The sequence below is a fragment of the Amborella trichopoda genome, chromosome 9 (genome assembly GCF_054954075.1).
Source record: "Amborella trichopoda isolate Santa Cruz 75 chromosome 9, AtrichopodaSantaCruz75HAP2 v2.0, whole genome shotgun sequence".
NCBI lineage: Eukaryota > Viridiplantae > Streptophyta > Magnoliopsida > Amborellales > Amborellaceae > Amborella > Amborella trichopoda.
Genome location: NC_142344.1, coordinates 15,413,618 through 15,534,253, shown reverse-complemented (window position 1 = coordinate 15,534,253; position 120,636 = coordinate 15,413,618). Strand labels below are relative to the sequence as shown.

The 120,636-nt window shown below is 37.2% G+C and overlaps 1 protein-coding gene and 1 long non-coding RNA gene across 5 annotated transcripts; both read left to right on the top strand.

The window, feature by feature from the left end:
- The first annotated feature begins 29,319 nt into the window (after positions 1–29,319).
- LOC148780416 (uncharacterized) lies at positions 29,320–31,190 on the top strand. The gene is made up of 2 exons (XR_016041528.1): positions 29,320–29,377; positions 31,003–31,190. It is a non-coding gene; the product is annotated as an uncharacterized LOC148780416 (long non-coding RNA).
- A 23,480-nt stretch (positions 31,191–54,670) lies between these two features.
- LOC18424466 (MADS-box protein SOC1) lies at positions 54,671–120,098 on the top strand. 4 transcript variants are annotated; one of them, XM_088848203.1, is made up of 9 exons: positions 54,871–54,988; positions 55,303–55,507; positions 109,511–109,570; positions 116,280–116,361; positions 118,856–118,917; positions 119,034–119,133; positions 119,236–119,277; positions 119,488–119,529; positions 119,666–120,098. In XM_088848203.1, the coding sequence occupies exons 1-9, from the start codon at positions 54,952–54,954 to the stop codon at positions 119,825–119,827; spliced, it is 792 nt and encodes a 263-aa protein (XP_088704329.1). In that variant the 5' UTR covers positions 54,871–54,951; the 3' UTR covers positions 119,828–120,098. The 4 variants fall into 4 exon arrangements, with proteins under 4 accessions (XP_088704331.1, XP_088704329.1, XP_006829116.1 ...); XM_011630708.3 differs by having other exon boundaries at positions 54,962–55,137; XM_088848205.1 differs by lacking the exon at positions 109,511–109,570 and having other exon boundaries at positions 54,671–54,988.
- The last annotated feature ends 538 nt before the right edge of the window (positions 120,099–120,636 follow it).

Genomic DNA, 120,636 nt, shown 5'->3' with positions numbered 1-120,636 from the left:
CATGTCACTTAATTGGTTGTCTTTGTATTCTTGTATGTATTTTTTCTTTTCTATAATGTGGCTTATTTGGGGGTAACTGTTGTTTGGTTCAGAGCTCAAGCTTTTTTTTTTTTTGGTTCTTCTTCTTCGGGTTTTGGGGTGGGTTGGAGGGGGTTGTGTTGGGCATATGCCATGTGAAGTGCTCAGAGAAACTCAGAATTGTATATCTGATTGTTGGAGTCAGTTATTTTGTAGAACTCGGGTTTTCTCTCAAGTAATTTCTCTTTTCAAGCTTGCAAGGGTTATATTATTATTTTATTTTAATATCTTTGAGATCTGTTTTTCTTCCAATTACTTCATGAACTCGAAATTTACACAAAATGCAGAAAACCACTAGAACGAAGTATCACAACACTTAGTGGCTTCAATTCTAAGGGGCCAGATATAAATGAAATTGGGGTTCAATCATTAAACGATGTGAATTTTTTTTCAAGCAAACTTGGGGAAAATTTTGAAATCGAATTATGTAGAAATGTATTATATGGCTGTTATTGGAATACAAAAGTATGTATGGTTACGATGCATGCATGAAAATCCAACTTCCGGATAATATCATATTTTAAGAAAATACTAAATTAACAACCCGGAGAACTTCAGCGACTAAAGTCATAATAAAATATAATTGCCAACAAGCATGTACACATGTAAACAAATAAATGTGCAACAAAAATGCATCGATTAAGCAATTCAATAAATAACTACCGAAATGCACATATAGAAGGAAGTAAATGTGAACTTAAATGATACTGAACACCATAGAGGAGCTTTGGATCCAATATTTAATAGAGAAAGCTGAAAAGATCGCCATAGTTTAATATAGCATTTAAAACTAGAAACAAAACCTGTGAATAAAATGTTATGAAGCCACTATGTGTTGTGAATTGAAGCCACAACACTTAGTGGCTTCGATCATAACATGATATGGGCCGATTACCACACCCAACCTGTCAATTCTAAGGGTTTTTATAATGAAACCCTTGATTTGCACTATCTAGGGAGGGCAATGAATCAAAGGGAAATAGGAGTCATGCCAAGCAAATTGGGTGATAAAGAAGAAGCCAATTTGTCATTTTTAAGAAGATTGGGAGCCCAAAATTCGGTAATAACAAGAGTTTTTCTCAAGAAGACCCGAGCCTTTAAAGTGAGTCCAATGCGGGACTTCATAAACTTGGGTTTGCCGAACAGGAAAGTTGAGTCGAACCCGGATTCTGCAAAAACGTATCCAACTGGCGTTGGGATTGAGAGTTAATGCAACTCTTTCTTCTTTAATAACCAATAATACCCTTACAATAGAGGGAAACGTTTCTAGATGGTACCAAATATCAAACATATGTGATTCCTCCTATCAATCATCCGATTTAAATGGACAATTTGAATAACTTCAGTTACAATGTCACGCCTAACATGTTTTTATGTTTAAATTTCGATATAAATCACTTACAAATAAGTGGGCGGCAATCCGCCCTCTTAAATGACAACCCAATGAAAGGAAGTATGCTTTTGACCACGAGCTAGTTCTTTCCATCCACCAACTGTTGCTAGATGACAGGATGGTAGACCACCCAAGCCAAACCGACCCAAGTAGGTTGGGTGTGGTAATCGGCCCATATCATGTTATGATTGGACATGAGGTCGATTACTGCTTTCCAATAAAATGGAATTGAATATTTCATAAAATAGTGGTCAATCCAACCTTTACGGTTGGGAACCAAACAGGCGAACTACCTCAAGGGGGCAGTGAAGGTGAAATGATCCTCATTCATCGACAAACCATCCTAGTACTATTCGCTACTTTCATATGAAATGACTTTGTTGAGATCCCCAAGCCAAAGAGATCCACTAGATAGCAAAGGACTGGTAAATCAGGAGTGTTCCTATACCTCCAGCAAGCATGTCATGGTAAGAAATCCACCCCCTTTGAGGGATTACTTAGGCAGTTGGTAAATGAGAGCCATGTGATCATTGAGAGTGAGATTGCTCTCCCCTCCTTGAAATTCCAACCTATTAATGGCACTGCTCTGTTTCCCTCACCACTTAAAATTGTTGGTGTTTGCAGCCTTTACGGGGCTAGAGACCTTGGAAAGAAAATAATTTATAGTGATTTATAAACTTTAATGGGAGTGTCCTATGGTGAATGACTTAGGGTTAGGCAGTGTATGGCTCGGGTCTGTTGGATATATGGCCTATTACGGCCTTGTGTGCAACACTAGCACTGTTCAAAGTCATAATGGGAGTGACTAGGAACATATTGGCTATGGGTATCTTTACATCCAAATAAGTCAAAATAATCATGTTTAACTAAGGCAACGTTCTTAAACCATATTGTGAACCGAGAGGTTTTACGGCTTTTCCTCTAGTCAAGGTTGGTATGATTGGGTTCGCCTCATGTCATGTTAGCCAGGGCTTAGGGATCAGTGGATCCCGATTTGTTTAAGAAATATTGTTTATAAGCCCAATGTGAGTAGGCTGTAAGATGACATAAGCCCAAATCCCTGACATATCTAGCATGCTCACAACATGTGCATAAACAATCGTCTTTTGGAAAGACATTTTGATGAGGAAAGATCCACCTACTAAAACCATGCACACGTGCTGAGAGAGGCCCCCCCACATCTACAAGAGTGCATGTCCTTGGGGACCACTTGTAATCCACTGAACACCCTGGAGTCCATTTAACTATTGATTAATTTTGATAGGTCCACTCATGCCTAGATTGAAGTCTGTGACTCATAGGGGTATGTTGGGTTGGTCTAAAAAATTGGATTGGGTTTTCAAGTCTAGCCCAGTGGAGTACCATATAGCTCAACCTCCTATGAGACTGTGTTTCCATACTGGAGTTATGAGAAGTTCCAGACCATGTTTGTTTTTATAAAATATAACAAAAAATAATTTATCATTATTTTAGATAATTTTTGAGAATTTTAATGCAAAAAAAATGCTTTGTCAAAATTGTTGTGTGCTATTCCAATTAAGAATATCCACACATGTGGCGTGTGGCATCCAAATGGTCAATGTGTGCTATACATGCATCCCATATGGTAGCCACATCATTGCCCAATGTGCTTAACATGGAAACCCTAACCTTAGACATGGGACCCTAGTTTGGGTTGGACACATAACGTTGATAAATGTAAATTAGTTTATGGCACATGTGTGATGCACATGTGTGTGTTCACATCTAGGAGTGTATAGATTTTACAATTGATTGAACTCCTAATTTTGTGATTTGATATGCATAAGATTTTTGAAATTGTGGATTTTGATTGGTGTGAAGAGAATAAAGGGAACACACCATAACATATGTTGATATAATGTTCCCCTTTTGATAATGGCATTATATGAGCTTAAGTATGATGCAAGTTTTACAACTAATGAGGAAAAGTGTGGCATGCCTCCTCGATTATTGTTTTATAAAGATGATATTAAATCTAAGGTGGTGATTTGTTGATATCTATAGTTGAGATGAATTGATTTTGAAATTAGGGTTTGAAGGCACATAAAATATTGTTAGAATTTTAGAAGTGTTATGTAGGTATTGTGATAAGAGTGCACTTAATCATCACCATCCATGTGATAGCTATCAATGGTAATTGACTAGGGTAGGTCTTTAGCCTCTCTCAATCCTTGGATCACTCAAGAGTAGTTTAGATCTAATCTAAGATCTATACCCCACATGAAAAAACTATAAAAGAGCCACTTCCCACTTCATTTTTTTCCTTGCTTGCCTTTACTCTAAAGCACCAATCTCTCTTCTCAAAGAGGCTCACACCCCACTCACACCTCCCTTTTCTCTTCTACTTCAAAGATCTTAATTTGAGTTTCATACCCCTTGTATAATTGCTAACCTATGACACCCCATGCTGGAGGCATAATCTTTAAGGCCTTATTACACACCTTTCATTAATTTAGAGATGTTATTATGACAAAATCTTGCTACTGTAATTCATGATAACAATAAGTATTTTTAACTCATAGTATCTCTTTCAAGTGTTTTGGTGTTTCAGTTGAATTGCTTTTGCTTTTATTCATTTTGTTGGTGTAGTTTTAAAATTATTAAATGCAAACTGTTGTGGCTTGAATGCTTGAATCTTGCACTTTTGGCTCGGATTTGTTCTCCTTTATTTCACATGGTCTTATGCCCAATACTACTAAAAATTCAATTTCTCTCTAGTTATAAATCTCTTTTGTGAAACTAAAATATCCAGATACTTCTAAAAATTTATTCTATCAATATAAAAATCAATTAAGGTCAAATTAATTAATTTTAAAATAAATTGATGGGATTTGGATCCAACTATGTTAAGAACTATCAAATTTGTTGAAGCACTCCATCTTCCACTATAAACTATAATCCACACTCGCTTTCTCAAACTGACTCAACAGTTCTCATGAGCCACAGACTATCATAGAGGTTCATGATTGAGATATCAAAGTCAGCCAATAGGTGAGGGGACATAGTCCTAGTTTATGGATTATAGGTTCTCTCCTAAAGATAAATCCAATGTCACATAGACGTGGTGCAACCACAACTCTATGGTGTATATGGGGTAATATCTCATACATGTATATGTATCACCCTCAATGGTAATTTTTTAGTTACCATTGAGGGGACACGTATTACCCTCAATGTGTAGTAATCACCCTCAATATACACGTATCACCCTCAATGGTACACGTATCACTCTCAATGGTAATAGGTGAGGGGACACAGTCCTAGTTTATGGATTATAGGTCCTCCCCTAAGGATAAGTCTAATGTCACATAGACTTAGTGCAACCACAACTCTATGGTGTATATCGGATAATCTCTCACACATGTACATGTATTACCCTCTATTATATGTACACGTCATCTGATGGTTCAAGATGAGGTTTTGGCCCTCATCCCTACAGGCCTACCCTCACACACAAGGGTCACACAATCCCTTGGCTCTTTATCTTGAGCAAAGCCGACCTCATCATGGGGCAACCCTGCTAATCCTCATCGGTTATGCTCTATGCTCATGTATTAATGCTTTTATAACTCGACTGGCCTAGCTTGTTAAGCTTAGTCCGCGTCTCGACAAACTTCCTTTTGTCATCTTGATCCTATTGGACCATACTCTCACTAAGTCTTTGTTCTACTATACCAAAATATTGATTACATACTTTCATAAGGCTTTTCTTGACCACAAATACCCAACAATGGCATTAAGTGGTATTGTATTTGGAGCAATGGTGCTCATCCACACGGGGTTTTGCTTCTTATGAATAGGCGAGCCGATAGGGGCTATATGTGGCAAGGTGTCTTATGGTGACACACCAAGGGTATATACAAGGTGTCATGTCGTGCACCAAGACCGTGTAATGCCTTTTAAGGTCATGCGACTAGGATTGAATGCCACACAGTTTAACGTCGTGCATTAAGATGGTATAGTACAGTTTCAGGTTGTATGACTAGGACCATGTGTTGCGCAGTTTAACGTCATGCTATTGGGATAAGAGTTTAGTGACATTTTTACCAGTGACACTTTATGGAACCACCACGTCCATAATTTGGGGGTGAGAGCCCATAAGGGTTTTCATCGCACTCCCTTATTCGTCATCATCATTTTTTGTTTGATGCCCATAGCGCCTTTACGGGTTTTTCACTATGGCCGTTTTTTCTTTTCTTTTTTTGACATATTTTGCCCATGGCGGCCTCACGGGTGCACACCATGTCTGTCACTATTTATTTTTTATTTTTATTTTTTTCCTTTTTTTTTTAGGGTGTAAGGTGCTTCAAAAAATCCCTTAAGTTTGCTTACAGTTCAGGTTCGTGTGGAAAAGGACCCTAGGGCAGTGCAATTTTAATTTTGCGATCAGAACCACATGCTATGCAATTTATGGTCGTGTGGCTATGACAAATGTCACATTGTTTAACATCTTGCTACATGGATGGAAATGTGACGCAATTTATAGTCATGCCACCAGGATGAGGATGCAACACAGTTTAATGTCATGTCACTAGGACAAGAATGCGAGCTCATAATTCATTATGCATAGCCAGGGGAATTGGGCCTCAAGTTCAATTTCCCATTGTTTATCATGTTTTGGATGATACCCTTAGTGGCATGGCAATATTCAATCATATGACCAAACATTCAGTGTTATTGACAATAATTAGGGTTATCATCCCTTCCAACTTCCTCCGACCTTCTAGGCATGTGTAACTCTATCATTCCCTCATATATGAGAGTTTCAAGCATAGCAGGGACCATTCCCTTGTCGAACAAATAATTCTGATGCCAGCTTTTTTGAGGAATGTATTGGTGCATCCCCAAGTTTGTAAAGGTCTTAGATTTCCTATCATGATGATTAAGAGGGCCTTCAAGCATTACCACCTTGTTGACCATCCGGGCAAATGTGGGGGCCATTATCGTGGTGACGTAAATGGCGAGTTTTGAGTGCATATTTTGCATGCAGAACTGCACTTGTCGAGGCTCATCCATTGGAATGTACAAACTGATGGCCGTGTTGGGCCACATTTTGAAGTACTTGATCATTGACTCACATGGATTTTGCACCATAGTGAGAAGTTCATGTAGTTGCACTTCCCTTTCTATACGGTAGAAGCACTTGAGGAACTCTCATTGCATTTGTTGCCATGATGTGATTAAATGGGGTGCTAGTTGTGAGTACCACTTGAAAGTGGCTCCCGTAAGGTTTTCCACAAATTTTTGGAGTAGTAGATGTTCATTGTTGGTTGTATTCCACAAGCAGAAACGAAGTGGGCCACATGTTCTTGTGGTGATCCGTTGCCATCATATTTGGAGAAGGTGGGCTTTTAGTATTCGAAGGGATTCAAGTTTGGTCAATACATGCTGGGTATGGTTTTCAGTAACAACTTGGCACTTCTACACCCAAAACATTGTATTTCTTCAATTTCTTCGCTATCATGGCCTCACTAACTCCTCATTCACGAACTAGGTTGATGGGGTAGAGACTAGGTGTGTGTGAGGGAGATGTGAGTAGGAGTAGCGAATTTCTTAGTGGGATCACTTTGATCGCCTGACATAGCGGTTGGGAGGCGGTAGAGGAGGTTTGGTGTGTCGTAGGAGCATGCTCAATCTCATGTACATTAACAACTTTTGGCCTAGGGTTTCCATCATTTCATATTTCGACTTCGTCTCGGCCTGCAATTGCCTTATCACAGCCTTTAGTTGTGTCATCTCGTCCCCATGGGATTTTGAAACTTCATCGACCACCATGGCATTGACAACGACCATGATTGGAGCTTGCCCTGTCCTTGAAAGGTTAGTTTCTCATCGTTTGGGAGTGAAGGGATAGTTGAGGCCTCAGGGCTGATGGCATCAAATGTCTTATCTTCATTTGGGGCGGTATACTCCAACGGAGTTCGAGCACCAAATGTCTCATGTTCGGTGAGGTCTTATCTTATGGGTTCTACTGCTACTCTAGCAGAATCATTGACAACGGTCATTGGGCTTCCCCTCTGGTCCACCTCCTTTGTCGAGGAATGAATCTCCTCATGATCGAATGAGAGTATGAAATTTTCAAAGGTATCACATCATCATTATTAAGAGAAAATATGGAGCTTTCGAGGCTGGGGGAGAGCATGCGATTGGGACATGGATAAGTCTCTTTGATAAGGTCGTCGGTACAGTGAGTGATTTCTCAGCTCATCTCTTTCACGACAAAGGAGTGGTTTGCTTCGAATGAGAGTGGAGTGGTTTGCTTCGAATGAGAGTGATGAGCTCTCATTAAAAGAAGGGGTGATTGGTTGACTAAGGGTATGAGAGGTGCATCATCATAAGTAGCCAGATATGTGGTTCCCTCAAAGTATGGGGATACTGCATGGCCCACCTCAATAAGACCGGTCTCTTCACAATCTGGAACGTCCACCGCCAAGGGTCACCTTGATTAAGAAAGCACGTAATGGCCTATTTGGAAGGGGAGGGGGCAACATGCCTCACAACCTTCTTGAGATCTTGTGTCTCAGCCAAACCTAGACCCTTGGGTTGCTATAAGCTTATGTTGAGATGGTGTTTGGAATGAGCTGCCTGATCCATAGCCGGTTTGAGCTGAGCCAGTTTAAGTTTGTTGCTTGAGCCACCCCACACTTGGGTTGATTAGGTTTGACCAAATTGTTGACCATGGAATGGGTCTCGACTCCTTTCTTGGGGTCAATTTTTACCGGTTTCGATACTTCGGAGCTGTCCCCACCTAGTGTTGGGACCTTTCGAATCATCATAGGTTTAGCCAAGATTTTCTGAGGCTTTCTCTCTACCATTGGCTTAGGTCGATTAAGTTTGGACCTCGTAACCATGAGTGACTCGGGCCTTGTTGGCTTGGTGAGACCCTTGTTCTAGACTTGGGTATTTGCCCCCTTTTTGGGCTTGGCCTCCACCTTGTTTAAGGCTTGGGGGCTGCCCCCAGTTAGCATTGGGCTTTCTGATTCACCATGAAGCCGGATAAATTCTTTGAACCCACGAGTTGCCATGGGCTCAGATTAAATGATCTTGGGTTCTAGCATCATGACATGCTCATGCCTAGTTGGCTCGGAAAGGTCCTTGTATTGAGCATTCTGACTCGAAATAAACTCAAGTAGAGCTTCTTCAAGACTTGGACTATCCTTGAATAACCATTTGGTCGCCTTGTTTGGGCTCCACATGGTCATTGGTGTCAGACTGGATCTCTGCCCCTTTTGTGGGCTCAACAATATCCTCAATCATTATTCGAATTTTATGGATCACCATCCTTACAATACCCCCAAGCAATTTCTTCGACTTGCACCATGTGACAAGCCTCTCCAGCATCATCGGCATTGAGGGAGCCAAGAGGGAAAAAGGGGTTTGGCTCCTTTAAGGGAGCTTACATCTTTGGTTTGAGGAGGGATATCATCTTTCATTCTTTTCTTATTTTCTTCCTTGAATTGGACCTTCAATATTTTGGTTACCCTTCCCCATATGCATGCTTGACCATTGTTTCCTTCTTGAACGCTAGGCAGAATTGCCCCCGAGCGAAGGTGAGCAATTCATCCAACTTCTTTTCATGTATGGAGTCAACAACATGTTGATTTCACTCATTAGAAAGTGAGGCTAGAGCAGGTTGATTGCCCGTCTTGGTTGCATCCAAGTTACGACCATCTGAACCTAGTGTTTCGTGATCTCGTCCTGAAAGGTAGTCCAAACTTCTACGCGCATTTTAGGGCCCTTAAAAGTATTTTTGGCAAACTCTGATGAGCCAAACATCGTAGATCTGTGAGCTTTTTGTAGAGTACCAATACGCCCCCATCGGAGTTATGAGCACAAAGTTTGGTCCATTTGAAGGGACATAGATCATGAGAGTGCCTTGGCCACCTCTGAGTGAGGGACCGGTGGCTAAGCCACCAGTGAGGTGTGTTGGGGTTGGGTGACCTTTGGGTCACCCCTAGTGAGTGCACCAGTGGCTTGGCCACCGATAGTGAGTGTGTGAGAGAGTGGGGTGCCCCTTAGGCCACCCTTAGTGAGTGCCTCAAGAGCCTGGCCACCAGTGGGGAGAAAGAGGTGAGGTGAGTGAGGGAACTGACAGCTTAGGCCACCGGTGAGGTGCAAGAGGGCCAAGTGGCATTGTGGCCATCCCATGAGGGTTGACCACCAGCTTTGCCACCGGTCATTTGAGGGTGTGGAGGTTGGTGTCATAGCTGCTGGTCAAGTGTGTGTGAGTGAGAGACTATCGGCGGCTAGCAGTGATGTTGTGAGGGGGGCTGGTCTTGTGACCACTCCATGAGTGTAAGTGAGGGGGCGAGTGGTCTTGTGGCCACCCTATCCAGAGTGTCCGGAGGCTAGTCCATTAGTGAGAGTAAGGGCAGGGGGCCTTAGGGCTGTCGTGTGTGTGAGCACCAGTGGCTTGGTCGTCAGTGTGGTGATATGAGTGTGGGCAGGTGGTCTTTGGGCCGCCCATGAGAGAGGTACTGGTGACCAGTCTGTTAGTGATGCCAGCAAAGGGGAAGTAGGGGACCCTAGGGTATCGTCTCGGCCTTAAAGGGGATACTGCCCCAGTGCCGGTGGTCATTCCACCACACACAAGGAAAGCGAGAGTGACAGGTTAGTTTGGAACCCTGCTCCCTTCAGTCAAGCTCATGGATGCAGGGATTAAATCCCTTATCCAAATGTGGCAGTGCACGGACTCCCCAACCATGGTGTGTGCGTGGCCCAAGAAGCTAGCAATGTGAGTGTACAAGTGAGAGAATTCAACAATGAGGTGGCACGTCCTCAGTGGAGTCGCCAGTTGGTCGGTTTAGTTCTTGAGCTAGACCACCCCACATGTGTGCGCTCATGTGCACGCATGTAGGTGACGTCGAATGTGTGCTTGATGCGGATAAGGTGGGCGGTGCGGTGCGGTGTGAACGAACAAAATTTAAAATGAGGTAAGGCTTAACTGAAAGTGTAGGGGTCAGATACATCAAGGTGTGTCTCCCTCTTAGATCCCAGCGTGTATGTGTGCCAACGGAAAGCCCACCCCGGTCGCTTGTGGATGTGGTTTGGACTCAACTCCCTTGTGCTCCTTTTAGCTTGATTTCTTCTCTTGAACCACTCGCATGCCATGGTTCGGGTCCTACATACTCCTTGGCTTGTCCCTGGTTTGAAAAAGGCTTAGATGTAGGCTTGGTTGGAATGGGTTTGGGCTGGGTTCAGGTTGGTTTGATGTGGGTTTGTGTGGTTTGGAGTTAAAGTCAAGTTGGCTTGATTTGGGTTCGGTGTGGTTCGAGGTTTAGGTCAAGTTGGCTCAATGAGGGTTCGATGTGGTTAGTTCTTTGGGTCAAGTTGGGTTGATGTAGGTTCAGTGTGGTTTGGCGTTCGGGTCAAGTTGGCTCGACGTGGGTTCAAATAGATTTTTGTGTAGGTTAGGTGAGCTTGGGTATGTAGGGTAGGCTAGGTTCATGTACGTTAAGTAAGTTTAGGTAGGCTAGGCTAGGTTCGTGTAGGCTAGGTGGAGAGGAGGTAGGAAAGGTTCATGGGGGCAAGGTGGAGAGGAGGAAGGCTAGATTTGTGTGGGCTCGGTGGAGAGAAGGTATGCTAGGTTCAGGTGGGCTAGGTGAAGAGGGGATGATTGTAGTCCAGTGGCCTGCCGGTGGTACCTCCCCTATGAGGTGTGTGGGCAACAGTAGAAAGGTACTAGGTGAATGGCCTAAGTACCCCAAATGATAATTCTGAATATAATATGTCGGGTCAAGCTCGGGTCATATGCTGATAGAAAGGCCTGCTTAGAAAATCTAGGCTAGGCTATGAAGGGTTGGGTATGGCACACTAGAGGTGTATGGTTTAGGTTAGGAGTAGGGTACACTAGGGGTGGTGGTCTAGGTAGGGAGTAAGGTACACTAAGGGTGTATGATCTAAGTAGGTAGTAGGGTGCACTAGGGTGTATGGTCTAGGTAGGGAGTAGGGTAGAGTGGTTGGGTAGGATGAAGGTTTAGGTTCCTCTTGGTTAAGTGTAGAGACTTAACCAAGGTAGATTAGGAGATTGGATTAAGGTGACTAGAGTTGGATTAGAGGCAAGGGTATTCTCTCTTAGCACAAAGATTTCTCTCTCATCCGTCTAAGGGAAAAGAAATTCACTAAAGCACATAACAAAAGGCCCTACACACTCTTTTTCTCTCTAGATTTTAATCTTTTTCAAGCCTTTTTGCTAACCATGCCGACCTATTTAACAAATTACATATGGGGGGTTTATATAGCATTCATCCTTAAAAGAAGCGTGGATGCTCAAAACCCATTAGGGTAGTGGAAAAATAAAACTTACAAAATAAAGATGAAACTTCAGAATAATAAATAAATTACCAAAAAGTACACCAACAAAACATGAAAGTGACAAATAGGTCCCCAACAAGGGGCCTCTTCCCATCCATATGGCTTGGGGGCTTCTTTCAGCTTTCCATTTTTGTTTTGGATGATCTAACATCTTGGAAACATCGATCACGTTGAGGTGATCGGTTTTATATAAGATTTGCATCGAACTACACGGATTTGAGGATTTTCTTAATGCTTCTTCATTTTTCTGGTTTCATGCAAACTTGATTTTTCTTCTCCACATGATCTTGTAAAAGATGTTGCGTTTATTACTTTGTTTTTATCGGCAAATCGAATGGAATACTGTCACAATTGTTTAGCACAAAAAATTGTGAGAAATGACCCTTGATTGGCCGTTTTAGGATTCCGGCAAGTCGTCAAAAAATCACACTTATGTTGCCTTGAAATTTGTGCCCAAATTACAAGCCACGAATGGAGCACTTTTCGGACCCCAATTGTGATGCTTCTTACCTCAAATTGAGCCTTGTCGAGTCATGATCGTAACACACCGATTTTCAGCTTGACCAGACCTCTGGGCATCGAGTTACGATCGTCGGAGTGGAGGGAGGTGGCGCACACTATTTTTATGGATAAACACAAATTTTTTGCAACCTTCTATTTAGGATTTCTCTCATTACAGTCGTCGATCTTATTCGTGGCATATGTCGAAAGTTCATAGTCGTCAAGGAGCACAACATACTTGAATTTGAGCATGATTCGACTTGCGGATTGTGAGATATAGCATGACAAGTTTGCCCCATTTTTGGAGGAGGGTAGCATGTTTTTATTATTTGTGGAAACTGGTTCAGCTTGCCCTTTCTTGAATAGTAAACATCGTACCCATTTGGGAAAGTAGGACTTAGATGTGTTTGTTTGAAGTGACACTTGGTGGTCGGGGGTTTTTCGACCTTCTAAAACTGTTTGTGGTGGTTTGTAGATCATAAGAGATCAACTTCATGGAGTTTTACCATGGTATACACTACACACATAAAGAGCATCATATTCCCATACTGTGTTGTCTTCCTATCTCTTTATAGCTTTCCCCATTTGGGGAAAAATTGGAGAATATCTTTAGTGTATCAATGGCCATTCGTGTGCACCTTTTTGGGGTGAAGAGGTCTTATGGGGCTATTCCAAATTCAGGGCTTATTCCCCACGTAGGTCTTAGGGCATATCTGGCACCTACAGGATACAGTTGCAACCACCTCCTCTTTTATTTGCCTAGGGGAGTAGGTTCATAAAAAATACACACAAACACCAAGTATCCAACTTCTAATATTTATTCCCTTGAAGTATATCTGAAATGATATGGGGACTTATGGCCTCAATGGGTGTATGGCTTTAAATGGAGCAGAATGGCTTATCAGGATCCATACATCTGACTTCAATTAATTGGAAAAAGACTATAATGATCATTATGATGATGCGAGATTCATGTGTTTGAGATTATGATGTTTGGTCCCTATTGAGTATATTAGTTTTATGGCCACCAAAATGATAAAGAAGTTTGACAATTGTTTGAGGATATGTAGTTTAACATTGGCGATTGCATGTACTGTTCATCCTCAATATAAATTTGTATTGGTTGATTTCTATTATCCAAAAATATATAGCAATCAGGCGACACAAAAAATTAGGATGGTTCAGCACGAGGTTTATGACCTATATAAAGAGTACGAATCAAATGAATCATCTACTTCCAATATTGGAAGTGTTTCAGTTGGTGACCAATCTTCTTCCCACATTGACTCTGATACTCGTCATATGAGAGAGGTAGAATATCAAAGATTCATTCAAGAGTGTTCAACTCGTATATTAATAGGATCAGAAATGGACATATATATAAAGGAACCTGCCTATTCGAAACCATTGTTGAATAAAGAGTTCAATATTTTAATTTGGTGATGAGTCAATGCACCAAGGTTCCACAATCTTTCAAAAATAATTAGAGTAATTTTGGTAATTCCAATTTCCACAATAGAATTTGAGTGAATGTTTTCTACTTGGGGATGCGTTTTAGGCCGATATCGCATTGATGTGTACAAAAAATTGGCTGCATAATGATTTAGAAGGTAAAATAATTTTAATTTTAAAATTGTTCTTGGTTGACTATTTCCCATATTTGTCGATATCTAAAACTTAAATTTTATCATTCTATTTGTGTTTCAGTTTTAGTAAATGCTTGTGCATCATCTTCTAACGCTCTTGCTTCTACTGTTGATGATAAAGTTGAGGACTGCGATTGAATATTGGATAGGTGAACTTTTTCATATGTCTTAGGTATCAATTCTCTAATATTTTTCATGAATTTCACAACACTTAACTGAGTTCATACTTTACTATGTGATTAAAATGTTATGTGTACATTAACACAAGATTAATTGAGTTTATAGTTGCTGATTTTACCTATTTCACAGTATACTGTGTGATTTCTATGTTATTTATGTGTGTGTTAACTCACATTAATTGAGTTTAACACTTGTTGTTTTTACTGATTTCACATTTTACTATGTGATTTTTATGTTATGTATGTGTTTACACATGATTAATTGAGTTAACAGTTGCTAATTGTTTTTTATTTCACAGTTAACTGCGTGATTTCCAATGTTATGTTTGCATTAACACACATTTAATTGAGTTAACAATTGCTTATTTTACTTATTTCCCAGTTAAGTGTGTAGTTTTTATGTTACGTGGGGACACACATTTAATTGAGTTAATCATTATTGATTTTACTGATTTCAGTTAATTATGTGATTTCTGTGTTATATGTGCTTAACACACAAGTAATTGATGGTTTCGCATGCTATTGTCAGACTTTTGGGATTTCTGTTTATGTTCTTATGTCATATGGTTCTTGCATCTGAGCCTTATTTCTAGTGGCACACTTTTGAGTATAGGACCAATTGATTGTTTATAGATTGATAGTGGCATGCTTTTTATTTTTTATTATCTATAGATTTCAAAATCTGGTAAATATTTTTCTCCCATTCTGTTAGGCCATTCTTGATGTCTATTATTCTCATCCTGATACAATTTCTGCAATTTAATCATTCTCAAGCTACTAATGCTCTAGTTTCAAGACTCCATGGTTGCGGCTTCATGTCAATATTTAATCTGATTTCAAAGTTTCTGTGTGAAATCTATTGAGCCATCTCAGACAAGCATGTTCAATCTACATGTTCATTTGACAGTATGTTATTGATTCTGATTTTATTAGGATTAAATATCATGTAAGGCATTTAATAATGCCTTATGTCCTACATTCTACGTTATGTTAGTTTGTTATTTATTTATTTATTTATTTATGTTAATGGTGGATTGATATTTTTCTCTTTATTATTATTGGATTAGAGGTGAAAGAATGAAAGAATAAAAAATGGCACCGTAGCAATTGGAGTAATTTTACCTCAAAAGGAAACGTACTTGCTAGCTGTTGCTAGTTGAGAAGGGATGATGCATGAAATCTAACAATTCTTTTTGAGATGATCATGTTTTGTTCTTTAGTTGTTTGTAATAGTCACAGATGGACTTCTTTGAAGTTGTGGTCTTATGTATATTAAGGAAAGACTTAAACTGCTTTTAAGGAGAGAGAGAGAGAGAGAGAAAGAGAGAGATATTTATATTGATAAAAGATTGTAACAGAATTGTGTTTGTGTTAAGAGAGAGAGAGATAGAGAGAGAGAGAATCCATAATATATCTTTTTAGTATATCTTTGTATTTCAAATCGCTTATGTACCATTTAATATAGTGGCATCTGAAATTGTGTTTACGTTGAGAGAGAGAGAGAGAGATAGAGAGAGAACAATGTGTCTTTTTATTTCAAATCCCTTATGTAATTAATTGACACATGAAATCATGTGTTCTCACAACGCAAACTGGAGCAAATCTTCGATTGAAGATTGCTCAATTCGACACTACAAACTCAGTTGTTAATTTCGATAGAGAGTGGGAGAAATTGAATTCCGATCTAATAGGCAAACCGATTAAGAAATAAAAAAATATGCCCTCAGATCAATGGCAGAGCCAACATCAATTTGGTGCATGAAATACTAATTAAAATGCAATAAAATAGTCCTAAATCTAATAACATAACTAAAGGGAAAAAAATAGGGATATAAATAACTAGGGTCTTCTTGGATCTAAGCTTGAAAGTTAGGTTTAATGGCTATAGGAGTTGCAGGTTTTCTCTTAGATCTAAGGTTTACTTGCAGGGCTTGGCTTCTCACTGTCTCAGGGTTTTTACTCAATCTCACCAAGTCTCCCCAATCTCACAGATCTCAAAGGTCTAACCTTAAAATGATTGTTTAAAATGTGTTTTCAAAAGCGCAAAACATGTGAAAATGGATAATTATTAAAAACCACCGGATCTACCAGCTCAAATTCCAATTTTGTGCTCAAAGGGTGGGGTGGCACACCTTGTGTGGCCCAGACCAGACCCGGGCTTGGGCAATACAAGGTGTATCACCTAGCCCAAATGTGTCCAAATTCAATAAATTTTGACTGCATCAAGCCAGGGGTGGTTTGGAATTCGAAACTTTCTTGAAATCTGGAATTTTGGCTGATCTAGCCTGGGCGACACAGGGTGTGTCGCCCCACAGATTTGGGCTACACAGGGTCTGTCACCCGACCCAGATAAGATCTAAACCGAAAAGTTCCAGTTTTGCATTGATATACATGCTTTTGAGTGATTGCTTACCACAAATTAGATCGAAATAAGATGTTTTTCTATTTTTGCTTAATTATTTCCAAAATCAGTGAGTCTATGGGATTATTAGATCACAGGATGGACCATGGACTATGGCGTTCTATGGTTTAGGCATTTTCTATAATAATATGGTCCTAAGGGCTGTCCAGGGATAAAAAAATCATGGAATTTTCCAGTTTTAAAATGGGGTGTCTACAACATGCTATGTATTTTGGGAGTCATCTCTTTTTTATATTTTATTTGAGTATGTATTTTACATATATGGATATATAGGGTTTTAAAATTTTACTCATTTTTTGGTGGTTTGAAATTAGGACCAGGTATCGGGGCGGGTCAAGGGACATGAACAGTAATGCAGTGGGTACGGGTCGAGTCCTGGGTCCTAAACTATGTTTGGCGTATGAGTACAGCTATGGGGTACTCTAGACCCGTCGAGTCCGTGTCCGGGTCTGGGTCCAGGTCTAGGTATGGGTCCATCTAGTACTATTTTACGTCTGGGTCTGGGTCTAGTGAGACCCGACCTGTACCTGACCCATTGCCACCCCTAATCGTCCGCCATAACCTAAGACACATATATGAGATATGAATCCAAAGTTGGACCTACGACTTGAGCCATATCGTACATTCGTTGTCGATCAGAACCTAAGACGTGTATCGATGAATCAAAGGTTGGACCTTCGACTAGAGCCATATCATGGGTATTCGTTATTGGTTAGAGGCTAAGACGAATATCTGATATGACCAAGGTTGGACCTTCAATTTAAGCCAAATCGGGCATTCATCGTCGGTCAGAACGTAGGATGTTTATTTGAGATGTCCAGACTGGCTAAGGTAAAACCCGTTTTTTTTTTCTCTTCCAGGCATCATGCATCATAAGGCATTACCAAAAGAAGGAGAGGATTGGGGTGGAATGCATTGGAAGCTCTCTGGCTCGTCACTAGTCGGTGTGTATAGTCGACAACCCCGTCAGCCATTTCTAAAGTGGCCTTTTATTGAACTATGAGGTTGTGCCCCTTGGACAAGCCAAGTTTACTAAGCGGTCATTTTGAAGGAACCCATGGGCAAAATAACCTTTTATTGCATCATCCTCATAAGAATGTTGCGGGTGATAGAGTCTTCCCAATCCTGGGACACAAGATTGCAAAGGAACCAAAACATCTTGAAGATCGCATCAAGTGGGATTCTCAGGGGTTTCAATGTGAAGGAGATAGGCACTACCTTTATGGTTATTATATCTGGACCCAGGAGATATGTGCTCGCTTTAAGAATGAGCTTTTTAACATAGGAGTACCAAATGGCTGCAAGTTCTCCACTTGCCCTTATGACCGGTGATCTAACGCCATCTGGGCATATCTCGAAACTTGGTATTCACTTACCAACACCAATTTCTTTGATCACAGAGAAGCTGGGATTTCTCTTTTAGACGTGCATTATATTAGTAGTCTGCATCTCTTGGGTGCCTGTTACGATGAATTCACTCCCAATAATGTTGTGATATTCGGGGACAAAACTTATGCTGATGGCTGAAAAACTCGGGTGCTAAGGTAAATCTTCGTCGAATACTTGAAATTGGCTCCGCTTCAGACAAGCCGCAAAGTCTCCTTCTAGATGTATGTCCCATTTCTTCAACCTGACAAGAGCTGAGATTGAGCCTAGCATTCTCATCTACAACTCGAGTGACAATCCTTGGCCTCTCAGAGTAGTCATGCCTACTCATCCTACTAACTTGGACGACAATGTGTACTTGACGGCTTACTTTGCTTTGTTCATATGCATGTTTGCCCTGTTGAATTCTCAAGGTCATATCATAAGAGCCAAGTGTATTCATTGCATGGGACATGGTCGATGGCTAGATGTATGCATTAGCACAGCCCGTCCTTTGCAGCATTTATAATGGGCTTAATGAGGCAACCGCAATTAGAAAGACCATGAGGCATTGCCTGGATGGGCGTCCCTGTTCACTATGTTTGCGGGTAGCTTGGCGCATATTTCCCAGGGACTTATTATTAGTCAAGTATAGTCCGAGCCAACACCTTTCCTTATATGCTATGGATCATGGGTCGAAGAGCCCTTTCCACTTAGATAGTGTATCTCGGAAGTTGTTTCATGGTGACAACTTCTTCTTAACCAAACCTTTCCAACTGGAGGTTTGAGGGACCATTTGTGTGAAGATGAGTATGGGTTCCAAGTTGACAATGAACCAACTATTTACAAGGAGATAATAGATCGCCTTAGCATTCGATGTGCAATACTTCCCCTTCACATTGGCACAATTAAGAAGCTGGAGATTTATAACACCCACAGGTTGGCTCGCTAGCATGTCATGGATCAGCATTGGCCATTGTTCTTTTCCTTTGATATGAAAAGGAGCATGACAGATGCAAGTGTGAATATTTCTTGGGACTCGTGCACCCTCTTGAACAATGTGACCACGTTCATTGTTCCCCATTACGAGAGGAGAGGGGTCACTACTTAGCGATACTACCATTAGCATGACAGCACCCAACGGGGGTTCTACAAGCAGCATGTCAGTAATATGCCCAAGTTCTATCTTGAGGTGAAAGAAATTACTCGCTTCAAGAATGGTGTTATTCCCATACCAATAGAATGGGCAACTAAGCTAAACATCTCTCCTAACTTATCTTGTCTAAGTATTGTGAACCCCAGCTTCAGTGTCTTTGAAGACCAAGGATAGCCATCGAGAGTCCTTCTATGACCACTTGGATGAGCTATTCGACAATAGGTTAGAAGCTCAAGAGAGACAGCCAGAACCCTTGGCCTAGAATTTAAATTTGGTGGTTGATCCCGAGCATTCTTCTTTGCATTCGCATTATGAAGCCATCGAATCATCAGGCCGTCCTCATGTTCCCCCAACAAAGCACAACGGCAAAAGGAAAGTTAGGAGTCCATCTCCTCCTTTTTTTCCAGAAAAGATATCAGATACACCGGTTCATAAATCCATTGAACATGTGGCCGGATCAAAGGGCTAAGGCCAAAAAGAAGGCGGAAGTCCATTGGTTTCAACCATCCCAGAGAGGGAACCAAAAGTGCCTTTTCTTAAATCTAGTAAACCTGAGGTTGGACAGTTGCTTAAGGAAAAGAAGACGACCAAAATTCCATTACCTTCAGTCCAAATAAGGAATCTGAAAATGCCCATTTCCAAGGCTGGTGATCATATGCTTTCACCTTTCAAATAAAGCATGAGGGGATTGACATCTTTCACCATGATTCCTGCCCCTGGCTTATACCAGAATACCATGACTTCTTCCCTTGTTTGTGAAGCTGGGGAGTGTGATGTCTCCCAAACCCTATAAAAAATGTTGATAGAACAATGCTGGGATCCCTTCCGGGCTAGGAGCACCATTTGATTTCATTTCAAATGCCACGCTCTTGACCTCTTCCACTGATACGCTCCTTGTGAGGTTTGTATTATCATCAAATACATTTCTATCTTCGATAGATTGTTAGAATCAATGGCATTCTCCGAAGATGATGAGGAGATGATTGATGCCTTGAAAGGCATCACCGGCCCATCTGAAGGTCACAGTGTTGTAATAGAGTCTGAGCCTCTTACTAAAGATCTATTGAGGCAAATCAAGGGCAAAGCTCCCATGGACGAGAGTGTAATGTCCACTTCTTTACCTCTGATTTCTACCAGTGATAACAACTTACGTTCTCAGCCTAATAAAGTACGGCTCTCCCCATTTGAGGCGTCCCCTAGTATCTTAGAGGCCCTGAAGACCTTTCATCTGCCAATCTTTCCAACTTGGGTTAATGTCAATGCTCCAATATCAATCTCTATTCCTCTTATGCAGAGGCTAGTTCTTCATGTCTTAGTTCACTTACATCTTTCTTCTTCTTTATTGTATATATCTATTCGTTATTAACTTGCATGGTTCCACATGTTCTCCTCCAGTCAAAGCACTATAGGATGTTCATAGGCCAATACCTGCACCTACCGCCATTGATGCACCAACGAGTACTTTGGCTGACAATCCTCCACCTATATCAACCAAAGGTAGTTCCTCCAAGTCTCAAGCTGATAATCACGAATGGGCCTTAATTCATTTTCCCACTAGATTTTATGGTGGACTCTGCAGGATTGGATGAGGGTCAAAAGAAGATAGCCCACGAGCTTGTGAAGACCATCTACCAACTGTTGGGCGACTTCACTCTTAGGTAGTTAATGACAGCCTCGACCTCCTTGTACCTGACAATAATGACAGTTGTCTCTGTAGGAGTTGATGAGCATGAGCTCCGTCGTTTGGTGGAGAACATGTCCCATGATGCCAAAGAAATCTTCTATCTCATGAGGGCATTGACCGAAAACTTCCCTATTGTATTTTCAGAGGTTGATTTGGTGGTTGCCGACTGTCGTCAGTGAGTGGCAGAAAGCGAATTGTCACTTGCAGAGGCTCAAGAAGAGGTTGAGAAATTTAAGGATTTAGTAGCAGTAGAGGAAGCATGTTCCAAGGTGATGGAAGGGAGAATTGCACAGCTTAAAGCAACCCTCAAATCATAGATGAAGGACTCTGTTACGAACAAGATTACGTTCAAAATGTCCAGGAAGCGAGACATCGTGTGGCTTTTAAAGTTGTTGAGACATATGACCTTGTGCACACTAGCCTTAATGAGCTAAATGCTGCTTTGGGTGCACTCAAAGAGGCGATTGAGAACAAAGAGAGTGCCAAGAAGAGACTCTTCAATGGATAAAGGAGTGGCAGCGCCGTTTCAAATACTATTGACAAACGCTTGACACACACCCTTTTCTCACTATTATAAACAAGATATTTTAAGCTTTCTGATATTTCTCATTTTGTAAGATGAGCTAGCACTTCCTTCTTTCTCACATTCATGAGATGGAGGGGGGATTTGTTGAAGCCTTCCATATCATGATAAAGAGTGTGGGTCGCCGATGATCGAATTCATAACACTCTAAGAGTGTATGTAGTTTATAGTCATACATGAAGGATTATGTAGCGATATTTTAGGTCATATGTTGTGGACCTTATGATGAACAATTTAGAGTCATATATCATGGACAATATGATGAGTAATTATAGGGTCGTGCACATCGACCACATGATACGTAATTTAGAGTCATACATCGCGGACTATGTGATAGGCAGTTTAGGGTTGTACATCACAAACTGTATGATATGTAGTTTAGGGTTGTGCATCATAGACTAAATGTTGAGTAGTTTAGGGTCATGCATCACAAACCATATGATAGGCAAGTTAGGGTTGTGCATCACGGACCACATAAGATAGGCAGTTTAGGGTCGCATCACATACAATATGATAGGCAATTTAGAGTCATACATCATAGAAAGTTTAGGTTCTTACATCATGAAGCATAAGATAGGAAGTTTGGGGTTGTGCATCACAGACCATATGTGGCCTGGGCTAGAATATGATGGCATCCTAGGTACCACTATCACCATTCATGAAGGTGGGATTCCAAACGAAGATATTGGTGAACTGAGCACCCAAAACTGAATGGTTAATCTTTTGGCCGCATATGGTGGCAAACAAAATGGTGGTACATGTTCATAACATATTGTGGCTATCTGAAAACGTATTCCGATAGATTTTGTTAAGTTTATAGTCTTGAGACATGGGCTATATAAGGAGTGGTTCATGTTTGCAGCATATTGTGGCTATTACACTCACGAACTTCAACATGAAGTGATTAGTTTATAGTCTCAACCTGTGGACTATATGTGCAGTGGTTCATGTCCGCAACATATTGTGGCTATCGCGCACACGAACTTCAACATGCACCGATCAATTTATAGTCTTGAGGCATGGACTATTTATGTGATGGGGATTGGTCGGGTATGAGAGTTGGTGGCATATTGTGGCCATCCCAAACATTTATACCTCCACCTCAACAATCGTGACACAGACTGTCATGTGGTAGAAAGTTTAAAGTCTTGTAGCACAGACTTATCTCCTTAAAGGATAATATTTCTACCTCCGACTGATCGGGGGCATGGCATGTTCTTCTGTTTCATTGCATAATAAATATGCTCATGCGAAATATTCCTTTTCGACTATGTAAGGGCCAACCCATTTGGGCTAAAATTTTGATTGTGGCGCTCCAATGGTGCACCGTATGCATAAAACCAAATCTCATGTTTTGAAAGACCGAAGCCTAACATTTTTGCCAAATTCCCTACTCATCATTGCTTGACAGGCTTCTAGTTCTTTCTGTGTGATAAGCCTCTTTTCATTGAGCGCATTCACTTTGATGTGCCTAAGCTTAACCCTCTCATCTTGTTAATCCGTAATGGACTGCTATTCTCAAAGATGGCAACTAGACCTCAAGGGGTAGAACGGCTTTAGCTCCGTAGACAAATGAATACAATGTTGTCGTGGTTGCATTCTTCCTAGCTGTGCAATATGCGCACAAGGCTTTTGAAAGTTTCTCGTGCCAGTCTCGCTGGTTCTCCTTGACAATTTTCTTCAAGATTTTGCAAAGGCTTTTATTGAAGGCTTTTGCTTGGCCATTTGCCCTCGGGTTGTACATGGATAAATACCTCCAATCAATATTGAACTGGTTAGCTAGTCATGTGATGTGGTCAGATGTGATCCTATATGGTACTCCAAATTGATAGATGACATGCTGATGCACAAAATCAGCTACAACCTTCCCGGTTAGCCTTCAAAGGGGAATAACCTCAGCCCATTTTGAGAAATAATCAGTGGCCGCCAATATGCAGATATGGTTCCCTACTAGTGCTGGGCTAATTAGCCCCAAAATATCCATCCCACATTGGGAGAACAACCATGTCTTGAGAGTCGGATGAAAGGCTCGAGTGACTGATGGATGTTATCAGCATGTATTTCACACTCATGATACTTTTTGGCAAAACCAAATGAGTCCCTTTCCATAATAGGCCAGAAATAGCACATTCGGTGAAGTTGATGAAAGCGTTTAAGATCGGATTGGTGCATAGCACACACATTAGTGTGTACTTCTCTCAAACTTGCACATCCTTCATCCTCTGAGAGACATCATAACAACATTATGTCATATGTACAAAGCAGGTCGTTCAAAATTGTGAACCTTATTGCATGAATTTTTAGGGTTAGTATTTCCTTTATATTTGTAGGTAATTAACTGCCCATTAAGGATATAACCTAGGAAAGGTTGGCACCAGTCCTTTCAGAGTATTTCTATGGAGAAAACAACATTCACAAGGGCGAGTTCTTCTTCTAACTCCCTTATGGCTCCCAAGGGATATGAAGGAAATTCAGCCCAGAGGTCTTTTTCATCTTTAGAATCAGGCCCTTCCATTACTAGGATGGTTATGCCATTCCTAAGCAAGTACATGAAGAGGGACCCCAGGTTCAAGAACATGGCGGCTCCATGCTTTGCCAAGGAATTTTTTTAGATGTTACGCCCTCGTGGTATACACGTCAAGGTGACATCATCCATATTTGCAAGAAAGTATCTTACGGTATTACAATAGGGTTTGAATTTGGCTTTTCAAAATTCATATATCCCCTTTAACTGTCAGATTATTAGTTGGGAATCCTTAAGGATTTCCGAGAATCCAATGTCCATTTCGAGTGTCAATTATCAATGCCTGATATTTTGCATCATTATTTGAGTACCTTTCTTTTAAAGAGAAGCCATAATGGAGAAGGTCCTTATCAAGCGTTACAAACAAAACCTTACCTCCAGTTCCCTTTTCGTGTAAGGATCCATCAAAGAACATTTTCCATCTTGCAAATTCATTGGTATACATAACCTCCTCATCTGGTAAATCATCACTCAGTGGTGACCCCCCAAGTAGTGGATGAGTGGCCCAGAAAAATTCTAAGCCAGCCCTTTGACGGCCTTTTGTGGACATAAGTGATGTCCAACTCCATGAGGAGTAAGGCTCACTTGGCTAAATGCCCCAATAAAGAAGGCTTGGTCATCAAGTACTTGCTTGGATATGCAAGAGATATAAGATGCATTAGGTGTGCCAAAAGATAATGTCGTAGATTTTGTGCTGCAAACATGAGCACTGGACACATCTTCTCAATGGGGGACTAGTTGTGCTTAGCTAGCATCATGGTGCGACTCCAGTAGTATAATGCTAATTCGTTACCCTCTTCATTATGCTGGGTGAGAAAGGCGCCTAAAGACCCTTCGAAGGCAGTTACATACATGATTAATAACTTACCTAGAATTGAAGTAGTAAGGACTGAACATTTCAGAAGGTAATCCTTGATATCTTAGAAAGCCCTTTGGCATGCGTCTTCCCATACAAAAGGGACATCCATCTTCATTAATAGAGAGCAGGGCTTGCATCTTCCGGAGAGGTTTGAAATGAACCTTCGGATGTAGGCTAATCTTCCTTGTAGGGATTTCATCTTACGCGAACTCTTTGCTGGTGGCCTCTTTGGTATTTCCTTGATTTTGGTTGGATTGTTCTTGATCCCATGATGCCCTACAATGAAGCCTAGGAATTTTCCATATTTCACCCTAAATGCATATTTCAAAGGGCTCATCTTCATTTGGTGTTTCCTGAGTCTACTAAACACAACTTTCATATCCTTGATATGGGTTGACCAGCCCTTGGATGTGACCACCAATTGTCCACACAACACTCTACTACATCATGAAGGATGTCTTCAAATATGACTCCATGGTGGGTTGATAAGTAGCTCCATCATTTTTTAATCCGGAAGGCATGATTCCTCATCTTCAGAAGCCATCCTGATAGTTGTAGCCTAAATACTCATCTATGAATGAGAAGGCCTCACATGCCATTATTGAATCGATCATTATTTCTATGAGGGCTAAGGGAAGGTCATATTTGGGACAGGCCGTGTTAAGATTACAGAAGTCAATGTAAACATGGATTTGTCCGTTTTCCTTCTTGACTGTTTGCTAGCTACTTGGGTTATTTACTTTCCTAATAATTCCGGCTTTTATGAATTTTCTTACATCGGCTTCAATCTGTGGAGAAGGATCCAAGTGAAACTTCCTATGCGATTGCTTTACCGGCTTATTGTTGAGATTGACAACCAACTTATGAGTTGCTACCATAGGATCCATGAAGTAGCTGGCCGGCCCCAGTTTCAGATCTGCCTCGCAACGGGCTCGAAATCCTTTCTTAAAACCACGGTGCCTTATCTTTCTAGAAAGAGAGAAGAAAATCATATGTCGTGCCCCCTAGGGTTCACGCGAGTGTGCGTGTGAAGGTGACCCTAATGCCTATTAGGATAAGGGTTGGGCGGTGCGATGTGTGTGGTATACGGATAGTTGAAGCGAATCCTTGAAAGAGAAGATGGATTATGAGAGTGTGTGCCTTAAACTATTGATTGGGAACTCTATTGTGCCCAACAACAACGAATGGACCCAGTTTAGCAATAATGACACAAGCCCTAGAGTGTGGTTCAAACCAACAAAGAAAGTAGTGTGAGGTAAGGCTTACCTCATGTGGTGGGGTCGGGACATGCTTGGGCATATGAGCCCTCTTAGATCACAAGAAAGCTCCTCGGACTCTCAGTTCGGTTTGAATCCTTCTCCTTTACGCCTTCACATCTCCTTTACGTGTGCACTTTGAATGATTTGGGGGTTCAGGACCCTTCGTTCGCCTTGAGAAATTTGAGAGAGAATTTGAGATTGGGGGTTTGTGAGGTTATGTTTAAGAGGACTTGAGGGAATTCTGGTGAAGGGTTTGAGGGTTGAGATAGGGAGTGAACCACTGAATCAAATTCGCTAACCTTCCAGTGTCACCTCCCATAAGAGGTAGTACCAGTGGCGTCATAAAGGCACTTGGTCTAAATGACCTGAAGACTTGTCAAGAGATGTGATATGCTCCAGGAACGAGCCCCGAGCTTAACCTTAAGCACAAACCTCCTAAAAGAGCGGGGGTAAAGGGGAGGTTAGGTTTAGAGAGTGAAGCAAAAGAGGAAGAAGAGAGAAGGATAGCAATGGGGGGTAGCCGCTCAATCAAATTCGCTAGCCTCTTGACATCACCTCTCTTAGGAGATAATACCGGTGGTGGAATAAAGGCATTAGGCACTAGGCCTAGATACCACAAAAGAGTGGTTTTTTCATGCGATTGTAAGTGCACATGCCATGGAATGGTCTTGTGTCAATGGCTATTTCTCAACAAACACTCGGGTTCTATTGTACTCGATTGGATCTCCAAGCCCTAGCAAATCACATCAAACAAGAGGCATCTTAGCTTATATATCCCTCACTCAGATGTGACCCTTACACCCCCTTGAGATATTGCTCCCCAAAAAAAGTAAGCTCTCATTGCCTCATGTACTCGGTAAGCACCCAGATTCTATCTCTCTCACTCACTCCCACAAAGTAAAAGCGGCTCATCTGCATCTTTTGGGGTCAAGAAGTCATCACTACAATTGCTATTCAAAATAATGCTTATTTGTGTGAGGCTTCTGTAATCCATAGGCATGATTGGTACCTACGGGTCTTGGTGGTGACCGTTGCCTCTTTTATTTGCATCGGGGAAACAAGTGCATCAAAAATGCCCTGCAACAAGGCTGAACTAAAGAATGATTGTCAAGAGGATCAACCTTAGAGAGAAAATACTTCTTTTGTTTTTCTATACTCAACACGAGATGGAAGGGTGAATGCCTCCCCAATGGAGTTGCCAAAGATTTGGTCACTCTGAAAATGTATTGCGTTAGTAAAACAAAGGGTTTTACACAATTGGAGCCAAATTTGCCCTATAATGTTTTAGACATTATAGAAACAAAGGGTTTTGCAAATAAGACTGGGTACTTAGGAATTCCAGAGACTTAAATTTCTGTTATAGTTTACATCAACCTAAAGGTTAGGCTGAATACCCTTGATTCGATCATTGAAGCCTTTACATACGACTCTTAGAAAGACAAATATATAGACAAACAAAAAAATATCAATATCGCGGGCAATATGGGCCCAAATACGTGACTACTTACAAGGGGTATTGTTCGTGGATTGCTCCCTCTTTGAAATTGGGCTTCAAGTGAGCCAGGATTAAATATCTTCTCTCTCTCAATCAGATTCTTGTAGCATAGATCAATGAACAACAAAGTTAGTGGCATGTTCTTTCTTTGACAGTGGATACACAATCACTCTACTCTCTCTCTCTCTCTCTCTGTCTCTCTCTCTCTTTTGCACAAGGATAGCAAATAAAATGGTACACGCCTCATTGTGTGTGTATCCTTCTGTGTCTATTATCTTCTGCCCTCTCACTGAAAAGTGAGGTTCATAATGCATATCCCTTCGTTGACCATTCATTCTTATCTTGCACGATTTAAGATGATAAACATATATCTTCGTTTGAATTTAAATTCATGTGGAGATGGTTTTGTTGAAGCTATATGCCTGATTAATGTTTATCTCATCCGATATTTGAATTTGAATGAGTGACTTCTCAAGATTCAGTAAGATATTGCGTAAGAAAAATAAGGAATTAGATTATTCTTAACTATCGTCAATCAGTCTGTTGCGCACTGTATTGATATGCCTTCGCATTTCTTCTACCGCTTTCTAATGATGCATCCATTGATCATGAAATTTGGAGATATGATATCAGACTCTGAGATGAACACAAACGGTCCAAGCTTGACTTCAAATGGGTCAGGGCTGAAAGAGATATGATTTGTTGAAGTTGACCCCCTCTGATGGAAATTACAGCAGTAAATTAGAGAGTTGCAGCTACAACCACTTCCACCACAAGGGATTATAGACCCTGGGGATATGATAATCTTGTTGAGGGAACTACGACACACATCTCCACAAAATTTGGGCTCAAGATTCGCCGTATATCAGGAGATGCCATACACCATCGGTCAAGTTTTTTACATAGGGTTTATGATGACTAATGTAGGGCTTGCCGCTTTCTCTAAGGAGAACCATATGAGAAAATTCCTTGTAGATAGAGAGAAACCTCAATTTGGGTGATTGGAGGTCATTCTAACTATTATCCGGCAAACGACACATAAACATTTGGTTGTCAATGGAGGCAGATGATAGATTAAGTCAACTTCGAATGATGTGAAACCTCAAAGTGAGGGTTATAATGCCTTAAATATGAATTTTCGAAGGTTTTAGACCAATCTCAAACATAAAGTTTGGGGGTGTTAGTCAAGTCATATCTTACCGCCGATGATGTCCAACTTAAACAATTCTTAGACTAGAGGCACAAAGAGGCCTCATGGATCCTATCTGCACGGATACATCCCATTATGATATCATATGGCGAGGTTTCCTTACGCGTTGTCTGTCAAACACTTTATCCTTGGGAGACGATGGATTCAAAAAGGCCCATCGCACCACATCAACCTCCTACGATATCATGTGGAGGGGTGTATATGGGCCGTGGGAATATATGTATCCCAGAGTTTGTCCCAAACTGAGATGGCTTGTGTAACAATCCTAAACTTTCAAAAAATAAAAAAATAATAAAAAAATAAATAAATAAACTTTTAATACATGATGATTCGTTTGAACATGATGGTGTTTAGGGACCATCGCTACTTTTCAAAGCTTTTCGTTTAAAAGCTTTGTGTTTCCATGCTCTTGCCACGTCCACTAAAGGACGTGGGTTTTAGGTGTTTAAAGCGTAAACTAACGCTCACACCTGTAACGTAATAAAAGCTTGAGGTGTTTAAAGCGTAAACTAATGCTCACACCTGTAACGTAATAAAAGAATAAAATAATATGTTAGTAGAATTTAAATTCAGAGAGGTGAAGACTCCTACTTTAGAAAACTTTTGAGATTTTTTCTCTGGTCGAAATACAGTGAACTCCTCTCTCGAGCCGAATTTTTATCGGAAGCTCCCTCTCAAATATTTGTGAGTAAGTGACATCATCTTCTTGAAAAATAGTCTGTTTTTAATAAATAGTGATATTTCCGTCCCGGATCTTTATTTTATAAGTTTTGTGTGTAAGTGACATCGTCTTCCTGAAAAATAGTCTGTTTTTAATAAATAGTGCTATTTCCGTCCAGGATCTTTATTTTATAAGTTTCGTATGTAAGTGACATCGTCTTCCTGAAAAATAGTCTGTTTTTAATAAATAGTGATATTTCCGTCCAGGATTTTTATTTTATAAGTTTTGTGTGTAAGTGACATCATCTTCCTGAAAAATAGTCTGTTTTTAATAAATAGTGATATTTTCGTCCAGGATCTTTATTTTATAAGTTTTGTGTGTAAGTGACATCGTCTTCCTGAAAAATAGTCTGTTTTTAATAAATAGTGATATTTCCGTCCAGGATCTTTATTTTATAAGTTTTGTGTGTAAGTGACATCGTCTTCCTGAAAAATAGTCTGTTTTTAATAAATAGTGATATTTCCGTCCAGGATCTTTATTTTATAAGTTTTGTGTGTAAGTGACATCGTCTTCCTGAAAAATAGTCTGTTTTTAATAAATAGTGATATTTCCGTCCAGGATCTTTATTTTATAAGTTTTGTGAGTAAGTGAGATCATCTTCCTGAAAAATAATCTGTTTAATAAAAATTGTGATATTTTATCTATGTTAGAAATTTTGAATGCTGTAAATTATGAAAAATAAATTTATTTATTTTTCTTGTCTATTGTTAGAAATAAATGTGATATTTCTGCTTTTAGTAAAATTGTGATATTTCTTTCTACTGTTTTGAATATTTAGACATTGTAAAATTCATGTGCAAATGACTGCCTTATTATTTAAAAATTGACATTTTTGCAATTGATTATAGTATTGTTGTGAAATGTTTATTTGTGGATTGATATCCTATAAATTGTGATAATTCTGTATTCTTGAATTTCTATAAGAGTTTTTCTATACATATTAAATTGGCAATTATGCTAGAATGCCTTTACAAACTGCTACCTTTCTAAATTTGAGCCCAAAATATTTCATTGGGTATTTTTGAAATGTTATAGAGAGTGACTGTTATTAATGATTTAAGTGAACTTCATATTAATGATTTCAGTGATATGTTGAGTACATAATATTGATGCTTTCGAATGTTTAAAGATTTAGAAATAATTTAAGTATGCAAGTGGACTCATCCGGTTCGCCTGTGAGGTATAAGTGGACCTATCTGGGACGCCGGTAGGGATTAAGTAGACTCATCCGGTACGCCCGTGAGGTATAAGTGGACCTGCAGGGATTAAGTGGATCTATCTGAGACGCCGATAGGGATTAAGTGGACCCATCAGGACGCTGATGGGGTATATAGGTGACCTACTTGGGACGCCAGTAGGGTATTTTGTGAAATCTTTTGAATTATGCACTGCTGTTAAAAGTGTTATAAGCATTTCAATTACTTGGATTATACTTAATTATGCATTTATTGAAAGTGAAACTGTTGATGCATTTCTGTTAATAGATCTCATTTTGGAAAATATTGATATCTTTCAATCATGATTATTTTTAGGATTATGATGATCACTTATTGAGTAGCCAAACTCATCAAACTATGATAAACATTTTTCAGGATAACTGCGGTTTCATTTGAGTGCTCGTCAGGATCAACTTTGGGAAGATATTGAAGTTGTGCTTAAACTTTCTTTTGTTACTTTTTAAAAATTCGCCATTGTAAATTTTTCCTAAAAAGAGATGTATATATATGTTTTGATTGCCACATCTCAGGAATATCAGTATTGTAAATTCTTGGGGTGTGACAGCTTGATAGTCCGTTATTATCGATCATCAGTCATGATGCATATATGTGACTGACGATGGATTATAAAGTATATCGTACCGCATCAAACTTCCTCTAATATCATATGGAGAGGCATATATGGGATCTTACAGTTTGTCTCGCATTGAGATGGTTTGATATCTTCTATCATCAATCGTTAGTCAAGATGCACTCACTTGACCGACGTTAGATTGGAAAGTATGTCAGACATCACCAATTCCTCCAATATCCAATGGAGAGGAGTATATGAGTCTTAGGAGTATATGTATCTTAGAATTTGTCTCAAACTGAGAGTTTGACATTTCCTGCTATCAATGGTTGTAAGGCAGAACATATATGGGTTGACTAACGAACAAGACTCTAAAGGCATATCGGGGCATTCATATGGTGATTCTTAGGCATATCATATTCTTCAAATCAAATCTGGAGCATATATTTGCAAATATCTTCAAGAATTGTGCCCATAGAGCTTACATAGTTTATCCATTGTTTGTCGATACATCAATCTGGCATTGGTTAAATGTCTATCTTATGATCACACCCTCAGTTCATTGGTGCACTTCCAAAGTGTATCCAATCTCATATGATGACTAAAAATACACCCATGGATAGCATGCTCAAATAACCAAGTGGGGCATCTTAGCCAACCGAGTAGGAGGTTGAAAGACTAGGAATCTGAGAGTGACTCCGAGTCTGAAGATCGAAGGCTTGATGAAGCAATTCATAGGGACACTTTAATAGGAATTTAGGAACCTTTGTCAAGGAAGTGTTGGATACTAACCAGGGGCAGAGAAAAATTCAAAGATAACCAAGATTAGAAACTCCTTGCTACCTAGGAAAGGGAATGATGATCAAGTTCCCACCTATTTCTATAATAGAGTCCGACCACAACGACCGAATTTATTATTTTCATGCGTAAGGATAATAGATTACCTAGTAGAAAAGATTTCAAAATCATCAGAAACCCCCTTTATTTTTTTTCTATTGCACTTTCTCGATTATTATATGATGATTTCTTAACTTTCCATATATAGAAAGCAATATAGATATCTAGAAATGACATCTCTTATATCAATGACATCAATGGGTATTCAATTAATGGAATATAATGAAATAGAGCCACTTTGAGATTCCCTATGAAATGAAGCATGGAACGGAGCCACTACAAAGAAGTTGTGGGAGTTACGAAGGAAGCTTCGGGCCCATATTGGTCATGGGTTGAAAACGAGAGTTGAACTCTATGAGATCTAATCTCCCATTGTTCCTCAGTAGCTTAGTGGTAGAGCAGTCAGCTGTTAACTGGCTGGTCATAGGTTTGAATCCTACTTGAGGAGATTATTAGATGAAGTGCCACAAAGAAGCAAAAGCACCACTTACTCTTCTTATTCTCTTCCATTTTCTTCTTCTTCTTCAAAAGAGAGAAATAAATAAATAAATAAGAAAAAAGTGGGATAGGAAAATATAAAATAAACCAAAAAAAAAAGCAAAAGAAGGAAAGAAAGAAAAAAAAAATTGCCAGGCAGAAAATCTAAAAGGAACTCCGAGCACTAAAGAAAAAAAAAAGGCCACCGGGCTGAACACTCGAAAGGGACCCCTGGGCGATAAAAAAAAGATAATTTCTCCATATTTTTGTCTCTTTTAGAAACTTCCTCTAAAATTTCTTCTTCTCTTCATGAGTCAGAATGAAGTCAAAAGCAAATTAATCTGAAGGCATCAGTTTTAGCAACTTTGAAGGACCTCATTAAACTAAAACTTTAAATGGAATAGTAGTGGAGGAACGGAACTTGAAGGCTAAGGAGATTCCACAAAACTCGGGGCATCCCATACTATCTAAGACATTGGTTTGTTCGGATACTTCCAAAGACTGTGCTATGAATTGCGACACGAGAGCCAAGATTGATAGATGAATGGGTATTAATGGTTCCTCATCCTGGAGAACCCAACAAAGATTTGACGAGCTCATAGTAAGAAAAAAGAAAAATACTCCCAAAGGAACCAATCTTTGAATGCAGTACAGGTAGGTCAGGGGCAAAAGAGCCCTAAGGAAATTTGACCATACCTTATTCAAAAAAAAAAAAAAGGAAAAGCAATTCCAAGTTCTACAACTCCATGGTAGCACGAATATAAAACTACCGATCGATCCTCCCAAAATAAAAATCAAATCACAAAATTCAAAATGTACAAAAAGATTTGCCCATCGGTGCAAGACATAAAACTGCTTAAAGGGCTCAATCATTGCATGAGCTAAACAAGCTAACCAAATTGTACATGTTTCCTAATTTCTCTCTATTTTTAAATTTTCCCATATGCATCTATCGAGTTTTTTAAAATTCCTAATTTCTTTAGTTAAAGTTGTAGCCTAAGACCATGAATCTGTTTCAAACATTTTCTCCCTATTTTATAAATCTTTATTAAAATATTTTACAAAACAAATGAGTTTCTATAGAGCTCGAATATGATATTTTCACCACTACCAAATCCTAAATGTTGTGATTCCCATAACTCAGCCTGATCTTGTGGTTCCCGAAATTTAGAATCAAAAGCAAAAAGAAGTTTAATTTTCCAGATTTTTACCACCAATATTTATTATGTAATTCAAAATCCGTTTCAATTGAACATCGGACCCAAAATGAAAGGTCTAAAACCGAAGATGACTACAGTAGTGTCTTAGATAGGTTATGATGGCCTTAACAAAGGAAAATAGTTGTCCCAAAGTTAGCATGGTTTCTGTTGACTGTCACTTCGGATATCGATTGTCAGAGAACTTTCACTAAAAAATATTTACCTCAAAGATAATACAGTTCCAGGTTAATCTTACGGATAAAAAATCCATCGGTGTACCACCGTTTCAATGGGTAGTAGTTATTCAAAAGAATGACCCCTCTTTATGTCTTTCCTTGTGTCACTGTTGGTCTACTTCCTTGCCATTCACCTAGTAACCCAAGTGAATGCCAAAGAGGGACAACATCCCCACCCCATTCTACTTCCATTCTGGTTAATAGAATTCTCAGAAACCTCAAATTCTGAGTCCTAAGGACCATACTAAGTTTAGTGGACCATAATGAACCTATGCCCCTTCGAATTTTCCCAAAGGCCACCCAAAACATACCCTAATATTTTTATGTTAGACACCCTTGAGCCTAGTGAACATAAAAAACTAGCCCCAACACCAATTTGACATTCAAAAACCTAAAAATAATACCCTAAAGTCCTACCTCGTAGGACCCTCAAAAGAAACTCAAATTGGAAAATTTTAGTTCTAAATTATAGAGGAGGTTGCAGCTTTCAAACAGTCTAAGAATCGCCTGAATCTGACCTACGGTTTGAAAGTTATGGCTTGATCAAATTTCTTGCCAAAAATAACATTTTAGTCCTTGTGTGGCACGGTCTCAGTTGCGCATGGACGAGAGCCAGTGTGTGCACCAATTGTGAACCCTATGAGTTTGAGGATTATTCTTTACAAGATGCCTAGACCTAAAGCTATATAAATCCCCTTGATCCTCCTTTATAAAAATAGACTAAAAATTCGTTAAAAAATTGTTATAAAATCCAATAAAATTGCTAATACCATAAAATATTGGAAAAACATCTAAAAAAAGGTAAAATCTAGAAAAATACTCGAAATTTTAAAGAATTTGAGGAGCCCTAGAAAACCCTAGAAAACCTTAGAAAACCACTATCAACTTGTAAATCTTTAGGGAAACATTACATCTAGGTAAGTTTCCTTTCCCTTCAATTTTAGTTCATAATTTTTTCTGATTCTCTAGTTTTCTTTCATAACTTATAAATTTTAGTTTAGACTTTTAGCTTTTTAAAGATCTAGTAGAGGTGAATTTATAGTTGGCATTGCTAGTAGGCCTAAAAAAGATTAAATTTGCCAAATATAGGTCCTAGTTCTATAATTTGAGGGGCCCCACTTCTCTACCTACTTATCACTTTTCAATTAGTTTTGCGAGGAGAAACTGGCGCAAATTCGAGCCTAAATGTAGAAAAATAATAAACCATGAAATAAAATAAGGAAACAAAGCAATAAGATAAAATACTAACAAACTTCCAGGCTGGCCGGCCCGACACCCAAAGTAGGAGCCTCGATCAGAGCATATTGATTGAATGAACCCCTTGATCCCTTGGAAAAATGTCTTCCTTGAACTTAGAGGTTGTGATATGAAAGGTAACTAGGGTTCAAGCTATGAGATGAATGAATTAGGTTTTGGTGATTAGGATTAGGTCATGGCTATATAGATAATTAGGGTTAGGATTTTACTAAGGCTCTTAGATTAGGATTTAGATGGATTAGGGTTTCTACTGATTGAATCTTTTTATGAGCCAACCTCTGAGAGGGTTCAAATGAGGTCTATTTATAACTAAAACGTACTAAAAAAATAGAAGGCAGTTATCTGAGCCAATCCTGAGCTGACTCGTGGTTGTGCCGCACCTTGCAATGCTAGATTTCTGATACATGAGCCGCACTGTGTGGCATAATCACCTAGTTAGGCCAGTTTAACATAGATTTTCTCAGGAATTTGATTATGATGATATTTACTTGCCTTTTTTTATCAAAATCACATGGTTTGATAGTTTCCACAATATTTTGCATCCTATTCACTGTAAATCTTGCCATTTGAGAGAAAATGGGTTTCCTAAGCTTGGGATTTAGGCCCTAGAACCCTTGCATCCAACGGTGTTGGCATGGTCATTTGAAGCCTGGGGGATGGACGTCATTGGGTCCCATCATACCTCCCTATCTCCCTTACGCTGCAATACTTCTTGCTGCATGCCTGCCTTCGTTGCTTTACTTTCCTCCGCTCTACCTCGCACTGATCCTCCTTTGCTGCTCTTGCTTCCTTCACTTAGAAAGGATAAGATTTACATAATATTTGGGAATATTTGGCTTGATTACTATGGATCACTATGGTCGATGATGTACTGAACTAGTGTGGTTCCTATAGATGAAATGGCTTATTCTCATGTCTTCCATAGATTTATGGGTCATTTTCTATACCTTAAGATCTAGAAATTAGAGAACAAGTTAGGCTGGGTGCCTATACACTCATGAAATAAGGATATTGTATATAGTTAAATCCATGCCCGAACTTATACTAGATTTGGTGCAATTCACTTTGTACAAGTTAACTTAAAATATATAGTGTCATGAATTCCAACCCAAAGATGATTCGACCTCACTTAAGAGAGTGAACCCTCTTTGGATTGCTGGCAGCACCGGCTGTAATAGCAACGAAGTCCAAACTATAGAACTAAAAAAAATAAGAAGCCAGATAACGGCTGAAAATTAGAAGAAATGCTATAAAACTTAGAATAAATCAAAATAAAGAACTTACAGACTAGCCGTGGCCTTCCAGTTCGATACTCAGTATTTGAGCTTTGGTCAAAGCCTTATTTGAATGTTTGAGCCCGTTTCTTTTGAAACAAATGACTTACCCTTGATCTTTAATGAGGTAAGGTTGAAACGCGTATAAATATATAGCGTTTAGGGCATTGTATCGTATAAAATGAATAGGTTTTTCTGAAAAATGGATGATCGCGGTTGTTGAAAAATTGGGGTTTTCTTGCTCCTAAAAATGAACTAAGGCTTAAGGTTTATACAATCCTATGATAGAAAATGAGTTTATATGGGAAAATAAGCATGAGAAATTAGAAGGCAGTGATATAAGCCAATAAGGAGCTAACAACTAGCCATGCCGCACCCTAAGGCGCAGTTTTTAGGGCTTATGTATTGCAAGTTGCAGTGCGGATGACGAACTGACTTTGATTGGCATATATTTTCTGGGATTCCGATTCAAAGGGTTTTTACTTACTGTTTTTTATCAAAATCATGCAACTTGACATTGTTCACAATAATTCCTTTGCTTTTGACTACAAAACTTGCCTTTGCCTAGGTTTAGGTTTCCTAAGACTAAATGTTTTTGGAATTTAAGATAATTTTGGATTGTTTTGGGTTGGATTATGGCTTGGAATGACTATGGATCATTATGGTCTATGTTGTATTAGGCTAGTGTGGTTCCTTGGGATTAAATAGTTATTCTAAGCTTTTTCTATGATTTGAAGGGATCATTTCTATGCTTTGAAATCTAGAAATCTTGAGAAAAATGTCAACTCCAAATTGGCGACTACAGATATAAGCTCAATGTCTATAACGAGTTGGCAATATAGAGACATTGTAGTGTTTATGTCATTTGTGTATTGTACCACTGGTATTTTGGATAAGATCATTGGTTCAAAGCTTTATCCTACCACAGATCTTGGTATGTTTCGTGGGAGCATACATGTACAGACATTGAATGGAGAGAAAAGAGAAAACACCATATTTACGTGGTTCAGGCCGAAGTCTTACGTCCACGGATCCAAAGCACAACGGGCTACATCTTCACTATTTTGGATGAATGTTTACATCAATAAGTACATCTCTATATAAAGGACAATCACACAATATGATAACTTGATGACCAAGTAACTTTGACTTTATCTCTTTTTGTCTTCTAGATACCTAAGAGATATATACCCATACATCCATAATGATGTATATCAATATGAACCGAGATATCTATATTATAACATGGTATACTCTACAATGCATTCACTAAGCATAGGCTCAAATCGAAATATACATTCATGGTATGCGGATGACATATGTTGCCTATTGGTTTCATATTATTTTGAAATAATGCGGGAATTTATTTTATTTTTATTTGAAAAATACTAGGTGTTATTTTCAAAATATATCTATTTTGTACTATAAAAAAGCGTGTGTTGTCTTCTTTGTAAAGAAACAAGGTATGGTTTATTTATACACATTGAAGGATGGAGTGAGGGAAGTCATGCTTAATTATGACGATATCATCATCACTTTTATTCTAATACCCAAGGGGCGGGAACGGCTCGACAGAGCCTGCGAAGCATGCAAACACACTGATGTGTGGGTGTAAAGGCGCTTGATATGTGATGCAGTTATTGTTTATAAATATAACTATCTTCTAAATTTACCATTATCCTAATTATATCCCTCAAACTAACCCAATCGATACAAGATAACCGCCATATAAACTCCAAAGTCACCTTGCTAATTATCCCTGCACACTCCTTAAACAAAAGAATAATTAAAATAATCCTAATAAATAACCCTAATAATTTTCCGTTATTACGTCATTGCCCTTTCTTTCCCTCTTGGGTTCTGCGACCCTTCTTTGGCCCAGTCACGAAGGGGCATGGCTGCATCATTCCCCCCCAGTTGAAAGGAACTCGACTCCGACGAGTTGACTTCAATATAGATGCGATATAAGGCTAGATCCACTCTTTTGAACTCTGGCTCAGAAATCCACGTGCTATCAGAGTATGGCCTGCCCTTCCATTTGACTAGAAATTGGCGATAGGAACCCTTTCGAGTTTGAAAGCTTTCAATCTTCAAAACTTGCTCAATTTCATCCTCTTTTTTCCTTGGTAATTTCTTCATCATATCAACTACATCTTCTGCGACTTCTAGAAGGTCTCCATGAAACTCAAATAAGTCGGCAACATTAAATATCGGGGAGATATCCAATGCTTTTGGTAATTCTACCTTTTATGCATTATTCTCATTTGCTTCAAAATGCGGCAAGGACCCACTTTCTTGGACTTGAGTTTATTATAGGTTCCCAATGGAAACCTTTCCTTTCGCTAATACACCATTACTAAGTCACCCTCCTTGAAAATCTTCTCTCTTCTATGCTCATTTGAGACTTTTTGATACTTTACATTACTCTCCTCAATTTTCTTCTTGATTTGGGCTTGCAAATCTCGAATATGCTCAGCAAAAGCATTAGCATCATCACTTATCTTGCTTGGCATGGGTAATGGCACAAAGTCTAACACATGATTAGGCGTCTGCCCATTAATAATCTCAAATGGTGATTTTCCTGTAGATCAATTTATTGAACTGTTGTAAGCAAACTCAACCTGAGGAAAAGTGATATCCCACTGAGATATGTTATCACCAACAATACTCCTCAAGAGGTTACCAAGGCTTATATTCACTACTTCTGTCTCCCCATCTGTTTGAGGATGATAAGCATTAGAAAATTGAAGTTTGGTTCCCATGCGCTTCCATAAAGTGCATCAAATATGACTTAAAAATTTTGTATCCCGATCAGATGTAATAGACTTAGGAACACCATGTAGCCTTACAATATCTTTGAAAAAGAGATTCGCGATATGTGTAGCATCCATAGTTCTTCTACAAGGAATAAAATGTGTCATTTTGGAAAAATCGCTCAACAACAACAAAAATAGGGTCCATACCTCGTGTGGTACGTGGAAGTCCAAGTATAAAGTCCATAGAAATATCAACCCAATGGGCATCTGGAACAGGAAGAGGAGTATAAAGACCTGTATTTTGTGTGTGACCTTTAGACACGTTGCAAGTTCGACATCGAGTCACAAATCGATCAACGTCTCGTCGTATACGTGGCCAAAAATATTTTTCTCCAACATAGCCATAGTTTTATCCTTCCCAAAGTGTTCACCCAAGCCCCCACCATGAAGCTTCATGATTATCTTCTCCCTTAGGGAGCAATCAGGTATACATAACCGCACACTTTTAAATAAACAACCATCATGCACGAGATACTCACCCATCGGGTCTCACACATCAACACACCTTTCAAGGACCTTGCTGAAAATTGGATCAACTTTATATTGATATTTTATCACTTCAAACCCCAACACTTCCATAGATAAAGTTCTAAGCAGCACTACCCTTCTACTTAAAGCATCAGCTGCCTTATTTTGAGTTCCAATCTTATGCTTTAATAGGAAGGTGTATTATTGAAGGAAGGCCATCCAATTAGCATATCGTGCATTCAACTTTTCTCTGAGAACTCAAATACCAGAGTGCTTCATGATCTGAGTATAGAACAAAATCTCTATGCATCAGGTAGTGCCTCCAGTAGCGTAAGGCTTGTACCACGGCATAAAACTCGAGGTCATAAACCCAATACTTCTTATGTGCATTATTCAATTTCTCACTAAAGAAGGCCAATAGTCATCCCACTTGACTTGGAACTACCCCTATGCCAACATTTGATGCATCACTTTCAATCTCAAACACCTTAAAAAAATCTGGTAAGGCAAGTACTAGTGCTTGCATCATCTTTTTTTTAATTAGAGTGAAGCTCTTTTCAGCAGCGGGACTCCATGAAAACTTTTCAGCCCTTATACAATCAGTCACTGGTGCTATTAGAGTGCTGAAATTTTCGATAAATTGACGACAAAATGTCGCTAGGCCATGAAAAGAACGCACCTCAGTGAGTGACTTTGGCACCGGGCACTCAGCTATGGCTTTCAGTTTTTCTTGATCCACCTTAATTCCCTCAGATGAAACAACATACCTCAGAAAGGTGATATTGTTTGTCATAAATGAACATTTTTTCAAATTCACAATAAGTGATTCCTTCCTTAGCACATCAAAAACTTGTTTCAAGTGGTTAAGATAATCATGTGGGTTAGCACTAAAAATCAAGATATCATCAAAATAAAACACAACAAATTTTCCAATAAAAGGATAAAGTACCTTAGTCATTAGGCGCATGAATGCACTTGGTGCATTAGAAAGGCCAAATGACATCACAAGCCACTCATATAGTCCATTTCGAGTTTTGAATGCGGTTTTCCATTCATCTCCAGGACGAATTCGAATTTGATGTTACCCACTCCTTAAATCAATCTTTGAGAAAACCTTAGCTCCATTAAGCATATCTAACATATCATCGAGCCTAGGTATGGGAAATCGGTACTTGATTGTGATTTTATTGATTGCCCAACTGTCCATGCACATCCTCCATGACCCATCTTTTTTTGGAGTCAGTAATGTAGGGATGGCACATGGTGACATGCTTTCTCGAAGCAATCCCTTCTTAAGCAAAGCAGCAACTTGTCTGTGCAACTCCTCATGTTTCATAAGGCTCATTTGATAATGGGCCAAATTTGGAAAACTAGATCCAGGCACCAAGTCAATGTGATGCTGAATATTTCTCATTGGAGGAAGACCATCAGGTAATTCTTCAAGCATCAAATCTTTGTACTTATCAAGTAGAGGTTCAAGAGACTTAAGAATTGTAGTCGGTGCAGAATTTTCTTTTGCAACCAATACATAAATCACATCCATATCCTTGCTGTCCCCTTTTAATTTTTGAACATTAAGTAACTTTGAACCCTCCTCTTTAGTGGATTTGGGTATAGGAAGTTGCTTCATAGGGTGGAATATTATATTAATATCATCCTTAACAAAATAATAAGTATTTGGCCTAGTTTTATGCACCATATCATGATCATAAAGCTACGATCTACCAAATAATATGTGGCATGGATCCATAGGTGCTACATCACACCACACTTTATCATTATACTTAGCACCAATGGAACAAGATATTAAACAACGAGTAAGAACTGGCGCCTCACCTCGTTTCTTGAACCACTGGATGTGATATGGGCGTAGGTGCTTATGTTCTTTCAATTTAAGTTTAGCCACCATCTCTTTAGACACAATGTCTTCACTGCTCCCACCATCAATTAGTAATGTACATAACTTGCCTCCTGATGTGTAAATTGTTCGAAAAGTATTATGTCGCAGCCACTTCTCATCCTCGTTAGGTGTTGGGGTTGATAACATATTTCATTGGACAACTAAGACTTTACCCTCTTCATCTTCATAGAAATCCTCAAGTTCACCTTTGAAAGGCTCAGTCCCTTCATAAGACTGGCTCGTCCCAATTTCACATTGACCTTCATAGGTGTATCCTTCATCAACTTCTTCTTCATAATTTTTTTCAGCCAAATTAACTTTGACAAGGCGTTGATGTGAGGAGCAATTGAATGTCATATGTTCAGTCTGTTGACACTTGAAACATATTATTTGTGTATTATCACGAAATGTTTTAGGTACTCCCAGCCCTTTCCCAACACCCCCTCTCCCCATATTAGGGTTTGGCCTAGTTGGAAAATTCTGAGAGGTTTGGTTTCCACGCCTTATAAGTGGTCTATAAGTGGTCTTCTAAAGGTTAATGCTTGTTGTCCCTGTATTGAAGTAGAGCCTCTTGTCACTGAGCTATTTCTCTCAAGGCCTAGATAAACTATTTCCTCTGTTTTGAGGGCCAAAGTATAGGCATCATACATCTTATAGATATCTTTGAAAGCCAATTCATTCTAAATGCCTTGATTTAGCCCATTCAAGTAACGATCTATTTTTTGCTCTTCATACTCTTGTAAATTTGACCTAGATGTCAAAATATAAAACTCTTCAGTATAGTCACTTACGGACTTTTCACCTTGCTTGAGGTTTTGACACCTTTAGTACAAAGTTTGGGCATAATTTACTTGTAAAAATTTTCGACGCATCTTTGTCTGCATCTTTTCCCACGAATTAATCTTTTTCTTGCCTTGTCGAAGACAACCCTGTTGCAAATCATCCCACCAAACCAATGCATGGCCAGAAAAGTTTTTGGCTACTAATTTTACTTTTTTGTGATGTGCAATATCGTTATACTCAAACACTTTATCTACTTTACTTAGCTAATCAAGAAACTCATCTGCATGCTATCGACCATGGAACTCTGGAATATCAATTTTTATTTCAGGTTCTTTTTCTCTTTCCAACAACCGAAGAATTCGTTCATTGAATTCGTTATTAGCCGAAGCCACCCGAGGTTGGTTAGGAACAAGATGCATACCTCTTTCATCGTTGTTGCCTTGAGTTCCAACGCCGATTTTCGGATTCCTTTCATCCTGAAGCTGAGCAAATCTTTGCGCAAGCTCATTGACTTTCGTAGCTACAGGCACGAATTGCTACTCTCTCTACTAGGGCTTAAACTAATCTAGTCAATACCTTTAATCCATCAAGGAGTGTCTCTTGTGAAGCCATCGGAACCCGCTCTGATACCAATTGATGCAAGGAGAGAATAAAACCAGAAAATTAACAATAAAAAGAAAAAAGGTTAAGAGAAAAAATACCCTCGCAAAGGTCTGCAAGGGAATCCACCCCCAAAACAATCTCTTTCAAGAGACCAATTTTTATTCAATTCATAGGCTAATTTACAATGAAAAGAGATGTCCCTTTAAATAGATTAAAATAAGTTAACTAATAGAAAGCTTCTCTCTACACCTATCCCTATTTTTTCTCTCTCATATTCATGGGCTTCTAGATAGCCACGTTTTCCCTCTCATGTTTTACCCAAAAAAAACCTCCCAAGTTGGTTATTGTTGATATATATAACTATCTTCTAAATTTACCTTTATCCTAATTATATCCCTCAAACTAACCCAATCGATACAAGATAAACACAATATAAACTCTAAAGTCGCCCTGCTAATTATCCTTGTGCACTCCCTAAACAAAAGAGTACTTAAAATAATCCTAATAAATAACCCTAATAATTTCCCCTTATTAAGCCATTGCCCTTTCTTTCCCTCTTGGGTTCTACGACCCTTCTTTGGCCCAGTCACGGAGGGGCATGGCTGCATCAATATTGCACTTTACATTGTTGCACACTTGCTTCAGCTTAACATGTGCTCTTAGTCTGTGCATGTGTGTGGCTCGTGGCCCATATACTTTTTATGACTATACACATAACCACAAGTCGAATAAGGGGCATTTTAGGTAATTTGGGTCTCCCGAATTAGTGTGTGAGGGGCATTACCATAGTTAGCAAATCAGCGTTTAAAATACGTCTTTTTTAAAAAAAAAAGGCATTTTTTGGAAAACGTTTAAAACTGTACCTTTTTTTAAAGTTCAACCAAAAAACCTGTTTTTTTAAGAAAAACGTTTAAAATGCAGTCTTTTAAAAAATGAATTAAACTAGACCAAAAAAATCGTATCCTTTTTTTTATCTGTTAATTTTTTTTGAAAGATAAAAAACTTTTTTCCTGATTTGTACACTGTTATTTTCATACTTTCTAAAAAAATATTATTTAAAAAAAAAAAGAATCTAACATAGATGCATATTTATGTGATTATTATGGAAATATTGTTTATGGCATAAAACCATCCAGATTATCATAAATTAGGCCTCAACCATCTAGATTATTATAAACTAGGGCTCAAACCATCCAGATTATCACAAATTATAATCAAATTAGAATAAACAAGCATGAAAACCATTGAATAAAAAATTCCCAAATTTTGGCTTGACAAAATTCCACCTAAAATTCCATCCAAATTAAGGTTAAAAGAGCCTCCAAAATTCTAGATTACAAAATCAAAACAAAATCTTAAAAAAAAAACTTTAAAAAAAAACCAGATTAGGGGTTTTTTCATATCCCCAAACCTATACATGTTACTGCTTCCTATGTGCATGCCGCTTTTCTCTTTCACTCAATCCCCAACATATGTTTTTTCATTTTCCCAAACCCATAGTTCTTCTGTGTATACTGCTCCCTCTGTGCATGTTGCTTCTCTCTCTGTATGTGTTGCTTCTCCGGTTATCCCTCTCTACGTGCTGCTCCAATTTGGGTTTTATTCTTCTTCCTTTCTATCCAGAACTCCAGATGCTTCTTGCTGTTGTTTGAACTTTGAAGTAATGGATCACCAACTCACCATACCATAGTTATCATATCTCTAGATACTTCCAACTTACCATACCGTAGCTATAATATGGCATATCCATATGGTGTATTTATCATGGTGTATTTATCTTGTATTCATATGGTGAATTTTTTTTGGTACCTACTAAATAGATGTATTTCAAAATTTCTAATATTTTTAAACTTAACCGACTTTTTTGACTTCGATTTATTAAGCCTAATCTGATTTATTTCCGATATCTTTTTATAAAGTATTTTTGCCAAATTGTATTTTTTACTCGATTTTTTTATAAAACTTTTTAAATAAAAACGATTTATTTTTTATTTTGTCGTGAACCGAATTATTGATAGTCCCAACTTGCTAACTATAGGCGTTACCAATAATTTGCCTCCAATGTATCAGTGCACAGGGCGTTTCTAGTAATTTGGCTTTGGTATATTGTACTTGCGCCCGCAGATGACGACACGTAAAAAGCATGATGGGCCAGAAGAGATTTGACAATCAACCGTTGATATCCAGTTGCGTATGAGTCATAACCGTTGGTATCTAGTTGCGTGTGAGTCATAACTGATGAAGCACACTAATAATTGAGATTAAGGATCAAAGAGTTACAACTCTTCATCCAAAATGTACATTGAATAATCACATTGGGTGGACCTCAAAAGGACTTTTTGCGTTTATAAGAAAGGACCCTTTTCCTCCCTTATAGACTAAGTTTCCTTAGTGTTTGAAAAGTATTTTGTAAACATTCTCTCTCAAGAAAAGAGGCGACTCTAGTCCTCTAAGGTTTTTTAGGTTTTTTATTACTTATGCATTTGCATTAGTGAAATATTTTTTTCTCAACCCTATGTCTCATTGTACCGGGAGAACAAATTTGCCTAGAAAACATAGGTGCACATTATTTTCTAAGAAAGGGGCAAAATTACCTTGTGATAGTAGTTTATTTGAGCCGGAAAATGGAGGGATTGAAGTTCCTAATTTCTTTCACAATAAAAAGTTGTTTTTTACCCATTTCATCCAGCATTTCCAGCAGAGCCGCAAAGGTAAACCACCTATTCACCATGCTTGCTCTTTGTGCTTTTCTTGCAGCCTTGAATTCATTAAAAAATAAATAAAATCCCATCCTCCAATTTTGAGGCCGCTTACCAAGCTTGTTAACTGCAAGAAAACAAGGAAGAGATTGATGGTTTCAACTAGCGATGTAGAAAATGTCGGGTCGGCATTGAATCGCCTAGTCTGACCGGGCATCGGTCACCTTGTGACTATTCTATCAATCTAAAAGAAATAATCCAGGTTTAGAAGAGAACCGGCAATTTTCTACACTAAAACAGTGTTTTGCTATAATAGAAACGCCATCTTTTTTTTTTTTGGGCAGATCAATGGTGAATACAGGCCCCTACCCATTTTTAGAAGTAATTAGCAATTTCTGAATACATCAATGGGAATGGAAACCTAGACCGGTAGCTGAGGCTCAAATGGTGCTACCACCACAACCTCAACCCCAGTCCCATAGAAATGCAGTTTTGCTACAGTAAAATGCCGATTAACAGATCCAGACTGGTTTTTGGCTAGTTCAATGTCTTTACACAAGTTTTTTCGCCGGTTCTCTATTTTTCTTTTTGTACAATAAAACGACGATGCGGACTACAGATTCACTAATCCAGACTAATTTTTAAATCACTCGTTTCAACCAAAAGAAAAAGCGGCACATATGGCCTATCCTGCATAAGGTGCAACGTTTTATTTGGCTTGCATCTTTGAATAAGATTTTAACCATTGACAACTTGATAAAAAGGGGGAAAATCTTGCCCAATGTCTGTTTACTATGTAAAGCTGATGGGAGTCGGGTGCATACTTGTTTATTCACTGCCCCTTTATAGCACGAATTTGGAACTAGTTGTTTGGCTATCTTGGGGTTCATATGGTGCTTCCTCAATCAGTTGAAGGGATTGTTTCTTATTTCTCTATCCCCCATTTCCCTGCGATAGGTAAATCAATTTGGAAAATCTCTAAAGGTGCCATCCTTTGGGAAACCTGGAAGGAGAGGAATAGAAGAACCTTTGAAGGTAACTCTCAACCCTTTGAGAAACTTTTAACCAACATCAAACATTCGATTTGGTTATGGTTTTATGTGACAAAAGAATGGTAGGAGATTCCAAAAATTGATGTGGTGGCAAACCTTAGCAGCCTCTTTCTCCTTGGGTGTACTCGTAGTAGACCACGATGTTTTTGATCTGCACCTTTTGTTGGATGTATTAAGTTGAACTTTGATGGGAGTTCACTAGGAAACCCAAATATTGCTGGAATTGGTGATGTAGTGCGTGATTCCTTGGGTTCTATAATTCTCTCCTTTGCTAGTTCAATGGGGACCAAAACAACAAATTATGCTAAATTAAGTGCTTTTTTATGTGGGGTGCAAATTTTGTTTGAGAAGAATCTGAAAACGAATGTTTGGGTTGAAAGGGATTCTTTGAATGTGATTATGTGGTGCAAAAAAGAACAGTGGGTTCTAATGGAGCTCCGTTCTCTTTGGTCACAAATCATGGATCTAGTCGAACCATTTTTTTTTTCCTCCTCCCATGTTTACCGAGAAGCAAACTCACTAGTTGACTCTTTGGCTGAGGGGGGTGCTTCATTGCCTTTGCTTTTGATCTCCTCTTATGTAACCTCTTTTAATTGGTCATCAATAAAAGTTTTGACCCATTCCCCTGGATAAACGACACGCAAGTTGAGTTGGTGTACGTTAGAGAGTCCAAGGCTGATGATTTTGTAGCTTTGTAAAGGAACATTACTTGCAAACGGGTACTCCTCGTAACGAAGCCATGAGGAAACCTATTTCCACTGTGGCAAAGTTGACTACCATTTAAATTAGGAAAAAGTTTATATAAGGATGCAACCTTATAATGTATAATGTAGAGCTACGGATGCACCTCAAAAATCCATCAGCAAAGTTAGTTTTAATGTTGAAAAACCCTTTGATTGATCATCTCGATATCGATATTATGACCAAGAAAAATAAAAAGATTTTAAGTCTCAAAAATAGTGTATTTTACAACATATTATCTACACCGTCTATTTTCAAGATTTTCATATGTTTATAAATCTATTTGATTTTAACCATTTTTTAAATTTAAAATTTTATAATTAGATATAAAAATAGATTCTGAGATAATCTTAACAACATTTTACATCAAAATTATATACCATGATAAAATTTGAAGGTGCACCTTACCTCTACACCTACGGATGCATCCGTATGCCAACTGCACCTTTTAAATTATGGTCTTCTATCTCACAGTTAAAGTATTGAAAATATTTTAGAGGACGTGAAGAATATTTATTTTTCCTGCACATTCAGGTGATATGAACTTTCATGGAAGTTACATTGTTATACACATAGCTCATTCTCCCAAGTAATGGGTATGTATTCCGCATATTAGGGATCACACAAAACAGGGAAGTCATTCTCCAAATTTTTTTTTCCTTTCTAACCTTTGTCGAGTAAGTCTTTAAGTTCTTGATTTATCCCTAAAAAAAATTTCTCAAAATTTGGAGGGCTGTATGTTTAGTATTTGATAAAGATTGTATAGTCCAGACACCCAAGAACTCGTACTTAGAAGGATTTTCTGATAATCACATTTTTTCATTCACCATGGGTAAAATTCCTCAGAAAAATCGATTTCAAATACCTGATGCTTAGGGAAGTTTCATTTGGTTCATTCTTTGAATTCCAAATCTACTTTCTCCAGTAATTGAGCATGGAGTGACCAATGATTCTCCAAATATTTTCATATCAAAATTTTCCCCCATCTCAGTTATTAGCGTACCGGCCGACCGTGGCCGCTTAAAATTTGTTAAAATTTTGTTGGAAAGCTTATGGTGAGTGAGACACAATTACTTTAACTAGTTTCTTATTATAGTACAGAATTGCAGAGAAAAAAGAAGACAAAGCTCACACAAGAAAGTCAGGCCAAGGATTGTGGTGACTGTCATCTAAATAGGAACGAGCGCTGGTCGAACCGCTGAATTAAACAAACCAGCTCGGTCAACTAAACCCTATAACCTCAGTAAAAGTTTTTGCTGGCTTACATCAAAGCAATATGGTGCTGACTGATCAAACCGGACCACACACTTTCTGGATTGGTTGCACAGTGGTGGCTCTAGAAACACTACTGCAATGACTTAGTACTTATGTTGTTTGACTGCACAGTGGTGGCTCTAGAAACACTACTGCAGCGACTTAGTTTCTTCAACAATAGAAATTAAAAAAATAATAAAGCACATAATCATGAATATTTAAGAGATAATTGTTAGATCTGTTTTATTTTGGATTATCATAGCCAGATGATATACTCACAACAACCAAGAATGATGTAAATAGAGTGGAAAAAAAAAAAAAAGGCATGCCGTGCAAACTATAAAATTGGGTGCGATTTGCCTGAGGTTGCAATATTAACCAATCAAAGTAAGGTGCACCATTATGGTTTGCCACGAGATACGATTTTTGTTTCTAAAATTCTTAAGATAGTGCAAGATCTCGAAAAATGGTCCAAATTGAGCATATCTATAAACACATGAATATCTAGAAAATGGACCTTCCACATAATGTGTTACAAGATCTACTATTTTTAAGACTTGAAAGATTTTTTTTTCTCCATATCTATACTTCTCAATGTCGAGATGATCAATTATGTTGCTTTGCGAAAGCAACCATTTTAAAAAGCATTTAGAAGTGCACCTGAATAGTTGTAATTTCTCCGTATTAATAAATTAAGTAACAATATGTAAAAAAGAATAAAAATAAAATAAGAAAAGAGGTATACCTGAAATCTATATTAGGTCAACCTCATGTAAACTTTTCCTAAAAATTTTTCCCAAAGGAAGAAAGTAAACACAAGACGAGAACCAAAGCGAACCCGACCTTTTTTACACCTGACTGTTTCACTCGGTCCTGACCTATGTACATTACAAGAAAAAGTGTAAAAGCAAATAAAAATTCCAAATGATAGAGTTTTGTGTTCTATCTTAATACCAGACGTACAGGACCACAGATCTCCACCGTAAATGAAAGAACACTTGGGACAGTTCTATACAATTCAAAAAGAATAAAAAAGAAAAGAAAATGATACAGTTCAAAAGAAAATGATCCAGTTCAATACAATTAAAAAATAAACAAAAAAAAAATTGATACAGTTCTATACAATTGAAAAAGAAAAAGAAAAAAAAAAGGCCCGATTTCTATGCGGCCAAACCCTCATATGTAGAAATGCGGGCCTATTAATAAATCTATTTTTGAGATGGATTTTTGGACTTAATTTTTAAGGGCATATAATCTGTAACATAGAGATCATGAATATTAAAAAATAAGTAAATTTAAAGAACGAGAAATAAGAAGTCTAGTAAGAAAATATCTGGACCATTAGTTTCTATTGTTTTTAGATGGAACACGTACTTACATCCATCTTTAAGATAGATGCTTTACACTTTTTGAATCACATATATAGTCATGAGGTCTAACCTGTGAAATAATTTTTCAAAAAAAAAAGTAGTACAGTTCTATACAATTTTAAAATAAAAAGAAAAAAACATGGTACAGTTCTACTTTAATTATGGAACTGGTCACTGAAATATTACATCTTGTGTCTGATTCAATAACAAATATTAATAGAGACCGGCAGATAAAAACAATCAAATATTTTCCCCAGAGCAAAGTGAGAATTTTTTGTTGCCGTGGATGCCATTGACACCTCGCCTTCGGAGGAGTGGTTGACAGCTGAAAGGATAAGAAGGAGAAAAGGATGGAGGGGATATGCTTTGAAATCTTGACAATAATGGAAATTCTAAAGCTATACCCTTGAGGCTTCGCTCATTGGATTCAGATTTTCAAGGGCCAATTTTTTTTTGGAAAAGCTGGGCCAATCGTGTTGGGTTCGTTTAGAATTTTGACCTTTTCATTGCAATTGAGATTTTCTTGGGATTCTTGAGGAAATCTCAATTCTGCCAAAATAGGTGGAATTGACATTTCATGTAAATGATCCACTTTGCTATTGAAGAACAAAAAAAATATTAACATTTTAAAGAGAGAAACTATATCAAATTTTAAAGAAAAAAAACATATTAAAATTTTAGAGAAGGAAACTATATCAAATTTTAGAAACAGAAAGTATATGAATTTTTTTAGAGAGAGAAAATATACAAATTATTTTAGTGTGAGAAAATATCTCAAATTGTTAGAGAGACACACTAACTCAAATATTAAATTTTATAGAGAGAAAGTATATTAAAATTTTAGAGAGAAACTACATTAATTTTTTGAGACAGGAACTATTTAAAATTTTTTAGAGAGAAATATCTTAAAACAATGAGAGAGAGAGAGCATACTAAAATTTTAGAGATTAGAAACTATATCAAATTTTAGATAGAAAAACTATTAGAAAATTTTTAGAGAGAGAAACTATCAGCAAATTTTAAGTTTTAGAGAGAGAAAATATCTTAAAACTTTAGAGAGAGAAGCTATATCAAATTTTAGATAGAGAAAGTACTTGAAATATTTAGAGAGAGAAACCATTTTAAAAATTAGATGGAAAAGCTACCTCAAATTTTAAGTTTTGGACAGAGAAAGTATACTAAAATTTAAAGAGAGAAACTACTTGACAATTTTAGAGAGATAAACTCTCTCAAATTTTATGTTTTAGAGAAAGAAAATATCTTAAAAATTTAGAGAGATAAACTATACCAAATTTTAGATAGAGAAAGTATAAAAAAATTTTAGAGAGAGAAACTATTTGAAAAAATTTAGATCGAAAAACTATATCAAATTTTAAGTTTTAGAAAGAGAAAGTATATTAAAATTACAGAGAGAGAAACTATCTGAAAATTTAAGAGAGAGAAACTATCTCAAAATTTGAGTTTTGAGAGAGAAAGTATCTTAAAATTTTAGAAAGAGTAACTATATCAAATTTTAAAATGAGAAAGTACCTAAAATTTTTTAGAGAGAGAAACTATCTTAAAATTTTTAGAAAAAAACTATCTCAAATTTTAAGTTTTAGATAAAGAAAGAAAGTATATCATATTTTAGAGAGAGAGAAACTACTTGAAGTTATTCAGAAAGAGAAACCATCTGAAATTGTTTAGAGAGAAAAACCATCTCAAAATTTTTATAGAGAGAAATCATCTCAAATAACTACTTGAAATTATTTAGAAAGAGAAACCATCTGAAATTGTTGAGAGAAAAACCATCTGAAAATTTTTATAGAGAGAAAATCATCTCAAATTTTAAGTTTTTGAGAGAAAAGGTATCACAAAATTTAGAGTGAGAAACTATATCAAATTTTAGAGAGAGAAAGTATATAAAATTTTTAGAGAAAAAAACTAGCTCAAAATTTTTAGAGGAAGAAACTTTTTCAAATTTCAAGTTTTTGAAAGAGAGTGTATTAAAATTAAGAGAAAAATTTTAGAGAGAGAGAGAAAGAGAGAGAGAGAGATAGAGAGAGAGAGAGAGAGAGAGAGAGAGAGAGAGAGAATTTGCATTTCAAAAAAACAGATATTCAAGATAATCCAAACAAGAAATTTGCCTTTTTTTTATTTCTACCGGATGTGATCCAAACAGGGAATTGACATAACCAGGAAATCTCAGTTCCAGGATTGACTTTTCCTAAGATTGAAAAATCCAGGGATCCAAACGGGCCCTAAAATGTGGAGATATTTTGTTTTTTTAGGTAGTTCAATGGTAGGAATAATTTATTTTTTACATTTTTGGGTGATTTTTTTAGTAAAAATGGAATGTATTGCTAATGTCAACCGCCAACTACTCAAGTTTAATACTAGCATCCACCCCAAATTTTAACTTGCAATTATTATATTTTCTTGTTTGTTGCCCAAGAAAGAAAGCTGTAAATATTGAGAAAGTACGATCCCAAACAATTTCTAGGGGCCATTAGGGTGTCAATGAAGTCGGATTGAACCGTCAACGCAACCAAGATTTGGGTCCATCCATGGCATTGCTGGGTGAGGTTAGGTTCCACTCTAGGTCCACCCCTAACATTGTTGGGTTGAGTTAGGTTAGGGTTGAGGTTGAGTCGACCAAAACACACACACATAGGATATAGTTTACGTATGGTGTTCACCTTATACTATTGAAATAAGGTGTGCCTAAAAAACCAAGGTTGTTCTAATGTTAGAAGACCCTCAAATTTACTTCCTCCACATCGAGAAATAAGGATATGCGAACAAACAAAATAAAATTTCAAGTCATGAAAATAGTGCTTGTAGGCCATACTCCATTTTAGGCATTTAAAATTTCATAATGGGACTTTTTACATTATTGAAGGGGATTTCCTCAATGTTGTGAAATGGCGTAAAGGGGATCAAAAACTTCATTGGGAGTTGAAATCTTTGTTATTTCTGATTTTGGATCTCGCCTCCTCTTTTTGTCTCTTTTGTTGATGTGCATTGGGAGGCTAATGTGTTAGCTGATTTTCTGGTCAAATGAGGTTCTACCCTCTAAAGCCGTTATTTTGGATTTTGTAATCTTGTTCTAGATTAATAATATATTTGAACTTTCTCTCAAAAAAAAAAAAAAAATCATAATGGGAGGTGAGTAGATTTTGGGTGTGGTTTGTATAAGGCCGGGGCTCTAAACAATAAAAGTAAAGCGCACTTTCAAATAGTCTTGAGAAATGTAGTTTCAATATTGGAAATCTTTGTGATAACCTTAAAATATAGTTTCAACTCTAATTATAAAATTTAAAGCTTAAAAAATAGTGCTGCTTGAGCAGATCTACAAAAACTTGAAAACTTTGAAAATTGACGGTCGAAAAATACATTACAAGAAGCACTATTTTCAAAACTTGAAATAAAAATTTTTCTACATGTCCAAGCATCTTGAGGTCGGGATGATCGATTTGAGGATATTTAAGCATTAAAATAACCTCTTCTAATGAAATTTTTGAGGTGAATCCTAATTTGATCGTTTAGAGCCTGGCACTCAAAACTTTTTCCCAAGGCCTGGCACTCATAAAACTTTTTCCCAAGGCTTTCCAGCGCCACAACTTCTTTTTCCGGCACAGTTTACATTAGCGCCTACTTGGAGTTCTAAGTTCAATTGACCTAGAGCCAAGCAGGCCGTAGGTAGGACCTCGTCAGTTAAGGTCCATATGGGGCTAACCAGGACACCATCCGACCCTTCATGACACTAAGTAATTTTTTTAGGAAAGCTGCTTCAAATGTATTTTACGCGTTAAATCAATTTTCAAAGTCACAGGGAGCTGCTCTCGAAGGCAATATACACTGTTGTCCCAAGGCCTGAAAGCAAGTTAAAAATGAGAGAGAGTGTTGTTGTTTTAATGGAGGTTAGATAAGACGGAATAAGAGGATAATAGACAGTGATGAGAGAGAGAAAAGCGAAAAGTTTATTTTATTTGGAAAAGTAATTAGGTTTGAATGTGACGGAATCAGATGGAGAGAGAATGACGTCGTCAAATAAATATCCATTTTAACTCTTTTGCCACAAATGCAGACCGCATTTGTCAATAAATGACCATCCCACAAATAGCGGGGATTCCCTCGTTTCTAAATAAATGAAAAAAAAGAAAGAGTGAATTATTCTGCTCTCTTTTCGCTAAGTCCCAATCACTTTGCAGTAAATGGAACTGGATTTTCCACTAAAGCATGTGGCACCAAACCTGAATTCCCTACCTAAATAGAAAAAGGGCAGCCAATCAGAACCGCGAACCAATCTCTCTGCACAAATACAAATGGTAAAAAAGGAACTGGGCGTGGATAAAGAGGGAAAGTCTTTTCTTTAAAAATTAAAACGAATAACTACCAAAAGAAAGTGAGGGACCTCCAAACCCTAAAAAAAGCAAATGGAATAATAATTATTTGGGGGATAATGGGGGGGGGGGTGGGGCGCCAGGCCCGTAGAGGAGGCACGTGAAGGAAAGAGTTTCATTGGTCCACACCGCCAATGGGTGTGCACACGCCGACACGCGTCCCCTGGCATTTGGCCTAAAATAATGTCTCATATGTACGGACATGTACGATGACGTTGACGTCTTTCTAACCAGGCGTACGGCCATCTGATATCGGATTTTTTTTATCTCCGGGCTATGCCATTCCGGGCCTGAGACAGACGAGGTGGGCCCCAGGGAAGTGTCAGCTTTTCCAAAAACGGGATGACGCCGTGTTTTTTTTTCTTCTTTCAATTTTGGGGTAGGTTATCTCTACTCCTCGTTTTTCTTTTCCTTGAGCTGAGGGCTTTTTCTGCAACTCTTTTAATTTTAGAAGTTTCCCTTTTTTCTCCTTGTGCTGCAACTCGTTGATTTTATAAGTGCGAGGGTTTTGTTTCTGAAAAGAAAAAGGTATGGAATTTGGATTGGAGGTCCTAAAATGTGGCACAAATAGCACCTTTAGCATCTTTATGTTGATGTGATTCTTTCTGTTTTTGTTTGTGTTGGATTGTGGATATGTCTCCGCTTTTATGTGTGCATCTCAGTTTTCAATTTCATCGTTTTATGTTGGTGAAGGCTTTGTTTACCAGTCTGGAGAGATGGTGAGGGGAAAGACTCAGATGAAGCGTATTGAGAACGCGACCAGCAGGCAGGTCACCTTCTCCAAGCGGCGCAACGGCCTCCTCAAGAAGGCCTTCGAGCTCTCGGTCCTTTGCGACGCAGAGGTTGCGCTCATCGTCTTCTCGCCCAGAGGCAAGCTCCATGAGTTCTCCAGCTCCAAGTAGGCGTCCCTTCCTCCCTCTCTCTTCTCTCTCTCTCTTCCCAAACTGAAAGAGCAGTTCTGTCACAGTGAATGAATGGGTTGCTGATTCGTGGGTCTCGAGAAGATGTCATTTCTGTAGGGGTTGTGTCATAATAGTATCTTTTTTTTGGTGGTTTTCCCATACCCAGAGTCGAACCTCATAATATAATAATTATAGTTTGAATGAATTTAGGATTTTCTATTTTTCGGTTGACATTTGTCCCTTTCCTATGGCGGCAAATCTGAACACTGAAGATTTTCTAACAGACGCGTTAAATGTTGCCACATTTTCCGCTTCGGTTCGTTCGAACTTCTTCATTAGCAAACCTTAATTTTAGGAAAGTCAAAATCAATGAGAACCCTTCAAATTCATGAGGAGAAAGAACCTTTCACGCATGGATCTCATCTCCTTTTTTAGTTTCATGGATTCATTTTCTTCAGATTTCATCTCCTATTAGGGTTTCAAGATTCATTTTCTTCAGATTTCATCTCCTATTAGGGTTTCAAGGTTCCATTGAATCAGATGACTTAGGTTTAGAGAAGCCCTCGGCCTTTCGACTATGCACAGCCCTTCGAAATTTACAGCAAATTCATAAACTTCAACTGGTTTCTTGCCAGATAAATTAAATGGAGCCAAGCACACTTACATTAGCAAATTATCATGGAAAATTTGGAACCATTTGTACACGGGATTTCATTTTCCTGGTTTTCGACCCGGGGAAAAACTGGTAGGTATTACTTTCTCCTTGCCCACTCATGAATCACTTGGCTTCCCAAAGTTTGATTTCATTTTCTCTTCAATGTGCTGCTATTCCTGCCTTGGGCAGTCGATTTGGATATCTTATATTGGCCTTTGTGCCCTAGAACCACCAGGTTTCGATCATTATAGAACATAGAAAGGAATTATACTGAGTTTCAGACCTTAATAGTTCTTAAATTTCTTCTTTCTCTTTCCTCTTTTTTTCCCTACCTTTATCTCCGTCATGTGTATTCAATGAACAGTTAACCAGAAGGACTCTTGCTAATGTCCTTAACGTCCTTTTGAGTGAGACTATTCAGACTCATCTGTGGCCGTACCTATTTGGAGCATCTATCGCCTAAATTTGAGGTTTTTCTCGGTGATTAAACGAGATAATGAAGATTACAACCAACTAGTGAAACATTTTTCTCTTTTCTTGCAATTACATGGAAACCTAATCCACGAAAGCAATAAAGTAAACAAATATCCTGATGGTAGAGAACACAAGTTGTTCATATTGCTGGTGCGGTGGTGCTAGATATGATTACATTGGAAAGAAAGAGACCTACTGAGGATTAGGATGTAGTGCCATTAGTTTGCACTGTAGCCGATACACGTGCGAATTGTGATATGATTAACTTGTCAAAGATTCGAGAGATTTTCATTTGTTGATGCAAAACGTGCAGGATGTCGTAGCTGATACCAATCAATTTTCACATATTGATTTCCATTGAAGGGGGCTGAGGAGAGAGTTACTTTTTTTCTTGATATTAAGGGGGCTGAGTAGTGACTTGCAACACGTAAAAAACTTGTCAAGCATAATCCATTTGATTTACTTCCCTCTATGCTTTTGAAGGCCTGAGGAAGACGTACACACTTGTTGGATTGCTTGGTCTGGCATTTGCATCCAGTTGGAAGAGGGGTTAAGGAAAATAGGTTTTGTAGCATGTCCGTATTGCTGCTTTAGAGAAGTTTGTGTACAAATTGATGCGAAGTGGATGAATGGATGGTAAATCAGTTGCAAGGGAAGCCCCATGGGTGGAACCAATGGTAGCTGTCCTTCAATATGGACAAGAAGTTTTAGCGGTTGGATCATTACCAGTGACTAGTTTTTCTAGTAGCATATGACAAAAAATGATACAGATTAAGGCCGCATTCGAAGTTTTTATTTTTTTTTCCTTTGCAATGTAAGAAATATAAGGACTTGTACCAGAATTTAATTTCCTAGGATCAGTTGATGATTTTGTGTTAGCTCCTAGCATTGATCAAAGGGTTTTGCTTGTAAATATCATCTTTTCCCCATGTTCTTTGATGGATGGAATAAGGGAACAATCCCTTATTCCTGATGACAGCTGATCCCCAAATTTGTGAGCTTGGTTGTAGCAGTCATGTGATACAAATATTTCGTCTGTAACAGCAATGGACTTCCATATTCAGTATTTCAAATACACAACTCAAAGGATGGTGTAACATATTTCTTTAGAATTGTACATTTTAGAACTGTTAGTATTTGGTTTCCAGAGAATAAAACACTTAAGAGAATAAACATATGATTTGAAAAATTAAATACTGAAAAAACTGAAAAATGATCATATGTTTTTTAATGTAACACAGTTCTTTAGAATTGTACTTTTTATGCTGGTCATACCACCATTATGTTGGGTTCTTATGCCATCTTTGAACTGTTAGTATTTTGTTTCCAGAGAATTAAACACTTGAAACAATTAACATATGATTTGAAAAATGAAATAGTGTAAATTGTATATTAGAATGATCATATGTTTTTTAAATAGGCGATCAAGCATTTAACGATTTTACATGTGATGGTATTCATCACTAGGATGGTAATGACACTTACATATGTGAGTGATGGAACTTTTGATTGAAGTTGTAATTGCATCATACTCACGGTTGATTGTCACCATTGTTGCAAAATGAACCAAAAGGGAACTTAGTTCCAACATTGTTGGGTTGTATTCATTAAGGGTACTTCTAATTGACAATTTTGTTTGATATACATATATAACTCAAGAAAAATAAAGAATTTCAAGCTTTGTTTGGGTATATGGCTAATCTTTGGTTTGTAGATTCTAGTGTGAATGTTTATTTTTACTTTCTGTTTTAATTTGTTATTCTTGCTTTTTTGTGTAGATTACAGCAACTAATTATTTTCTTTCTGTTTTGTTCTTTTCATATGATTGTTTTTTTATAGATATGCCCATCTATCCATTGAAATATCTTAACTTGCACTTCACTGTAATTATGCTTTCTAGTGGAACTAAAATGAAATTCTAAAGACTTCCAAGAATTCCTTTTAAACGCATTCTGCGTAGACTTCGGGTTACATAGATGGATCTTCTAAACCTCCTTCCAAACTCATCACAGAAGAAAAGATTGATGGTAATGGAAAGACGGACGACGTAGTTTCCACACCCCACTTATGAAGAATGGGTTGCTAATGACCAGGAACTCATTAGATGAATCATTACTGATTTATGGAGGCGATTCATGACTCCTTTTCGCTTGAGTTTGAGGCACATGTGATGCATTTGAGGCTTCAAACTAGCACATGCAAGCATGAGAAAATGACAATCATGAAATATTTTAACTAAATCAATGGGCCTTGGGATCCGCTTTCCATGATTCATTTACCAATGGGTGACGAAGATGGAAGTATACTGTGTACTCCATGGTTTGAGAAATGAATACAAGATGTTTGCTACTTCTGTTAGGAGCAAGCCTGCATTTCCATTTTTCTTTGAATTTTGCCCCTTGCTATTTCAGCACAAAGCCTTCTTTATGTAAAAAACTTGCGGCTATGATGATGTATTAGTCCCCGCCGACTCTATCTGACAATGGAGGAAGAGGAGGCCACAGATGTGCTCGTGGCTACAGAGGGCGTGAGTCAGGCGTTCCCTACTTGACTAGGGTTGTGATCTTCTCCCTACAACTAATAATTTTCAATAAAAATACCAATGCTGGAAATAATTGTCTGAGGTATCAAATTTGTTATCTCCAATATCAGATCACAGTGGATTGTTACTATTGCCATAAACAAAAGGGGAGAAAACTTGAGAAATGTAGATAAAGTTGTTGCCCTCAGCGGAGACTATCTTTTACATAACCAAATAATCAAACAAAGATTATTGATAATAGGGTAACCAACAATGTCAGTGGAGAACCTATTAAATTCTTATCTAACTTATTAAATTCTTATCTAACTTTCTTGAAAAAATACAGCAGTTTGCTTGTAGTTTTTGGTAGAGCTTGGCTCCTCCCATTCATTTTCTCTCTATTCATTCTCTCTTTGTGTGTGTTTCTCTCACTAAGTTGCTGTGCTCTCACACTTTAGCCCTATCGTACCTACAGAGTTAATTTGGTGAGCGTAAAAAAAAAAAGGAGTCTCTAGTGGATATATTGAAATAGTAAGCGATATGTTTGAGGGAGCGCTAACTAGTGTGAGGACAAATAGTTGAGACAAGTGAGTTTTCAATGACAGTAGGCTGCATCAGGGGTCAACTTTTGCTTTACTTATGGACAAGTTTATTAGGCATCTATAGCATGAGGTACCATGATGTCTGTTATTTGCAAACGCAGTAGCTTTGATTGGTGTGACCCATTAACGTAGAGCTAGAACTTTGAGGAAAGCTCTGGAGTCCGATGCTTTTTAAAACTTGCCAAACTACAGTATGATATATAGAATGCATGTTTACTACTAATAAGAGTAGAAATGAGAAATTAGTTAAGACTGACGGTGAAGTACTTAAAAGAGATTAGTTTTGATATCTTTGGTTTATAATCAATGAGAATTGAGGGATTGTGGAAGAAGTGCATAAAATTATATCCAGATGGGCGAAGTGGATATGTATTCTAGAGTCTTATGTGATCGACCCATGCTAATGAAACTAAAGGAAAGTTTTATTGGACAGCCGTAAAATTAGGGGTGCTTTATGGGACAGAATGTTAGGCGATCAAGAAACAACATATCCATTGAATGAGTATAGTTTAGATAAAGATATTGGATAGATGAGTGGCAAGATAAGAAAGGACTGAATTAAGAATAATTCAATTTAACAAAACTTATGGCTGGCTCGAATAGGTGATAGATAAGGGAAAATAGACTTAAGTGGTCTAGCCATGTGCAGTGTTAAACTAGAACAACATCAGTTAGGGGAAGTGATTTGGTTCAAGTTGAAGGGCTCTTAAAGGACCAAAGGGAAGGCCTAAAAGGACATGGATAAGGGTAATGAGAAGAGATATGGTGACTTATGGCTTGACTGAAGTTATGGCCCTTGATAAAGCAGAACAGATGAACAATATTTGTGTAGTTGACCTCAAATAGTTGCGATAAGGCTCGGATGATGGCGGTGGTGGTGGTGATTATGATATGCGGCACTTGGAAGGAGCTCTCACAAAATGTTCACGACCACCAAATCACCTCCATTAAATTCTTTCAGACATGGATGTTGATAAGCGCTTGCAAGATGAGGTACCGTAATATATGTTATTTGCTGATGACATAGTTTTGATTGATAAGACTAGAGTCAATATCAACACAAAGTTAGAACTTTGGGGGGATGCTCTAAAATCTAAAGGTTTTAAATTAGTTGGGCTAAGGTAGAATATATGGAATGCAAGTTAAGCAATAATAGGAGTAGAAATGAAGAAATAGTTAAGATTGATGCCCAAGAAATACTTATAAGAGATTTTTTTTGATATCTTGGATCCATAATTCAGGAGAATGGAGAGATTGAGGAAAATATTGTACATAAAATTAGTGCTTGTGGGCGATGCGGAGATGTGCATCTGAACTTTCAATGATCACTGCATACCAATGAAACTGAAAGTAAAGTTATCTAGGATAGCTATAAGACCAGCCATGCTTTATAGGATGGATGGCTGGGCAGTCAAAAAACAACATACCTATAGGATGAGTGTGGCTAAAATGAGGATGTTGAGATGGATGAGTGGCAAGATAAGAAAGAATAAAATTCGAAAGAATAAATTCCAGGGAATTTAGGTGTGGCTTTAGTAGGCGATAAGATGGGGGAAAGTAGACTTAGAGGGAAAGTAAACTTAGATGGGCTATAGCCATTTGAGAAAGTGAGTATGGGACATGGTCTCTAGTAGAGCTGGAGTGTCTCAATATTTTCACATTTTCTTAACGAAGTTGGATCCGATTCGCATCAAATTAATTTAGAAATAATTAATTTGATTACAAATGATTTTTATGTTATTAAAATAAATTTTTAGAAGTTTATGGATATTTATTTTCTTAAAAAAGATTTTCAATAGGCTTAAACTGCATTTTCAAGACGTTAATTATTCAGAGAGAAAATAAAAATACTTATTGTTTTCTAAAAATTAATTTTATTACTTCTAAAATTATCAAAACTTATGGGGGCCCATTATACCTCATAAGCCCACCTATGTAGCATTTTGGGGATTGTGTGGGCCCCATAAGTGCTGCGTGGGGCCCATAAGTGCCCCATGCTCCTCCTTCATTCTCTATTCAATTGTGTTGGCTTGTGTAAGAAGCCACTCAATTGATTGAAACAAAATTGGAAGGTTTTATAATAAGGCTAATTAGCTTTCCAAAAGAAGCATGTGTAGAGATTTAATGAAAATAAAAGGCAAGTATATTATGTTTTCTCTACATTACATATTTAATGGGATTAGGTTAAGGAAGATTAGGGATAAGGTTCTAGCACTTTCCATAAGATCATGATAGCTGATTTATGGATTTTAAGGCTAAGATCTATCATCGCACATGTCGTCTTTGATCAATGGTCGTGATCAAATCTCCATAATGATTGTTAAACCCTTGAAACCCTAACCCTAACCATAAGTCTATAAAAGATCTCTGTGAGGATTTCTTTTCTCTACACATCACAAGACGTCCCTCTCTCTCTTCAAGGTGACACGCCACACTCTCTCATCTCTCTTTCCTCATCTTTATCTCTCCCATGCTTAAAAAAAAAAAATTAGAAAAAGAAAAAAGGGGCACGCCCCAACCATTCTCTGAGCCTTAGAGGGGCACGCCGCATATTCACTAGATCAAGAGTCAGGGCCCTAGTTTGTTCCATTGCTGTCATACTAAAGTTTTCTCTAGTCAACACTTCGCATAGTTATGAGATCTAAGAAAGACCTTAATTTCGTGTGCCATCGGTGGAGGGGACCCGGAGTGAGGTGTGTCAAGTTCAATTGAGTTAATCTTTTGGCATATTCTTTTACTTTACTGCGGTTTATGTTTCATGTTCCCAAGTTAATCGTTATGTAATTTTGTTATGCACTAAATAGTTGTTAAAGTGGCAACAAGTGAGAATCAAATTTTTGTGTTTTTATTTGTTTATTTGAGTTTGTATTTTAATCTTTGGACTTATGTAAGTGTCCTAGCTGGTTTGGAGAAAGAAAAATTTCAAACTACATAAACTGTGATAGTTCATGTGGTCCACTTTCATCTTTATCTATGTAGTAATCCTAATCCATAAAGGACCCCTAATATAATTAAGACTCATTAAATCAATAATATTTCAATTACGAGTTTTAGTCTAACTAGAAGTCCTAATCCAAGTAGGAATCCTTTTCCGATTAGGACGGACTCTTAATACAATTAGGACTCTTCAAACAAATAAGATTTTAAATTTAATTAGGGGCGTCCCACTTTTGTGTGTGTGGGACGTGTGGTCTTGTGGCCCCCACTTTCAACCTTGTGTTGCCTACCTACGTGTGGGCGTTGGACCCATGGCCACCCACTTGGATCCCAAAAAAAAATCATGCACTTATTAAATAATAAAATATCAATTTTGCCCTTCTAGGTTTTCCACAATAGAAAATAAAATTTGAAAACTGTCTTGAAAAAGTCGCATAATCATAATTAATGGTGAAAAACAGTATTTCTAATGTTCAAAAAAGAAATTAAAACAAACTTAGAAATACATCTAGAAGTGGATTGGTATCAGTGGGGCAAGAAAAATGATTGATGGACGCATAGTCATGTATAGGGACTCATGATTGGCCCACCAAAGCTGGTCAATAAATATTATAACTATGATTCCAGTATGTGGATTACTAATTCCCCCTTAAGAGTAAGTAACATGTGAGTATCAGTGTATGGGAGTACTCTCACTATACACATGTACACATATCCCTCTGTAGGATTGCTTCATAGAATGCAGTTGTCATATGCACATATCATGCGAAAGTATGTTGAGGAATTTGATCCTTGCCCTCAAATGCCTACAACCACACATAGGAGACCACAAAGCTCTTTGGCCTACAAACCATCCTTGAGCATCTCTTCGGGATGAACTTCAAAAAACCCTCAACAATAGTGCCTATGTCTAAGGGAAAGGATTTTAGACATAACTCGGGCCATAGACTGCTTAGTCCTGGGTACACTCCACTAAGATGCAAAATTTGCTATATTTATCATATTTACATGCTCTCGTGGGATTTAAAGGCCACAAACCCCCACAAGAACAATTCCACAGGATACACTTAAGGCTCTTGCTGGACTTGAGCTGAGCTTAGCAACAACCAAGATCTTAGTATCTTGGGAGATTATATGAACTCATTTAGACTGATCACGTGCAGCAGTTAAAGTCGCAAAGCTGTAATGTAAGTCTTGATCTCATTTAAGGGGTTTATCCTCGATGTTGGGATCTTAACCATATTAAATGCATTAAGAGTGATGATCAAAGTGTCTTGGTGAAAGATGACGAGGTCAACGAAAGGTGGAGAGATTATTTTCAAAAATTATTAAATGATGAAGACAATGAGAACATAACAGTAGAAGGAATTGGTGGTACAAATGAGGGCGGAGGTCATAGATATATTTGTAGGATTAGGATGGTGGAAGTGAAAGAAGCTTTGAAAAGGATGAAGATAGGAAAGGCTTTAGTACTAGATAGTATCTTGATAGAGGTTTGGAAGTGCATGGGAGAGATTGGCATTGATTGGCTAACGAAGCTGTTCAACAATGTTGAGAACAAAAAAAAATGTCAGATGAATGGAGGAAAAGTATTGTGGCACCTATTTACAAGAACAAAAGAGACATACGGAATTGTAAGAACTATCGAGGGATCAAGCTTATAAGCCATATTATGAAGCTCTGGGAGAGAGTGATTGAGCAATGACTAATGCATGAAAAGAGTGTATCTGAAAACCAATTTTGTTTTATGTCAAGAAGGTCAACAACTGAGGTTATTTTCCTACCTAGGCAACTGATTGACAATTTAGGGCAAAGGGAAAAGACCTCCACATAGTCTTTATTAATTTAGAGAAATCTTATAATAGAGTACCTCGAGATTTTATTTGGTGAGTGTTGGAAAAGAAAAGAGTCTCCAGATACTACATCGACTTGGTGAGAGCTATGTACGATAGAGCGCTAACTAGTAAGTTTTCAGTGACAATAGTTTTACATCAAGGGTCAGCATTGAGCTCGTACCTCTCTCTTAGTTATGGACGACTTAACTAGGCAACTATAAGATGAGTTATCGTGGTGCAGGTCGTTCACAGATGGCATAGTTTTGATAGATGAGACCTGAAAACGTGTCAACACAAAGTTAGAACTTTGGAGGGATGCTCTAGAATCCAAAGATTTTAAAATTAACCGGACTAAGATAGAGTATATGGAATACAAGTCTAGTAATAATAGGAGTAGAAACGAGGAAGTAGTTAAGATTGACAGCCAGGAAGTACAAAAAAGACTACACTTTCGATATCTTAGGTCGATAGTCTAGGAAAATAGAGAGATTGAAAAGATGTTGCACACATAATTAGAGTTGGGTGGGCGAAGTGGAGATGTGCAACTGAAATTTTATGTGATCGCCGCATATCAATGCAGCTCAAGGGTACAGTTTATAGGACAGTTGTGAGACCAACTTTACTCTATGGGGCCTGAACAAAAAATAATACACCCATAGAATGAGTGTAGCGGAGATGAGGATGTTGAGATGGATGAGTGGCAAAACAAGAAGGGCAAGAATTCGAAATGAATTCATTCAGGAGAATTTAGGTGTGGCATCGATAAGCGATAAGATGAGATAGTAGACTTAGTTGGGCTGACCATGTGTGGCGCTGACCAAGTAAGCACTTGTTTAAAGGTGTGAGTTAGTTCAAGTGGAAAGATTTAAAAGGGCAAGGGGTATGCCCAAAAGGATGTGGTTGGATGTAGTCCGGGAAATGGGGACTTAAGGCCTCACTGAGGGTATGGCCATTAATAGAGAAAAATGACGGATCACGATTACAGTAGCCGATCCCAATTGATTGGCAAAAGGCTATGATGATTATGATGGTCATGATCCTCGACGTTGTGACCCCATTTAGAATATTGGTTTTCTAGTGAATCCATTTTTTGGCATTGTGATTGCATTCTAAAGTATGGTTTTTCTGCACTATGGTTTTTTATTTTTTATAATTTAAAATATATTTGGACTTTTGAGGTGTCCACGAGATCACGATATTAATGTTAATCTCCTCAAGTTTCATAATAGGCTCCACATTGAGGGTTTTATTTATTAATTTTTAGTAGGAAATCTCATTGAGTGGATTAAATTGTTGGAGTGTAAAATTAAAATTGCTACAACCAAGTTATGTGGGTATGTCGTGGCCTAGTGAAATCAAGTTCAACAATCATAACTTTACACTGGAAAGATAAAATTTTCTGATTGGAAAAAGTTGAAAAAGAAGTAGAAGGGAAATTTGTTTTTTTGTTGGTCATGAGCAATTATTCGTTCATGTCCTCTAAAACTGTTTCAAAATGAGAAGAAAATTGATGACTAACTAGGGGAGTTTTATAGACCTACGGCTTAAAACAACATCTAAGAGACTGAAGGACAAAAGGTTGTTATTATATTAATGGGCTCGAACGAAAGATCTACGACAAAAGGTTGGGATGATGTCTTTCTGCACCAGCATGGAACTTATTTGATACTTTTCAAATTTCTTCACAAGTGGATCCTAATAACATAACGCCATCAATTAGCGATTCCTTGTTCAAAAGGGGGTTTCTCACCACACAAAATTTAATGAAAAATCAAGGAATGAGATGGAGTGGGATCCTCCAAGGTTATTTGTTATCTTATAATGAAGCATGATGCCATGCTACTGAATACCCAAAGTGGAGGACTCAAAGATTGGAGTCAATGAAGAAGATGAGTTTCCCAAGGTACACCTATAAGGTGACTACGGGGATACTGTTTGATTCAACTTTTTAGCTGAGAAGCGTTCTAAAGACTTTTCGACAAGGGGGGCAAAGGATTGAATTGAATACCTAGGGAGAGTGAAGTACCATTCCATAGCTTGATCAGTAAGGCTCCTTGGGAATAGTCTGATCATAAGACTATCTTCATGAGCCACTTCAACACATTAGGCGGCTCAAGGTCGAGCTACTCCTAAGGCCGAGAGAATGATGTAGCTTGTTCTTTTATTTTCTTTTTTTCTTTAACGATCTTGAAATTGGGATAGTGTTTTCGTAGTGTTTGGTTTCTTTTTATTTTATCTACCCAAAAAAAGTTGTATTTTTATTTATCCTAGGCTAGTTGTGTCTTTTTTGCATGTAGAAAACCAATGAGTATTGTTGGAGATTTAATTTAAAAGATGAATGATTAATATTTAAAAATATGAGGGCCTTTTATGGAGCTAGCCATTGCTCAAGGCTTCTTTTATGAATATGTAAGTGTTGCCCAAAATTTGTTAAAAAATAGAAAACCACATGCACAGAGACAAGATTGATGTGGTTCGGCAATGGCCTACGTCCACGGTGAGCATTGTATCCTTTATTCTGTCATGAAAAAATACAAGACTTAAGACAAATAATTTATATAAGAAGGGAGCAACAGTTACATCCCATAAAAGTCAATCATATCTCGTGGTAGAATAGGTTGGTAATGAGGTGGCAACACTTTTTCAACACTCCCCCTCAAGTTGGTGCGAAGATATCAATAGAGCCCAAATTGGAAAGAATTTGCTGGAACATTGACTTTGAGACTCCCTTTGTGAATATGTCAGCAAGGTGGTCTTCACTTCAAATATAAGGGGTGCTGATTAGTTTATCTAGAACCTTTTCGCATACAAAATGACAATAGACTTCAATGTGTTTGGTTCTCTCATGAAAACAGGATTAGCAGCACAAAAACAGGACAATCGACTTCAATGTGTTTGAAATCCCATGTCTTGAAAAAGAAACTTTATCCAGACAATTTCACTAGTTTCAGATGCCATAGCTCAATGTTCAGATTTCGCACTTGATTTGGCAACCACATACTGATTTTTACTTTTCTAAGTAACAAGATTGCCTCATACCATCATACAGTAGCTTATTGTAGACCTTTTATCATCATGATTTCCTACCCAATCTGCATCAGTAAAGCCCATAATATTGACATGTGAATTATTTTTCATTCAAATTCCTCTTCCAGGAGAACCCTTTAAATATGTTAGAATTCTTTCAACAACTTCAAGGTGATTTGTTCTAGGAGCATGCATATAGTGGCCGACAACTCCTACAACATGACATATATCGGGATGTGTTATTGTCAGATATATTAATCTGCCTACTAATCTTTGATATCTTTCAATATCCTCAAGGGATTCTCCATCAAAGGAGTTAATCTTAATATTTATCTCGAGGGGAATTTCAATTGGTTTTGCTCCTAATAAGTCCGAGACATATTTTCGTTGAAACAAAAATATTCCCTTTTTGGAATAGCCAACTTCAATCCCTAGGAAATACTTCAATTTTCCTAGATCTTTAATATCAATTTTTTTGTAAAATTAAGCCTTTAAGTTCGAAATCCCTTCTTCCTCACTTCCCGTGATAACAATGTCATCAACATAAATCAGCAAAATAATAACTCTCTTCAAGTTTCTGTTTACAAACATGGAGGAGCCAACGGAGCTTCTCGTAAATCCTACTTTAAAGAAAACATCACTCAACTTAGCATACCAAGTCCGGGGAGATTGTTTCAATTCATATAAAGTCCTTTTTAATTTGCATACAATTTCAGGCTTTTCTTCCATGGGATGTCCTGGAAGAAGATTCATGTAGATATCTTCTTCTAGATCCCCATCTGGAAGGCAATTTTAAGATCCATTTGATAAAGCTTCCAACCATGGTTAACGACAATAGATATAAGGATTCGAATGGTTCCCATTTTGGCAACAGGAGCAAAAATCTCTTTATAGTCAATCCCATAGGTTTGGGTGAACCCTTTGGCAACCAACCTAACTTTGTATCGTTCAATTGATCCAGCACTATTATACTTGATCTTGTAGACCCACTTACATCCAACAAGTTTTTTTCCAACAGGCAATTGGACTATATCCCATATGTGATTTTTGTCCAAAGCAAGTACTTCTTTCATGGCTTTTCTCCACACAGGTTGGGAATGGGCATCATGAAAAGATGTGGGCTCAATTTTTTCAGAAATGTATAAAAGAAAAGCATAATATAATTAGGACATTGTAAGAAGATAAATAGTTTTGAACGGATAATAACCAACATGATAAGTAAAAAAGTCTTTCAGATGTGAGGGAGGACGAGAAACACGATCAATCCTGTGTAAGGGTGGAAAACCAGGAGAGTGAATAGTATCAGGAGACTGGGCCACGGGTTCTTCTTGTGCTTCTTCGCCTGATTCTACATGTTCTTCAACAAGTTTCCTTTCAACATTATTTTTATTAAGTTTCCTTTCAACATTATTGTTTATTTCTTCTTAATCCTTTTGGATGATTTGTGTTTCCACCATTTATTATAGGAAACATTCCAGAATACTCCCCTTGATTCCCTTTTTCCAGATGGCTTGAATTTTGGAAAAAAGAATCATTTTCATTGAATGTTACATCTCAAGAAATATAAAATTTCTTATTTTTGAAATCATAGCATTTATATCCCTTTTTTGTTGAGAAGTACCCCATGAAAATACATTTAATAGCCCGAGGGTCCAATTTATCTCTTCCTTGAGAATTATTGGGAACAAAACCAACACATCCAAATATACGTAAATGAGATAAATCACTTTCCTTCCCTTCATAATTTCAATAGGAGACTTATTGTCAAGGACCATACTTGGTAGTCTATTAATCAAATAACAGGCAGTAAGGATAGCTTTAGACCAAAAAATTTTAGGGACATTTTTTTTGAAAATAATGGATCGAGCAACTTCAAGCAAGTGTCTATTTTTCCTTTAAGACACCCCATTCTGTTGGGGAGTAGAGACACAAGATGTCTGATGTATAATACCTTGATCCATGAGATATTCAGAAAAGAATTTATTTGTATATTCGGATCCATTATCTGAACGTAGAATTTTGATCTTGGTATTGTATTGGGTTTTAACTAAATTGGAAAATTTCTTAAATTTTCCAAAGACTTCACCCTTGAATTTAAGCAATTATATCCAGGTCATCCTAGAGAAATCATCAATGAAAGTCAGAAAATACCTCTGTCCATTATAGGACTCAACTGGAGCAGGCCGCCGCAGATCAGAATGAATCTAGTCTAAGAGTTTTTCAGCCTTATTCCTTGAAGATTGAAAGGGAAGTCTTGGCTGCTTTGAAAAATGACACACATCACAATTATAAGAGTCAATGGATAATTCAGGTTTTAAATAAAATAAAGATGTATTGGCAGGATGACCAAGTCTGGAGTGCCAAATCTTGCTCAAGTCTCCACTATTGGCAACCAAAGGCTTATTCTTCTTATCAATGTAATAAAGTCCTCGAGACAATTTCCCTTCACTAATCATCTTCCCCATGACCCGATCCTGAAAAGAAACAGTAGAAGGAGAAAAAGTAACATTACAGTTCAAGCTATGAGTTAGTTTACTAATGGAAAGAAGGCTTGAAGGGAATGAGGGCATGGCATTGGCATGTTTTGAAAAAAACTTAGTTCTACCTATTCCCTTAACGGGAATGAGTGAACCATTTGTAATTGATACAAGGACTTTATCAAACACATCTTGATATGCTGTCAAAGAGTTCTTATTTCCAGTCTTATGATCTGTAGCCGTTGAATCAATAATCCAACTGTCATTATTAGAGGGAAAAGGAGTTTGGATAGTGTAACAGTTACCTGACTCACGAGGAAGATCTTGTGTGGAAGAAGAACCATTTTTTGAAAACTGTTGGAAGAATTGAGCCAATTTATCTATTGAAATCTGAGTATCAATAGTCTAAGCAGATGAAGGTTCCTCCATTATATTTCTATTGGGTCTTAGGTGAGGGTACTTTTCCCAATATCTATGAGCCAGATGATCAATTTCTTTACAGTGATCACAACGTACAGGAGGTCTATTACCACGACCTCTTCCACGATCCCTTAGCTCCACCATATCCTCTTTTTTCAAACACATTATCCTTTTTCTTTTCAGTATTCTCCTTAACAGCGACGAAGACTGATTTTTTACTTATTTCATAATCAAACTTTGTTTCAACATTCGTAACCTTTTTTCGGGTTTCTTCCCGATGAATAGTAGATCAATCATTTGTAAATGTTAGGAGTTCAGTAGTCATCAAAATCTAACTTCTAAGATTCTCATACTCAGGTTTCAAGCTGGAAAGGAATAACATTTTTTTGTCTTGTTCAGCGTGCTTTTGAATGGTCTTCAGATCAATTGTTATGGGTGAATAAGAAATTAATTCATCCTATAATGTTTTGAATAGTGCAAGATATCCAATAATAGTTTTATCTCCTTGTTTGATTTTAGAAATTTCTTGCTTTAGCTCATAAACACGAGAAATATTGTTTTCTTTCCCATACATTTCTTTTACCAAATCCCACAATTCTTCGGCAGTATCTGCTGAAGTAAAGATCTCGGCCACCTTTGGTTCCATGGAATTTAAAATCCATGACATGACCTTATGGTCATTGGATTGCCAATCTTCATAGAGGGGGACATCAATAGCAAGAGCTATTTTCTTGCCATTGATGTGTCCTAACTTGGATCGCCCGCTCAAACAGAGCGAGACAGCTTTTGACCAACTTAAATAATTGAGTCCGTCCAAAGGGATACTAGTTAATTTATAACTAGTATTGGACTCTTTTTCATTGATAATAGTTTTAGGCTCAGGAATCTTGATCATATTCACAATATCTTTCAAGCTGTAAATAGCTTAACCAAAAAAAAATTACTGAACCAAAAACAAGAAGACCAATCCCAAAAGGAAGGAAGCTGACAGTTGATGGAAGATCCAGCCTCCTTGAAATAATTTGGTCTTAAGGATCACCTCTTCACCTTTTGTAAAAGAGTAAAAAAAAACTTACTTGATAATGACGGACGTCACAGAGAGGCTATCACAGGCTTCCCGAAAGGCTAGAGAGAGCAAGTCAGCCCTCGTCTCCTCTGCTTGATTGACTTAAAAAAAGTTGCAGAGCTGCTTGATGACTTCTAATACTCCTCTCTCTCTCTCTATAATATTTACCGGTGATATTTTTTGGCATGAAGGCCGGTGATGGCTTCGTGTGATCAATATTGGACAAGCCTTTGGAAGAGCACGAAGGGGAACATCTCGCAGCTCACTCGTGAAGACCGTTGCTGTCTTTTCTTCTTATTCTATGGAATTTTTAGGAGATACGAAGGACTTCATGGAACAAGTGTCTTGCAATTCAGCAGGTTCTCTCTTTAAAAGGCCTCTAAGGGGGGAAGCCTTGCGATGACATCAGCAATGTTTTTCAGTCACCGATCGCCAATCACAGTCATTTCCAATGTTGGGAGCATGAGAGAAAAAGAAAAGGCCCTAAATATCTCCGATCCAGAGATATCAAGGTCTCATCAGTCGAAATTTCGTCGAGAAATTCACGAAACCCACCTGGCGATCGAGAGAGAGAGAGAGAGACATAAGGAGTCGAAAAGAAAAATTTTCCAGCGAGGAGGTTGATAGGAGCTCGCCAAAAAGAAACTTTTCGGCAATCAATACAGTGAAACCTGCCCTGATACCAAGTTAGAAAAATAGAAAATCACATGCACAGAGACGAGATTTATGTGGTTCGACAATGGCCTACGTCCGCGATGAGCACTGTTTCCTTTATTCTGTTATGAAAAAATACAAGACTCAAGACAGATAATTTATATAAGAAATGAGCAACAGTTACATCTCATAAAAGTCTATCATGTCCTATGATATATGTTAACCTCCCAAAGATAAAAATTATCCACGCAGAAACCGTGGTAGAATAGGTTGACAATGAGGCGGCAACACGTTTTTAACAAAATAGACTTGGAGAAGGGGAATTGAATTTGCGTCTAATGAAAAGATTGATTAGGTGAACTCTAGTGTAGATCTATAAACTTTATGCATTCTCTCATCTTTATTTTTTTTTATGGAAAAGTAAGCAAAGAAACAATTTACATTTCGTATAAGAATGTCAAAATCATTCTTGTCTGTCGGATTTCAAATTGGGTGGTTGTGAGCATACTATGGAACAAGTTCAATATCCAAAATAAAAATTCTTGAACTTCGTGACATATCCCAAATTGTCTCATTTGAAATTAGACAGCCAGGGGTATCTTGACCTTCTTATAACAAAGATACTATATCATTTTCTTCGATAGCTGTAGTCTTTGACAACTCGGTTTTTAACTACCTCTATATGCAAACGTAACATGGGCTTCTTGCGGCCACTAATAGACTCATTGACGCCACATTTAAAGCCCCAGGTTCATAATTTGTTGTGGCATTATTCAGAAATATGTAAATAGGGCCACGATTGTAAAATCGAAATGTTGCTACAGTGTGCTAATGGAAGGGCGGAAGAAGATATGGCGGCAGTACCAAGGTGAGACGTACTTAAAAACTTTAGGCTCCAGGGGAGGATTTTGGAACTGTGCCATCATGGCAGCGTCACATTTCCATACGACCCTATACAGGTCGGCAGTTGGCCGCCATTCTATCTAGCAATTATGGTGTTCTACGTGCTTGAAAGAAGGGGCTAGTCCAATAAAAATGGGTCCAAATTGGTGGTGAGCCTCATCGAACTATTTTTTACAATAAAAATTAACAAAAAGTATTAAAATCTTAAGAATATATTTAGAAATAAAAAATTAATGGGAAATTACTAAATAATTAAATATTGCATTTTATTTAATTAAATATTTTATTTTATTTAACTAATGTTTAAATTAAACATTAGTAAATAGTTAAGCATTGCATTTTATTTAATTCAATATCGCATTTTGTTTAATTAAATATGGAAAGCTTTTCCTCTTTCTCTGTTGCATGGGCGAAACACAGACACTCAGAGAGAGAGAGAGAGAGAGCAATAAAAAGCAAGATTTTGTTAAATTTGACTGTTTATTTTTTAGAAAAAATAAGCAAGATATAGTTTCTTTCTTATCACTTTTTTTTTTGGCAATAAAAAGCTTCCATACAGTCTCATGAAAAAATGGTATGAAAGAGTAAGATCATGTAAAAAATTAACAATAAGTTTTACAGAATAGAATTTAAGCTCAACTTGCCAAATTGGATGGACCAATAGAACCGACAAAACCGACAATAACATTTTGATGGAATATGGTACTCTTTAGTACTTTGCCCATAACATTTTTGTTCAGGGTTTGTATACTATGACACAATTTTACGTTTGTTATATAAGGAGGTAGTTACTCCTAACTTAGACTTCAAATTCGATCGCTTGGGATGTCCTACGAAATTTGAGAAATTTGTTTCTTTTGAGCTTAGTCAATGAGACACTCACAACCACACGAATTGAAATGAAATGGACTAGATTGATTATAATCTCCTTGTACTAAAATAAACGGCCTCTTTGTACTGTTCTCCGTTTGTTCCATTTGTTTATATATTTTATGATTTAATATAACATGAGTAATGATCGTATAGGACCTTCCCCCAACCATGTGTGTAGGACCCCAAAGAATCACTATTAAAGTTGACACGAGTCTCTAGAAAAGTTATCACATGGGTATGAGACTTGACTTTTCTAGAGATCTGTACCAATTTTAATGGTGATCCTTTGGGTCCTACACACATGGGTGAGAGAGGGTCCTATAGGATCATTTTTCATATAACATAATCAATAATACATTGGGTAGCACCACGAAAAGAATTAACTATATTTTGGGCGAACTCCAGCAATTGGACTCTTTAGAAAACCATAATCATGGTCCATCTGAACCACATATAATCATTAAAACCAACATGCTTCCCTTCAAGATTACCTACTTAAAGAAGTTTAGTAGAAACATAGATTTTGACTGTAACGGCTCCAAGTAGCAGACAAAAACACTAAATTCGTCCATAAAATCTCCAACGCAAGAAGGAGATCTAACTCTTTTCAAGGGATTCATCTTCCAAGCTCTGGTAATGACAATCTTGAGGTAGTCGAAGAAGCTCTTATCCAATTTTTTAGAAGCGCTTTCAATACATTTATTAGGCCAAGCTTTGATATTAGTTCCATCCCATTTGAGAAACTATCATCAGCCCAAGCTCTTTGGAAGGAGAAACCTTTGGAGCTTGCAGAGATTGAGGAAGTTGTTTTCGGGCTTTAGGCAGGGAAAGCCCCAGGCCCTGATGGATATACTATGGATTTCTTCCATAATTTTATGGAATTGCTTAAGATGACTTGTTTAATATGTTTAGAGAATTCCACAATAAGGGCAAAATTAGTTGGCTATGAACTCCACATTTGTCTCCTTGATTCCCAAAGAAACCTCCATTGAGTTATTAGTCTGTTGGGAAGTCTTTACAAGATCATTGTAACAATAGGCAAGGAGATCACCTATTGGTCAAGGCTCTTATTCAGTAGGCCAAGGCTCTGGTTATTTTAAAGTGACCATAGGTAATAGGCAAGGAGATCAACTATCTCCTTTTATGTTTACAATGATTACAGAGTCCTTCAGTCAGAGGATCACCTCAATTAATGAAAGAGGTTCATTTCAAGCTTCAAAGCAACCATTAATGGACCTACTATCTCTCATTTGCAATACGCAGATGATACAACAGTCTTCTATGAGGTGTAGGAAGGACAAATGGGGAACCTTTGGCTCTTTTTAAGATGTTATGAGCTGATTCTAGAATGAAGATTAACATGAAGAAGACAAAAATTTGTTGCATTTCCTGTGGGGCTTGTAGAGTTAGGACAGCTTGCTGAAACGATTGGGTGTGAAGTAGACTCATTCCCTTGTATATATTTGGGCATACCACTAGCTAATGAGAGACCTACTACTGGCAATTTGGGACCCGAAAATGGAAAGTTTTTGTATTAAGCTAGATGTTTAGAAGGCAAAATACTTAACTGTGGGAGAGAAAATCACTTTAATAAAATAAACCTTGTCCAATCTCCCAATTTATTATATGTCCTTATTTGCCATAGCAAGTCCGGATGGCCATGGCAGGTCTCAAGCTCGGATGAGAAAGCAAGAGGGTTATATTATGTTGACCGCCAGCGTAAAAATTTTGTATGTGTGTGTGTGTGTGTGTATATATATATATATATATATATTTAGAATGGCGGACTAGGATTCGTGTAGCCAACCACAATTAATTGGGAAAAGGCTATGATGATGAGGATGATGATGAAGCATCCTTATCCCCATTTGGGAGAAGAAAAAGCATACGATATGGTACCTAAACTGTTAATATAGTTGGTGTTGGAAAAGAAAAGAGTCTCTATAGGATATGTGGACATGGTGCGAGATATGTATGAGGGAGTGATGACTAGTGTGAGGACAACTAGTGGAGAGAAGCGAATTTTTTTTACAGTTATGCCTACATCAGGGGTCAGCATTAGGCCTATATTTTTTTATTTTTGTTATGGAAGAGTTGACCAGGAATCTATAGATAAGATATAGTGGTGTATGTTGTTCACGGATGACATACTTTTGATTTATGACACTAGAGACGATGTCAACGCAAAGTTAAAACTTTGGAGGGATGCTCTAGAATATAAAGGCTTTAAAAGTAGCCGGACTAAGATAAAACCTATGGAATGTGAGTTTAGTAATAAAAAGAGTAGAAACAAGGTGATAGTTAAGATTGATGATCAAGAAGTACCTAAAATAGATTATTTTCGATATCTAGGGTTGATAATCTCCATGAATAGAGAGGCTGAAGAAGATGTTGCATAGAACTAGAGCTAGGTGTATAAAGTACAAATATGCTTCTGGTGTTTTGTGTGATCGCCACATTGAAGGAGAAGTTTTATAGGGTGGATGTAATATCAACCATGCTTTATAAGACAATATTGGGCAATCAAGAAACAACATATTCATAAAATGAGTATAGCAAAGATAAGGATGTTGAGATAGATGAGTGTCAAGATAAGAAATGATGGAATTTGGGTGAATAAATCGGAGGGAACTTAAGGATGGCTCCAATAGGCACCAAGACGTGGAAAAATAGAATTTGGTAGGCTGACCAGGTGCATCATCAACCTAACATAGCACCTGGTTAGAAGGGGCAATTCTGTTCAAGTGGAAGGCTCTTAAAGAGCAAGGGAAAGGCCCAAAAAGACATGGATGGAAGTAATAAGAAGAGATATGGTAACTTATGATCTTATTGATGGTATAACTCTTGATAGAGCGGGGTGGCAGAACATGATTCATCTAGCTAACGCCAAATAGTTGGGGTAATGCTCGGATGGTGATGATGATGATATTATGAATCTTGATCTAATATTATAAGCTCATGCTAGGATATTCCCTATGAGCAATACGCTTTATAGGCCCATAGGTGTAGTGAGAAATGAACAAGGGTTAGCTAGGGCAATCCCAGGAAGTAACGTGCTACAACTACGTCTGATTTTGGAGACAAAGTATGCAAGAGTTCCTCAACCATTTTGGACGAACTTGGGTAAAGAAGCTAGTTCAGTGGAATGGGATTTCCTCTAGCCACATAAAATGTAAGAGCTCTAATAGGAAAGAGTATAGAGTTAGTGGATATAAACTTTAGTATATCGGAAAGGATAATAATAGAAATGAAGTAAACCTAATTGTAGACAAAGTTTTAAGGGATAGAGTAGTGGATGTTCGGAGAGTACATGATAGGCTCCTATTAACTAAACTTGTGTGAGAGGAGGAGATAATTTATATAATTGGTGCGTATGTACCACAAATTGGACTAGAGGATAGAATTAAAAAACAATTTTGGGAGGACATGGATGAACTAATCCAAGGAATACCAAATGGAGGGAGGAAGTTAATGATCGAGGACTTAAATGACTATGTAGGAAAAGATTTGTAAAGGATATGAAATGGTATATGAAGTTATGGATTTGGGGAAAGAAATGAGATAGGCAATTCTGTGCTTGATTTTGCTATGCCTTACAACCTAGCAATAGCGCAAACACCAATTCTAAAGAGTAATGAACATTTAATGACTTACGGAAGTGGATCCCATAAAAGTCGAATTCACTTTCTAGTTAAGAAGACAAAACATCCATCATATAAATACAGTATGGTTGTGCCAGTTGGAACCACAACAAAGGCTCATGGTTATGGATATTTGCACAAAGACATGAAGAGGAGTGATATTGATAAGTGTCTAAGAACTCGGTAGAGGAAATGAATCATACGTATAGGTATTGATAACACACACAGAGTTACTGAGATTTCATAACTACTAGATTGAGCAGCAGCTCGTAGACGACCTGAAAAAGAATCTTTATTATTTGATGCATATCCTGACTTAAGAAGTCGAACCACCAGTGCATTTTGTTGCAGTTCCATCACCCATGTGAAGGGGCACACTCCGATACCATTGATGTCCAATAGCTTTGATAGTAGTGGTTAGATATACTACTACCTCGTCGATTGAGTATAATGGAGAGAGTGGTGGTATAACAATGAACATAGAGATGACACTAGGAAATATGGTCCGAATAAGTCCCATAGGTTTGATCCTGCAGACTCTGATCCATTTTCTCATCGACCAAAGGGCACAAAAAATAAATCAGATTTATTATAAGGGACAGAACATACAATTTAGGAAAAATTGATCAAAGAAGGAAAATGGAGTTCTAAGGACAAAGTTAATTCTATGTGGAATAAGATGGTTGATTTTATTTAGAAAATGTTCGAAGAACGTTTAGGAGAATCTAGAGAGAAAAGACATTCAGAGAACGAAACTCGTTGGTGGATTTATGAGGTTCAAAAGACTGTTAGTGAAAAACAATCATGTTACAAAACTTGGTAATGGAGTACAAAAAATTAAAAAATTAAGAGAATATAAAAATGTCAAGAACAACATTGAATAACGCATATGACGATTTATACAATAAGTTGGGGATAATAGAAGGTGAAAAAGATGTCTTGAAACTAGCAAAGATAAGAGAGAGCAAGTGTAGGGATCTAGATCATATTAAATACATTAAGAGTGAGGATCAGAGGGTCTTGGTAAAGGATAACGAGGTCAATGATAGATGAAGAATTAAGAATCGAGCTTGGGTCAAGACGGTAGAGGCTAGGCTTTCATAGAACAACATCGCAAATTCCATTCCTATGTAACCTTGTAAAAAAAGAAAAATGACAGCTGAAGAATTTATTTTAAAAAATTGTTAAATGTCGACCACTCTAGGTGCTCAACATCTGGAAGAACCTTTGACATAAATGAGGTCAGAGGTTATAGGTACATTTGTAGGATCAGGGTATTTGAATTGAAATAAACTTCGAGAAAGATGAAGACAAATTTTAGGACAAGAAGGTTTCACTATAGAGGTTTCGAAGTTCATGGGAGAGGTTGGCATATTCTGGTTGACCAAGTTGTTCAACAAGATTTGAAGTCAAAGAAAATGCCAGATGAATGGAGAAGTAATGTGGAACCCATTTATACAAATACAGAAGACATAATTATATGAACTATCAAGAGTTCAAACTTATGAGCTGCACTTTGAAGATGTGTGAGAGAGTGATTGAGCAATGGCTACGACATGAAATGAGTGTATCAAAAAATCAGTTTGGTTTTATGCAGGGGGTGAACTATTGAGGCAGTTTTCCTACATAGAAAATTGATTGAGAAGTTTAAGGGAGAAGAGAAAAGACCTCCATATAGTCTTTATTAATTTAGAAAAAAGTATACTATAGGATACTTGGAGAGTTAATTTAGTGGGTGTTAGAAAAGAAAAGAGTCTCTAGAGGATATATTGACTTGATGAGAGATATATATATATATCAAGGAGAATTAATTCATGTGAGAAAAACTAGTGGAGAGACAATAGAGTTCTCGATGACATTAGGCTTACATCAGAGAGCATCCTTGACCCCATGCACCTTTCCTTTGGTTACAGGATGATATACTATGGGGTATGATATTTGTTGTTGTGGAACATGTAGAAATCTGCACTTATTTTTTGGTACAGTATTTCCTTCCTTTTATGTATACCCATATTAGGAAGGTGGTTCATTGCATAGGTTACATTCTTTAGTAGTACACAGCTTTGTAACCCTATAAATTGGGGTTCTTGTTCATATTTTTGATAAGTTCAATATTATATCTTCTATGGGGGCTTAAGGCCCAAATATTCAGAAATACAGTTTCTCACATAGTATCAGAGCCAAGTCACGATTTGTTTCCTGCTCCTGTTTTTGATTTACTGGTTTTTGGATCACACTCATGTTTCTGATTTTCTGTTTTTTGGTGCGTGGGTCTCTTAAATTTTCAGTCTCTCTCTAGCATTCTCTCTCCCTTTGGGTATCATCTCTCTCATCCCTTAGGCCTGAAAATTCAGGCATACCTCATTCTCTCCAACTTGTTCTGCTCTCTCATCACTTAGAGCCACTCTCCAGCTTGTTCCTCTCCCTAATGCTACTATCCTTGTTTCTTTCTCTAAAACTACTATCCGCAGAGTTTTAGAGATATAGATCTCCTGAATCACTCTCTTCTTACTAGTTTTTATTGGGTTTCTTATGGCGCCTTCTTCTTCACTCGAAGAATCTGAATCAGTGGCATATGGGTCATCGCAGAGAATGCGAACCCTTCTCTCCATTTTCTTCAGTTTTCTGCAATGCTCTATCCTGGTTAAAAAGTTGTATCTGAGGCCCAACATCTTTATTTCTCTCTCAAGAAAACAAAATAGCTCGGGCTCTGCTGCTTTCTGAGTTATTGTTACGTGTGAAGTCATCTAAAGAATAAGAACAAAAAGGAATTGATTAAGCGTCTATCTTTGCAGCTAGCCTGGTTTTATGAGATATGGATGGGAGAGAAAGGGCTCGAGGTCTTGGGGCCCCTTAAGGCGAGGAGAGAGAAAGAACTCGGATTGATGCTTGGTTTTAGAGAATCTAGAGATAGTGCGATATAGAGAGAAAGGGGGAGATAGGGTGTTTTGAGGCTTATGATTGTGGTTCTCTCTGCATTTTTGTATATGACAAATGAGGGATTTGGAAACTTGTAACAGGCGACGCTGATATGGACTGATGAGGAAAAGAGCGAGAGAGAGAGATACAGAGCAGACAAACCCCTTTTTCTCTCAGTGTTGTAATCTCTTCCCCTCTTTCTCTCTCCACTTTTGGATGAGAACTTCAATAGCAAGGAAACCACGATCTCCCTCTCTCTACCTTTTCTACTTCATTTGGTACAAAGTTTGTACCTCTCTCTAGCCTTTTTCATATCTTCTTTTGCATACTGGTTTTCAATCTTTGTTCATTTTATAAACCCTCCTTGCTACATTGTTCTTTTACACCATCAGAAACAGGACTCTTGTCTCCTCCTTGAGAACTCCTTGCTGCATTCTTTTTATTTGGAAATCAGATTTGTCTTTTCTCTCATGCTATCGCCTGCTATTTCAAAAAGAAAAAAAATCATGTTGTTGCGTTCTGTTGTTTCTAAATCCTCTACAAAATCAAGATGACCCATATGTTCTCTGATCGCTCATGTGCCCTACTATTGTTTCGTGTTTCGACTTTCTGATCTGTCTCTCTGCCAAGTTGTGTTTCGACTCTCTAATCAGTCTCTCTGCTGAGTCGTGCTTCGACTCGCTTATTTGTTTTGGATCTTATTGTTCTCAACTCCGAATCTAAGGTCAAACAGTGCTTGTTGAGCCGTTGCTGATTTTTATTAGCTCTTCCAAGTGCCTCCTATTTGATGAACGAATTTCTTGATCCTGGTTGATGATCAAGTTTCTGTTACCTGATCATGTTTAATGATTGAGTTTTCATTACTCAATCCTATTGGATGATGGACTTTTCCTTTACTCTATCTTATGTGATGATCGAATATTTTTCGTTACTCGATCATGTCTTTTCCGGAGGTCTAATGATTTGATGTTATGCGTGACTGCTTTGTTCGAGGTGTCAGTTTCTGAGGATCGTTAATTTGCAGCTGCCCAAGCTTCTTCTATTCCTGCTTTGTATCTAAGGCCTGCCTTCAGTTTTTCCACAGTCAAGTTGCTCTCTCTCAACGCATCTTGAGTTTGGGGGTAGTGTGGAAAATATAGAAACCTGTACTTATTTTTTGTTACAATATTTTATTTCCTTTTATGTGCACCCATATTAGGAAGATAGTTCATTGCATAGTTACTTTTTTTAGTAGTACACAACTTTGTAACCCTATAAATTGGGGCTTTTGTTCACATCTTTGATACGTTCAATAATAGCCCAAATATTCAGAAATGCAGTTTCTCGCAATTGTTGACATAGTTTTAATTGATGAGACTAGAGACTACGTCATTACAATGTTAGAGCATTGTAGGGATGTGCTCTAGAATCTAAAGATTTTGAAATTAGCATGACTAAGATAGAATATTTGGAATGTAAATATAGCAATAATAGGATTAAAAATGAGGAATTAATGAAGATTGATGGCCAATAAGTACCTAAAAGAGCTAATTTTTGATATCCTAAGTAGATAATCTATGAGAATAGAGAGATTGAGGAAGATATCACGCATAAAATTAGAGCTGGGTAGATAAAGTGGTGATGTGCTTCTGGAGTCTTACGTGATTTTCGCATACCAATGAAATTGAAGGGATAGTTTTATAGGATGGTTATAAGACCCACCTCGCTTTATGTTACAGAATGTTGGGTGGTAAAGAAATAACATATCCATAGGATAAGTGCAGCTACGATGAGGATATTGAGATGGATGAGTAGACTGAATGCATATGAAGGAATTCAAGGTGGCTCCATTAGGCAATATGATGAGAGAAAGTAAATTTAGGTAATTTGGCCATAGATGGAATACGGATTGAATACATCCGAGGGAATTTAGGGTGGCTCTTATAAGCGATAATATGATGGAAAGTAGACTTAGGTATGTGTAACATCGTACTAGAATGTTGAGAGGGGCGACTTGATTCAAATAGAAGGCTCTAAAAGGGAAAGGGAAAGGCTAAAAAACACAATAGTGAGAAGGAATATGGTGACTTGTGATCTGACTGAGGGTAGCTCTAATAGGCGATAAGATGAGAAAAAGTGGACTTAAATAGTTTTTCCATGTAGCGTCGTCCTAGAACAACAATTATTCAGGGGGGCGTGTTGGTTCAAGTTGAAGACTCTAAAAATCCAAGGGAAAGGCCCAAAAAAACAATGATGATAGTAGTGAGAAGAGATATGGTTACTTGTAGCCAGACTGAGGGTATGGCCGTTGATAGAGTGAAATGGCAGAACTAGATTCATGCACCAACCCCGGATAGTTGAGATAAGGCTCGAATGATGATGATGATTTGCGTTTCCAAGGCACATGGTGACACACCACTGATGTGTAATTTTCTATCGGGTAATCAAGAAGATATCATCTTCTCAGATGGGATAGAGTAACTACTCCCTAAAAACAAGTGGCTTGGGCATTAGGAAATTAATGCTGATGAATACAAACCCTTTGACCAAGTGGTGATGGTAAAGTGCTTTGAACCCATCCACCTTATGTAACCAAACCGTGCTTCCATAGGATGGCATGGACTTGAGAAATGGCTCATCAAAGCCATAACCTTAGAGCCCTGGGGTCCTTCATTTGGAAGAACATTGACAAAAACAGATCAATTTTTTTGAAGAATAGCAGATCCCTGGCAGGAGATGCAAGAAAAACTAAATTTTGGTTTGATTTATATATTGGTAACTCTCCCTTAATTTTCATTTGATCGATGTCTTAATGATGTAATTTCCTAATTTTTATGTGAAATTACAAAGACTAAAAGCTAGGGACACTGAATGAGGATCAAGTTACCTAGGAACTTACTTCCTAGTATAGAAGGGTGGCTGATCAGGTAGCCCTTGAGTTTACCTCTTTGGTAGGTCTTCTATCACAAACCATTGTCTCATGTTCTAGATACTTCCTTATAATTTGGGAGCTAACATTCGGGGAATAATTTTCCATAAGTTATCTACGTATATTACTCTAGATGATAGATTCAAAAGCCATCAACCTCATAAGAAAAGATCTTAAACAATTGACAGCCTTAGAAAAAGGGGAAAAATTCTACCCAATGTATGCATGTTCTACAAGCATGATGAAGAATACATTGACAATCTCCTCTTGTATTGTCTGACATTCTTGGAGATATGGAGTTGGTTGTTCACCTTTCTCGCATTCAATTTCCAACGGGGCAATGCGAGGCACTTTGAACCAATTTTTGGAACAATGATTTTCCCATCCTTAATGTTGGTTGATTAATTTGGTGATCTTTCATAGTTTTAGTATTGTGGATATGATGGAAGGAATGAAATAAGAGAACCTTTGAGGTCTTGTTACATGGATGGAATCCATTAAAGATCGTATTCTTGCTACAACAGAGTGGGCATCCTCCACTAGAGAATGCATTAACATCCCAGATCTCATTTTACTATGCATACATGAGACTAAGCCTTTGTCAAGAAGAAGAACAACATGGGCTTCTCCACCACCAGATAAAGTTAAACTTAATTTTTATGGTATTTCACAAGGCAATCCTGGTGAGGCCGGTATGGTAGGCATTTGAGAGACTCAACAAGGACTTTCATCTTCTCCTTCTTAGACACTTACTTGTCTATTTAGCAAATGAAGCAAATAAAGATCCCTTCTTTAAGGCCTGCATCTGTCACAACCGATCCTTGATAACCTCTTAATTGAAGGGGACTCCGTCAACATCTTTCTATGGACTAATAAAGAGATAAAAGACGACATGTTCTTGGAGACTGATACCTGTCTTTGATCAAATTTTGGACATCCTTTAAGGGTATTGATATTTTGGATACCTCTTAACTTCAGTAGGAATAAAAGAGCGACATGATTCTAGAATCTCACACTGGGGCCAATAGTCATGGAACATTGAGTGAGTCATGCAGAGGATTTATATGCATGGGGTTATAGAGAGTGTTGAGAGTTACGTCTTAGTCAGGTTCAGTTATTATGTTGTGTCTCATAACTGAGTGATTAGCTAGGGCAATACGATTTATATATTTATGTGATTATGTGATATGAGCTCGATGATGAGATAGCCAAGTACGAGACGATTAGGGCCAATAGAAGGCATTGATCTAAATCACTGACTCTTAGAACCTTCTAGTAGCATGTGAATATACAATCAGAATACATGGGAAGCCGCGCTTCTAGTAAGCAGTATGCACATGTGCCAAGATAGGAAACCCCATACTATGTGTGTACATGTCCTCTAAGGGGTATGCCTAAAATTTACTTATACTTGGGTATTCAGAGTTACTCATTGCTTTGACTTTGATAGACTAAGATCATGAGCCCCTAATTATACACTATAGATTATATGTCTGTTGGGTCATACTGAGAAGATGGCTTTGGATTTCGGGTCTAGCCAAGTGGATTGCTTCGATTCGTAATTCAACTCCATGGATCCTAATTTTTCTTGTAATTGTTTTTAAACAATGTTAAAATGATTTATGTTAATGCATTAAAATAATATTTGTGAATTTTTAGAAATGTTTTTGGAGTTTTTTGAACTAGAAAATGCATTTTTCAAAATTGTTTACAAGAAATGACAATTAAAAAAGTCCATCGGGACCCACATAGGACACCTAAATGGCCAATGGGTGTCCACGTGGAGTCCTACAGGCTCCCACATCACCCCACATGGAGGATGATGAGGGGGTGACGTCAACTTCCATGGGGACCTTCCTTTTGTCTAGAGATGAATTTAGTGAGGCACATTGTATTTTGGTATTTTATAAAATATTATGATTTTAGAAAATTGTTTTTGAGAACATGTTTAATGCAAATATGCAAGGGTTTTCTGTACAAGGGGCATAGGGTTTGTAATTACAAACCTAACCCAAAGGGTATGGTAAATGTGCAATTAACCATCTAGCTTATGTGGACTGATTTCATTAGCCCCACATGCTTTTATAAAATGGAGGAAAGTTTTGAGATTTGCTTTTTGGTGAAATTTTGTCAAATTACCACAAGGGTATGGCCCTCCAACTTGATTTTTGGTTTTATTAAATATAAAGAGCATAGGTATTGTAATAACAAGGGAAACTAGAGTGAATTAATGGAACATAAAAGTGTTTAAATCAATATCACGCGTCTTGATAGCATGATGGGGGATGGTGAGCTAGGATCAAACCTCTCTTTGTAGCCATTAGATGATAATATGGAGGGGCAAGATTCATCAATCTTGATGGATCTCTACACTCAAGGGTTAAAAGCCTATAAATACCCCCCTTGAGCCTTCATTCTACATATGAGTTAACACCCTCTCTCTCTCACTCATCGTAGAGGGGCACACCCATGGGCCTTCTCTTCATTTCTCTCTATAGAAAATAGTATTCAAATTAATGTGGGAGAAAGCTCCATTGAAGCACCTTCATGACTTCATTAATGATGATCCGAAGCTCAAATTCAAGTTATGGGTGATCTAGTCTTAAGGCCTTCATCAATTGAGTAAGTTCTCTTCCATTTTCTTTGATTCTTATTGATTCTTTTTACCGTAAATTTCCAATTACAACAAGTTATCTTCATCATCTGATGTTAGATCATTGATCTCTTGATTTTAACTTGATCCCTCGAGATCCTTAAAGTTAAAGGAATCATCCATGCATCAGTTGATCTAGTTTCCGTAAGTTTTTATCTATGACTTTTGCAGTACTTTTTACTTATATTTTTTTTGAGATTTTCATGACCAAATCAGTCAATTAGATCTTTATTTTGATGCCTAAAATTGTTGTTCTCATAAGAGGAGGTCATGCCGAAATTATGTGGCTCGATTTGTGAACTCAATTGAACTGGTTGTATTTTAAGAATTTCGATTTCTCCCGTGATTTTTCAGTTGCTTTGATCACTTGATCTCGACAAATCCTTCCATGTTATAAGCGTATATCAGTAGATGCTTGGCTTCCCACTCTTAAGATGATAAATTTGGCCAAATGTTAAGCTATGCCATCTCATGCCACCCTATTACACATAGCTAAGACCCATGGCCATAAACTAGGCACCCTAGATCTTTAATCAGTTTCCTATGGTCATGATTGACTTCACACTTAGCATATATGTGTTGTTATATTGGAGATGATGTCATGTTGAGTTTTATGGAGTTTATTGATGATAATTTTGCATTGTAATTTTGAGTGGTGCAGAATTTTCAAAAGCACGTCATACATGTGTAGTTTGATGATCTCCTTGAGTAGTTTGTTTGTTGATGGACAAGGGACCTTAGTTGAGTTGTATCCTCTAATTTTGAGAATATTGTGAAGTCATTGGATCACTGTAATCATAGTGACCTTGTTGTAATTTTATTTTGTAAGTCGAATTGCAAGTGTATTGTGTAAAATTCAAGTTGTATTGTCTTATTTTTTTTGACATAGTTGTACTCTGAGAATTAGCTTCTGTACACTCAAATATGGATGCCGACACCCTCGCCAAAAATGGAGTTTCCCTTTCTCCCCTGTTGGTTAGTGGTCCTTAGGGCAATCTATTTCTTCTTTCGACCTTTCTTGGCCTCATGTTGTATTTTATGTATGTGATATTAATGGAATACAATAAGTTAACATTCAAAAAGGCAATAAAACAAAAAAAATTGTGGTCATGATATTGGGAATAACAAGATATCAATTTCAGGTTTCTTAGTAGTAGGATTAATTTTATTTCGATCATTTCAAAAGGGTGTTTTTGTTGGTCTTTTGGCTAGGTTAGAGTTCTGACCATTATGTGTATCCACACAATGAGATGGATTTGCTCCATGAGATTAATAAACTTGGACATCCATTGGAATCAATTTAGGCACCTTATGTAACCATTTGGACTGGGACCAATAGGCGATAAGATGAGAGAGGGTAGACTTAGGTGGGCTGGCCATGTGTGTCGGAATCCAAGTACAATACCTGTTAAGAGGTGTGAGTTAGTTCAAGTGGAAGGCTCAAAAAGGGCAAGTAGTGAGAAAAGATATGGGGACTTATGGCTTCATTGAGGGTATGACCCTTAATAGAGCCAAATGACAGACCAGGATTCATGTAGCCGACCCTAATTAATTGGATAAAAGCTTTGACGATGATGATGTAACCATGTGGACCTCATTTGGTCAACTCTAATGCATATTGCATCTTGTGGCTAGGGAAGGCAATGGGTCAAACGGCTTGACAAAACCCGGTTGGTTCGACCTTGAAAAACTATGGCTTGGGCCACTTAATGTGGCTCGAGGGTCAGGTTAGGGTAAGCCGAGCTTGGACTTGGCCCATGACAGGCTAGCCGGCTTGGGCCTGACCCTTTCTTCTCATTTTTCTTTTTGTTTTAATTGTTTTAAAATGTTTTAGGTATGGTTGGCCTGGACAGGGCCAAGGCTAATAGGCCTAGACTAGCACTCATCAGCCTAGGGTGGGTTTGAACCAGCCCTATAAGAACTTGGATAAGGCTACAGCCTAGTTTGGCCCTGCCCTGTGCCCTAAAACCCTAATGGAGGCTTAAGTTACTTCATTGGCAAAGCACTTTTCAAGTTGCACATAGAAAAACTCTATAGAAGTCTTCGTTCACTCAAATGGTATCATCCGCCATCTAATTATCCAAGCATGAAATGAATGGAGAGAACTATCCAATCAGGTTATGCTTGGATAATACGAATCACGCTCCTACTTACTAGAGCTCTAGTATGTAGCACATAGTTGTCGGAATGCTGGAGATTCTGGATCATTTTAGGAATCAGAATCACAGAATCGCAGCTGGATAGAAGATTCTTGTTGTAGGAATCGATGTCCATATAAGAGAATCATAGGAAACAAGATCTCTACTTTATAGGAATCGAGTTTCGACCCAAATGAAATTGAGATCTCTTCATACATGGAATCTAGATTCTAGTGGCTTTGGAATCGATTTTCTAACTTATTTGGAATTGACCCATATTGAAATGAGATCCCTTCAGGTTTGGAATCGTGAGTGTGACATCTTTGGAATTGAGTTTTTAATATTTTTGAAATTAAGAATGATAACGGTTTGGGATTGAGTTTCATATTAATTTCTTTTTTGGGTAAATAAATTGATATTAATTTGGAATTGAGTTTCGACCCACATGGCGATGGAGATTTCTAACTCTATAGGGTTGAGTTTCAACCTCTTTAAAATTAAGATTCATGCATCAATGACATCTTGTGCTTTAACAACTAAGAACCTCATCAAACAATCGAGATCAAATGTACCTGAAGGGGGGGTTCCTTTGATAGGAAGTCAATGTATTGAGTTATTTCTATTGAGCCTCAAATGTAGGATCAGAAGTAAGGTCAATTAATAGACACTCGTAGTCCACTATGGAAATTATCTACCAAAGATACAAATATTTTCTCATGTATATTTGAATTGTGATTTTGTTCATTATTATAGTTCAGAATATGCCTTTGTCTGTGTTGTGGTATTATCTGTGTTTTAGTTCTATTTGAATGTAAAACTGTTTACCAATTATGTTTTATAAAAAGGCAGTCAATTCTAGTACCTTGGAAACATGATCCAAGCCATTTCTAGCACTCTTAGAAACGTGATTGAAACGTGATCCGAGCAAATCCTAGCATTAGTAGTACTCTCATTAATGCTCTAACGCCCTAGTTATAACGGCCTTTGTTACCTGCAAAATACATTAAAATCATACATATTTGAGGTGAGATTACATGTTCAATGAATCACATTTTTGTGCACCTATTACCATTAGTACCTGATTTTGTAGAATCAGGACTCCAAAAAATTTTGCATCGAGATTCTATGATTGTGGAAGCAAAGATTCCATGTTGGTTGAATCGTAGTTTATTGCACCAACGAACTGAGGTGCTATGAACAAAGGTGCTTGATGATATGGATTTTGGATTCGAAACAAATAAATAAATAAAATCAAGATTCATTATATGTGGATTTGGGAATCAACAAATTTGGAAGATTCAATGAATGTTGGAATTGAGATTATATAAATGTTGGGATCGAGATTAGGAAAAAGTTGGAATTGAGATTACTAAAATAAGGAGTCGTGGTTCCTGATTCAAGGAAATAGATTCCATGAAGATTCCTTGTCAGAATCACTGAATCCAGATTCCAAAGCAGAATCATGACCTAGGCAAGGAGACTTATTGTAAATCTAGGGACTCTAGGCTGATCAACGTAAACAAAAGGAAAAATTACGTAAATATCTGTTTTAGTTTTCGTTATTACCAAAATACCGAATACTTTATGTTATTATTGATATGCCCGATTTTGGACATCATGACAATTTTTTTTAAAGAAGACGAAACTACCCATTTTCGATTTTTCAAAAACCGAAATCACACCAATTTCGGTTCTTGAAGAACCGAAAATGTTTTTCTCTTCCAAAACCGACAAGTTTCAGGCCAAAAACTAGAGGCCCACCTTCATGAGTCTGCTCTTCAAAACCCCACAACCATGGCCTCTCCTATTAGGAAAGATGGTTTTAGAGAGAGAGGTTTCGAGGAGAGAGGGGGTCTCTCAACTTCAAAACCCCACAACCGTGGCCTCTCCGATTAGCAAGGATGATTTCAGAGAGAGGTTTCAAGGAGAGAAGGGGTCTCTGATTGAGAAAGAGGAGTTTGAGAGAGAGGGGGTTTGAAAGAGATAGAGAAGGGCTCTTCGATTAGCAAAGATGGTTTTAGAGAAAGAGGTTTCTGGGAGAGAGGGGGTCTCTGATTGAGAGAGGGGTTTGTGAGAGAGGGGTTCAGAGAGATAGAGAAGGGCGCACCGATTAGGAAATATGGTTTTAGTGAGAGAAGTTTCACGGAGAGAGGGTCTCTGATTGAGAGGGGGGTTTGAGAGAGAGAGGGTTTCAAAGATATAGAGAAGGGGTTTTGGAGAGAGAGAGAGAGGGAGAAAGCAGATACGTAAGGACCCACAAGAGAGAAAAAAGATTCGGTTATTCAAGAACCGAAAATTTTAAATTTTTGGTTTTTCAAAAACCGAAATTGCCGTGATTTCGGTTTTTAAAAACAGAAAGTGGGTAGTTTCATCTTTTTTTTAAAAAAATTGTTATTAAGTCCCAAAAACGGACATATCAGTAATAAAGAAAAGTATTCGGTACTTTGATAATAACAGAAACTAAAATGAAAATTTATGTAATTTTCCCCAAACAAAATCTAGAAAGCCTTATCATTGGGCAATGGTTGTAATTATACATCATAAAGGTAGAGATATTGCGCGTAGGGCAAAAGGGGACCCCTAGCCATAAAAGAAAACATTCAGCAGTAACAATTGACCTAAAACTAGAGTATCAACGCATTCATCAAGAATAATTATAGGAGCACTAAAAGTTAGGGAACGAGCACTCCAAAATAATATCTCCCACTCGTATAGGTACATGACTCTTGGGTTCCTTAGTATGAATGAAGTACGTCTTAAGTAGGAGTGAATGTTGCTCCTATCAATAGAAGAAAAACCCTCCTGCTAGCTTGTAATTCATGGAAGGAAAATTGTTTCATGAGTCGGCGGGCCCAGGAGCCCACTAACTTACAAACATCCATCTTAAAGATGGGCGTTATCTAAAGTGTATCGTCTATAAATAAGATATACATAAGAAAACACTAAAAATTAACTTTTTAATTTTAGAAGTTTAGTTTTCTTGTCATATTCATGATCATCTTGGCCTAGATGATGAATCTACAAAAAAAAAAAATTAAGTGGACCAACTCATAGATATCCCATCCTTCATGGAATGAGCAAATACTTTGCTCCCACTTGTATATATTCTAGGATGTGCATGCTCGGGTCTATTTAGGAATAGCGCATTAACTAATATAATACTCCATGTGCATAACATGGCTCACAGTTTAACGTAGGACACACTATTAAACCTTGTAAATAAAACTTGAAAAATCTAATGTACTTGCTCTTTCTCAACATAGCAACATAATTCTGTAAAGAACAATTCTTATGGCTTCCGATAAGCAACTTTCTAGATAATGTCAACTATTAAAAAACAATTGTAAATCATGCCCAAAATTCAAATAAAAAAATTGATCATTATAGGAAATATTAGTAACAAGAACTCATTAGCTATTCCTTTGACGTAGTCAATGCCTCAGATCTATTCCTTCAAGAGTAAAAATGTTTTTTCCATAATTTACTTTCTAAGTGCTAAAAGGGTTATTTTTCGAATACCGCCTCAATCCAATTGAAGAAGGATTTCCTTTGCCAATTATCCATTAAAATTTGAATCTGATTCAAAATAGGAACCTCAGGGGTCTCAAAATCTGAGAGATTAAGGATTGTTTCGTTACGGCAAGGACTCTCATGTCAACAAAGAAATAACATGATGTGCAAAGCAACTAGGGCCAAAAACTAATAAACGCGATGCGGATGATCTGGAATTTTGACTAATATTATCACCATGACTTATATAGTAAGCAATTAGAGGGCACAAATGTGAGTTTTTGTGTCCTCGAAAGCCAAACATTAAAAGATCTCTATATTCCACACAAGGTATTCCTTAGCCGGTTGAGGCATTCTAAACTGCGATCTAAATTTCAAAGTTCACTTATAGGCGATCAAAACTGGTGCCTCAAACTCGATCGTTCTCTTACAAAAGCATTGTAATGAAGAAATTAGTGCAGCCCTTGACCATTGAGCTCTCACATATCTGTATGAGTGAAGTATGAGTATTAAATCGAGTCTAACGCTGCACTCTCCAATGTAATAGCAAAGTCGTGAAGTATGAGTACAATTTCTGCACCCTTGGATAGAAGTAGATATGAACAATTTAATACCTTACCTGTAACTTTTTATTTTATTACAAAATACCCATTGAAAATCACATCATCTTGAGTTGGAATAGATGCAGTGTTAAATAGTTCATCTGGTGTAGTATCATGATAAATTTCCCATTGAACTAAGCGTAGTGAATCATTGTTTGGACAAAGGCAAGTTATTGAAAATGAAGTCTAGTGTACGGCTTCCATTAGATATCAATTAGAAAAGATTTCTGGGGAAAATAAAATGAGAAGAGGTTAAAAACTTACAAAAGTACTTGGTCTCAGTTAATTGCAGGCTAATAGGAAAATATAGAGAAAGGTACCAACTTTACTACAAAGGGGAATTGTAAATGGGTACTCAGTTAACCACTTTTAAAGATCATTGGAATATGAAAGAGTTGAGGTTGTCTAGAATAACTGTTAAAATATGTCATGAGAAAGTGAGATATAACTTAAGTCGCATCCAAATGGCTTACTCTTGGCCAAAATCCTAAACCAAGATAAATGAGCTTAACCTTAGGTAAAAGTCGAGAAACAAGAAAGAGGCTCTAGCTTTGAAAGACATAACAATGAAAGTGACAAATAAATACTGTCGCTTTCATTGTTATGTAGGCACTCTAGCTTTGAAAGACATAACAATGAAAGTGACAGAAATTCATTATCACTTTCATTGTTATGTATTTCAAAGGTAGAGCCTCTTTCTTATTTCTTGACTTTTGGCCGAGTTATATAAGCACCTCTTTCCACTTTAGGATTATAGTTTCTTGTAATCTGAGATCATGCACTCACACCACATGGTATTGGATTTAACACAACCTTTGATGCTGTAAATTAAGCAGTCAATCAAGCTGGAGGGCATCTTCCCATCTCACTCATTTCATTGAAATATAAATATCATCATATTCTTGACCAACAAAGACTCCATTCTTTATTAAGACAAACTTATTTGGTTACATAGACCAGCTTTGAACCTTGTCTATTCGGAAGGTTGTTAGACACCATCTTCTTCTAGACTTCCGGGTGGTGATGTATGTCAAGAAGGTGAGAAACATTCTGCACGTGAAATTTACTTTCACAATACCTTTACTCACTATTTTGGCAAATGGGTTACCCATTTAGAGCGTAGGCCCATCTTCAATGTTTCATAGGTCCTAAATATACTCATGTCGTTGAAGACTTGTTTGGCAGATCTAGAGTTTACCCACCATTACCTCGTTTCTTCGGGGTCACATTAGCTTGCCTCAGTTCCCTCTTTCAAAGCCTGTAGAACTTTTAATTTTGATCCGGTTTGTCAGAAGGCTGGTAGACAACTTGCTTTTCTATTCTTGTTTTTGGTTCCTTTATCATTCTTTTCAATGTTCTTTTGTGTTTTCTTCTCTTCCATCTCGGTACAACTTGCTTGATGCTATAGCTTCTTCTTAAGGTTGCCATTCAATGAATCCTACCAATTATTTCCATATCACACAGTCGAGTATCATCTTCAGTGCATAGATGAGACGCCAGAAATCTTTTAATATTAAGGATATAATGTGCTTTGCAAGGGAAAACTCGTTAATTTTATTCTTATGTAATTAGTAACATTGTCATCGACATGTTTTGTAATATACACTGTGAATCATTTATAAAAATATAAGGACGTCTGTACGTGGAACTTGTTTTGCGTGTTCCATTTATTCTTTCCTACCTAGCGCGTGCCTCCTTTACTTCCCTAAATTGTTTTCATGGTATCAGAATGAAGTTGAATATTGATCCAAGAGACTAAGACTTAAAGATGAGATGAAACCCTAAGTCGGTTTTCTTCCTTTCTTATATTTATTGTCGGCTTAAACTCTTTTTCCTTCTCAACCCTAACTATCTCTTCTTAAACTCAAAAATTTATTTTCTTTTCTTCTTGAATATCAAATCATAATTCTCCTCTCAAACCCTAATGTCTTTTCAAATACCAACTCTTTCTTCTCAAACCCTAGTTTTTCACATTTGTGATTAACCCAATTCTTTCTCATCCTAATTCTATTCTCATCTCGAACATTACTTGCTATTACAAACTATTATCTCCCTCATATCATCCCAACCTCTTTCCATCTTATTTGTTCTCCATTTGAAATCAAATCTGTCATCTTTTTATTAGATCAAATCAGATCGGAAAATCACAAAATCAGATTTGAATAATTATTATATATTTTTTTTCTCGATCTTCCCAGTTGACTTTTTTCTTCATCTAATTTATATCCAAAATTTCTTTCCCTTTATCGTTCTCCTTCCAAATGCCTAAAGTCTTTTCTTTTTTTTAAATTCTGATCCTAACCTTCTCTTTATACCCTAATATCTTCTTTCTTCATATCGAATATGGCTTTCCTTAGTTGCACTTTTCTCCCTCACCTTTCATGCTTCCTAATCATCATCATCATCATCATCATCATCATCAGAGTCTTTTTCCTACTGTTTGGGATTAGTTATATAAATTCTAGTCCACTATTTTTCTCTATCTAGGACCATACCCTTAGTGCGGACTTAAGTCCGCATATATTTTTTCATTACTTCCAACCATGTCCTTTTGAGCTTACCCTTTGCCCGTATTGAGACTTTCACTTGAACCTAAACTACTAGTAGAATTCTCTCTTACTTTGTCGCAGTTGATGGTGAAGAGTAAGACATGCTTTTTGCAACAATCATGTGTTGAGCATAGAGAATCTGGGCTCCGTGCCTAGTTGCCATTGGCATAGGCTCACAACTAGAGAAAGCAATCCTACGTGGCATGTACCTTATAGATATCAAATAATATGATGGACAAGTAAGAGATTGGTATGATAAGGATCTGCAACAAATTGGCCAACTACGTGCACTGCATGTGATATATTAGAATGAGTCATAGTAGGTTGCCAACAGGCTATTTGTAAAGTTGGGGTCTAAACGTTTTTGCGCATTGATGTAGTCATTTTCCAAGGATTGTTTGTCCTATCATTGTTCTTCAAGTTGTGATTCGAAGATCTCTCAGTTGTCTACAAAGTGCACTTCGGGAATTTTTTATATATGTTTTTATGATTTTAGCAGTTAGAAAAATAATTATAGTGCTTATGAAATTATTAATTTTATGAGGAGTAAAATTATTATTACAATTTTTTTTTTAATTAGGACTTCTATTTCCTTTAGAATTTTGATTTATTGGGTCATATGAATGGTCTTTTATTATAAGTAGGGGTTCTAAGTAGGGTTTTGATAAGTGCAGCATGCCACCCGCTCTAAACGAGGGGATTCCCTTGTTCATGACAGTGATGGATTGGAGTCCTAGGAGGTTAACCCCTTATTTAACCACTGGAGAAAAAACTTTATGCTAGAAGATCGTTTGGATCATGCACTAGAAGGATCAAATTGAGGATTTTTTTTTTTCTAATTAAATCACCTCTTCTTGATCTTCTGGGTGATCCTTTTTCTGTGAAGAGCTGAATGAGAAAACCTTGCTTGTATGTGAGACAATGTTTTTGTGAAGAGCCTTTGGAGGGAGTTGAAGAAAGTAACTCCCTTTCTCTTTGGGAGAGTGAAGAGAGATTGGATTTTAAATATAATGAGGAAATCTAGATGGTGAGGTCAATCAAAAAACCCTAGGGCCTATGTCTGTTCTGAAAGCCATGGACAGAAACCTAGGGTTTGATGCAGGCTTGGATGGCATGGCTAATTCTGAGTTTTACATGGAACAAGTTATGAATGATTGGGTATTCAAGATTGGTTAGTATTCTTAATGCTATAAAGGTTAAAGGTCAAAAACAATTTTTATCCGTAAAGTTGGAGATTGTCGAATTTGATATGTTTGGATTAATTTCTCAACATACATATTAAGATCCATTCCTAAAGGATGTTTCCTGACTACTCATAACCCATAGGTCCTAGGATCAAAACATGATGTGCATCGTTTGGGTTGAAGAAGACCTAAGAGATGATTCATCTTACGTTACTTAAAAACTCGAGGATGAGTTTTCACTAACAAGGGGAGTTTGATATGGGACAAGATGCCTCTTATTTTTTGGACTTTTCTATTTAAATTTTAGGGATGTGTTTTGGAATTTTCTAGGGTTACCTTTTTAGGATGTTTGGAAAAGTGATTAGAGTCCATATGGAATTCTTTGTTTTATCATAAAAATGTCATTACAAAGTTTGTTCTAATTATGAGTGCCAACTGGTATTTCTTGGGTTCTAAGGAAGGCCTTTATTATAAGTAGGTGTTGCAAATAGGACTTATATAGAGATTTAATTTGTTATTTACAAACAAAGTTTCCTTGAATTCTTGTGAATTCTGCAAAGCCATTGAAGCTATATGCTTGTTAGCTTCTTTTTAATTTTGAATCAATTCAATAGTGGCTGTTGTTTTTTTTTTTTCTGTTATCTTTGTGCTTTTCATAGTATTTGCACCGTGAATGATGCAATCGTAATGCAAGGATCATTACTTTTTGCTCATATTTCCCATTGTGGTACTTTAAGTTGCAATTCGAAGATCTCTTAAAAATCTACGAAGGATATTGTTATCGTTTTTAATAATTTTGTCATTTCTTCCATAAATTTCAGTTTGAATTACATGACTAAAAATAATGACGAATTTGAGAAATGATTTAAAGTTTATTTATTGGTATTTATTAATTGTTAGAGCTATTTTAGAGTCCTACATAGTTTACTTGGATCTGAAGTTACTCTTAGGGTTTCATGTACTTATAAATAGATTATTATGTCATTGTGATCAGGATGGGATATTTATTTAAATTATAATGAAACTCAAAAGTTCTAGAGTTGTGATGCACGATTAATGGTTGCTCTCCCACTTGAAAAGCTTTCTCGCATTCTTTGATTTTCGCAGCATCAAAGTAGATCTAGCTTGAACGCGTCGGATTAAAAATTTGATAGCTTCACGAGTTCCTTAAGACCTGATTTACACAATTGTTGGCAAGCTTGACTCAATGCTTGGACCAACTAATAGATCTGGTGATCCATTGAGTTTCAAACCTTAAAAGCATGTTGGATAAGTATGAGTTGCCTGAGGTTTGCATCAATCCGTGCAGTTGAGGGATATTTTTCAAATGCTTCAAAAGGGAATATGTTTTGGCAAGTTAAATCACCAGTTATTGACATAAATAGTCAGCCTATATATGATTAAGATTCCGATGAAGAACATTCGATCAAGATGGATATCTTCTTTCTTAATATTGATAAGGATTTTAAAGATTTTAAAATTTCAAAGTTTTGTAGTGAATAGAAATACTTACTCTCAAAGGATATTCAAATAAATGTCAACTGCAGTATATTTTCCAACCCCATAAATATCTATGTTCCATTGGAGGAGAAATGCTTTTATTGGCTATGATGAAGATTGAAGGCTTCTAAGCTATATAATCTTGACATGTGGTTGCTCATAAGTAAAGATGGTAAGTTCTATGAGAAAGCCTAATGAATAAAAATGAAGAGAAGAATCACTTAAAAATTGAGTAGACTTTGGTGGGCTGGCCGTGTGTAGCGCCGACCAAGTACAACACCTGTTAGAATGTGTGATTTAGATCAAATAGAAAGATTGAAAGGGCAAGGGGTAGGCCAAAAAGATGTGGTTGGAAGTAGTCCGAAAAGATATGGGGACTTATGGCCTCCCTGAGGGTATAGCCTTTAATAGAGCAGAATGGTATACCAAGATTCGTGTAGCTGACCCTAATTAATTGAAAAAAAACTATGATGATGATGATGTGTAGAGAATATTTCACCTTCATTTCCTTAACACGTGTTATCCTCATGCCATTTTCCCTAAATAGAGGTTCAAGTGAAGAGTCACTCAAAACAAGAATTATGAATTATATTTTTGATCAAATTGATTAAACTTTTATGACTCGTAGTAAAATTCAGCGCATCAGTCTTTTACACAACATGGGTTATGACCCCACACCTACATTTACGGCAAAGATTGTGGGAAAATAAGCCTGACTTTTAAATGTAGTCTTCGGAGAAAATTTTAAAGGGCTTCTTTCAAATATATAAAAAGGGAAAGAGACGTCATTGGAAGACAAGAGGAGTTAAGAAGACTTTTTAGAAGATTAACAGGCACATGTAGAAAATCTTCATAGCTTTTGTACGTAGATATTCTTGGTTTACTCTACTTTGTAGCTTTCTAGGAATATCCTCAAAAAAATCATGTAAAATTTGGATAAAAGGAGAATTCTCTAGAAAAAGGTTGGGTAACTCATTATACATGCTTTAGAATGAGTCTGAAACCTTTTCCCGCTATCTATACATCTAGCCCAGACGACTTGTATAATGCAATGTAGTGAAGCATTCTTGAGCATTTGAAAATGTGTCTTTGGAGTGTCGCTACAATAATAATGTATTCTTCAACCTATTAGGTCCTTGCATTTCGATCAAAGTGGTATCAAATCTTTTATGCAGTAATGTGTTTCTTCTTAATCCACTAAATGCATTGGTTATACTAATGAAAGTTTGGTGTTGAAAGTGCTCCTTGTGATTGTTTGGAAAAACTACAAGGGGGAGTTAGCATAACGATATATTTCTAGTTGTGAAATCTTGGAGAGCATAAAAAACATTAGAGCTTGTCCATTATAGTTTAGGTGCAAGTACTTCCTTTGAGAAAATGAAAATCCTTATTGAAGACTCATTCTCACCTGCAAGTGTTGCGGTAATCCAGAATTAAGCTCCTCAAGCTGACACACGAACATCTGGCTTAAAGATTATGAGGCAAGAAGTGACAATGACTATTAGAATGATATCCAAACTTTTCCTTCATTGCAGATTGTGATCTTGTGAGTATTGAAATGGCAATTAAAGATTAAAAATCACAAAAAGGCATGGAAGAACAAATGAGAACTATTAAGAAAAGTGATACATAGGAACTCACCTCAATAAGAAAATAATCAGAATGAATTGTCTTTCTGAAACCTGATAGATGGCGCAAAGTGAAAAGTGCAAAGTCAACTTAGTTGCAAAAGAATTCAAATATATGGAATAAGCTACAATGAGGTATTTGTTTTCGTTGCTCATATTGAAACCACCACGTGAATTTTGGCATTGCAGCACAAAAGAAATGCCCCATTTTTCAAGTAATAAGTTAAATTTGCATTATGAATGGATTTATCCAAGCAAGAGGTTTATATAGAACAACCAAAGGGTTATATCAGGAAGGGCAAGGAAAATAGGGTTAATAGGTTGAAAAATGCATTGTGTGGTCTTAAACAAGCCAAAACGTATGGTGCAGTCGCATGGATGCATCTTTTATTGCTCATGATTTTGATAAATGTCCATGTGCATATATTCTTGATGAGGGATGAGGAGGGTTGTGTTAGTTTGGAAACCAACATAAAACTTTTGCCACATCTCTACATTAGGAATCCTGATCTAATGTTATAAGCTCATCCTAGAGTGTTCCTTGTAAGCGATGCGCTGTACCAGCACCTGGGTGTAGTGAGAAATGAGCAAGGGTTGGCTAGAGTATTCCCTGAAAGTAACGCGCTGCAATGATACCCGGTTGTGGTGATAAGCAGGTAATGTTTCCCTTGTTATTTTGGACTATTATGAGTGAAGAAGCTAGTGAAAGAGCAAAGGATCCATCTAGCGACATTTAGTGTACGAACTTTAATAGGCAAGATAACATAGCTTTCTTATAGGAAACTAATGGAAATGGGCAGAAGCTAAGGAAATTGATATATATAAATGTTGGTATATAGGAAAGGACAATAATTGAAATTATGTAGGCATAATGGTAGACAAAGATTTAAAGGATAAAGTATTAGATGTGAGGAGAGCAAGTGATATGCTCTTATAAATTAAAGTATGTTAAGGGATGAGATAATTTATTTAATTAGTGCTTAAGTGCCATAGGTAGGACTAAATGATAGAATTAAAAGGTAATTTTGGGAGGACATAGATGGACTTGTCAAAGGAATTCCAAATGGAGAGAGGACATTTTTAAGAGGAAACCTAAATGGTCATATAAGAAAAGATAGTAGGGGATATGAAAGGGTGCATAGAGGGTATGGATTTGGGAAAGGAATGAAATAAGTGATGCTATTCTTAATTCCACTATGGCTTACAACCTAGCAATAGCAAATACCTATTTTAAAAAGTGAGATGAACATTGACTTACTTACAAAAGTGGATCTTTTAAAAGCTAGATTGGCTTTTTGTTAGTTAAGAAGGCAGAACGACATCATGTAAAGATTGTACGGTTATCCCAGGAAGAGAGGTTGAAACACAATCTAGGCTCATGGTTATGGAGGTTTGCATAAAGCGATTAATGGGGAGGAGTTAGGTATCAAAGAACTACGTAGTGGAATTTAGAAAGGTAGACAACAAAGCTATTTAGAATTATATTGATAAAAGAAGGAAAACAAAATTGTGAGGACAAAGTTAATGTCATATGGAATGAGTTTTTAACAAAGTCGTCAAAGAAATTTTAGCACAATGTAGAGAGAAAATATATTCAAATAACGAAACTTTGCCGCAGAGTGATAGGGTCCAAAAGGCTATTAACGAAAAATTATCATGTTACAAAGTTTAGCAATGGAATAGATTAAGCAACCACTATGATTTGAAACAAGTGAATCAGAAAATTAGTTTTGTTCTATGCCAGGGAGGTCAACCATTGAAGCTTTTTTCCTACTTAGGCATTGATTGAGAAGTTTATGCACGAGAAAAGCCTTCCCATGTTCTTCATTGATTTAGAGAAAACATACAGTAAGCTATATCGAGGGTTAATTTGGTGGTGTTGCAAAACAAAGGAGTCTCTGGAGGGCAAATTGACATGGTAAGGGGTTTGTATGAGGAAGCTACCTATTAAGAGGACAACAAATGGAGTGACAAATCATCATGATCATCATCATTTTAGCTTTTTTCCAATTAATTAAGGTCGGCTACATGAATCCTGGTTCTCCATTTTGCTCTATTAAAGTCTATATCCTCAATGAAGCCATAAATCAATGAAGCCATAAATCCATATATCTTTTTGGACTACTTCCAACCACTTCCTTTTGGGCCTATCCCTTGCCTTTTACAGTTCTTCCACTTGAACTAATTCACATCTCGTAACAGGTATTGCACTTGGTCGGCGCCAAACATGCCAACCCACCTAAGTCTACTCTCTCTCATTTTATCGCCTATTGGTGCTACGCTTAAATTCTCTTGAATAGATTCATTGCGAATTCTAACCTTTCTTGTCTTTCCACCATTGCGAATTCTAACCTTTCTTGTCTTTCCACTCATCCCTCTCAACATCCTCATCTCCGCTACACTTATTTTATGGTATATTATTTTTTGTTCATCCAACATTCCTCTCCATAGAGCAAAGCTAGTCTCACAGCTGTCCTATAGAACTTGCCTTTCTGCCTCACTGGTATGCAGCGATCACATAAAATTCTAGTTGCACATCTTCACTTCGCCCACCTACCTCTAATTCTATATGCGACATCTTCCTTGATCTCCCCATTTTGTTGGATTATTGACCCAAGATATCAAAAGTGTGGTCTTTTTTGTACTTCGTGACTGTCAATCTTAATTACTTTCTTGTGTCTACTCCAATTATTACTAAATTTTCACTCCATACACTTTTTCTTAGTCGAACTAATTTTAAAATATTTGGATTCTAGAGCAACCCTCTAAAGTTCTAACTTTATGTTGATGCCATTTCGGGTCTCATCAATCAAAGCTATGTCATATGCAAACAACATGTACCATGATACCTTATCTTGTAGTTGTCTAGGTAAACCGTCCATAACTAAGACAAAGAGGTATGTATTTAATGCTAACCCTTGATGTAGACCTATTATCAGTTAAAACTCACTCGTCTCTCCACTAGTTGTTTGTACACTAGTAACTGCTCCATCGTACATATCTCTCTCCAAGTTGTAGTGTTTAGAGACGCATTTCTTTTCCAACACTTGCCAAATCAAATATTGAGGTACTCTATCATAAGCTTCCTCTAAATCAATAAAGACCATGTGGAGGTATTTTTTATTAGCCCTAAACTTCTCAATTAGTTGTCTACTTAAGAAAATAGCTTCAGTTGTTGATCCTCCTATCATTAGACCAAATTGGTTTTCTGATACACTCGTTTCATGCCTTAGTTGTTGCTCAACGACTCTTTCCTAAAGCTTCATAATATGGCTCATAAGCTTGATCCCTTGATAGCTTGCACAATTATGTACGTCTCCTTTGTTCTTGTAACTAGGTAACACAATATTTTTTCTCTATTCGTCTAGCATTTTCATTGTTTTGAACACTTTGTTGAACAACTTTGTCAGCCTGTCAATATCAATTTCCCCCATGCACTTCCAAATCTCTATCGGGATATCATCTGGTCCTAAAGCCTTTTCTATCTTCATCTTTTTCAAAGTTTCTTTAACTTTCAATATCCTAATCCTATGAATGTATCGATGACCTCCGTCGTGACTTGTATCAGCAGTCCCTTCAACCGCTATGTTCCTATTTTATTCATCATTTAATAATTTTTGAAAATAGACTCTCCACCTTTCGTTTTCGTTTATTTCATCATCCTTTACCAAGACCTTTTAATCCTCACGCTTAATACATTTAATATGGTATAGATCCCTACACTTTGTCTCTCTTATTTTTGCTAGTTTGAAGATATCTTTTTCACCATCTCTTGTTTCCAATTTGTTGTATAGTTTATCATATGTCTTAAGTTTAGCTTTATATACTATTTGTTTAGTATTTTGCTTAGTGTTTTTATATTCTTTTAAGTTTTGATCGTTTCTATTACACGGTCAAATGAAATTTTAATGACAGTTCGTTTGCATCAATGGTCAGTATGGAGCCCATGTCTCTTTGTTTTAGTCATGCATAAGTTACGCAATTACAGGATGATATACCATGGTCTATGTTATTTGTGGAAGCCATAACTTTGATTGATGAGACCAAGACAGCGTCACCGCAAAGCTAGAACTTTGGGAAGATAAAAAACTAAGGTTTTTAAAATTTGTCGGATTAAGACAAAATATATAAAATTCAAGTTTAGTAATAATAGGGGTAAAAATGAAGAATTAGTTGAGATTGATGGCCAAGAAGCATCTTAAAGAGATTATTTTTGATATATTAGGTCAGTAATCAATGAGAATAGAGAGATTGAGGAAGATATCGTGCACAAAAGTAGAGCTGGGTGGGCATAGTAGAAATGCGCTTCTGGCGTCTTATGTGATTGTTGTTTACCAATAAAACTAAAGGGGAAGTTCTATACGAGTGCTGTGAAATCGGTCATGCTTTATGGGTGAAAATATTGGGCAGTTACGAAACAACATATGCATAGAATGAGTATAGATGAGATAAGGATGTTGAGATGGATGAGTGGCAAGGCAGGAAGGAATGAATGCATCCGACGGAGGGTAGGATTAGTTCCAATAGGCGATAAAGATTGGGGAAGTAAACTTAAATGGTTGGCTCATGCGTAGTGTCGACCTAAAACAATACCAGTTAGGAGGGATGATTTGGTTGAAGTATAAGGCTCTAAAAAGGCAACGGGATGGCCCAAAAAGACATGGATGGAAGTAGTAAGAAAAATTATAACGACTTAAAGTCTAATTGAGGGTATAGCTCTTAATAGAGCAGAATGACGTAACAGGATTCATGTAGCCAACCCCAAATAGTTGGGATAAGACTTGGATGATGATGATGAACATATGCTTGATATTAAAACGGATATGCATGGAGATGTTTTATATTTTTATTAACATACACTTCATATTACAAGGGATATTCATGGAAGTATTATGTTTTTATGTCTTCATATGTCTTCATGTTGTTCTTATATACTGCAAATAAATCCAATATGGCACATGCAATTAAGAAATCTGCGCAAAATGAGTTTGAAATGACTGTTCTTGTGCTGACAAAATACTCCTTTGGAACTAAAGTTGTGCAATCAGAAGATATCATCTTTGTACTCAAAGGAAACGTAAAAGAGATGTCCTTCAATTGTTTAAAGATCGATGCACTGAAGCTGTCTATTACTGCAACTAGTGCACGTCTGAGGCTATATAAGGATAAGAATGGGGCTAAAATCAATATTACCTTCTTCAAGCAATTAGTTGGTAGCCTAACGTATTTTACTACGGCAAGACCTCACATATGTAAGTAGTTATTCTTATCGGAAGATATTTGGAGGAGCCTAAATTTACTCAATTAATGCAAGAATCCTTCGCTACATCAATGAACTTTGGGTTATGGGATGAAAGATCGGCTTGAATATTATTTAGGCCACTGATTCTAGGAGCAGTAGAAGGACATCAAGATAGTGCCTTGTGCCTTTTCTCAGCCAGATTTCATGGTTTTTAAAGAAGTAACCCATATTCACTCTCTTAACAACTGAAAAAAAATATGTGGCAACATTTTCGAGTGCATGTCAATCAGTAGAACCTTCCCCCACCAAAAATATATGTGTTGGCTCTTATGCGGGGTTTAGGACTTCACTTGCTTATAGAAAGCCTGCTATGGTTCCTTTCTAGTCAATTTTTATTTACTATTGTATTTGTATAAAAATTGTGTTCTTTACCACTTGTAGTCGCATGATTGTTATGATCTACCCCATGTGAGGACTTATTACAGTGCCCAATTCTTATTTCATCTCTGAAGCATTAGATTAGGCTTGATCAGATCATATTATAACTCTAGTTATATGTGGCCAAAGCAATATTCGAAAGAAGTTGGTTGCATGCAAAAATATTTTCGTTTATGGGAAACTATTGGAGGATTTGTTTGTAATGTACTTGTCAAAAGCAAGAATTCTAGGGTCTTAGGTTCTCAACATATGGAGATGGAATCCATCAAACGATGAATTATGGTGGAATATCGATATCGAAAGAGAACTTAAGTACTAGTGGACTCATCTACCAATTGCTAGAAAGCCTCCCTAAAGAGTGAGCAAATTAAAGTCAAGTAGTACAGGTTTTCTCTAGGTGGGGGAGGATGATTCCTAGTTCATTTTCAAGATCTGTCCATTATCTATAAAGGCTACCTCTGAGCATTTTGTGTAATTTGTTCAGCATCAAATCTTAGTCTAAGAAGTTGTCATAAAAATAATGAACTTAGAAAATTGTCTTAGTGTTTTATTGTCTGTACTTTATCCATTTCCAATCTATTTTTATATAAGTGGATGCTTGAAGGGATTTAAATTGACTTGGGGGTTTCTGATGTACAGGGACTTGGTTGGGGGAGTTTTAGGGTTTAGGTTCTTTCCTTGGTTTTTTAAGTTAGGGTTTATGTTTCATTTCCTTTCAAAAGGTGGCCATGGACCCATTGTAGGCAATTTAGTAGTATTATTGTTTTTGTTTAAAAATCTTGTGTTCCTCTCATGGGTTTTGCCCTGGTTATGATGATTGGAACCAGGCCTGCATTCAGACCGGTAAAACCTAAAATCCCTTTGCCTGTCCGATGAAGATAATGAACCGGGATTGACAAAAGAACCAATCAAAACTGGCATTACATCTCTTCAAGTTTTCTTGCATTTGTTGTTCAAAACTGGCATTGGATCTAGCCATTTCAAGTTTTCTTGCGATTTTTGTTCATTGTTTTTTTACATTTTTCTTATTTTGATTGCGTTGGAGCTTTTAATTGCCAAAAATTACACTAAAAAAGTCTCAAGATTTTGTCAATGTTAAAAGGAAACTTACCTTGCTTCCTTTTTTCAAATAAATTCTAATGCCAGGTTTTTGTATTTTATTATACTTATTTTCTTTTTCGCATTGAATTACATGCTCTCTTTCTCACACACACGCATACCCCACTAACTGGACATGTGTTTGTGGGTTTCCTTTCCTCTTTCCTTTGGTCTAAATTCATGAGTTGTAGTTTCTTTATAGTCTGGAAAAGTCAAATATCTTTTACTTAATTATATGTTATGGAGCATGGATGATAATAATTGATGAATGGTGGTGTCATAGATAGGATAATTTTTGGCATTATAATCACAGTAATAGTAATTCTTCCTTATTTTTATTGAATATTAAAATTTTAATCAACTTCTTAGTTTTTTAATATTTAAAAAAATGGTCCAACTGGACTCATCACAACCGGACCAGTTTTACTGGACCCAAGCCCTTTGCTGGTTTGAGCATTGTTCTGGTCCTGACAATATTGCTCTTTGCACTGACTAGACCAAGCACTTCGCTGGTTTTTCGGGTCCTCATCATAATGCTTTTAGCACTCTCTTGCTTTTATAGTTTCTTACCCTACCTGCTGCATCACAATATCATAGCTATATCATTCTCTCCCTCTTTCTTTTCACTTACTCCCTCTATGTCTACGAGTGTATAACAAGATAGCTCTCTCACTATATATATATATATATATATATATATATATATATATATAAACAAGTGAATAGAAAGATGCACTCTCTATTGGTGATAAGGAGGCATCCAATAGCTGCTCTCTCTCTCTCTCTTTTGAGGTTGTTTGTGATTAGGAACATTGTTGGTATTAGGAACCTGGGGGCTACTTTTTTTGCATGTGGTGTTGGATTAATATGCCCAAAAAGCAGGAGTTCTCAATAATGTATTTTTTTATTAGAGAAAATTGCTGGCATTATGGGTATAGTTTATTATATAACGAGTGAAACCTTAAACTGAATCACGTTTTATTCCTATCTACTATATACTATTTTACAAGTTCAAAACTTCTAGTGAATCAGAGGCAATAAGATGAGAAATTGATAGTGACAATGCAGGCCGACGTAGTAGCTCGAGCTTCATTATTTCTCTTTCATATTTATTACTTGAACCAACCCTCCAGAGAGACACAGAGGAAGCTTAATGTATTCCATCAATTCCATTGGAATAGTTGTAATTAACTGAGAATTTTCATTTGGATCATACTTGGTCCCAGCATGTCTATGTGGGAAACAAGATTAGTTGTTGGGATTTTTCCTATATTCCAATAAATTACCCATTACAATTAATCCATTGGCCATATATCTATCAAATTTTTATGAATAAAACAAAAACTAAAGTGCTTGAATGTTCCGACGTGGTTTATTGTTTGATAGTATTTTAGATTGTAAAAGTGAAACAATTGTAGAGAAAGATTGATGCTGCAATACCGGAACAATCCACTTTTCAATTAGTATAACAATGTCGCACTAGCCTTAGACTCACAACCAAAGAGAAAAAAGAAGAACAATTAAGATGAGGTGGAAGTAAAACTTGCATTCAAATATGAAAATGGGATATACAAAGGCATTAGAATCTTGAAAATGGCATCAAGCTCAAGACTCATAATAAAATAAAATAAAGACTAACATAATTTCTAGAAAATACACTTTAACAATCTCAATACTAATCCAATAGAAAGAAGAGATTTTGGAGTGTATTCAACATAAGCAACTTAATTCTTTATTGTTTCTCATATAAAAAATTTACTGGGTGAGAAAGTCCAAAGAAATTCATACTGTTGACAGTCGTCCTCGCAACACTCGGTACTTTTGAGTTTCAATACTTGGAGATTCGATTATCTCAAACTGATTGGCAGGCTAATTCGGGAGGGAGTTGTCTTTGTATAAAGCCTCGTATCAATTCGGTTGTCGCCTCCATTTCAATACTTGCTTGAGCTCCAAGCCCGGTGAAGGCAATGGAGGTGGGATTATTTGGATTCACTAGGTATCTTTCCTCGGTGAATATATAGAATTTGGTACCGCAATCCTAGAACTTTTGCAAGTCTGTTGCTTGCAGTGCCATTGGTTTCTGTTGAATGCTTGACCGAGTGCTGCTTTAAGCTGCTCATTAGATGCCATGAAGATGTACAGCTTGGTTTTCCACACCTGTTTACAGATGTGGGTCTCTTGTAGTTTATGAAGGGAATCATCCAGCAGTTTAATTAAATGTACAAGTCTGTAGTCTAAGCCTATTAATCAAAATTCCCCTAGCGTTCCTTTCATTGCAGTAGAATATGCGCTTCTTTGCAATGCAAAGCACTTGCAGAGGCATAGTGCCAACATGATCTTCTCATGTCCCTTTATCTTCTTTAATGCCACCACTCTGAGTTCTTCTACCTAGATTGCTGCCATGTGACCCATTTTAATGATGCATTGAGGTTTTGGAAGGCATGATTCTTCCATATTCCGTGGTTCGAAGTATAGTTATTAATACTTGACGAAAAGCGGCCTTGCCTTTCCAACTGGTTGGATCTCTGATAGTGCCTTGGTAGGTCTAGCCCAAATCGAAAACTATATCTTGTCAGAAATTGGTCAAAACTAATATTTGGTTTGACCAGTTGATTTGGAGAGGTTAGACCGACTAAACAATTTTGGAAAAAAATTTCTAGAATATACTTCTTACTCTTTAAAGCATTATTTTTAATTTCTTATTTTAAAATTTGCATCAACCAATCTAACCAAATCGGACTTGTTATAACTAGACCAGACAACTAACTGGTTTGATGACGAAACTGGTTTTGATAACACTGGTCCATAGCATAGTCAACAATATTTTGTATAATAGACCATTCTTCCGAAGAAAATGTTTTTTTATGCCTAACATTTCCAAAGGAATGATTTTCAAATATATTAGAATTCACTGTCTTAAAGAAAATAAAACTTAGACGTAGGCTATCATTATTATACTTATGCAAAAAGAAAGTGCAAATTCTTCATAGAATTGCATTTATGTTTTTTATTTGCATATATCGTGGTTGACCTTCCCCATTGTAGAACTTTGTTAGTCATAATTTACTAATTTAGCCTTAATCAATTTTAGTTTGTGAAGTTAGCTATTCCTAGGTATATTTGACAAGGTTTTAATGATTATCTAGTATATGATTACGTACAATATGAATAAAGAATTTTCTTTCTTTTTACTGGAGATTTATTGTTTCTACATTTACACTCTGAACAAATTTATTTCTTTTTCTTTATTTTTACTGGAGATTTATTGCTTCTACATTTCCTCCTGGAACAAATTTACCCATATACATATTTTCTTTCTTCTATTAAATCTAACTTTCTAAGGCAAATCCGAAATAATTTTTTTTTAAAAAAATGGCACTACGTAACCTTTTAACCTTCTTTAACTCCTTTTTTTAGACCAAAACTGAGTTATATCGATTTTATTTCCTTCAAAATTAATGTATGAGGCAATTTCTTAACTATAGTCCAAAGATTATTTTAGGATGGTTTCAAGATCTATAACTATTTTTTATTCTTTTATGCAGTTCGCTTCACGGCGCCAATTGTAGTCAAACGATTGGCAATGGACTTAATACAAATTTCAGGTAAGGAAAACCTTTATACAAGGTTGACACCTTAAATTGTAGAATTAAGGTACACCTCAAAAATCTATCCGAAAAGGCTATTTAATGTTGGAAAACTATTTAATTGATCATCTTGACATCAAGATTTATGGATAGAAAAAAAAAAAAAAGAGTTCAAGTTTCAAAAATAGTATGCTTTACACCACATTATCTGGACCATCCATTTTCAAGATTTTCATGTGTTTATAGATTTACTTGATCCAAACCATTTTTGAAGTTTAAAATTTTAGAATTGGATGGAAATAGATTTTGAGGCCATCCTAAAAATTTTTGACACCAAAATTGCATCTTATGATAAAGTTTAGAGGTGCACCTTAGATTGATTTAAAGTTTGCAAGCTTATGCAAACTTTACCCTCATCAAGTTTAGAGGTGCGTCTTTACTTTGATTGATTTAAAGTTTGCAACCTTATGCAAACATTGAAATGTATGTGCCAATGGTCCGGGTGGGCCTCATAATTTGGACCGGGTTCAGGACCTCTTCAGCTTGAATTTCAGGCTTCTGGCTGAATCTAGGCCCGGTATGAAAGAGCGTGTTATTCTCGGTTTGGGCCGGGTCATCGCTGTAACGAAAAGCCCAGAACTTCATCTTAACATCCTCCTTGCCCCTCTCTCGTCCAAAACTCCCTGCCTCTCTCTCTAAGTGGGCCAAAAGTCTGAATGCATCATTCCCTGTTTCTTTCTTCCTCACACACCTCTCCTACTGTTCCTCTCTTGCTCCCTCTCTCTTGGTTTTACTTGTCTACACCTATTTTTGGCTGATATTTCTCTCTCATATGCATGTTTCTCTGAGATTATATGTGAGAAGGGATACATAGTGGAAACTATGCTGGACTTCAATAAAAAGAAATGAGATTTTTACGTCCTTTATCCTTCATTGCCGGCCTCTTTTTCTCGAGGCTTGGTTCTCCCAAACAGTTAAAAGCTCCTTCTTTACTATATGCGGCTAAGCTATGGAGAAAACAAGTACAGTAGAGAGAACGTAGGTACCACAAAACAACCACAGAGATAATTAGAGGGAGAAAATGTGTGGGACTTCTATCAAAAGCTACAAACAAACTTCAGTCTTTTTAAAAGAAATTCCATAATATGAGTTCAACATGACCCATTATAATTCATGTTGTTTTTATATATTAAAGGCTATTTAAAAGCTACCCAATTTCCTATCAAAAAAACCACCCCTTCTATATTACACTCTCAATTCTGAAAATTAACTTTCATTGTATTCTCTTTCCCCAGGCAAAGCTTATATTCCACTCCAAAATTAACTTTCATTGGATTCTCTTTCACCTATTCCTTTCAATTTATGAAAATTAACCTCTTTCCTCATTCAAAGCTTATAAAAACTAATAGTCCAAGTTGGACCTGGGTTACATGGATCACTCCTCTCTGTGCGAAAAGCTCCTCTACCATTTCCCCATTTTATCCCGTAGACATCTTCATTGCCTTACTTCAGTTTCTCTTTAAAGAAGACCAAGCTTTCATGCTCCGAGTCTAAAAACGTGCTAGTTGAGGTTGAGTTAGGTACGTTGCACAAACACCACAAGACAACCCGCTTTTTTTCGTGCCGGGTTTATATCATCACTTGGTGCCTGTAATTCTAGGAGAACCAATCATTGCCTCCCAGAATTTTCAAAGTTTGCTAGCACCAATAATTAATTAAAGAATAATATTAAAATATTAAAATATTAAAATTAAGTTAAAAAAAGAATTAGATAATTTGATGCTAAATACTCTCTAAAATAAATCTGGTCTGGAATTAAATTGTGTTCCTAGTTCGCATGAAGATGGAGAGCACATTCTTAATACAATGTGAAGCCGCTACTGACAATGGAATTGCATTTCCGGACCAGGAGCGCCGCCTTCAATGAAAACTTCGAGCAACTAATGAGCTACCCCATATGTGATGAAGAGCTAGATGAAATGATCGGTGATGTAGTTGAAGTAGTTGATCAGGGTGATCTTACAATTCTTTTCATGTAGCAATTTTACTCAAACTCCGGAAGAAAGTCGCTTGCAGACCAAAAGGATGTTGTTCTTTTCTTATGAGGTTTAGGTTTTTCCTATTTTAACTTCCTGAGGGAGTTTACTGGTTGGTCCCATGGTTTTCTTCTTGGTAGCCGTATAATTATAGTAAAGATAAAACTTTATCAACAGTGTTGATTGGTCTAGAGATCAAGTTTAAAAGAAAAAATCAATCAAGTTTTTACCCACGTTTAGACAAACACACATGTATTGCAACATAAAACTAAATTATAAAGTATTAACAAATTTCAACTTGCTAAGATTGTGGATGTGTGACGTGTGAACAATATAATTTTTATGCTATTTTGTAGCAAATTCCTTTGCCTTTTTTATTTTTTTTTCTCATACTTGTTTTCTTGTTGCATTTTTGTATGTTTCATTTAATCTACTGTGTACATAATCTTTGGTGGGATCCTCATATTCTAGCAATTGATCTCAAAGCACAGGGCTAAGGTTTATGTTATTGATCGAGAAATTGTATAGTGAAGTTAAATGGACACATAGGGCTGCCAATTGGCAGGGGAAAGCCTGCGGACCGAGCCTTATAGGCCAAAAGTATTGTCGAGGCTAGCTGATGCCAACACTGACCCAGTTTGGGCCTAGCTTGAATGTTTTCCTTTATCAAGTTTTACATATATTTATTATGTGAAGTTTATGTTCATATGGAGCCCAGCCCTGACCAGCCTAAATATTTTTGCGTGGGACTTAGCTCAGGCTACTTTAAAATGATTTATGGATAGGTCAAAACTTGGATTTTTCGGGCCTAGGCATCAATCATAAAGCATTAGGCAAGCTCAGGTCAGAACTGGCCCAATCATTAGTAGCCCTATGAATACATAGTTTGAATTAGAGAAATATGGAGATGAAGTATTCTTAGGGAAGAGACCAAAGGATCTTTTCCTAGAGAGGTATATTATAACATTGATTAGCACACACATTTTCTTATTTTAATCACTTATTCGACATTTTGCATTCTACAATCTACATACATTCTCTTCGATGCAATTTTGGTACTTTGGGTTATCATTTTGTTAGTTGAGATCCCTTTTTTAGTTTGCTTTTAAGATCCCTATAGTAGTTTGGGGACCTGTGCCAATGCCAACCATAACTTTCCCTAAATCCTTTCATGCACCAAATTAGCCCATTGCCAATACCAACCGTCGACGTTGTTGACCACTCCTACCTTTTCAGTCACATCATTCAACATATCCCACATCATTTCCCTCATCAGCATCATTATATCGAGGCCTTATTTAAACTACTTAGGCTACAGAAGTCCTGCTCTATCACTCCACTCTAGCAAGGATTCTATCCTCATTCCGATATAAGTCATAATATTTTTTCTCATTACTTCCATCCATATCCTTAGGGGTCTTACTTTTCTTGTTAAGAGCTTTCCAATTGAACTAAATGCCCTTCCAACTTATGTTGTTCTAATGTGATGCTGAACATGACCAAACCCCACATCGTTCCCCTAATTCATTACAATCATCATGAAAGCCTTTTCCGAGTTATTTGGGGTCGAATACAGGAATCCTAGCCCATCTTTTTGCTTTATCAAATGCCATACACCCAATAAGGCCACAAGTCTTATACTTCCGACCATGTCTTTTTGGGCTTACCCGTTGCCTTTTTCGAGCCATCTACTTGAACCAGCTCGCACCTCCTAACAAATGTTGTACTAGGTTTGCGCTACACATGCCCAGCCTGGCTAAGTCTGTATTGTCTCATTTTATCGCCTATTGAAGCCATATCTAAGTTCTTCTAAATGTATTCATTTTGAATACGTCGTACCCCTAATTCTTTGTATTAAAATTCAATAAATAATGTTTTAGTTATGAAGATAATGTTTAGAAAAATGAAAATTTTGGAAACTATACCTAGCAGTACAACAAGACTCAGCCAAGTTATTTGGACTCGGCCTCTAACCGAGGCGAGTATTCCCCAAGTAGCATGAACAACTCCCTAGAAAATGGGAGGTGTACATTCTCTCTCTTATAGTGAGAAAATTCTCTCTACATCCAGTCCATTCCTTTTTAGGGCAATCCTTACTGCACCTCCATTCCCTGCAACTCTACAAACCTTACTTTATCTATCCATACAAACTCTTGGGCTTCTACTTGTTCTCATCCCTCGCTCTCTCTCAGCTGCTCTCTCTCCCTCTCCTTTCCTCCCTCCCTCTTTCTTAGCTGCTTTCTCGCCTTTTTCTCTTTCCCTCTCTCTGCTAACTCTTTCTTTTCCTCCTTCCCTCTCTCGTAGCTGCTCTCCCCCCCTCTTTTCTCCCTCCTCCTCCCAACTCTCTCTCTCTCTTCACCTTTCCTCTCAGCCCCTCTCTTTATTTCCTTCTCCCTCTCTCTCACAGCATGCTCCCCTCTTAAAGTCACATGTCCCCATTTTATTCCTTGTCTTGCCCCTTACTTTTTTCTCTTCCTCTCTTAAAGCCATATAGCCCCGTTTCATTCCCTTGCCACCTTCCCCTTTCTTCCTCTCTATGGCCATGTGGTCCATCGTAGACTATGTATTTTCTTTACTACTCTCTTTCATAGTTTCTCTCACTTCTCCAGGTCTTTTCCATGAGTTTTTTGCTTGGGCATAACTCGGGCGAGGACTTGCCCGAGTAACCCACCTTCGCCAAGGGGTGAGTTCCTTGGCCAAGGTGGACTTTCGTACACTTCTAACTGGCATGATAAAAACATGTGATGCATAAAGAAAAAGACTAGTAACCACATAATACAAATATATGATGAATGACATCGAAGAATGTGGAGGGAGAACGATAACTACAACTATCGTTATGCAAACTCAACAACAAAAATGATGGATACATATTGTTTGCCAATATCACTCATGATTAAATCATTGCAAATTCAAATAACACTTTGTATTGTAATATCACGCATATATTTGGGGTAGGCTACATGAATCATGTTCTGCCATTCTACTCCTAGGTTCAAGATTCATGACAAGATTTCGCAAAGTCTTATGCTGGCTGCCCTACCTAACACAACCTTCCTCCTTTACCTGGGCTTGGGACCGGCATGACCGGCTTGGGGCCAGCCAAGGTAGAGTTATATAAAATGAAACTGTTCTGAAATATTTTACCTAAAAAGAAACTCTCTCTTGGAACACATTTTATACACATGTAGTCTTAGCTCCCCGAACAATGCCTATCGAGCTACACCAACCCTGCGTATATACAATTCTCCCTAATACGGTAGAAGCCAATAGGTTTGTACATGGAGGTACTTGCTGAATTCTGAGGTATCCTCGAGGAAGCCATAAACATTTGAGACATCTCATGTCATCGCCAGACCACTCTCATTCTCAAAGCTTGCGAAAGAGTGTGATATACAATGAGACAGTAATCATACTGCTAGATTTAGTCAAGATCTCTAGTCATGTGCCGAGGCGAGAGTGATGGAGCCCACTCTGTCCCAAATTGAGTCAAATCTAACCACCTCTAAAGATCACTTACTGTGAGGTAGAGCTCTGCTCTAAAGGCCTATTCATTCAAGTCAAGATTCACCTGCTATAATGGTCTCTTTCATCCAAATAGAGCATACTCACATGGTTATTTCCATTCACTGAGTCTTTGCATAAAGCCTCTTTCTTTTATCGAGTGCAGTACTCATTGCTCTAATGGCCTCTTTAACTTAATGAGAGTTACACTCCTGGAAGTACAAAAATATGAAAACATACTAGAACTAAAACCCACAAACCTCTGTAGGAAGACATTTGAAAGAACAAACTCAAAACACAAGATACCCAAGGAGAAAGCCACAACCATGTGAGACATCTCCTGTCCTTGCCTAACAACTCATTTTTAAAGCACCGTTCTATGATGAGGGGGTATGCCAGTCTTTACCCGTTGTCCCTGTGTTCCGAAACTCGACTCGGGCATCTGAGTAGACTCGACGAGCGTATCCAAAGAGAGAAAAATGGGGCGCCAGTGACTCGTAGGCTGACGTGTTGGGCAATACTCGTCATGTGTCCACTTGTTTTGTTTCCCCTCTCTCATTTAATTCTCATTATTGGCTAACAAATAGAATAAATATTTATTGTCGAACAGATACAATAAATGCTCTACATAAGCAATAATAAGGGAAATTTTGGGAGTCGTCTTGAATTTTTTGGATCTATTCATCTGAATTATTTGGGCTCATAAGTACTTAAAGGCTTCAACCTTCTACTTAGTACTCATCGGTATGATGGGCGACATTATTTCATTTCTCTAAGTTAGACTCAACATCTCTAACTGTGCCATCAGTCTATGGAGTTACTCGTTTTGATTCGTGTCTTATCCTTACATTTTTCTTCGCATGCTAACTGGTAGATATTTTTCCGATTTTCGAATAGTTAGCGGGATTTGAAGGGTATTTTTATGTTTGGTGATTGCTGTGGATATGATACATTGATGCTTATATTGATGTTTATTAAAACGTTTCAGTAGTTTCTCTTAAGTTGAAATTGAAAATTTATTTCCATCCAGTCATTTTGTCAGGAAATTTGAATGACAAGAAATAGAGTTTCCTCACGTGGATAGTAGTACCTGAATTTGATTATTCGTTCTTAGAACTTCTGCTTTGAGCATGCACTACTGTTGTTGACTGGTGAGTTTCTTCTGCATAAAAACGACGTTTCTGAAGCATGCAAAAGACGATTGAGAGATACCAGAGATACTCAAAAGAAGTGGGAATGAATGGCAAAATATTGGAACAGAGCATGCAGGTTTGTGCTTCCTTGAGTTTACTTGGGATTGGACTCATTATGATACTTATTTTCTGTGTTTGGATAAACCCGATGCACGATGCGCGTGGCTTCAATGATGATTTGTTCATATTCATTAATTTACTGTCCGACATCAGAAAACAGGTTAGCATGGTGACTGATAACCACTAAATCATTCTTCACACTGGCAATGATTTGAACTCAATGAATCTAGTCCCATGTGACATGTACATTGAAGTCAGTTTAGTGACATCTGAATATGTTGCAGAACTGCCATTTTATCTAGGCAATCTTGTAAATAAAACTCCAATGGATTGTTATGTGAGGTTGATCTTGGCCAGTGGTGCCACTAAACATATTATTACAAGTATTTTCTTATGTGAAAATTTCAAAAAGTACACAAGTAAAACTTAATATCATAGAATCGATATTATTTTATTGAAAGAATTAATTAAAACTTCGTATTTATGATTGTTTTGTATTCTTCAAATAAAGTGTTTCTTGTAGCACACATTAATAATAAAATACATTAATAATAAAATTTTCCTTGTCCATTCCCATGCATGTGATATGCCATTGTTTGCAATTTTCTTTGGAATAAAAAAGTGAAGTGATTTGTATTTTTGATTTAGAAGCTGAAATGCTTCATCTACTTGGGTTGGTATTTATTTCGATTTTCCAAAATATGGCGATGTTTTCTCCTATATCAAGTAATTCATTACATAATAGATGTACCCCAACTGTAGAAATTCAACACCTGGGTGGATTTACATTTTACACATATGCTATATTAGTTATCCATTATTTTAAGGCAAAGGTTTATATAAGGTTGCAACCTTACAGGTAGAACTATAGATGCACCTCAAAAATCCATCAGAAAAGGTAGTTTTAAAATTGAAAAACCCTTTGATTGCTCATCTCGACATCGAGATGTATGATCATGAAAAATAAAATGATTTTAAGTCTTAAAAATAGTGCATTTTACAACATATTATCTATACCGTCCATTTTCAAGATTTTCATTTGTTTATATATCTACTTGATTTTGACCATTTTTAAAATTTAAAATTTTATAATTAGATATAAAAATAGATTTTGAGATAATCCTAAGAACATTTTACATCAAAATTATAAACCATGATAAAATTTGATGGTGCACCTTACCTCTACAGCTGTAAATGCATCCGTAGGCTAACTGTACCCTTATTTTAATAACGGATCAATGCTCCGTATCTTTCAGTAATGAGGGGACACATATGGACTGCATGTTTGAGCCGTGTCTAGAGGAGTGCACGTATGTAGACAGAGGAGACCATCCCATAAACGGGGTGTCTATGTAACATTGAATCAGATACACCCAATATGAGCATCACATTATTCCCCAAATTCAGAGTATTATACTTTCAATTTGCAACAAATAATCATGCCAAGTTCTTTTCAAGCCAATGCCAATCTCTAGTCCAAAGCATTATTCCAAGACTCAGCGGAGTGCACTCAGACTCGGCCGAGTTACTCGACGTCACCTTTGGGTGAGACAAGTCTCTCTCGAGTCTGTTGTACACCCATGTTTGTATATCTTATATGGATAAATTCTATTTAACTCAAAATTGTTCAAATTGCCTGTTGGCTAGCTTGCACGGTTAGGGTTTAAGCATGCTTGTACACACTGCCTTATTTTTTTAAAAATCTAGGACTCTTTTTAAGAGGTGAAAAAAAAAAAGGATGCCCAAAATAAAGTGTCCTTGAGGATTAAACATGAGAACTCAGGTAAAGAGGCATACGAAGAGCAGATAGCTAACCAGTATTGCCATTTTGCATTTAATGTTAGAAACTGGAACGTTATAGAATATATATTAATCTTTTGTTCATTATTTTTATTTTTTAACTCGGGCTGAGCTGTTTTTCTGTACACTGGTTCAAAGTAATGCTGACTAAGAGACAAACTTAAATTACTAGTTGGTTAAATGTTTGAATTGTTTTTACCCTGAAGAGTGTTGATTACTGGGACCTCCATATGTGAGAATGGGTCTGGGGTTGTGGTGGTAGTCCCACTTGAGCCTCAGTTAAAGGTGATGAGATTCTATTCTCACTAACACTTTCCAAAATGGGTACGGGCCTGTAATCCCCGCTAATCTACTGCCAAAAACAAAAAACGAAAAAAACAAAAGAAATCATCCATATGTACTTATCTACTGATAGAGGAAAATAAGTTGTCCGCTTTTAAGTCTGCCTTTCCTTTAGTCGGGACCTGTTGTTCATCCCCATCGTTATGGGCTGGTATTGATGCTGGAGTTTGGGTACAAGTAACCATTGCTGCTCATAAGAAGCATGGTATATGGTCCCCTTAATTTTCCATTATCTGTCTTGAATCTCTCGATAAAGTATCTATTTTGCATTGCTAGTTGCATTAAACGTTTTTAAGTTCATGAGAAACTAAGTATTCTGCAGTTCACTGTTTCTGTTCCCCCTTCCGACCTTTCTCTTTTACCTGCAGCACTGGAAGTATGAAGCTGCTACCATGGCAAAGAAGATAGAGCTCCTTGAGTTTTCTAAAAGGTTCAATATCTCCATTTGAAGATAAGAACATAAACCGTGAACTGAGCTCGAGTGCCTGAACTAGTTATCATTCTCTTAATTCATCTTCTTGCTTAAGGAATGAAGGTTTTTTGCAGGAAGCTTCTGGGGGAATCATTAGATTCATGCTCCGTGGAGGAACTGCAACATATAGAAAGCCAGCTTGAGCGAAGCCTAAGTAGTATCAGGGGAAGAAAGGTTACATCTTGTGTATAGAAAGCTGATTTCTTGTAAATGCATGTCGCAGGTTTTGATATTATCAACTTTTGTTTAATCTCTTCATCAATCTCTGAATTTCAGACTGCAATGTTAATGGAGCAGATTGAGAAGCTAAAAGAAAAGGTATGCAGTTTTTGCATTGCCCATCACCTTAAGAAACTGACTATTTCCATTATGAAAATTATTTACTTCTCACTTTCACTAATTTCCATTCAAAAGCCTTAATACTTTTTTATTTTGAGATGATCTGGATGTCAAGTATGGCCTAGATTTAGAATAGAAAGTTCTTCATGGCAAGCACTCACGTTTAACACGAAACGTAATTACATTCAGGAAAAAGTCTTGTCTGCGGAAAATGCGATGCTAAGTGAGAAGGTGATGTTTTATGTCTTTTCTCTTCGACTGATACAAATCGATGACTAATTATATTATCTGACAGCCCCATCCCATGATTCATGATTAACTCTGAATCACACTAAATTCTCGCTTAATTTTTGTTTGCTCATATCAGTGTGGGATACCACAAACACCTCTAAGAGACAACCGGAAATCAACTGTTTCTTATATAACCAGTAGTGAGCATGTCGATGTGGAGACTGATTTGTACATTGGAAGGCCAGAAAGTGCACGTGGTCGGTACACTGTGCAGGTTATTGCTGATGGAAATAAATGAGATTCAAACCTTTCATATTCTAACTGTCGAAGCTGACACAACGCAGTATTACAGAATTGAATTCCGAGGAATCATTTCTTCAATTGTATGATGAAAATCTGTGTTGCTTAATGCATGGGATTGACCATTGCATTCTGTTATGTTCATATGAAGAACTCAAAAGAGGAATGGTAAATTGGTAATAAATCCTTGAATGATTCACTGTAGCATTATTTGTAACTCGAACCAAATCAATTCCAGTAAACTTAAATGTGCTGTACTGTAGTGTGCCTAAGATGCTTGTGGTATGATTTTGTATAGCTTCATTTCCTTTTTGTTTGCACTCAGTTGTCCCTACTCGAGAATCAGCGTGTTCTTTTTTTTAACACATTCAACGTGTTTTCCTTTAACTTAGGGTTTTGGTTGTTTGGTGGTCTGCAAATTCTTCTACACTGAGCATGCCAATAATTTCCAATCATAGTTTTCCCATGTCAAGCACAGCATGCAAATGCTCAGTGAGCCTCAATACCTAATTGCGTAAAATGTTCTTGTGAGCAATCAGATTATATACTAAACCCCATGTTAAACAATTGAATTGCATCTAGCTGACATCATACATTCTCTTCATATAATTGAACTGGTTAACAATAATTTGTACTAGTTCTTAACACTAAAACTGGTTTGTTCTTTGTTAAAATATTCAAAGGAGTGATGGTGAACCAAATGAATGCGATGCATAAACCGAAAGACCATCAATGGCTAGATCCAGAGCCATTAAAATAAAGTATGATGGATCATCAAGACGAAAAGAATCTAAATGACCAGCTGAA

Coding starts and splice junctions, on each gene's coding strand:
- LOC18424466 (XM_088848203.1), top strand. CDS start 54,952: ATGACGCCGTGTTTTTTTTTCTTCTTTCAATTTTGGG. Junction 55,508..109,510: donor CATGAGTTCTCCAGCTCCAA/GTAGGCGTCCCT, acceptor TCTTTTATGCAG/TTCGCTTCACGGCGCCAATT. Junction 116,362..118,855: donor TATTGGAACAGAGCATGCAG/GTTTGTGCTTCC, acceptor TTTTACCTGCAG/CACTGGAAGTATGAAGCTGC.